Below are 110,795 nucleotides of genomic sequence, written 5' to 3'. Positions count from 1 at the left end.
GAGAAAAAGAGAAACCGGAGGGGGCGAAGCGAGCGCGTGCGGCGGCGGGCGCGGGGCGCGTGCGGCGGGCGCGGGGCGTGAGGCGGCGGCGCCCCCCGCCCCTCGCCCGCGCCCTTTTATAGCCCGGCGGCGGCGGCGGCGGCGAGGGCGGCGGCGCCCATTCGTGTGAACCCGCCGCCGCCGCCGTTCCCACACTCGCGCGCAGCCAATCAGCGCCCGGCCCGCGCCCGGCGCCCGCGCGTCCCGCGCTCCCATTGGTCCGCTCCTCACCCCCCGTCTCCCTTACACCCCCCCATGCCCCGCGCGGGGCGGGAAGCCCCGCCCCGCCCCGTCACGCGCGCGGGGAACGCCCCCTCCCCTCAGCAGGGCCACGTGGGGTGAGGGAGGCGGGGGGAGCGCGGTGTGTGTGTGAGGGCAGGGAGGGGGGGTGGAGTGTGAGGGCAGAGCGCGGGCGGGGCTGGCCCCGGCACCGCCGCCGCCGCCGCCGCGCCGGCCCCGCTCGCCGCCCGCCCTGCCCTGCCCGCCTTGTGACACCCGGCCCGGGGGCGGCGGCGGCGGCCGGCGCGGCACGCGAGGCCGCGGCCGGCGGGCAGCCAATGGGCGGGGGTTGCGGGCGGCCGCGCGGGCGCTCTGCGCTCCCATTGGCTGGCGCGGGCGCCGCTGTCAATCACGGCCGCGGCTCGCGCTCTCCCTCACGGTTCCCCCCGGTTCCCCCGTTCCCAGCGCGCTCCCCCCCGTTCGTTCCCATCCCCATCCCCATCCCCGCCGCTCCTCTCCACCGCCCCCCCGTTCTCCCGGCGGAGCACGTGCCGGAGCGCTCCCGGCTCCATGGGAAAACCCCGCCCCGCCGCCGCCCGCCAGCGGCAGCCGCCCCGCCGCCCCGCCCGCGGGGCTGCCGCCTTCCTGCGCTGCCTCCCGGCCCGCTTCCCGCTCCCCCCGCTCCCCCGGCCCCCGGCGAGCCGATCCCGGCGGTGGCGGAGCGGGAGGAAGCGGAATCAGCAACCCCCAGCGCCTTCCCGCACCCCCGGTGGTGCCCCCGGGACCCCCCGGTTTAACCGGTCAGGAAGGGTCAGGACCCCCCGAACTCTTCAGGGACCCCCGTTCTGCCCCCCTCGCCCTCATTTACCCCCTGTTCTCCCCACTCCCGGAGCAAATCGACAAGAATTTGGGAAACGCCAAAAGCTGTGGCGCTTCATGAAACCCCAAAAGCTGTGGGGCTTTGGGAAGCCCCAAAATCTGCAAGAATTTGGCAAACCCCAAAAGCTGTGCGTTTGTGCCGTGGCTGAGGGGTCACGGTGCCCACTGGGCTCAGTCCTGTTCCCATGACCCAAAAAATCCCTTTTAAGTGGGACCCCCCTCACGGAGCAGCCCGAGCTCTGGCTCATTTCAAGCCCTGCCTGTCTGAGGCCTTGCTGGGAATGCAGCCCTGGTGTGAATCTCGCTGCTGCAGGCTTTAATCTTTTAATAATAATAATAATAATAATAATAATCTTTTAATCAGAAATTGGGAATTAGCTCCTCACAGGCTGATGGCTCAGAGTTGGGTTCCTGGCCTGGAAAAGCTCTGCTCCTTTTCCCCCTCTTTCCTCACCCATTCTGAGGGGGAAAAAAAAGAGACTTTTTTGTGTGGAGACTCTTAGCAAAACACGTCCGGTTTCTGCAGCTGAAAACCTGAGGGCGACCCGGCTGAGTTTGTGGGAATTCTTTGGGAGGAGAAGGGAACCACGCGTGCAATTTAATCCTCACTGTTGGCCTGAATCCTGCTCTGCTGTGAATTCACTGCAGGGAATCATTCCCAGAGGGAAGGGAATGGAAAGGAGAAGGAAGGAAGGAAGGAAGGAAGGAAGGAAGGAAGGAAGGAAGGAAGGAAGGAAGGAAGGAAGGAAGGAAGGAAGGAAGGAAGGAAGGAAGGAAGGAAGGAAGGAAGGAAGGAAGGAAGGAAGGAAGGAAGGAAGGAAGGAAGGAAGGAAGGAAGGAAGGAAGGAAGGAAGGAAGGAAGGAAGGAAGGAAGGAAGGAAGGAAGGAAGGAAGGAAGGAAGGAAGGAAGGAAGGAAGGAAGGAAGGAAGGAAGGAAGGAAGGAAGGAAGGAAGGAAGGAAGGAAGGAAGGAAGGAAGGAAGGAAGGAAGGAAGGAAGGAAGGAAGGAAGGAAGGAAGGAAGGAAGGAAGGAAGGAAGGAAGGAAGGAAGGAAGGAAGGAAGGAAGGAAGGAAGGAAGGAAGGAAGGAAGGAAGGAAGGAAGGAAGGAAGGAAGGAAGGAAGGAAGGAAGGAAGGAAGGAAGGAAGGAAGGAAGGAAGGAAGGAAGGAAGGAAGGAAGGAAGGAAGGAAGGAAGGAAGGAAGGAAGGAAGGAAGGAAGGAAGGAAGGAAGGAAGGAAGGAAGGAAGGAAGGAAGGAAGGAAGGAAGGAAGGAAGGAAGGAAGGGAAGGGAAGGGAAGGGAAGGGAAGGGAAGAAAACAAAAAGAAGAAAATAGCTGGGAAACCAGGATGGGAAAAGGGAAAGAGCAGCCCTTGGAAGCGCTCCCGTCCTGGGCTGATCGCATCCCGGCCCTTTCATCTCGGAGCGTTCCAGGTGCTGTGCCACATGCCGGGAGCACCCAGGCTCCATCCTCCCGCAGACATCAAAGGCTCCAGGGGAATTCATTCCTCTCAGGAGCCTTTTCCTCTCCCTCCCCAGGCACACGTGACCGCAGGAACAGCGATTCCGGGCTGAATTATGATTTTTGCTGTGTGGGAGGTGTTGTTTTTCTGGAGGAGTCCGAGCGGCAGCAAAGTGGAGCCCATTCCTCTGGAGGAAGGGTGCAGGTTGTGTCCCTGCAGAGGAATAAATGTTATTAAAGGGCGTTTTGAGTGTCATTGCAAAGGTTCAGGGCTCAGCTTCCTTCTGAGAGCAATAAACTGCACAACAACAGCCCCTTGTGCAATCTCCCTGAAAATAAGGGAGGCTGTAAAAACCCTGGGAGGAAATAAGTCATGATAATAATAACAATAATAATAAAAAAAATAAAAAACGTGTCCCTCCTTCTGCAGCTCGCTCTGAACGCATTAATTACATAATTACACTGAAAAAAAAAAAAAAAAAGGAAAAAAAGTCACGACTGGAGGATTTCAGCAGAATGCACATGCAGTGATGCAATTCCCAGGCTGGGAGCAGCCCTTGCTGACTGTGCTGCTCTCCGCAGGGAGTTCCAGGGGAGAATTCGGGATCATTCCTGGGGCTCTGAGCCCCGGCATCGCCCCCAGCCCTCTCCTCCACATCCCACCCCTGCCGGATCCAAACCCCGGAGGAAATCCTCGTTTCCTCCAATTCGGATGAAACCAGAATTCTGTTCTCTGCCAGGACTGGCATTTGGGATTGGGGTTGTTGTTTTGGTTTTGGTTTTGGGGTTTTTTGTTGTTTTATCCCCACCTAAACCCACATTTGGATGTGCCCAGGGTCATTTCCCATCCCGCGAGGTTTTTCACCATTTAGTGACGATTGATGCCGCACCAATGGGACAGCATGGGGACACAAACACCCCCTGCCACCCTCCCAGCTGTGCCCAGCTGTGCCTGCCCAACTCCCACCCCTGCAGCTGGAAAACTCCCAGAAAGAGCCCGGAAATTTCCCTGTTGGCACTCTGGGAAAGGATCCCGAGTGCCAGAATTTTGGGGGATATCAGGGATGGCAGGGCGGGGAGCGCTGCTGAGCACAGCCTCCCCTCCCCGAGCCTTTTCCAACCCTCTAAGCCGCTTTTCTGCAGCCCAGCCCACATTTCCCGTCTCTTTTCCATCGATTTCATCCCCCCGTGCAATGTCCGCGGGAGATGCCAAGGAAATGCAGGAGCGGCGGATCCGGGCTGGCAGCTCTGATCCCGCGGCTGGGATTGCATTTATTTCACCCTCCCCTCCTGCAATTCCCCCTGCTGGCTGCCCCCGCTCGGGGTAATTCGCGTTTTCCAGCTTGGGCTGGGCTGTGAAAGCCTTTAAACAACCTCTGGGATTTTCCTTCTTATGGCTTTGCGCGCAAAGTCCCTCTCTGGGCATGGCCTATATATTTAATCTTGATCCCTTAGAAAAAAAAAAAAAAAAGATAAAAACCCCTCGCGTTCACACTTGTTTTTAAATAAAAACAGCTTAAAAGCTTTGAGTTCTGGTGGTGTGAGCCGGGTTATTCATGCCCATACCGGAGCTGGGGACACGAGGAGGGGACAGGGCAGGGGACAAACGCTGGTGGCCGTCCCCGCTCGTCCCTTTGATCCCAAACCCGTTTTATTGCATCCAGCCCGCTCCAAATCTGGCAGCGCCGCTGAAAAGCCTTGCGGCCCACGGGGGAAGGGGCTCACAAAAGGTGCCGGGGCTGAGCGGGTTCGCGCGGCTGCCCCGGCCCCTCCCGGCGCTGTTTGCTCGCCCATTGTTGGGCACAGCTGCGGCTCTCGGCCTCTCCAGCGCTGTTTGCGCAGGGATGGGCTCTAATCCCCCGGGATTTCCCGGCCTTGATCCCATCCATCACCCCGGGATGTGGCACAGGGAACGCTGCGCCACAAATGAAGACGTTACGGGCTGGCAGCTCGCGAGCAGCTTTTTTCCTTTTTTTTTTTTTTTTTTCTTTTTTCTTTTTTTTTCTTTTAGGCCGCCCATAATGGGGAACAAATTACAGCGCAGCCTCCAGCCCCGAGCATCCTCCCGTGGCCTCTTTTGTCCCCGCGGAGTTTCCAGCTCTAATCAGCTGAAATTAATTAGCAGGGGTCATGCGGCCGCCAAAATCCCCCTCCGAACAAGCCCAGGGCCAGGAAAGGGTTTGGGGAAATTGTGGGGGAAGTTGTTGTGTCCTGCTCTCTGCCCCGCTCCCGTCCCAGCCCTGCTGAGCTCTGCTTCTCCAGTGCCAGCTGAAATCGTTCCCAGCAGCAGCAGAGCAGGGAAAATCCCCAGGGATGGCTCCAGCTCGGCCAGCTCCCAAAATCCCATCCAAAACATGGATATTTCCAAAGCTCTGCAGTCAAGGCTGGGTCTCATGGGCCAGAGGCTCTTCCATCTTTTATTTAGATCTGATATCGGTAAAAAAAAAGTCATGGAGAGGGCTGTAAACATTGGGAACGGGCAATGGGGGAGCCCCAAATCCCTGGAATTGTTTGGGAATCCATGGAAAATCCCCAGGGATGGCTCCAGCTCGGCCAGCTCCCAAAATCCCATCCCAAACCTGGATATTTTCAAAGCTCTGCAGTCGAGGCCGGGTCTCACAGGCCAGAGGCTCTTCCATCTTTTATTTAGATCTGATATTGGTATAAAAAAGTCATGGGGAGGGCTGTAAACATCAGGAATGGGCCCCAAAGCCCTGGAATTGTTCGAGAATCCGTGGATGCAGCTCAGGGACATCACAGGGTGGTGATGGTTGGGCCTCGAGGCCTTTTCCAACCTTTAAGACTCCAGGATTCCCTGATTCCAGGGATCCATAGCCGTGCCCCAAGGTGTGCCAAGGGCCTCCCTCGTTGCTGAGTTTTTCGCTGGATTCCAGGAGCTCTCAGCCCAGGAGCTCTGGGGGCTCCTCCAGCTGAAAGGGGAAATCTTTCCAAGAAAATTCCTGTCTGCACCAATTAACTCCTCTTCATCCCACCCGCTCCTTTTGAGGGCTGGGAAGGAATCTCGCCCCATTAGAAATGGAGATTTTGGGGTTTTTTTTCCTCTTTTTCACAAGGAAGCAAATGGGCTTTAATTTCTTTTCTCCCCTCCTTTCCTCCTTCCCCGCCCTTGGAAACTCTCCTAAAAGGAAATTGCGGCGGCGCAGACAAAACCCCTTTTTGGGAGGTTTTGCCCCGGTTTTGTGTCTCTCGGCGCTGAGAGCTGAGGAGGAGCCGGCGCACAGAATAGCCCAGCTGATTGAGACAGATGTTCCCTTCTTCTGCAAGTGCCAGAAACTCTGCCCAGGCGCGGATCTGCTGACTTTCCCTTGCCTGGAAAACATCTTGAAAAGGCGGCGGGGATGAAAAGAGGGATTGCAGCCCGCATTTTGCACAGCCCGGGGTGCCTTTCGGGGGGTCCTGTTCCTCTGGGGACGCAGAGAAGGGGCTGAGCCTCGGCCCTGGTGTGCAGGAGCAGAAAACAGAGTCACTGACAGCGCTGGGGCACAAAATCTCCTGCCACGCCGGGCACTGATATTGTTCTTGATTATCTGAGGGGTTCCCGCCCAGCGCAATCCCAGCTGCTCCCGAGGCAGAGCTGAAAATCTCTCCCAGGAGGTGGGGATGGCATGTTCTGGTGGGGCTTTAAGGAAGGTCTTTGGTTGGCACTCTATAAAATGTCCCCATGAGGTGGGGTGATGGTGGCGCCGTCCCTTTTGTGCCTGGCACGGCTGCCCAAGGGATTCATTCGTGAAGGTTCATTCCTCCTTGGGTGGGAGCTGCTGCTTCCAGAGCTTGGAAAAGCCCCATTGTAGCTGGGAGCGGGGCAGTGGTGGCTCCTAAGGGACACAGCAGCATGGAAAACTCACAGAAATCTTTTATCCCTCGGGTTTTCCCACAGAGCAGGTAAAGCCCACCCTGCTCTGCCATCCCCAGTCCCCCAGCCCCTTCCCTCTCAGCTCCCTCCGTCCCTGTCCCCATACCTGGGCAAAAGCCACCACCTCTGTTTGCTTTGCTTTGAGCAGATTTGTCATTTTGCCATCTGCAGGCGAGCGTGCTCCCCCACAATGGGATTTGTTTGACTTTCCTGCTACAAGGGTCCCTGGTTTGGGGGTTTTTTTGGTGTTTTTTTTTTTTTCCAGGCCCTGTCCAGGGCTTTCCCCGCCTCATTCCTTTCACTGGGGCTGTTGATGAGCTTGGCCTAATCAGATTAACTCAACCCAGACACAGCAGTGGCAGTTTATTCTCTTTTAAAAGGACTCCACGGCTTCCTCCAAACTTTTTGTAAACTCTTCATCTCCGGCTCAGCTCCTTTGTCAGCTCGACCCAATGGGGCCTTTGAGAGCCGGGCAGTGAGGAGCTGTTAGAATGGGTCACTAATCCAGAAGAGGGGAGAAATTCCTTTAAAGCCGCGCACTGAGGCATCGGGAGCCCCCGCGGGAACGGGGATGGAGCCGGCAAAATTCGATTCCAGGCCCGAAATCGAATTTTGGGGGAAAATTTTGGGGAGAGCCCGGCTTGTTTGCACACCTGGATGCGTCCCTGCGGGCTGGGACACGCTCTGGGCTCTGTCCTTTGCCCCCTCCCATCAAACAACCCTCGGGAGGAGCGAGGAGAGCAAAGCAACAGCTCCAGGGGTTTGGAATTTGGGGTCTTCATGATGTTCTTCTTCTGGCAGGCACCAGGAAAAATCTGTGTGGGACCTTCACAGAGCAGAATTCCGGATCCAATCCAGAATTCCTGATCCAATCCAGAATCCCAGTTGAGAACTTCACACAGCACAATTCCTGATCCAATCCAGAATCCCTTTTGGGACCTCTATACAGCAGAACTCCTGATCCAATCCAGAATCCCGGAATCACCAAGGTTGGAGAAGCCTCCCAAGGCCACCAAGTCCAAGCTGGGCCCAGTTTGTCCCCACCTTGTCCCCATCCCCAGGCAGATGTTCCTTGGGATGGGATTCCAAACCTCCTTGGATGGCACATTCCAAACTTTCATATTCCTCCTGATGTCCAGGAGAAATTCCTCTCATCCCATCACTAAAACGAGGGGGGGGGCTCCTTGCTGGGATTTGGAGATGGATCCTGGAGCCTTGGATAGTGGGACATGGAATGGGAAGAGTTTTAAGGTCCCTTCCAACCCAAATCATCCCTTTCCCTCGGTTCCCCATTCCTCCACAGCCATTCCTCCTTGTAAAGGAAAATCAAAATTATTAAAGTTCTTTCTCTTTGCATCATTCCAGACTTTTCCCCCCAAGATTTCCCTTCCGCGGCCGCCGTGACTTTGTGATTGGCACCTCGGGGCGGGCTCGCTGTGGCGAGCATTTCATGGCGTTCAGGGCAGTTCCCACCTCTTTAGAGAGCGCAGAGCAGATTAACGTTGTGACTTCGTCCCGCTGCCATTGTCCCCGCGGCTCGCAGCCACCCCGCGCCTCTGATAAACCCTGCCCCAGCCAGAACCCGGCAAAGAAAACCCCACAAAGCGCACAAAGGGCGCGACAACTCCCTGAAAAATCCCCCATTGTCTTGCGGCGAAAAGATGCTCATTTTTCATGGTATCAGCTTTATATGAAAAATTCAATGGGATGGCAAAGAGTTGTCTGGGCTGGGAGGGACGGACAGGACACCCAGCCTGGGCCACCTCCCTGTGGTGACAGCGCTGTCCCTCCCTGGCTCCGGGGCTTGGATGGGGACAATGGCACTCGGCTTCTCCTGGAGGTTTCGCTCTCCAGGCTTGGAACCCGAATGCCCCAAATGTCCTTGGAGAGGGGGAAATGTTCATTTTTGTTCATGTTTCTCTTCCTGAAGAAATGTTGGGTGAAAGCTGTTGGAAAATAAAATGGGAACAAGCGAGTGAAGGGTTTGGGTTTGGATTTTGGGTTGTTCTTAAACTGAGCTTAACGTGGCTGCTGGCTCCAAGGGACGTTGTGGAGTGTGGGAGGAAGGAAAATGGGCAAATCCAGAGAAAAGTGGCCAAAATCCCGGCGCAGTTTAACTCATGAGGCCCCAAAAATCTACCCATGGAGTGGTGGCATCAACCCAGCACCCCCAAACCGTGTCCCCAGCAGGGTTGGTGATTCCCACTTCCCTGGAAATGGAATTACTCCCACTGTGGAGGGGCTTCTCCAGCATGGAAAACTCCAGCAGCCCCTCTGGAGAACGCCAGGACCATTCAGCCAGCTCGAGGGGACACGGAATTCTCAATTTTCCCAATTTTCCAGGCTCTTCCCAAGTGTCCCAGCAGCTCCCTGGTCAGTCCTGACCCTGGATCCACAGCCTGGTTCTTACCCCCAGGTTTGAACAACTGGAAACCTTTTGTTAAAACAAAAATAAATTTTAAAAAACAGGGAAAGAAAGGAAATTGTGGCTTGGGAAAGCCGGGACTTGTCCCTCATTATATGCTAATTGGGATTTTAACGAGGATTGCCCAGTGCCGAGCAGGTGGCCGGTGACAATCGGTGACAACGTGGCTGTGGCCGGGGAGGGAGCGGTGACATCAGGAGAGGCCGGGGATGCTCCGGGCTCCTCCCGGCCCGGCTCTGCCTGCCCGTCTGGCGCCCCATGAATAATTAATCCATTAATGAGACACCTCCGAGCTGCACACGGGGGAGCTGGGCAAAAAACGGGAGCTGGGATGGCGCGGGAGTTCGGGGGAACGTTTGGGGATTAAACACCAGAAGTGGGGTCGGGATGGATACTTGGGATGGGGATACATGGAAACCATGGCCATGGAGAGGGAAGGGAGCTGGGAGGGAAATGCAGGAGGAGATGGATGGAAAATGCAGGAGGACATTAATGGGAAGTGCAGCAGGAACTGGATGGGAAATGCAGCAGGAGATGGGGGGGAAATGCAGCAGGAAACGGATGGGAATGCAGCAGGAAATTAATGGGAAATGCAGCAGGAAACGGGAGGGAAATGCAGCAGGAACTTGATGGGAAATGCAGCAGGAGATGGGAGGGAAATGCAGCAGGAGCTGGACTGGAAATGCAGCAGGAAATAGGAAATGCAGCAGATGCATGGGAAATGCATGAGGAACTGGATGGAAATGCGGAACCAGCGCGTGGGGAGCAGAAGGAACCTCTCCTCCAGGCACTTCCACCCCTCCGAGCTCCCCGCAGGCTCCTCCCGCCCCGGGGCCGCCCAGCACGGAACGAATCCCGGCTCGGGCACCGAGCTCTGGCCTCGCTCCAGCCTCAAAGCCCCGGGATGCTCCCAGCGCTCCCGGAGCCGGCAGCGATCCGAGACCCTGGCGAGGCCGCTCCGGGATGGAGAGGGCACCGGGATCTGGGAATTCCCGGCAGGAATTCGGAGCTGCGGGCTGTGTGAAATCCTCCATCCTGCCCGGGTCCCCGCTGCCTGGCAGGGGGAGAAAGGCTTTAATGAAAAATTTAAAGGCCGGCGTCTTAAAATAAATTCCAATCCCGGCTGAAATTTCACAGCGGCTGCTAAATGCCTCCGTCTCTCGCTCCAGGACTTGGAACAGGGGAGAGGAACAATTGCTGCCCTTGCAAGGGGGTGGAAATGGGCCGTGCTGGGCTGGGGGACCCGGAGCCGGCGGGTCCGGAGGGCTGGGGGGTGATGGATGTAATTAAAAGCCCCGGGGGAGGCAGAACGGGAGGAGGGAGAGACGGGAGAACAATAAATGGACGCCGCTTATCTGGCGGCTGGGAGCTGATCTTCCTGGACGTGGAACATATGGGATTTTCAATAATGGATAAACACTTCCAGGGGGACCTGCAAATGTGGGCTTTTAACGAGCTGCGCCTGAATCTCCCTCGCGAATGCACCTTTTCCCTGCTGCCCCAGCAGTGCCAGGTCCTGGCACGGCTGCCACAGACCCCCAGGGCTCCAGAGAGAAAATGAAATTCCCCCAAGGTGGAATTGGGCCAGGCCAGCAGGGCCAGCTCCCCTCCTGTGCTGGGGAGTTTAATTCCCCTGGAATTCCCAAAGCCTCCCCAGGACAGAGGCTGTGGCAGCCCAGAGCTCCGGATTGTGCCTCTTTTCCCTCTGGAAAATGGATGGGATTGGGAAATGGCGTTGGGAAATGGGATTTTCCCCCCAGCAGGGCTCAGGTTTTGCAGAGCCCCGGAGGTGACAATCAGGAGGAAATGTCCTGGAAATTGTCCTGGCACTGCCTTCTGCTGCCCCAGGATCTCCATCCCAGCTCCCAACACCCCATGGCGCCAGGGAATTCTCATCCCATTAAAAACGCGGCTCAGCCTCCCAAACCTGAGCAGCCGGAGCCCGGAATTCCATCAAAGCCATCCCCAGATCCCAGACCAGGGAGTGCCTGAGGAGCAGAGCGAGCCCCTGGCTCCACTGGCTCCTTCCCTGGGGCTTGTCCATGGGTGGGTTTCACCACTGAAACCCCAGGATTTTCTCATTCCCCCCAGAGGAAGCTGTGCCCACCTAGCAGAGCCCCTGGAACGGGCACAGGGGGAGGGAATTCAGGAAGGGTTTCCCTCTCTCCCCACGGCGAAAATCCCACCCAAACCCTCCATCACAGGGGATGACCCAGCTGCTTTTCTTTGGAATTGCAAAAAGAAGGAGAATTTGGGGGTTTCAGCTCCAGAGGAGGAGGCAGCTGGCTGGGAGTGGGCACAGGGTGGGTTTGGGCACCTCCATCCCCAGCCCTGGCAGCTCCGGAGGAAAATCCACATTTTAGTCATCTGGAGCAAGCGCAGGGGGAGGCAGCAGTGCCCAGCTCGTCTGCAGAGGGTTAAAGCAAATCCACTTTGGAGCTCAGCTTTGAGCTGGCACAAATCCCCCGGAGCCCCCACGCTCCCTTTTCATGCCCTGATCCCTCCCTGTGTGCTCGTGCCTGGCATTGTTGGGCATTTGTGCCTCTCGTCCTTCCCCTGGAGCCCACCTGGGCTCGCTCTGGGCTGAGTTGGGTGCTTGGGTTGGTTTTTGTGGGGTCGGCCTGGTGCCTGACAGCCCCTGGGGAAGGAAAAGCGAGCTGGGGCTCATCCAGGTTTTATCTGGGGGGTTTAAAGCTGGAAAGCTCCCAAACAGGGCTTGGAAAACTCGAGGTTATTCCATGGGGATTTAAATCTGGAGAGCTCCTGAGCTGAGCTTGAGGAGCTCTGGAGCTCATCCCATGAGGGTTTAAATCTGGAGAGCTCCTGAAATGAGTTTGGAGAACTCTGGAGCTTATTCCATGGGGATTTAAATTGGAGAGCTCCTGAGCTGAGCTTGAGGAGCCCTGGAGCTCATCTCATGTGGGTCTAAATCTGGAGAGCTGCTGAAATGAGCTTGGGAACCCCTGGAGCTCATCCCACGTGGGTCTAAATCTGGAGAGCTCCCGAACTGAGCTTGGGGAACTGTGGAGCTCATCCCATGTGGGCTTAAAGCTGGAGACCTCCTGAGCTGAGCCTGTGGAACCCTGGAGTTCATCCCATAAGGATTTAAATCTGGAGAGCTCCCGAGCTCATCTTGCGGAACTCTGGAGCTCATCCCATGAGGATTTAAATCTGGAGAGGTCCCAAACTGAGCTTGGGAACCCTGGAGCTCATCCCACGTGGGTCTAAATCTGGAGAGCTCCTGAACTCAGTTTGGAGAACCCTGGAGCTCATCCCATGAAGATTTAAATCTGGAGAGGTCCCAAACTGAGCTTGGGGAACCCTGGAGCTCATCCCACAAGGATTTAAGCTGGAGATCTCCCGCGCTGGGCCTGGGGACCCCTGTAGCCGATCAAACCCCCCATCCCCGGCCCCTCTGTCCCCCCAGGATCCCCCATCCCCACCTGGGAGCCCGGGGCCTTTTGGAGCGACCCCAAAGGTGCCCGTGGGGTTGGGGGCGCCGCCCCTTTGTGGCAGCTCGTGAGGGGCCATGGGCGGCCCCTGCCCATCTGTCAGCCCCGGGCACCGCGCTGGCACCGGCGCTGGGAAAGAGGCGCTGGAGGAGCCTTAATCCGCTCGGCTCCGCAATAATTACAGCCCGGTGACAGAGGCACTGACTGGAAATTGATGAATGTAATTAAAATCCCAGGGGGAGAGAGCGCGGAGATGGGGAGGGAGGGAGGAGAGCGCTGAGGAACCGGGGGAGGTGTGGGGAGGGAAACCTGGGCTGGTTTAATTAATGAAAAAACAACAAAAAAACAACTTATTTTTGAAAAATTCTTTGATAAATAGGAACTCATTGCTGATAAATTCTTATATTTTATTCTCTTAAAAATTTAAAAAATCAGGGCCTGAAGGACAAACAGACCGAGCAGCTCTGAGCTGATGGGCGAACCCAGGATTGCTCCAGCCCTTCCCTCCACAGAATCTGGGGTGCCCAAGGAAGGGGCTGCAAAGCCACGATCCTGATCTTTGGGGTGCCTCAGGCTCCCGGGCAGCCCTGGCTGGGATCATTCCGAGCTCTCCCACAAATCCCAGAGGATCCCATGGAAATTCTGTGAGTCCTTGGCAGGGGTGAGCTTGGATTGCACTGACCAGGCCTGGTTGTTCTCCCTCTTCATCCTTCTTCAAAATCCCCTTTTTTTACCCTTTTAAGGACTTTTCCCCTCCTGTGCAGCCCCTCTGCAGAGATGGGGTGGGTTTTTTGCTGGCTTTGCCGTGGATGAGGCTGGTGCTGAACAGGTTTTTCCTGGAGAGAGATATCTCCAGGGGAAATCATGGAATACCCGGGAATGGGGCTGCTCTCCCGGCCCTGGAGCTGGGGTGGGAATTCCGGGGGGATAAAGGAGCTGGCACGGAGCACTGCTGTGTGCCAAGCACCTCATTTCAGTGCCCAGGGGGGTCTGGGTTCCATAGGGAAGGAGGGAAAGGACGGGGAAGGGTTTGTGCCCTCACCTCCCGGAGAACTTTGCCGCCCCACGGATCGGGACGGGGATTAGCTGCCCCCCGCCCCTGTGCCCCTCCAGAGGGAGATGCTGTCCCCATCCCCCGCGCTGGGGACGGACGGGAAATGCGAGGAATGCTCAGATTTGGCTCATTAGCCCGAGCTCCCGCTGGCCCCGGTTTAAAACAACCGGCAGGGGCTTCCCTTGATCGGTGATGGATGCGGGCAGGGCAGACACCGAGCCTGGGGCCGGGCGGCCTCCCCGGCCCGGGACTGGCACCGTGAGGCTCCGGGCATCGGGGCTGGCATTGCCGGGGCTAGCTCGGACCGTCCCGGCTGCTCCTGCTCGGGTCCCCTTTCCCTTTGCCCGGGGCTCTGGGATGGGAGGGGAGAGGCTGTCCAGAGAGAGGAGCACCCGACGGAGCAGGGAGGGCGCTGGGGACTTGTTTGGGCACCCCAAAGGTCAGGAAGAGTAGTTGGACCTTGTTTGAGCACGCCAAAGATCTGGGAGGGCAGTTGGACCTTTTTCGAGCACCCCAAAGATTTGGGAAAGCAGTGAGATCTTTCTGAGCACCCCAAGATCAGAGAGGCCATGGAGCTGGCGTTCCACGAGAGCCCCGGCGCTCGCTGTTCAGCGCTCCAGCCCTTCAGTTGGTTTCGTTGGATTCCCTTTGACGCTTTTGTTGCGGCGCGCACGGGGAGCCGCTCCGTGCTCCGCCTCTCCGGGGCTGCCCCGCTTTGATCTCCGAGCGCCTCCTGCCCCTGCCCGGGCATCCCCTGCATGTCCTGGGCATCTCCCTGCATCCCCTGCATTTCGGTGGTTCTGTGCCCTCTGTGCCCTCCAATATCCAGGATTTCTGTGGCTCTGTGCCCCCAGGTATCCGGAATTTCTGCGTTTCCCTCTCCCTGCCAGCCCTTTCTGGAGCGCAGCCAGCCCTGGATGAACTCCCCCGCTCCCAGCGGGGCTGTGCGGGAGCCGCGGGAGCTCCGGAGGTGTCGCGGAGCTGCCGCGCCTTCCCTCGGTGCCCAATGTCACCCGGGGACACGCGCGGGTGGCAGCGGCAGCGGCTGCCGGGGCAAGGCGGGCCGGGGTCCGCCAGCATCCATCAGGGAACGGCTCCGGGATAAATCCCGTTCCAGCGGGGCCGGGATCCGCCCCTGAGCGGGGCTGCCGGGGAGCCGGGGCAGCGATAACGGCGCTTATCAGCTGCGGCAGCGATAACGGCGCTTATCAGCTCCGGCAGCCGCTGAGGCAGCGCCGGCATCGCCCCCCGGCCCGGCGGGGGCTGCTGGGCGGGATCCGAGCCCATTCCCGCTGATCCAGCCCCCGGAACCCCCCGATTCTCCGGGAACCCCCGATTCTCCGGGACCCCCGATTCCCAGGGAATTTCTCCTTTCTGCCACCCCTCCCATTCCCACGGGAGCACTGGGAGCCGGTCCAGTGTAACCCCAACATTCCCATTGCTTTCCCATTGCTGGGAATGACCCGGGAGAGGCAGCTGGGAGGGCTCAGCGAGGTTGGGAATGCTCTGGGAGGGCTTGGGGTGTCTGATTTCCCTGCAATATTTCAATATTTACTGTCCCCACCTGGCACTGCTGGATGGGGTCAGGATGCTGCTTTCCCAGGGCCTGCAGTTCCCAAATTTCAGCTCCAGTTCCCAAATTTCAGCTCCAGTTCCCATTTAAAGCCGTGACCCGCGGTGCTTTGGAGCTGCAGCAGCTCTGGAAAAGGCAGAGGTTTTGGTTTTATTGCAGAGCACAAACTCAGCTCCGTTTCCTTCCTGCTCATCTTTCAAACCTCCTCAGGTTCTCCTTCCCCAGCGAGCTTTGCTGCGAGCCTCCCCTTCCAATCCATCACAATTCCCGGGGTTTAGCAATGGGATGTGAGACAGATCCAGGCAGGAAAACCCCTGGAACAGAAGAACGTTCTCAGTGTCTCTGCAGCTGGGGCTGGGGGGGAGCAGAGAGGGTGGAAATTTCCCAGCACGAGAAAGAAAGAAAAAAAAAAAAAAAAGAAAGAAAGAAATTTCAAATTCCGTGCTGTAAAACCCAGTGGGAAAAGCAGAAAGCAGCAGCACACAGGGTGGTGAGAGGGGCTGGGGACTCGGAGCAGCTCATTCATGCCAGGGGATCCCAGCCAGCACCTGCACATCGTTCATCTTCCTTTATTGTCCTTTTAATGCAGAGCCCGACACCCCCTTTGCAAGGAGACATTTTCCAGGCCTTCCTGAGGCTTGGGAATGCTGCTGGCCCTGTCTCCCGGCCAGACAAACAGGCCAGGAGAGGGATTTGGGAGCAGGGAGGGGATTGAAGTGTTTTCCCCATCAGAACCTCCCTTGGGTTGTCCCTGGCAAAGCCTTTGTGATCCAAACACAGATTTTCGGGAATTGCACCTTGGCACTGCCCAGCCCCGAGGAACCACTGGAGTTTGGTCTGAAAATCAGGATTTTCTTCCACTTCCAGGGTATTTTTGTCCTCACAGCCTTCACCCTGAGCTGGGGGAGGCAGTGCTGGGACTCCTGGTCCCCAGATCCCCTTCCCAGTGGGGCCATGCTGGGATCCAGTGCCCAGCACGGGGGCAGAGCCCCATGGAGTGCAGGACTGGCTCATCCCAGAGGCTGGAAGGGCTGGGATTGGGGATAATCCTGTCCCCAGCCCTGGGAGGGGGCAGCAGGTGTGCTGTGACACATTTGGGGCTAATCCCTTGTCCTTATTTTCTCCTCAGCATGGGAAAGCAAATCGCTGCTTTTAATCCCATTTCCAGCTCCTGCTCCAGGGGGGAGCAGCCCCAGGTGAGGAGGGGGCTCGGGGTGAACCCACAGGTGGGATTGGGGCACGCAGGGGATGGTGACAACGCTGGGGACATGGGGTGACACGGCAGGCAAGGGGAGGAACAGCCCCAGGGGCTCCTCTGGGATGGTGGGATGGGATGGGATGGGAATGGATGGGAATGGATGGGATGGGATGGGATGGGATGGGATGGGATGGGATGGGATGGGATGGGATGGGATGGATGGGATGGGATGGGAATGGATGGGATGGGATGGGATGGGATGGGATGGGAATGGATGGGAATGGATGGGAATGGATAAGAGGAATGGATAGAATGGGAATGGATGGGAATGGATGGGATTTAAGGCCCTTCCACCCCAAACCACTGCATGACTCCACGATATGGAATGTGGCGTGGATTTTCTCTCACCTGTGCGTGCTGAACCTGAATTTTAGCACCGACAGAGGCTCCTGCACCTCTCACCCCTCCCTGGCCTCGACCCCAGCAGAGCCTGGATCCCCAAAATTGCCAGAATGGGGAGAAGATAAAAACGGGGAGCTACCCTTTGCCCGTCTCTCCCCTCTCATGTCCTTGTCCCCGGTGACCCCAGGGCCTTCCCCTCCCTCCGCAGCTCCTCCCGCAGCCGCGATTTGCAGCAGCAGCAGCTCCAGACGCATCCTGCGGCCACACGCAGAGCCAATAATCACTGTGAGTCTGGCCCCGGCGCTGCCACCAGCCTGGCTGGCTCCGGGCACGGGCGGTGCCACCGCTGTCACCCCCCCGGCAAGGCTCGGGGAGCAGCGGGGATTGGGGAGCAGCGGGACTGGGGAGCAGCGGGACTGGGGAGCAGAGGGGATTGGGGAGCAGAGGGGACTGGGGAGCAGCGGGATTGGGGAGCAGAGAGGATTGGGGAGCAGAGGGGATTGGGGAGCAGCGGGATTGGGGAGCAGAGAGGATTGGGGAGCAGAGGGGAGTGGGGAGCAGCGGGGATTGGGGAGCAGCGGGACTGGGGAGCAGAGGGGATTGGGGAGCAGAGGGGAGTGGGGAGCAGCGGGATTGGGGAGCAGAGGGGATTGGGGAGCAGAGGGGATTGGGGAGCAGCGGGGATTGGGGAGCAGAGGGGATTGGGGAGCAGAGGGGATTGGGGAGCAGCGGGATTGGGGAGCAGAGGGGATTGGGGAGCAGCGGGATTGGGGAGCAGCGGGATTGGGGAGCAGAGGGGATTGGGGAGCAGCGGGATTGGGGAGCAGAGGGGATTGGGGAGCAGCGGGGACTGGGGAGCAGAGGGGCCCCTGCAGCCCCACACGGGCTGGAACGTGACTGCGCAGGGTGGGTGGGATGGGAGCGGCACGACCCGGAGCCAGCAGAGCGTGGGCAGCGTCCCGGGGATGATTAATGCGGGGGGAGGCGGAGAGAGCCCCAGCCCGAGGGAGGGAGGGATGGCAGAGACAGCGACAGCGACAGCGAGGACCCGCCCGCAGTCACGGCCAGAGCTCCCCCCCTCGGGAGATGACAAATCGGGTTCGCCACCTGCTCCCACCTCTGCTGACTCACACATGGGGTACCTGCGCTCCCACGCCGAGATTTGCCGGGGTTTGTTCATTGGGGGATCGTCATTGACAGGAGAAAATGGAAAATCTCCTGTCGCAGCCGAGGGGGGCTCTGGCTCCCGCCGGGCGGGATTCCCGGCGGGCTCATTCCCCGTGGGCTCTGCAGCCGCCCCCTCCCCAGCGCGGCTGCGTTTGGAACAGAGGAACATCGGCGGCTCCTGAGGGTCCCGTCCGGGCCGGCTCGGGGGGAGCAGCGCTGGCAGGGACGGAGCTGTCCCGGAGCCATCCCCGAGCCACCCCGGAGCCCTCCCGGAGCCATCCCCGAGCCATCCCCGAGCCATCCCGGAGCCATCCCGGAGCCCCGGCCGGGCTGCGAGTGCCCCCGCGCGGTGCCGGGATCGGGATGGAGCCGGGAAAGGGGCGGAGATGGGAGGGATGGAGCTGGGATGGGTGGATGGGTGGATGGATGGATGGATGGATGGATGGATGGATGGATGGATGGATGGATGGATGGATGGATGGATGGATGAGGGATGGATGGATGGATGGATGGATGGATGGATGGATGGATGGATGGATGGATGAGGGATGGATGGATGGATGGATGGATGGATGGATGGATGATGAATGGATGGATGGATGGATGATGAATGGATGGATGGATGGATGGATGGATGGATGGATGGATGGATGGATGGATGGATGATGGATGGATGGATGATGGATGGAGATGGGATTTTGGAGGTGTTTTCCAGGCTGTTCCAGCCAGAATTCCTGGTGGGGATCCCAGAAGCTCCTGCAGGGCAGGGGGAGCTGGGAATGCCCCATTGCCCCTTCCCTGCGGGCAAACCCAGCAGTTCCACCCCAGCCAGCAGGGACAGAGGGAATTCTGCAGGGAAGGGGCTGCAGTGCCTCCACCCCCGGGACTGGATTGAACCCGATCCTCATTAGCCTGAAACCCATTTCAATTCAGCCAGGCCGGGCTCCTCCTTTGTCTTTCCTTTAATTGGACGTTCCCGCTGCTAAATGGGCAGCTTGAGCACGGCCAAGGCCCTGAGAAAAGGGGTTGGGAAGTGCAGGAATAACAGAATTCCTGGTAAATAAGGGGAATAATCAGGCTCTTCCTCTTTGTGGCCACCCCCGATTCCCGGTGCTCACCTCCCATCCATTTCTCCCCCTCTGTGGGGTTTCATGGGCCCTGTCCCCATTCCCTGTCCCCATTCCCCCATCCCCTGTTCCTATTCCCTGTCCCTTCTCCTTCTTCTCCTCCCTTTGGCCTTTGTGCCCGGCCTGGAAATTCCTCCCTAAAAGGAGAATATTGGGAATTCTCCGCTCTTTATCTCATGCACTGAGATAAATGTGTGATGCAACTGGGGACCCATACATCAATTAATTAATTAATTAATTGGGCTCTCATGCACAAATTAATTGGCCGACACCAATAAATAATTTTCTGCGCCCATGCATAAATTAATTGGGCGCCCATGCATGGAATAGCTGTGATGTAATCGGGCATTCATGCATAAATCAATTGGGCACGCGTGCATGACGTCATTGGGCGCTCATGCATATGTTAATTGGGAAACCATGCATAAATTAATTGGGAAACCATGCATAAATTAATTGGGCGCCCAGGTGTGATGCCAAGGTGGTCCTAAGGAGTGCGGCCTAATTAAACAATCAGACATGAATTAATTGCTGGGGCTCATCAGGTGCCGTGCCTGGACTAATTGGGCCCTCGTGCATAAATTAGAGGGGGTGGAGCTTTGGGGTACAGGGGGGTGTGGGGACGGGAAGGGTCCACATCCCGCATCCCGCATCCCGCATCCCACACACATCCCACATCCCACACACATCCTGCATCCCACATCCCACACACATCCCGCATACCGCATCCCACACACATCCCACATCCCACATCCCGCATCCCTCATCCCACACACATCCCACATCCCGCATCCCGCATCCCACATCCCACATCCTGCATCCCACATCCCACACACATCCCACATCCCGCATCCCACATCCCGCATCCCACATCCTGCATCCCGCATCCCACATCCTGCATCCCGCATTCCACATCCCACATCCCACATCCCACATCCCACATCCCACATCCCGCATCCCGCATTCCACATCCCACATCCCACATCCCACATCCCACATCCCGCATCCCGCATCCCACACACATCCCACATCCCACATCCCACATCCTGCATCCCGCATCCCACACACATCCCACATCCCACATCCCGCATCCCACATCCCACATCTCACATCCCGCATCCCACATCCCGCATCCCACATCCCACATCCCTCATCCCACATCCCGCATCCCACAGGGAATGGCCCAGCTGGAGCTGCTGGGAGCTGTGGTTCCCTTCCAGGAGGGGTTTGGGATCCCCCCCAGATTCCCATTTTGGGGTTTGGGCAGCAGGAGTTCCCAAGCATTCCCTTCTCCAGGTGCATTCCTGAGCTGTCTGTGATGGAGAGGTCAGGGCTCAGCTGGAAATTTGGGAGTCTTCATTAATCAATCCATAATTCTCATTTCAGGGCTCATCCGCAGCCCCTGGAGCCTCCCCTGTTTTCAGGAATCTGAGAAAAACCCACCCAGGCCTTCAAATCAACTCAGCGGCACTTGGGGAGGGAAAAGCTCAGTAAATTACACTTAATTAACATTTAATTAATGCGTTTGATGGCTTCCTGTGTTTCCACGCAGTGCCCTGGATCGGCCTGCAGGAGAGGCTCCAGAAATTGTGGAGGTGGAAATTTGGAACATTTCTGTGTTTTCCAGGGGGTTGGGTCCCTTTTCCACCTTTGCCATGGGCTGGGAGTCCCGGGATGGTGGCGGCTGTCCCGCAAATAAATTATGAATAAAATTACGATATAATTTATAAAATAATTTATTTAAAATTCTTATACATTTATAAAATAATTTATAAATAAAATTATTAAAATGAAATTTATAATTTATAAATAAACATCTTGTATAATTTATAAAATAATTTATAAATAAAATTCGGATAGAATTTATAAAAAATTATAAACAAAATTAGTATAAAATTTATAACATAATTTCTAAATAAAATTCTTAAAATAAAATTTACAAAAGAATTTATAAATAAAAATCTGATAGAATTTGTAACATAATTTATAAATAAAATTTTTATAAATCTTATTTTTAAAATATAAACAACAATTTAAAAATAGAATTTATAAAATAATTTCTAAATAAACTTCTTGTAAAATCTATAAAATAATTTACAAATAAAATTCGTTTAAAGTTTATAAATCAAATCCTGATAGAATTTATAAAACATTCCTGTGGGAGCCCGGGATTCCACCCCAGACCCTCCATCCGGCTGTTTTGGAATTCCCGCCTCGCCTCCCGCCCCAGAGCGCGGCTTTTTATGGGTTTGCGGCTTAGCAAAGCTCGGGTTTAACTCAGCTGGAACCTGTGGGGGAGCCGAGGGGAGGGAGGGACGGAGGCCATGGAAAAGGGAACCTCGGCAAAGGCAGAGTGGGTAAAAGGCCTTGCATCCCATTTCCTCCTCCTTGGTTCTTCCAAAAAAAACCCCAACCAACAAAAAAAAAAACAACCAACAAAAAAAAAACAAACACCCCACCCAACCCCTCCAAGAAGTGGGAATTCCTCTGAAGGAAGGGCATCCAGGCTTTTCCCCAGTAATGGAAGCACCCCTGGAGCTCCATGCAGCCCCATCCTTTCCCTGCTCCCTTTTTATCCTTCCCTCCTCTCTATTTTTCTCTCTTTTTATCTTTTTTTTTTTCTTGTTTTTCTTTTTTTTTCCTTTTTTTTTTTTTTTTTTTTAGTTATTCGAGAAATTAATTTTAAAACCCGGAATCACTTCTCTCTTCTGGCGGGATTAACCCCCTCACCATTCAGAGCAGGAAACAGAGGGGGTTTTATTTTAATTTTCTTTTTTTTTTATTTTTTAATTCCAGCTCGGAAAGGCGCCGGCTCTGAACGACCCCTGAATGAGGAGCCTCTCAATTAAAAGTTTCCCATTGACGCCGCCTCAATGAGAGCGCGCTGGGGAATTCTCCGCGCCTCAATGGCCCCGGCCCTCGGAGAGTGTTGAGGGGCCGATGGATTTCCCACAATGTTTGTACACCTTCCTTTGTGGGGATTTTTCCCTCCGCTGAGCCAGAAACCTTGAACACATCCGCTCGTTGGGGACAGCGGGGACAGCGGTGCCACCGCCTCGGGATGATCGCGCCGAGCTGGGAATTCCATGGGAAAATTGAATTTTGGGGAGCGAGAGGAGCTCAGCGCCACCCCAGGGCGAACCCCTGGGTCGGGGAAAGGCTTTGGTGGCGCTTTGGTGGCGCTTTGGTGGCCCCAGGGAAAGCAGAGCCTCCCCTTCCACTCCTGCCCTCACAAAGGGGGCTCAATTCGGGGACAAAAAGCCCCCGGGACGCTTCAGCACGGCCCAGGGCCCGGCTGACAGCTCTGATTGTCACGGCCTCATTAGCCATGCTAATTAGCGGGCTGCCGGGGGCGGGCCCTGCATAATTTATTCGGTTTAATCTCATTAAAAGCGGGACGGGGGGTGCGGGGAGCCACGGGAGGAGCTGCTCCCGCTCTTGGGACGCTGCTCCAGGGGGACGGGAGGGATGGAGGAGGGAGCTGAGGGCGCTCAGGGGTTGTGCCCATCCTAGGTGGGAAATAAAGGAGTTTTTCCCACCCTAAGAGGAGAATCCAGGGGTTATGCCCATCCTAGGAGGGAAATCAAGGAGTTATTCCCATCCTAGGAGGAAAATCATGGAGTTATTGCCATCCAGCCCAGTCTGAGGCTGCAAACCAGGGTTATAACCCCTGGATTTCCCTCCTAGGATGGGAATAACCCCTGGATTTCCCTCCTAGGATGGGAATAACTCCTTGATTCCAGGCCTAGGATGGGAATAAGCCTGGATTTCCCTCCTAGGATGGGAATAACCCTGAATTTCCCCCCAGACAAGCCTCTGCCCCCACAGACTGAGGGGTGCAGGAGGTGTGCCCTGGATGAAATTTGGAGTTTAATCTGTTCCCGGAAAAATCCCAGGCAATTCAGGCACAAATCAGGGTCAGAGCAAAGCAAGGTAAGGAAGTCCTATTTAATTTTTGTTTCATTTTTGCCTTGCTCTGAGAACCTTCCCTCTATTCCACAGGGGCATCACTCCACGAGCTCGGCACCGGCCTTGGCAGCTGGAGCGTGAAGTGGAAAGGGAAGAGCTTCTCCCAAGGGCTCTGGGGAGAGAATTTCCTGCAGAAATCCCTGGAGAAAGGCAGGGAATGAAGGGAAGGAGCAGCAGCTGCTGCCTGACACGCCTGAGGTGTCTCTGCGGTGGGTGGCAGATCTCTAGCATCCATTCCAACCCGAATTTCCCCATTATTTTATTATTTTCTCTATTTTTTTTTTTTTTTGTGCACTGCTTTTCTTCTGCCCTCTTTTGGGGAATGTGGGGACTGAATTTTCCCATGATTTTATGATTTTCTCTATTTTTTTTTTTTTTTTTTTTTTTTTTTTTTTTTTTTTTTTTTTTTTTTGTGCACTGCTTTTCACCTGCCCTCTTTTGGGGAATGTGGAAACTGAATTTTCCCATGATTTTATGATTTTCTCTATTTTTTTCTTTTTGTTTTTGTTTTGTGCACTGCTTTTCTCCTGCCCGCCTTTGGGGAATGTGGGAACTGAATTTTCCCATGATTTTATGATTTTCTCTATTTTGTTTTTGTTTTGTGCACTGCTTTTCTCCTGCCCCTCTTTGGGGAATGTGGGACCTTTCCCAGCTGGAATTTGTGCTTGCTCTCAGGGGTGAGGAGGGGTCTCAGAGCCACCCAGCGCTCCCTGAATTTGCCTCCAGGGCCGTGCTGGGCGCTGGCAAAGCCACATCCTGTGGAGCAGAAGGAGCAGGAAAGTGGGAGCGCGTTCCTGCACCAGGCTGCTCCTGTAGGGACGATCAGCTGCCTCTCCCCAGCCCCGCGCTGATCCCGCTGTGGCCCCACGGATGTGGGAGAACCTGGGAATCGGCTGGGAAGGAGGAATGTCAGTGTGGAGTTGGGGAGCAGAGCCAGACCAGATCTGTTCCCACCCAGAACCGGGCTGGGATAACTGGGGGGGCTCCAGGGGGATTTTGGAGCCTCTCCTTGTGCTTAAATGGGGCTTCAAGCCAGAGGGAGCCCCTTTTTCCATGGGCTGGGGGAGACAGGACGTGGGGAAGGGGTTTGAACTAAAAGAGGAGAGGTTTAGGTGGGTTTGGGGAAGGAATTCTTCCCTGGGAGGGAGGGGAGGCCCTGGCACAGGTCATTCCATGGATTCCCCATCCCTGCAGGTTCAAGGGGTGTTCGAGGTCCCTTCCAACCCTTTGCCCACACACAGCTGGGATGAAGGAGCCAAACAGGAGCTGGGGATGGGAGCCAGGCACAATGTCAGGCTGGGATCCCTGCTCAGGGGGTCCAACAGAAGCCCTGGCAGAGCTCTGCAGGCCTGGGGAGCATCCATGTGGAATTCCCTGCTCCATGTGCTCCGCAGATGGCTGCAGCACGTGCAGGGGGGGATTCCAAAGGCAGGGGACGCAAATGGAAAGAGAAATGGATTGAATTGAATTCATGCCCGTGTTGGAAAAGTTTTAATCAGCCCTCCCTCCGCCAGGCTTTGATGCTTCCCTCGGCCTTTGGAGTTTTGAGGGATGGGGTTTGGAGCGTCCCAGGGAGGTTTTGTGGAATTGGAAATTCTGGATCCTGCTGTGGGGGGAGTTGGGAAGGATGGGGAAACCCTGGAGTCTCCATCCCAGGGCGCTGTGGCACCCTCAGGGGTCTGCAGGTGAAACAGGGATCCACAGGGATCAATCCAACCCCTGTCAATGGCTGACATGTGGGGGAACACGGGCTGCTGCAATTCCGGGGAACAATCCCACTTTTAATGGGAACACACGGCTGACATGTGGGGGAACACGGGCTGCTGCAATTCCGGGGAACAATCCCACTTTTAATGGGAACACACGCCCACAGCTGGAGCCAGGGGTTGCTGCAGCTCCGGGAAGGCTCCCGGGATCGGGAACAATCCCGCTTTTTGTGGGAACACACGGCTGACATCCGGGAGCCAGGGGCTGCTCCAGCTCTGGGAACAATCCCGCTTTTTGTGGGAACACACGGCTGGCAGCTGGGGGAACAGGAAACAGGAAACTCCCCGGCAACGGCGTGGCCCTGGGACATGGGGATGTCACTGGAATGCCATTGGGAATGGCCCTGGGAATGGCCCGGGAATGGCACGGGAATGCCATTGGGAATGGCGGTGGGAATGGCACGGGAATGGCATGGGAATGCCATTGGGAATGGCCCTGGGAATGGCACGGGAATGGCACGGGAATGCCATTGGGAATGGCCCTGGGAATGGCACGGGAATGGCACGGGAATGCCATTGGGAATGGCCCAGGAATGGCACTGGGAATGCCACGAAGCTCAGGAATTCCAAGCCATGGGCCGGGCTCCGAGGGGAGGGTGGGGTCCCTCAGGGGGCCGGGGGCGCCCCGTCGGTGTCACCGCCCCGTCGGTGTCGCCTCCCGGTCCCTCCCCGCGGCTCCCCCGGGCCGCTCGTGCCCTCTGCCGGTCCCTGCCCGGATGGAGCCCGGCTGGGAAATCCCTGCAGCAGCCTGGGAGAGCTCGGGAGGGCAGGGATGGGTTGGCATGCAGGAGGGCAGGGATGGTCCATCCCGGTCCGAGCTCGGTTGGCATGCAGGGATGCAGCAGCCTGGGAGAGCGGAATGGTTTGGATGGAAGGCACCTTCAATCCCACCCCATTCCCTGGGCAGGGACTCCTCCCACCACCCCAGGGCGCTCCAAACGCTGCCCTCGGACACTCCCAGGGATGGGACATTTCTGGGCAGCCCCTTCCTGTGTCCCACCGCCCTCACAGAGCAGGGTTTCCTTTCTCTGCTGTCCCCAGCCGCCTCTCTGCTGCTCCACAGCTTTTCCCCCCATTTCTCCTGCCCTTTTCCTGGAGCTGCAGCGCAGTTCCCATCCACGAGAGGCCACTTTCCTCTCGCGTTTGCTGCTGCGGCGCCAGGAAAGGCTGGAAGAGGAACCTGGATGTTTCTCCCGGTTCCTGTGGATGTTTCTCCCAGTTCGTGGCTTTTGGGGATTTCCTGCCCAGCTCCTTCCCAATTTTTCCTCACTTCTTCTCGCCAGGAAGAGAGGAATTGGTGATAAACTTCTCTGGAGTTTTTCCTTGGGCCCTGCTGAGATGGGCTCTGGGGTCCCTGCCGGGATTCTGTGGATCCTGCAGGGCAGCAGAGGGAGGCTGGGCTGCTCTCACCCTCCTGGTTCCTTCTCCCCTCCTCTCCCCGTGCCAGCACCTTCCTCTCTCATCCCCAATCCCCCATTTCCCTCTGCACTGCGGGATCCATTGATTTTCCGGTCACCGGGAGGGACACCCACTCCCATCCTGGCTGTTCCCCACTTTATGGGATTTCACTGCGCTCAGCCCTGCTGCTGCCAGGGGCTCCAGCCAGCCCTTCCATTAAATCTCCTGCGCTGATCTCTAATTGAACGTTCCCTGCCTGCTGCTCATCCAGCCTTGGGAGCCTTCCAGGGCTGCAGGGAGGGAAGGGAAGGATGGAGGTGGCACTGGCAGGGGGGCCCGGCCTCAGTGGGGTGAGGAATCAGGTGGGAACTTTCCCTCTGCTGCTGCATCTCCAGGGGATGGATGGAGGCGTTTGCTCCTGGATGTGGCACGGGGAAATCCACTTGGATGGGATTAAAATGGAAATCTTCCTGGCTGGAGGAGGGGAGTGAAGGGGAAAGTCCTGGGGAAAAGGGATCAGGTGTCAGCTCCTGATGGCACTGGACAGGTTTCCCAAACATGAGAGGAATAATAATAATAATAATAATAATAATAATAATAATAATAATAATAATAATAATAATAATAATAATAATAATAATAGTAAATGAGGGAAAATGGATATCCTCCTGGCTGAAGGGGGGGATGAAGGGGAAGGTCCTGAGGAAAACGGGATCAGGTGACAGTTCCCGATGGCACTGGACAGGTTTCCCACAAATGCTGTGGCTGCCCCTGGATGTCCCCAGGGCAGGGCAGGCTGCAGCACCCTGGGACAGTGGGAGGTGTCCCTGGCAGGCAGGGCTGGACTGGGACGATCCTGAAGCTCTTCCACAGCCCAAACCATCCCCAGATCCCATGAAAACGAGGGAAGGGGTTGTTTCATGATTCCATGAAAACGAGGGAGGGGTTGTTTCATGATTCCATGAAAACGAGGGAGGGGTTGTTTCATGATTCCATGAAAACGAGGGAGGGGTTTCACCTGCAGAGAGCTCTGCCCACCCTGCTCTGGGGGCTCTTCCCTCAGACCCCTCGGGCACGTCAGGCTTGATCCCCTCTGATCCCAAACCAGCCCAGCGCTGGGACTGGGCCCGTCCTGGAGCATCTCCCGGGCTCTGGCAGAGTTCTGGGAGAAGGGGAAGGGGCAGAGGTGCTGCTCCCACCCCCCTGCCCAGCTCCTGCTCTGGGCTGGGGGCCTGGACCCCCCAAACTGGGGCAAAACCAGTGCAGGAAGGATGAGCCCAGCTTTAAACTGGTTTCTCACTGGGGTAGAGCAGGATATCAGAGGAGGAGAGGGTTCCAGCACCAGCCAGCCTGGTTTGGCCACGTTTGCCATAAAAAGCAGCAATTTAATGAATGTTTGCGCCCTGCCAGCCTTTCCCAGGCCCAGCATCCTCGCAGGAGCCGCCTGCCCCTTCCCGTGGAGATTCCCGGGGCACTCCTGGTCTCCAGCAGGGCTTGATTGACTCAATTACAAACCAGAGGAGAGAGGGAGCTGCTTGCAGCAAATCCTGCCTGACTGGACGGGGAGCCAGCCCAGGGCAAGGCTCTGGTCCCAGGCTGAGCTTTGATTTGAGCAGCTTTCCTTCCCTTTCATCAAAGCCTCTGCATTCAAACTCCTGCCTTTTCCATTTCGGGATATTCTCCTTTGTTTGGTTCCCGTGGAGGGGATGGGATCCAAAGCTCTGCAGGGCAGGATCCTGTTCCTGACCCCAGAGCGGTTTGGGGTGGAGGGGGCTTTGAAGATCACCCCATTGCCATGGCAGGGACACCCCCAGCACCCCAGGGCGCTCCAGCCCGGCCGTGGGCATTCCCAGCGATGGGGCGGCCACAGCTTATCAGGAAATCTGCTCCACCCTCACCTACAGCTCCTGGAATGGGGGAAACCAGCCAGGAGCATTGCTTGGAGTGGGAGCCGGGCTGCAATCAGCTCCTGCAGCCCCAGAGCCTCCCTGCTGCCCGAGTGCCACTGTGCCAGGTGCCAGGGCACTGCCAGGGCACTGCCAGGGTGCCCCCAGCCCCCGGGGTCAGCCGTGCCACTGTCACTGCCCCAATGCCCCCTGTGCCAGGGCACTGCCAGGGTGCCCCCAGCCCCGCGGCCGGCGGTGCCACCGTGGCTGCCCGAACCCCCCCTGTGCCAGGGCACTGCCAGAGCATTGACAGGGCACTGCCAGGGTGCCCCCAGCCCCGCGGCCGGCGGTGCCACCGTCGCTGCCCGCAGGGCACACGGGCGGGGCTGCGGCCGCTGCGCTCCAGCCCCGCTCTCCAGCCGGGATTATGTGTCTGGACAGGCCCTCGGCAGCTGTTTGCAGCTCTTGCCTAACAAAGAGCACTTTGATGGCTCCGGGGAAGGAGCAGCAGCGGGGTTTGCAGCTGAGCCAAGCGCGCAGGGGCTCAGGAACGCTCCCAAAGGGGGTGTGGGCACTCGGGGGGGCACCCAGGGGCTCTGTGCCCCTGGCACTGCCCTCCCTGCCTGCCCCAAAACACCCCCAAGCTTGGCTGGACGCTGCACCAGCCCCACTCGTGCTGCTGAAACCCAGCCCAGCCAGCCTGGGGCTGAAAATTGGGGTTTTCCTGGTGGGCTCAGCTTTTCCCCCTCTGCCCCTGCTCGCCCACGGAGAGCTGCTCCGGAGCGCCTGAGTCAGAGGAGCGCTAATGGATGAGGCTGCGGCTCCTGGAGAGCACTTTGGGTGATTGCGAGGCCGTGCCAGGGTGCGCGGCCCGGCAGCTCCGAGCAGCTGACACAGGAGCCGGAGGCTCCTTGGCTCCCCTCCCGCTCCCTGCAGCAAACGCGGTGGCCTTGGAGGGACAGGCTGGGCCCAGGTGGGTTCAGCTTAGATAAAGGCTTAGGGCAGCTCTGGGGCCTGCCAGGGCTCAGGGAGCTTCCCTTGGCTTCCCTTCTCCCCACAGCCCAGCAAAGGAGATTTGGGGGGGAAAGGAGCAGAGAATCATGGAAGGGGTTGGGTTGGAAGGGCCCTTTAAGGTCAGCCAGCCCCACTGCCCTGCACTGAGATTTCCCCTGGATTTTCCCTTCCTCTCCTGCCCTGTTTTGTTGGGGCTCTAAAATTCGGATTCAGGGTTTGCAGGGGATCCAAGAGGCAGATCCAGGGAAAGGAGCAGGCTGCTCTCCACCCATCCATGGATCCATGGATCCATCTCTCCATGGATCCTTCTATCCATCTCTCCATGGATCCATCCATCCATCCATCCATCCATCCATCCATCCATCCATCCATCCATCCATCCATCCCTTGGCTCTCCCTGGGGCTGTTCCCTCTTTTCCTCCCCAGCCCCGCTCCCTGCCAGGCCAGCAGGTGCAGAGCACCCTCAGCTCCCCTTTCCCTGCTCCCCTGTCCCTGGGCTGAGCCAGGAGTGAGGCAGGGAGTGATTCCCGTGGGTTTGGTGTTTCAGCCTCTCTGGGACCGCATCCCCGGGGTTATCCCGGTTCCAAACCAGGCCAAAGCGGGAGGGGAGCGCTCAGTGCCGCGGGCAGGAAGAGGTTAAACCCGCTGCCCGTTTAGCTCAGTGTGTGTGTGTGTGTGTGTGTGTGTGTGTGTGTGCAGAATGAAGAATGCAGAGCCAGCTTCGGGCACATTCACATCTCAGCAGCGCTGCCTCCTCTCAGCGTGGCCCCGCAGGATGAAATATTCCCCGGTCATCCCCTCTGTGTGACTCACAAACTGATTCCGGAGAGGAGAAAGCTTTTCAAACCTCACACTTTCAATGTCTTTTTTATTCTTTCCCCCCCACACCCTTCTCTCTCTTTTATTTTTTTTATTTTTCTTTTGCCCACGCAGCAGCTGCAGGAAGGGTTTGGGATAAAATTCCACACAAAAGCCTCCATCTCCTGGAGAGCCCGGGCCAATAAATCCTGCCTGGAGGATGCGACGGGGTCGTGGCAATGTGAAAGCACGGTTTGGGTCCCTCTGTGCCCAGCCCTGGGCACTCCAGCCCTGCTGGGAGAGGCTCCAGCAGCTCCCCAGGGTTGCCAAGGGCCCTCGGAGGGACGGGGAAAACCTTGGCTCCTTCAATCCTCCAAAAACACAAGAGGGAGAAAGGGAAAAGCTGGATCCCTGCATGCTCTGAATGTTAATCTTCGCTCTTTCAGGTTGCTCTGCTTCCCAGCACCATCCGTGTTTCCACCAGGGAAAGCCCTGGAAGCTTTGGGAGCCTTTGTGGGATGGGGCAGTGCCAGCTCTGGGCACCCAGGGACCCCTGGGATCCCCCCAGAGCACAGGGAATGTCACTGGAGGGAGCGGGGACTGCCCTGGATGTGGGATTTCACAGATTCCTGTGGGTTACAATTCATGGCAGAAGGAAATAAGTGGGGCTTGCCAGGAGGAGCTGTGGGTTCACCCCTGGAATTGTCCAAGGAGCAGCCTGGGATGGTGGGAGATGTCCCTGGAACACAGGGGGAGGGATGGGATCGGCTTTAGGTCCCTTCCCCCCTCAAACCATTCCAGGATTCCCCATTTCCCCAGGACAGGGCCGGGTTCTCACTCCTTGGCAAAAATCTGAGCCAAATTTGACGTTCCAGAGATGGTGACATCCCCCAGATGTCCTTGGCATGGCGTGCCCAGCTGGGAAATCCAGATCCAAACAGCTGGGGACACCCTGGGACAAGGCAGGGAATCCTGGAATTTAAAGCAGAAAGGTTTTTGGTGTTTGACTCCAAATATTCCCAATCTCTGCGTCCACAGCTCCCACATCAGATCCTGGGAATTCTGGAGTGGGATGACAGGAGTGACTGGGGATGTCCAGTTCCAGCTGGACAGAATTCCCAATGCCCCGTTCCACAGAAAATGGGCTCAGAAATTCTCTGGAATTTAAAGCAGGAAAGGTTTTTGGTGTTTGATTCCAAATATTCTTCATCTCTGCATCCACAGCTCCCACACCGAATCCGGTGGGTGGGGTAAGAGGAGTGATGTCCGAATCCCTGGACAAAATTCCCTTACACTGAACACATGAATCCCTCTGGAATTCAAACCAGGAAAGGATTTTTGTGTTCCACTCCAATATTCCTCAGCCCCCCTGATGCCCACGTTCCCACCCCAATTCCCGCTCCACATCCCCTGAGCCTGCCAGGGCTGAATCTCCCCTCGCTGGCAGCGCAGAAACGCTGCGGCTGCACTTTCCCTGCCCAGCTAATCCCATTTGTCTCCTGGCTGCTCCCAAAACGCCTTTTAAGGGTTCCCAGCAATGCAGCAGAGAAATCCATTTGCAGGCACGAGGCAGCCAGGAGGGGAATTTTGATTTCCCACTTATTAGAGGATGACAAGGTGAGGGAGCCGGGGGAAGATTGATCGCCCAGAGAAGCATTTCCACTCTCCCCAATTAATCCTGGCGCGGCTGTAATCAATCCAGGGGCGGGAGGAGTCAGGTGGGAACGCTTCCCTGCCGTGGGGGGATGGATGGAGACGTTTTCTCCTGGATGCAGCGCGGGGAAATCCACTTAGGTTGGGATTTCTGGAGGGAAATAATGGATATCAGGGGCCGGGGCTCTGTTTTCCCCGCAGGGGGAGCAGATTGAGGCCATCAATCCACATTAGGGAGGCTCCTGGCCACACAGAATTCCAGCAGGAGGAATTGAATTCCAGCAGCCCCCCGGGCGTTCCTGAGGATGGGGTTTGGTCCTGGGGGATCCTTTGCCCTCAGGTTCACGCTGGGCTTTCCTTCTGCTCCTCTCCCTTTTCCCCTTTTGATTGTGGTTCAAAGAACCCCTCCCTTTTTCCCTTTTGATTTTGGCTCCTTGTGGTTCACTGGGTGCTTTTGCCCCTGAGCTGGGGTTGAGTTAAACCCTGCTGGAGACTCAGGGCTGCTAAACCCAGCCCTAACACACCTGTAGGGGTGTGGGGGGCTCTGATCCCCAGGATTTGGGGTAAAAATCCCAGAAATCCCACCCTTGATCCCATTCCAGGCTGAATTCCTGCCACCCTGTCATTAGAGCTCAGAACCCGCCCTGCTTTGGGGTTTTCTCTTGGAGTCCCAGGAATTTGGGCACGTTCAGCACAATTCCCTGCTTTTCCTGCCTGTGGGGATCCCAGAGGCTCCAGGAGATCAGCTGGGAATGTTTAACCCTGTTTTCACCCAGTTTTTAACCCAGTTCAGGGCTGCCAGCCTGATTTGGGGAGGAAAACACCAAATTCTTTATTTTTTTATTCTCCCGGATGTGAATTTAAACCAGGAAAGGTTTTTGGTGCTCCACTCCAGATATTCTTCATCTCTGCATCCATCCCACATCAAATCCTGTGAATTTTGAGGTGGGATGACAGGAGCAGCTGAGGATGTCCATTTCCACCTGGACAAAATTCCCAGTGACCTTTACACTGAACACAGGAATTCCTTGGGAATTTGGGGAGGAAAAAGCCAATTTCTTGATTTTTTTTTTTCTCCAGGATGTGACAGCTCCCTGTGAGCTCCTTGATTTTTTGGGGGGAAAGGCCCAAGTTTTCCTGTGAGCTCCTCCTCAATTTTTTGGGGAAAGGCCCAAATTTTCCTGTGACTTCCTTGAGTGTGGGGCTGCTCCCAGCCCTCAGCCCCACTCTAATTAACAGATTTACTAATTTGGGTCTCATTATTCCGCAGCATCCCAGGGGCAGCTTGTTCCAGCTGCTCCTCAGTGACATGCAGAGGGTTTCTAACAGCACACAAAAGGAATTTGACAGTGGCAGGAAAGCACTGGGAGGGATTAAACTTGAAAGAGAAATAAGGGGGGAAAATCACATTAAATCATTTTAGAGCTTGTAGAGATGGAGCAGGGATGGAAGCAGGGATGGGGACGCTGCTGTCACCTCTGGGGCTGGGTTTTCCTCACCAGGGCCTTTATTTGCTTTCCAGGCAAATATTTGGCTCCAAACCCTGAGGGGTTCCTGCCCGGACATGTGGGCAGTGCCAGGCCCTCCCTTCCCTTCTCTCTTCTCTCCTCCCCTTCCCTCCTCCGTTTATTCCCCACTCCCTCCAAAAACACCCTTGGAATTCCCACCCCAAATCAGGCAGCAGCGCGAGGAGCAAACCCTGCCCAATTCCTCGCGGTTTTTCCGAGGTATTTTGATTTTCCAGGGGCAGACCCAGCCACCTCCAAAGGCGTTTCCAGAAGTTTTCCCGAGCCCCAGGTTCACAAGGGAAAGCTGGGACAAACCCCGGTGTTTTGTGTATTTTTGGGAGCTGCTGTTTGTTTGTTTTGGGCGCTGATTTGCCGAGGAATTTGCCTCAGTTTTCCCACAGAAACATCCCAGGTTTTTTTCTCCTGTTTCTCCTTTTATCAGCTTGAGGCTCAGCAATTCCCTGTGGGAACGTGCTGCTCCCTGCACATTGGCCCTAAAAAAGGTGATTTTATTATTTTCCTGCCTTTTCGAAAATCCTTGTCCTTCTGAATGCCATGAAACCCCCACAAGCAGATTGAGATCCTCACATCTCACCTCCACCATAAAACCCCTCAAGGCCAAGCAATTCCACTCAAACCACACCAGACTGGGGCAAAAACATCAAAAAAAAAAAAAAAGCTGTGAAATCCATTTTTCTCCTCACATCCCAGCTCTGAAAACAGATGGAGGGGTGGGGCTAAAAGGAGACAAGTCAAACCCAGAAAATTGTCAAAATTCAGCAGAAATAATTCCTGTCCTTTCCTCCCCTGCCAGGTTCTGGAGCAGGGAGTCCCAGCTGGTTCCTTCCACCTCGAGCTCAGCTTCTTCCTGGGATTTCCACTCCAGCAGTGCTCGAGGAATACAATAAAAATTAATTATTAAAACAGCAGGATAAGAAAAAAAAAATCAGCTGCCAGGGCACTGAAATATTTTTAGGTGATTGCTGGAGTTTAGAACAACCACAGAAATGGAGTAATGGAGCTCCTCTGTCAGGAGTTGTGGTTGGCTTTGAGGGATGGAGGCTTCCCAGTGCCCCTCGGCCAAAAAAATCCAGGGTTTTGGGGGAAGTTTTGGGGTGAGAAAATTGAATTATGTGGATTTTTTCAGGTCACTTCATCCTGGAACTTTTTGGGGGAATTTTTGAGTGGAAAGAGCTCTGGGATGTGAGGCCTGTGGGGCCTGGCCTTGGCTTTGAGGGACAGAGGTCTCCCAGTACCCCTCAGCAAAAATCCAGAGGTTTTGGGGAAGTTTTTGGAGAGAAAACAAGAACTTTCTTCAGGTTATTCATCCTGCAGCTTTTTGGTGTTTTACAGCGTAGGGAAGTCTGGTGGATTTGGAAATTATTTACTAAGAGGTTTCCTGCAGGCCTGAACAGGCTCTGGGCTATTTTCTTGGTGAGAATTATCTCCCTGAAGTCCTTTTTGATAAGGATTTTATCCCTGAGGTGATAAAACCCTGCCTGCTTTTGATCAGGCAGCCTTCCCTCAGTGCTGAGCTGGGAAATTCAGATTTTCAGGGGAGAAATTGAAGTTTTGAGTGGAAAGAGAGCTGGGAGAAGCTGTGGAGTTACACTGTGGGAATGGGTTAAGATATTGAACACCCAAGGTGCTTTCCCTGCCAATCCCACAGGATTTGGGATATTTCCAGTCAGATTTATGGGATCTCTGCTGCTCCATCCTCTTCAGGGACAAACTATGGAACACTCAGCAAGATTAATTTATTTCTACATATTAAACAAATGAGAGAAGGGGGGGGGGGGAAAGGAGTGTGGCACCCACAGGGGCAAACAGCACAGAGCGCTCGGGATTTAGGGAATAAATTATTTGAGAATTTCGGGAAGGACAGGAGCACACAGGGGAGGATGCTTACGTGGTCTGAAATTTGTTCATCGCAGGAGGACAGAGGACACCTCGCTTGTCACATCCTCACTGGCAGGTGGTTAAACTTCACCCTGGGACCAGGAGCTCGCCTGGGCCACACCAGGAGATTTTTTTAGGGCCATCAAGTGAAACGAGGGGATTTTTTAGGGCCATCAAGCGAAACGGTCTCGTAAAACGCCCCTGGGGGCCGGCTGATTTATGGAGGGCACAAACAACATCCCTCCCCCGGTGCCACTTAACTTTTCATTTTCTATGTGCCCTAATTGCTGGGACAGGTGGGGAAATCGCCTTGCAGCCCCCGGGGAGCCGGGCCACGGGGCCAGGGGGCTGGGACAGCCTGGGACGGGAAAGGGTGGGATGAGATAATTTTAAAGTTATTTTCCAGCCATTCCTCGGCTCCGCGGGCGGCTCACAGCTGGGGCACAGTGCGGTGACAGTGATGCCGCCAGTGCGGGTCACCCCTGGGCACAGGGATGGATCTGTGGGGTCCCAGCGGAGCGGGACCAGCCCTGCCTCAGTTTCCCTGTGGGGGAAACACGGGAGCATCTTTGGGGCGGAATTGGGGGTGACAGGGAGGGACATGCCGGGGTGTCACCCATCTCTGAGCATCTCGGGGGTGCGGGATGGAGGGGACAGGGCTGGGACAGCCACTGCTCGGGCTGAGGGTGACAAGGAGGGAAATGTCACCCATCTCTGAGCATCTCGGGGGTGCGGGATGGAGCGGGGACAGCCCAGAACAGGGCTGGGGACAGCTGCCACACAGAGTGGGGGTGACAGGGAGGGACAAACCCCACTTTGGGCATCTCGGGGGTGCAGGATGGAGTGAAGAACACCCCGTGCCAGAGCTGGGGACAGCTGCCACTCACGGCGAGGGGGTGGCGGGGCCGGCTGCGGTCCCTACACCTTTAAAAGTCTCCTCACGTTGCGGCGCTGATTATCCATTAACCGCGGCTCCCTTTCCTGGGGGCGGCGTTCGCACCGAGCGCTGCCAGCAGGGCGGGCGGGCGGCCGCGCTGCCTTCCTCCCTTCCTCCCTCCTCCTCTCTTCCCCCCAAGCCCCGCTCCCTCCTTATCAGCAATTCAGATTGCATGCAAATCTGCGCGCTTTCTTCCAGGGCCACGGCAGCGAGCGCCGAGCGCCTTCCAGATCTCCTCCTCCTCCTCCTCCTCCTCCTCCTGGGATTTTCCTCCTTCTCCCCTCCCCTCGCCGCCTGCCTTTCCCTCCCTCCCTCCTCTTTCTTTCCTCCTTTTCACCTCCCTGGAACAAAAGTGGCCCTCTCGGCTGCGGCGCCAGCGCTGCCTGCGAGCGGGGCCGCTTTGTCTGCGGGGCTCGGGGCACGGCGGGCGGCAGCGGCGGCGGGCGGCCATGGGGACGCGGCTGGCACGGGCGCTGCTGGCGCTGCTGGCGCTGCTGGCACCGCTGGCGCTGCCCGCCCGGGCCAGCTGCCCCGAGCGGGAGCTGGAGCGCCGCGAGGAGGAGGCCAACGTGGTGCTGACGGGCACGGTGGAGGAGATCATGAACGTGGACCCGGTGCACCACACCTACTCGTGCAAGGTAGAACTTTCGCCCCGTGCGCGGCTTGGGCTGGGATCGGGGGTTTTTTAAAGCTGTGGAGAGGTTCCGGCTGTTCTGTGGCCGGGGGGGTGCGGGGGGGATCTCCAGAGGTTGCTTTTTATGGGCATTTCCCTCTTTGGCTGTGGCGAGATGCGGAGCTGCCTCCCAACTTTCCGCGAGCCTCTCCTGTTGACTGGAGCAGCATCTCGAGTTCTCCCGCAGCCCGGGCTATTGTTTAACCACCAACCTGGCCTCGGGCTCCGGGGTTTTTATCTCCCCCCGAAGCGCACAGAGTCCCGAGCAACCTGAAATCCCATCCGCCCGCTTGACAGAAAACGTGCCGGATGCCTTAACCCTTGCCGGGGCAGGAATCTCGCTTGCAAGGACACGCTCCTCCCTCGCCTTTGCCTCTTCTCCCCGTTCCCCTTTTCCTCCTCAAAACCCTGATTTTGCTTAGTGCTGAGCGGGGCCGGGGGCGATGCTTTGGTGGCAGAGAAGAATTGGAACTTTCCCTTTGGGGAACTCTCCCTGCGGGGCTCTGGAGCATCCCCCGAGCATCCCCCAGCCCCTGCCCGCTGCCAGCGCCCCCCGACCCATCTGCAGCTCGCAGCCCCCCCGGCTCCGTCTGTTTGCGGAGTGTCTGGCACATCCTGGGTGCTCGGCCGAGCATTAATGAGCCGTGCCCGTGGTGGGGCACAGATGGATTGGATGTGGCCACCTGGGGCCGCGGCGAGGTGGCCACGGGAGGCGGCCCAGTGGCGCTGGTGGCCACGCAGAAACGCCAGGGTGAGAAATAAATGAATGCATTTTCTCGCAGCGAGGTGTGGGCCTGGCAGGAAAATCATCCTGCAGCAGCAGGGCAGGAGGCTGGGAGGGGGGAAAAGCTGGGATGGGGAAAAGCCAGGATAAGGAAAAGCAGGGCTGAGAGAAGCAGCTCTGTCTTTGCAAGGTGCAATCCAGCCCCAGCTGGAGCAGCCAGCAGTGGGATGGGGCTGCCCGTGGTGCCTTTCTGGGAAGCACAGTCTGAATTCCTCACACTGGGAGGGGAATCTCCTCCCTGCCTTTCCCTGAGCAGTGCCCGGGTGAGGTTTGTGCTGCCGGCTCTGGAGTTTGGGGTTTTGCTCCTGCCCGTTCCTGGTCTCCAAAGAGCACAGAAGGGCCAGGACAGGCTCCTGAGAGATCCTTCCAGCCTTGGAGTGGTGTGAAAGTGAAAGCAGGAAAGCTCCCATCCCATCCCATCCCGTTGTGGCAGTGCTGGGGCATTCGGGAATGTCACAGGACAGCAGTTCCCTGTCCCTTTCCCTGCCCATCAGCCCTTCCTGTGTCGTTTTTAGTGCATTCCACGGTGTCTTTGCAGGGAAAAGCAGCTCTGGGCTGGGATTTGGGGCGTCCCAAGGAGCTGGGAGCTGATGAATCTCCTGTCACTGCAGTGACTTGGGGATGTGCAGCTTTGCAGCAGCTCTTGGCTCGCTGCCCTCCTCACATCTTCCCAAGTCTTGGAAGTGGAACTGTGCGCATTTGCCGTGCCTGCAGTTTTTGTTTATTTTGTTTTGGTTTGTTTTTAACCTAAATTCCAGCAGCAAGCTCGGGATTAAGCCTGACCCCTGGCTCCTGCTGTCCTTGCACTGCCCTCGGGGGAGCTGGGAGAAAATCCAGGATCCTGTGCTGAGGAAATTCCTGCCCCAATTCCTCCTGTCCTGCCCTCGGACCCCCGCGCCGTTATCTCCTGTCAGCCTCTTCCTTATCTGCAGAGGAAAGGGAGCTCTCACACCCAAAATCCCGAGTTTTGCTGGAGCTCCCACAGCCAAAAATCCCGAGTTTTGTTGGAGCTCCCACACGCAAAAATCCCGAGTTTTGCTGGATCTGGGTGGTCCGGGCACGTGGGGATCCGTGAATTCCGTGCTCGGGGCATTGTTTTTCCCAAACCCTCCCAGCTGAGCGCTCCGATAGAGGCAGATAAGCACCGGGAGGAGAAATGTGAATTAATGTTAGATAAACAGCCCGAAATAGCTGCCAGCCGTGCCCGGGCTGCCAGGGGAGTGGAGGAACAGCATGACAGAATTCCCAAAAAGCGCTGCTGGGCCCTTTTCCCAAGGGGTTTGGCACTCCTGGGTGCAGTTTGTGACTTCTGCCCAAAGCTGCTGCTGCTGGCATTGTCCCTTCCTGCCCCCTGAAGTGCCTTTTTCTGGGCTGTCCCCATGGTCAGCCAGGCACTGCTATTTATAGGGCAAATCCAGGTTCTGTGAGTGCCCTAGGAAGTGTGGAAGAGGATGTGGATCCTGTCCGGGACAATGGAGGGCAGGTTTTGGGGGGGTTTTGTGGGAATTGCTGGGGAAGGGGCAGGGGAAAGGCACAGGGAGAGAAAAAAGGGGAAGCATTGGAAGCAGAGCTGAAACTGGCTTTTATCATCAACCAAAATCTCGTGGAAGCAGAGCTGATCCTGGCTTTTATCTCCCCAAATTTCATGGAAGCAGAGCTGATTCTGGCTTTTATCTCCCCAAATTTCATGGAAGCAGAGCTGATTCTGGCTTTTATCCCCCCAAATTTCCGGGTGACCCCTTTCGGTGTTTCCCATCCCGAGTGACAGCTCCTCCAGAGGGGACTTTGCTCCAACTTCCCACCTGGCTTTACACAGCCAATCCTGGCATTTCCCGCGGCCTTTTCCTGCCAGGAATGTTCTGTACAGGTGGTCCCCTTCCATATTACAGCACGCACCCTCCTGGCATGTTGGAAACCCCTTTTATTTTGTTTTTTTTTTTACTTTTCCCCCCGCCTTTAAAACACCCCCGTGCCTGGATAAAGCTGTGCCTCCGCGGAGCTTTAAAACCCCCTTAAACCCAGCGTTTTGTGCTCTCCCTGGGCAAACAGCGCTCCCCAGGGCAGGGTCCTCCTGCAAACAGGTCCCAGCCCCATTTTCCCCGTCTCCCTTCCTTTCCTCGCTGTCGCCGGTGAGTCAGCGGTGACAAAGTCTTAATTGCGGCGCTGATGAATGGGATGATGCCCCGCAGGTGATTGCCGGGCTCCGCGCCTCGCACATCCATTCATTAGGGTGGGAGGAGGCCGCCGGACTCTGATGTTGCTGTGCCCGGCTCCGAGCGCCCCAGCCACGCCAATTATCGCCAATCCCCATCTGCTGCGGAGCTGGGCAGAATTCAGCTTTTCCCCACCCAAAAAACACAAAAACCCAGACCCCGAGCTGTGAAAATGCCCCGCTCGCCGGAGCCAGCCCCGGGCTGTGTTTTCTGCTGCTGGAGGAGGGGTGGGTTGGTTTTTTTTCCCCCTATTTTCCCTGCTTTGTCTGGCTGGGGTTTTGCCCTGCTTTGCTGCTCACCTGCCCCGGGGCTGCGGGAGGTGCGGCTGGGGAAGGTGTCTGGGCTTGACTGCGGGGAGAGAGGCAGGAGGAGCGGCTGGGGAGGGAGCGGGGCTGGCTGGGAGGGGGCCGGGCCCTGCACACCTTCCCAGGGCCGGCTGAGAACCGGGCTGTGCCCTGCACACCTTCCCCAGAGCTCACCTGGGCTGGCTGAGAACCGGGCTGTGCCCTGCACACCTTCCCCAGAGCTGGGAGCGGGGCTGTGCCCTGCACACCTTCTCTAGAGCTCACCTGGGCTGGCTGAGAACCGGGCTGTGCCCTGCACACCTTCTCTAGAGCTCACCTGGGCTGGCTGAGAACCGGGGCTGTGCCCTGCACACCTTCTCTAGAGCTCACCTGGGCTGGCTGAGAACCGGGGCTGGGCCCTGCACACCTTCTCTAGAGCTCACCTGGGCTGGCTGAGAACCGGGCTGTGCCCTGCACACCTTCCCCAGAGCTCACCTGGGCTGGCTGAGAACCGGGCTGTGCCCTGCACACCTTCCCCAGAGCTCACCTGGGCTGGCTGAGAACCGGGCTGTGCCCTGCACACCTTCTCTAGAGCTCACCTGGGCTGGCTGAGAACCGGGCTGTGCCCTGCACACCTTCCTCAGAGCTGGGAGCGGGGCTGGGCCCTGCACACCTTCCCCAGAGCGGGGCCGGGCCCTGCACACCTTCTCTAGAGCTCACCTGGGCTGGCTGAGAACCGGGGCTGGGCCCTGCACACCTTCCCTAGAGCTCACCTGGGCTGGCTGAGAACCGGGCTGTGCCCTGCACACCTTCCCTAGAGCTCACCTGGGCTGGCTGAGAACCGGGGCTGGGCCCTGCACACCTTCCCCACGCTCACCTGGGCTGGCCCGTGGGGCTGGGGGTGCCGTGGTTCCTGTGGGGTCCCTCCTCCAGGCTCCTGCAGGGGGTCCTGGAATGGTTTTGGGGTCGGGGGGAACCCGCAAGGAGGAGAGTCTGACTCTTATCCATGCAAAAATCTCACCTGGGCATCCCTGGGAGCAACAGGGGAAATTCCAGTGTCCCAGCAGCCTCTGGGGGAAGGAAATGTCCTGGTCTTCATCCTAAACCTCTCCACCCCAAACCTGAACTTCTCCATCCTAAACCTAAACCTAAATCTCTCCGTCCTGAACCTCTTTCCATCCAAGCCTCTCCTGGCACGTTCCTCCAGGTGTTCCCCCGGGTGCTGTCCCTGCTCCCAGCCAGCAGAAACCAGAGCTGTCCCTCCTGGGGGAGCTGGAGCCTTTCAGGCCCCTCTCATTCCCAAACAGCCGTGGAAATGCAGGTCCTGCTCCTTCCTCGCTCTGAGGAGGAGGAGGAGGAGGATGAGTGCGAGTGGGGCTTTGTTGGGGTTAAACCTCAGCAAATTTCGGGGGGATTTCTGCCCTCCCTGGTGGGATTTGGGGTTTCACCACTCCTTTCACCCTGCTGGGAGCTGGGTTTGTGCTGGGGAACCAAAGAGGAGAGAAAATCCCGTGGAGACCTCGGAGCAGCAAAACTTTGTCCCCGTCCCTGTTCTTTCCCATCAGCTTGGATCTGGGCTGTGCAGGGAGGGACACATCCCACGTGGGAATTTTTCCATTATAATTTATTTTTATAAAAATAAATTGTCATAAAAACATATTTTAATAATAATTCTATTTTTATAATTATATTTTCATAATTCTGGTTTTAAAGTCTATATTTACAATTCTATATTTATAATTCAATTTTTATAATTCAATTTTTATAATAGTTCTATTTTTATATAATTATATTTTTATATAATTCTATTTTTATAATTCTATTTTAATTCTATATTTATACTTCTATATTTATAATTATATTTATCATTGTATTTTAAAGTTATATTTTTATACTTCTATTTTTAAATTCTAAATTTAATATTTTAAAATAGATTTCAAATATATTTAATTAAAATAGATTTAAAATATATTTTAAAATATATTTTAAATTTTATGTTTAAAATTCTATTTTTAAGTCCTATTTTAAAATTCTACACTTATAATTCTATTTTTAAATTATATTTTTATACCTCTTTTTAAAATTCTATATTTAAAATACTAGTTTAAAATTCTATTTTTCAATTCTACTTTTATAATTCTATTTTTGCCATTCTGTATTTTCCCATATTTTTGATTTCGGGGCCTTGGGGTGGCTCAGCCCCCGGGTTACCCCCACCTTTCCTGCTGGAGCGCTGGCTGAGCTCCATGCCTGGGAGCAGCCGGGGCATGTGCGGCTGCCGAGGAGCTGTCACAGCCCCGCGCGCACCTGGGCTGCTCCCGCGGCTCAGGTATGCGGCAGGGCAGGGAGGCTGCGGCGCTTGGGAGGATAATTGGGGTCATTTATTGCTTTTTTTGGATGGCTGCGCCGCCTGGGAGGGATTTCAGACCCCCCAGGCCCGGGGTCCTGCTCCGAATATTTCACCAGCGGGAGAAAGTGTGAGGAGAGCAGGGAGAGATAAACTCCTAGACTGGGTTCCTCACCTTGATTTGTGCCTGCAGGCAGCGCTGAGTTCGTGCTGGATTTATTCCTTTTCCTGCTTGGCAGGTGAGGCCGAGCAGGAGGCGCTGCCTCGTGGCCACGGGGAATGTGGGAATGGCCCCAGTCCCGTCCTCCCAGCCTGCCAGGGACACTCTGGGGGAGTTTGGCTCCAGCTCTGCGTGAGCTTTGAGGCCTTTTTCCATCAGGGCTGAAATTCTGCAGCTCAGACTGCAAAAAAAAAAAAAAACAAACCAAAAAAACCCCTCCAAACAAACAAACAACCCCCCCAAAAAAAACAAAACCAAACAAACAATAAAACCCCAAACAAACCAAAACAACAAAAAAACCAAACAAAACCAACCAAAAAACCCCCAAAAACCAAAACAAAATATTTCTGAGGTTGATCAGGGATCACAGGATTTGTGTTCCCCGGGGCCCCCAGCGAGGTTTCAGCCCCTGGTTTGAACTCTGCAGCCTCAGATCCGGGAGGAATTTGGCACTGGGGAGAAATCTTTGTCTCTGAACATTCCCTTGGATCCGGGGTGACACCTGAAGGGCCAAAGGAGCACAGGCAGAAAATTGGGAATGGTTCCTTTTGCAGGGGGATAAAATCTGTCTGCCAGGAGCCCAGAGAGGAGGAAAACAGCTCAGGAAGGGAAAATGAGAGCCCAGGGAGGGGAAAGAGCCCAGGGAGCAGAACAGGATCCCCCAAAGCCACCAAGGTGGTGACCTGTCCCCTCCCCGTGGCAGGTGCGGGTCTGGCGCTACCTGAAGGGCAAGGACATCGTCACCCACGAGATCCTGCTGGACGGGGGCAACAAGGTGGTGATCGGGGGCTTCGGGGACCCCCTGATCTGTGACAACCAGGTGGCCACGGGGGACACGCGCATCTTCTTCGTCAACCCCGCGCCGCAGGCGCTGTGGCCGGCGCACCGCAACGAGCTCATGCTCAACTCCAGCCTGATGCGCATCACCCTGCGCAACCTGGAGGAGGTGGAGCACTGCGTGGAAGGTGAGGACGTTCTGGGGTTTTTCTTGGGGTTTTTTGAGGTTTTTTTTTTTGTGAGGTTTATGTAGAGGTTTTGTGGGGTTCGCAGCCCCCGAATGGGCAGTTCAGCTCCAGCCTGATGCGCATCACCCTGTGCAACCTCAAGGAGGTGGAGCACTGTGTGGAAGGTGAGGCTGTTCTGGATTGTTTTTTGGGGGGGTTTTTGAGGGCTTTTTAGGGGCTTTTTTAGGGTTTTTGGGGTTTTTTTGAGTTTTTTTTTTGTGGGGTTCCCAGCCCCTGAATGGGCAGTGGTGTGTGGCTCAACTCCAGCCTGGTGCGCATCAGCTTGGGCAACCTGGAGGAGGTGGAGCACTGTGTGGAAGGTGAGGCTGTTCTAGGGGTTTTTTTGGGGTTTGGTTTTTTTGGTTTGGTTTTTTTTTTTTTTTTTTTTTTGGGTTTTTTTGTTTGTTTTTGGGGGGTTTTTTGGGTTTTTTTGTGGGATTCCCAGCCCCTGAATGGGCAGGGGTGGTGATTGAGGGGTGTCGTGCTGGTTTGTGTGTGTTTGGGGTGGTAGCACTGATTTTGGGGTCAGTGGATGATGGGCAGGTGATGATTTAGGATCCCTGCCCTGCCCCGTCCCCATCAAGCCCCAGGGTCCCTTCCCTCCCTCCCTGTGGCAGAAATGTGAAACGGCCCCGGGCTGGTGGCAGGAGCTGAGAGGCTCCGTTTGTTCCTGCGGAATTTTAATCTGGAGTGGGAGGCTGGGACATCCTGCAGCACTTCCTGCAGGATCGGCTCCCGAGGCTGCCAGGCCGTTCCTCCTGCCCAGGAGCCCTGCTGTGGTCAGTCCCTGCCCAGTAGCCCTGGCCTGACCAGCTTCTCTTTTCCCAGTGGCCCTGACCAGTTTTTGCCCAGTGGCCCTGACAAGTTTCTCTCTGCCCAGCATCCCTGGACTGGTCAGTTCTTTTCCCAGTAGCCCTGACCAGTCTCTGTCCGGTTTCCTCCTGCCCAGTAGCCCTGGAGTGCCCACTTTCTCTCTGTCCAGTAGCCCTGGACTGGTCACTCTTTTTCCAGTAGCCTTGACCAGTCTCTGCCCAGTAGCTCTGGCCTAACCACTTTCTCCCTGTCCAGCATCCCTGGACTGCCCAGCCCCTGCCCAGCTCCCCCTGCCCGAGCTTTGTCCCCATGCCCTGTCCTGGCACGGCTCCTGCCCTGCCAGCCTGGAATTCCAGCAATGCCTCCCCTTGGGGCCCTGCCAGCAGCTCCGGGCGCTTCCCGGGAATCTGGGCACTGCCAGGGCTGGGAGAAGCTCCAGGGAACCTGGGCACTTTCCAGGGGTGAGAAGGGAAAACTGGGGAGCCCCACGGGCGCCTCGGTTCCAGGGAATTCGGGGAATTTCAAGGGGTGCAAAGGGAATTTTGGGGAGGTGCCGCTGCTGCCTGCTGCAGGGAATTTGGGCAATTTCCAGGGGTGTGAGAGGATTAATAGGATTATCACTGGTGCCTCGATTCCAGGGAATTTGGGGAGTTTCCAGGGATGTGAGGGGAATATTGGGGAGCACCACTGGTGCCTCTTCCAGGAAATTTGGGGAACTTCCAGGGGTGTGAGCGGGATATTGGGCAGGCACCATTGGTAACTCATTTCCAGGGAATTTGGGGCAGTTTCAAGGGAAGCGAGAGCAATTTTGGGGAGGTGCCACTGTTGCCTGCTGCAGGGAATTTGGGCACTTTCCAGGGATGTCAGGGGAATATCAGGATTCTCAATTCCAGGGAATTTGGGCAATGCCAGAGCTCACCAAGGGATACACAGGGAAAGTAATAACAATAATAACAATAACAATAATAATAATAATAATAATAATAATGTTATGCCTCCCAATATATAATATATAATACATAACATATTATGCATAATATATAATATATAATGTATTATGTATTATATATAATATATTATATATTATGTATATTATATATTCTATATAATATATATATTATATTATATTATATTATATATATATATTATATATTGTGGAGGCACCTGCCTGCCCAGAGCAGCTTTCCCAGCTGGTTTTTCCCACCACGCTGGGTTTGGGGCCCTGCTGCCCTGCTGGGAGAGGAGAGCAGCTGTGCTGTGGTTTTTCCAGGGCGCTGGCGCAGCCGTGCCCTCCCTGGCCACGGAATTTTTCCCAGCCCATGTCCCGGACGTGTCCCGTGGCGAGGTTTGTTTGGTGTTTTTATCTCCCGTGGCCCAGCTTTGTTCTGGAGCCGCTCAGTGGAACATCAAAGGCTGCATTTCCCACCCACTCACTTGGGAAAACACTGCAGGCTGGGCTGGTTTTTTGGGGGTCCAATGCTGTTTTTTGGGGGTCCAACGCTGTTTTTGTGGATGCAGAGCTGGTTTTTTGGGTCCAGGGCTTTTTTTATTTCGGTCCTGGGCTGTTTTTTGTGGGTCCAGGGCTGTTTTTTGTGTCCAGGGCTGTTTTTTGGGTCCAGATATACTTTTTTTGGTGCAGGGCTATTTTTCAGTCCAGAGCTGCTTTAATCCAGCTCACATCCCAGTCCTGCTGCCTTCTTTTTCCTGCCTTGGACAGACAGACCCTGATCCTGCTCTGCTTCCCCACGATTTGCTCAGGGAAGGGAGCAGGAGCTGGAACTTCCCTGCTGCTGGAGTGGGATGGAGCCTTTTTTGGGATGCAGCACCAGGAACCTGTCAGGCTGTCGTGTCCAAATGGACACAACAGGATTGTTCCGCTTGGGAGTGATGGATAAAAACTGCTGGGAGGTTTGGGAGGGGTTTTGGTGTGCTTCACATTGGGCATCCCTGCTGAATTCCCTTTAAACTCTACAACTTGGGAGAGGTTTGGGAATTGTTCTATGAATTTTGCTCTGCTTCAGACTGAGCATCCCTGCCAAATTCCCTTTAAACTCTGCATCCCAAAGCTTCTCCTTCCATGCTGCTGTGGCCCATGGAAGCCCCAGTTCCCAGGCACTGAAATCCCAGCTGGAATTGTTGTTCCATTTCTCCCAGCCCTGCTCAGGCCCTGCATTTGTCCTTTCTGTGCCCAAGGGAGCCTTTTCCAGCCTTTCCTGGCAGTGCCAGGCTGCCCCAGCCGTGTCCCTGCTGTGGTTTGGGGGTTCAGGCTCTGGGATATGCATGGTGGGGACGTTCCCACCCCAGGCCCTCCTTTTCCAAGGAGGTCTGGTCCTTCAGGCTGGGCTTTTCCACCATGGGCAAAGGAGGAGAGGAGGAAGCCTTTAGGAGGGTGGGGGACATTCCTGCTGCTGCATTCTGTGCATTATCCCTCCTCATCCTCCTCCCCGGGCACTGGGAGCACTGGGAGCACTGGGTCCTGGTGTTTCCGCGGCCTGTGCGGTGCTGACAGCCCTGCTCCATCCCCAGGGGCAGGGTTTTGGCCATCCCAGCCGTGGGAACCCTTTGGAGGAGCTCTGGAATCCATCCCAGAGCAGGCAGAGGGTGGAAGGAAGGAGCAGAGGGGGCTGGAGCTGCTCTTTGGGGACCCTCTGGCCACTGCATCTGTCCTGATAAGAGCAGGGCCCAGCTGCAGATCCAGAATCCTGCGTTCCATGCACACTCACACAGAGCCAGTGCCTTTTGCTCCGTTTTCCAGCAGGGATTTTTTCCCTGAGAGCTCAGAAGGCTGACCCCGTGCCCTGGGATCTGCAGGACAGACGCTTCCCAGCTGTCTGTCCGTCCGTCCGTCCGTGGGGTGGCCCTGCCAGGAAAGGGCTGGAATGTGGCCCCAGGAGCTGTGGCCTGGCAATGATGGCCTGGGGGAGCTCGGGGTGCTGAGCCAGGCTGTGGGTGGGGGAAATCACATCTCAGCTCTGGAATGGGTGGAGAATGGGTAAAACATGGATAAAAATGGATAAAAATGGATAATTGGCTCTGCTGGGTCCTTCCAGCTGCACCATAACGAGGTCAGGCCTCAGTTCCTCAGGGAGCTCCTCGTTCCCTCTGGTGGGGAAATTCGGGTTGGATGTTGGGGGAAAGTGTTTTACAGAAAGGTGATAAAGGTTTCTACGGAAAGATGATTAAAGTTTTTTACAGAAAGGGTGATGAAGTTTTTCACAGAAGGGTGATAAATTCTGGAATGGCTGCCCAGGGAGGTGCTGCAGTCCCCATCCCTGGGTGTGTTTAACAAGGCCTGGATGTGGCACTGGGTGCCAGGGTTGAGTTGAGGTGTTGGGTCAATGGTCTTGAAGGGCTCTTCCAACCTGGGGATTCTGAGAATCTGGGGGAATTTTGGGAATTCCCAGGGAGGTGGTGCAGTCACCATCCCTGGATGTGGCACTCAGGGTGCCAGGGTTGAGTTAAGGTGTTGGGGCTGGGTTGGACTTGATGGTCTTGAAGGGCTCTTCCAACCTGGGGATTCTGTGAATTCTCTGGATTATGTGATTCTGTGGAGTCTGTGAATTCATTCCGTGAATTCTGTGATTCTGTGAATTCATTTGGAGAATACTGTGGATTCTGTGAGTTCTATGAATTATGTGGATTCTGGAATTCTGGGATTCTGTGGATTCTGTGAGTTCTATGAATTCTGTAAATTCTGTGATGCTGTGAATTCATTCTGTAAATTCTGTGTATTCTGTGAATTCTCTGATTCTATGAATTCTGTGAGTTTTATGAACTCTGTGGATTCTGTGAGTTCTGTGAACTCTGTGACTCCTGCCGGCCGTGCTGTGTGTCCCTGCCCAGGGGCTGTGCTCGGGATGCTCTGGGGAGCACCAGGTGCCCCTGCTGGCCCTGGGGTCCCCGTCCCCCCCTCCTGGCATGGGGACATTCCTGGGCCCTGACTTCAAAGGCTGTTGGTGGATAACAGAGCGCGGCAGCCTTGGCAACCCTGGCACGGCCCTGGCACAGCTGCTGCCCCCTTGGCCTCCCTGCTCTGGGACGGGAGCGCGGGAGCCCTGCCCTGCCCCTCTGGGGTCACCCCTGCTCCGGGGCGTGAATCTTGGAGGAAATGTAGGATTTTTATGGTGAATCTCTGTGAGGAATTGCAGCTTTTTGGGGTGAATCTCTGGGGGGAATGGCAGGTTTTTGGGGGTGAATCTCTAGGGAGAATTGCAGTTTTTTAGGGGGTGAATATCTGGAGGAAGCAGCTTTTGGGGGTGAATCTCTTCCCTAAGGAGCTGCACCTTTTTGGGGTGAATCTCTGGGGGGAAAATGCAGGATTTTTGGGGTGAATTTTTAGGGGAAAATGCAGGGCTTTTGGGGTGAATCTTTGCCCTGGGGGGCTGCAAATGTATTGAGTGACCCCTTGATCTACGACACTGCAGATTTTTGGGGTGAATCTCTGTGGGTGCAGCTTTTTTTGGGGGGAAATTTCTGCAGGGTGGGCTGGAGCCTTTTTGGGGGGAGATCACTGAGGTTCTGCACCTTTTTTTAGGGCAATCTGTGCCCTAGAGGGAGGAGGGGGCTGCAGCATTGTTGGGGTGAGGGTCCAGCTGCTGCCCATGCCCAGGCAGGAGCAGGGCTGGGCCCTTTTCCTGAGCAGGATTTCCCCTGTTCTGATCCAGCTGTTTTTCCCTGTGTTTGTTTTTCTTTCCATGTGCTGCCCCGTCCCTGGTGGATTGTGGATTATTCATTAGGTAAGAACATCGTTGCTCTTCTCTTTGGGATGGAAAGTGGGGCAGGAAAGCCACACAGGGATGGTTTGTGTGGTTCCTGAGGCTGTGAGATGGATTTCCCTATTCCTTGGACAGGATGAAACCCCTCTGTCCCCATTACAGGGGCATGGATATAAAACATTCCCTGGCAAAGGGAATCTCAGGGATGCTGAGGATGGAGTCCCTGTGCTGGAAAGGGAGGTGTGAACTCCCTGGCAATTCCCTCCAGGAAAACAAACCCCACGTGGCCCTGGATTTATGGAGCCTGTTCCAAATCCTCGGGGTCACTTGGTCAAGTGGGGTGAATTGGGAGGGCTTTGCCCAGGGCTGTGACAGTTAATTAACTCCAGCTTCCCTGGGAAACCCGAGCTGCCCTGCAGCCTCTGGAGGGCTGGCAAGCAGCTGGGAGGCACAGGGTGCTCCCAGAAAAGGGATTGGTGGCTTTGGTGGCGTTTTAACAGCACTGAAAGCAGCTCTGGCCTTTATTTTTTACTGTTTTTTTTTAATGCTGCATGATGGTTTCCTGAGGTTATTCCTGAGGTTATTCCTGAGGTTATTCCTCCGTTATTCCTCAATTATTCCTTAGATTATTCCTTAGATTATTCCTCAGTTGTTCCTGAGGTTATTCCTCAGTTATTCCTCAGGGTCAGGGAAGAAGGGATGCACAACAGGACTAACTGGGGATGAGGGATTTTGGGAATCCCAGCCCACAATTCTTGTGAGGAAGGGGATGAGAGGCTGCAGTCCTGGATCAGAGCAGGATCCCGTTGTCCTGGGAATGCAGGAAAATTCAGGATCCCATTATCCTGGGAATTCAGGGAAATTCAGGATCCCATTATCCTGGGAATGCAGGAGAATGCAGGATCGTCAGGGGGCAGGAGGAGGCAGAGCTGCAGGATTGCTGCTGGGATCAGGAGGGATGGGATGAGCAGGCTGATGCTGATGGGATGCAGGATGCTGTTTTGGAGAAGGATGCAGGATGCTGTTTTGGGGAGGGATGCAGGATGCTGTTTTGGGGAGGGATGCAGGATGCTGTTTTGGGGAGGGATGCAGGATGCTGTTTTGGGGTCTCCATGGAACAATTCTGAGGGAATTTGCTCTGGAGGTAAGTCCTGGGGAGGGAGGCAGCTGCCCTACATGGGACTCTGGCAGTGGCAATTCTCCAGAGGGGAAGGGAATGAATTTTAATGGGATCTTGAAAGAGTTTAAATTTTCATGTTCCCGTCAATTATTCAGGGCGGCGGAAAAGCGACTTTAAAGCAGCGAAGGAAAAGGAGAGGCCGGTGGGATTCCTGGGGGGAGCTGGCATTTGGGGACACTGCAGGGAAATGGGGACACTGGAGAGGCTGTGCTGCTGGGGAGGGGGGATTTGGGAAGCTGGGATGAGCTGCCTGGGCTGGGCAAAGGGGCTGGCTCTGTGCAGGGAGTGTGGGCTCAGAATTGCCAATGGGAGCTGATCCTGTCCGGTTTGGCATCACCAGATCCGTGCCAGCAGCAGGAGGGATTTGGGGTGTCTGTGCTGGAATGGTGGGGACAGGGATCCATCCTGGATCCATTCCCAGCTCCTGCCCTGGCAAGGGAAGGGTTTTTAGGGATCCTGGAGCTGCCCATGCCCGTGGCACAGCCTTTCCTCAGCCCAGCCTGGCTCCTGTCCCCATCTGTGTGCAGGGCTGTCCCCATCCTGTCCCCATCTGTGTGCAGGCTGTCCCCTTGTCCCCATCTGTGCACAGGCTGTCCCGGCAGGCTGCTGTGGCCTTGCCTCCCTGCGTGGGTGCCCCAGCCGTGCTCGGGGGGCTCTGCAGCACAAGCAGGGCTTTGATTGCTCTGCTGGAGCTGCCAGCCCTGGCTGCGTGCCCAGGGAGCAGCGCCAGGCTGCAACACAGGCGCCCTTTGTGCTGGGGACAGCGACACCCCAGAGGAGCCCCACGGCTCTGCTGCTGGCCCCCCTGTGCTGCTCCCACCAAAATCAGGGGCTGCAGCTCCTCCTCTGAGCCACCATCGCTCTGTCCCACCCGGGGCTGGTGACGGGCACGGGGTCCCAGCAAAGGGGACAACAGATGGGGACAAAAGGGGACACAGGGACAGGCACAGCCCTGCACACAGATGGGGACATGGGGACAGCCCTGCACACAGATGGGGACACTTCTGGTGGGGTTTGGGATTCAGGGAGCTGCTCCCTGGATTTTCCGTGATCCCCCCTCAGCAGGGCTGGGCACAGCTCAGCCCCATGGAAGGGATGGAGCCAGAGCTGGGGACAGCAGGGTGGCTCTGCTCTGCTCCCTGAGGGAGGACGGATCAAACCCAGCGCTGGTGGGGAGAGCTGTGGAGAGATCCGTGCCATAAATTGGGAATTCTGGTGGTTTCATGGGGATCCATGCCATAAATTGGGAATTCTGGTGGTTTCATGGGGAGCAGTGGGAATTCAGCCCAGGAACAAACAGGTGATCTAGGGAGCAGGTGGGAGGTCACACCTGGCATGGGAAACCTGTGCAGCACAGGGAGGGATTGGCCCTGGGTGCCACGGGGCCTTGGAAGGGCTTGGATCCCATCCAGACCCACAAACCCTGAACCCTGCCTGGGTTTGGGGGTCCCTACTCTGTTCCCTGCCAGGACCTGCCTGCTCTGAGAGCTTGGATCAGCCCTGGGACCCAAGGAGAAAACCAGGGATGGGTCAGGGACGCCTGGAGCTGCTGGAGTGTCCCAAACTTTGGGAAGGAGCTCCTGGCATGTCCTGTGCGTGCTTTCCCCCTCTGAAAGCCAGGAGGGTGCCAGGGCCTGAGCTCTGAGCCCATTTCACGGCTCATTTGGCCCTGCTGAGGCAGGAAAGTGGGATTTAGGCCGAGTTTTTCCAGCCAAAGTGGGATTTAGGCGGAGTTTTTCCAGCCTAATCTGCCGGGATGGTTTCAGATCCCTCAGCCTGCCGCCAGCCCCGGCTGGACAAACTTTCCCCAAACGTTTGTGCAGCACAAGCTCTGCCTCGAGGGGTTTTTTCCCCTTGTCCCGCTCCTTCCAAGGGTTTTGGTGGTGGTGGCAGAGAGGGGAAACCTCAAATCCTCCCAAAGCAATTACCGCTAATGAGACGCTTCCGACACATCTGGTTCCAATCCTGGCAGCCTTTCGGGGATTTGCAGAGCTGGGGAAGGGAGGAAGGTGGGGCAGTGCCGGCCTCTTCCTCTCCCTCTGTCCTGATGGGGCTCTGGGGATGCTCCTGAGCTCCCATCCCGGCTCTGGGGATGCTTCTTAGCTCCCATTCCAGCTCCCAATCCCAGAACCTCCTCTCCCAATCCCAGAACCTCCTCTCCCAATCCCACAATCCCAGCTCTACAAGGAGGCAGGGTCGGAGTTTGGTGCTGATGTGCTCTAACGTGCCTAATTAGTCTGTAATTAACAAAAGCGTGCCCCAAACTTCAGAAAATCCTCAGTTCCTTGCCAGGCTCGAGGAAAACTCTCCGAGGGATTGCATGATGAAATTGCTGGAGCTGTTTGTGCCTGTCCTGGCTTTCCCAGCCCCTTGTGCTGGCTCTGGGCACTCCCAGGTGCCCAATCCCGTCCCTGCGAGGAGCAGCTTCCCCTCCTGGGATAACTGGGAGCAGGGCGATTTCTAGGTCGAACAGGAGGAAGAGGATGGCTGCTAGAAGAAGTGGATTGAGAAGGGGAGTCGGGCAGATCCCAGGGGGTCGAATCCACGCTCGTATGGGGATGTTTTTTCTGAGTCTGGGGTTATTTGGGCGAGTCAGAAGTTCAGTGCAGTCAGGAGGATACTTAGGGTTAGCGATAGGGTTAGTATGAATAAGGTTATGTTTATCACTGTTCTCTGGATTTAAACCAGATTCTAAGGATTGGAAGTAGATTGTAATTCATATACTAGAAGAGTAAGATCCTCATCAGTGGATAGAAATGTGGAGGAATAATCATAGGATCCCTACAAAGTGTCAGCATCAGGCGGCTGCTTCAAATCGCGAGTGGTGCCTGGATGTGTCCTGGCTTTCCCAGCCCCTTGTGCTGGCTCTGGCTGTTCCCAGCTGCCCAATCCCATCCCTGCAAGGAGCAGCTCCCCTCCTGGGATAACTGGGACAGTCACCCCTGCCCTGCCCGCGTTTGGGTTAAATCCATTCCAGATCCTCCTTTCCAGCTGGGATCCGTGCAGGCTTTGCCTGGCACAGCGTGCCCGGCTGAGCTTTGCCCCTGTCTGGGTTAAACCCTGGCAGTGACTCAGGAGCAGCCCCAGGGTGGCTTGGCCAGGCCACACGTGGCTTCCCAGCAGTGCCAGTGACTCACGGGCACGGCCTGGACGGGCAGGGAAGGGCTGGGTGCCACAGGGGATGGCCCAGCACCATCTTGCCCAGGGTGGCTGTGACCGTATCACAGGGTTTTCAGATTGGGAAAGAGATGAGGATCTGACTCCATGCTTCAAAGGCTTGATTTATTATTTTATGATATATGTCACATTAAAACTATACTAAAAGAATAGAAGAAAATGTTTCAGAATGATAGCTAAGCTAAGAATAAGAATAGCAAAGAATGATAACAAAGCTTCTGTCTCTGACAGAGAGCCCGAGGCAGCTGGGCTGTGATTGGCCATTAATTAGAAACAACCACATGAGACCAATCCCAGATGCACCTGCTGCATCCCACAGCAGCAGATAACCATTGTTTGCATTTTGTTCCTGAGGCCTCTCAGCTCCTCAGGAGGAAAAACCCTAAGGAAAAGATTTTCCATAAAAGATGTCTGTGACAGGAAACTTCCCCCTGACCTTGGCACGGAGCCTCCCGCCCTCCTTTCGGGTTTGGATTTATTTAACCTGGGCCAAAACAAACTTCTCTGCCTCTCCTCGATGCTCACAGCTGCCCCACGGAGCTGCAGCTCCAGCGAGGGGAAAATCATAAATCGGGGGAGTTTTGCAGGGGTTGGAAGGAGAGGCAGGCTGGGCTCAATGGCACTTTTGTTCTGGAAGTCAGAGGGGATGTGGGAGCCCTGCTGGGCTGGGGAGGGGTCTGGATGGGAATTGTGTGGGAAGGGGCTGGGATGTCTGTCTGGAGCTGTGGCTGAGCACAGGAATTGTCTGGAGTCATCCTTGTCCTGTGGCTGCGTGGGGTCAAGTGTCCAGTGTGACTGTGGGGTCTCTGAAGGACAGAGGGCCGTGGAGAGGGCAGGAATTGTCTGGAAAGGGGCTGGAGTGTCCATCTGCAGCTCTGGGTGGATTTGGCTGAGCACAGGAATTGTCTGGAGTCATCCAGGAGTCATGCTTGTCCTGTGGCTCCATGGGGTCAAGTGTCCAGTCTGGCTCGTGGTCAAGTGTCCAGTGTGGCTGTGGGGTCTCTGAAGGACAGGGGCCTGTGGAGAGGGCAGGAATTGTGTGGGATGGGGCTGGAGTGTCCATCTGCAGCTCTGGGTCAATGTGGCTGAGCACAGGAATGGTCTGGTGTCCCCATGGTGACCCTCAGCTTGTGGTCAATGCCCAGCGTGGCCGAGGGGCCCCCAAGGCCCTTTTAACCCTTGTGAGACCACGTTCCCCACCCTTCAGCAGCCCTCCCAGAGCCCCCTGCCCCTTTTCCCCATTTCCCCCTCTCTCCATGGGCTCTGAGGGCAGGTTTGGGGTTTGTCCCTCCCGTCCCCTCCTGGTGCTCAGAGCTGCTGTTCCCATTCCCTGGGGGAATTCTGGGGGCTCCTGGCCAGGCAGCTCCATCATTTCCCTGCCCTGATTTCCCTGGATCCTGGTGAGGAACATTCCCAGCTGTCCACACCGGGAGGTGGCACTGTCACTTTGTCACCAGCCCCGAGCCCTGGGGCCACCACAGCCCGGGGGGACGTGGCTGGGGAAGGTTGGGAATGCCCAGGAATAATGGGGTGGTGTGCCCTGGCACTGCTCCTGCCTGCTGGCCTTGGGCACGTGTCACCTGTGCCGTGTCATTGTCCCGTCACCTGTCCCGTGTCATTGGCCCGTGTCACCTGTCCCGTGTCACCTGTCCCGGGCACATCCGGGCTGCCCTCGGGGTGTGGTGGCATGCCAGAGGACACCAGGGAGTGCCAGGGGTGGTGACAACAGCTCCTGTGCCAGGCACAGCTCCGGGAGCGTGGCCCTGATGTGGCACCGGGCACTGTGCCGCTGTGCCCAGGGCGACAGTCAGAGCTGACACCCCCCAGCAAACAGGAATGTCCCCAAAACCACGGCAACCAGCCCTGCTGTGTCCCCCTGGTGTCCCCTGGGGACAGTTCCTTCCTGTCATGGGAAATGTCCCCAAAACCACAGCAGCCAGCCCTGCTGTCCCCTCCTTGTGCCCTGGTGTCCCCTGGGGCAGTTCCTCCCTGGCAGGTGGCAGAGGGGGCTTGGGGAGGAGCAAAGCTTGGGGGCTGCTCCTGATTTTCCTGCTTCTAACCTGATTTCTTCTCTCCTTTTTCTCCTCCTCTGCTTTCTAAAGAACATAGGAAGCTTCTGGCCGGTAAGTGGTGGGGCTAAAAAATAAAAACCCAAAATTGCCATTTTCTCCATCCACCATCAGCCTGGCTGGCCTCGTCCCTGTCATCCTCATCCCTCGGGATGTGCTGGAGCAATGGGAGCTCCTCACCTCGTGCTTGCCTCATCCTCCTCTCCATCCTCACCTGGTGCTTCCCTCATCTTCCTCTCCATCCTCACCTGGTGCTTCCCTCATCTTCCTCTCCATCCTCACCTCGTGCTTGCCTCATCCTCCTCTCCATCCTCACCTGGTGCTTCCCTCATCTTCCTCTCCATCCTCACCTGGTGATTCCCTCATCTTCCTCTCCATCCCCACCTGGTGATTCCCTCATCTTCCTCTCCATCCTCAGCCTCTCACCTCCACCAGCGGCCTGGGAGGGCGGGCACTGGGGCAAACTGGGAGCACTGGGCAAGGTTGGGGCATTGCTGAGATCCAGGGAATTCCTGTCCTGCTCCTGGCTGCGCTGGGGAGCTCCAGGTGTGCAGGAATTCCTTGGGAAATTTCAGGGAAAAGCAAAGAGAGGCAGGGATGGGTTTAAGCTGGAGGAGGGAGGGTTTAGACTTGATAGAATAAATAGAATAAATTTTAACAGTGAGGGTGGTAAACGCTGGCATAAATAGAAATATAAATAGAATAAATTTTAACAGTGAGGGTGGTAAACACTGGCACTGGTGCCCAGAGGAGCTGGCACATCCCTGGAAGTGCCCAGGGCCAGGTTGGACAAGGTTTGGGTGCCAAAGGAGCTGAGGAGAAGGGATTGAACCAGGAGTACCCCAAATTTGGGGCTGGAGCTGCTCCCTTTCCCTTCTCTGCTCACCCCAGGACTTTTGGGACCATTTTTTGGAGTGGTATGGGACAAAGCAGTGCCAGCTCTGCCCTTGGGTGCCAGAGGAACTGAGGAGAAGGGATTGAACCAGGACTGCCCCAAATTTGGGGCTGGAGCTGCTCCCCTTCCCTTCTCTGCTCACCCCAGGACCTTTGGGCTCACTGCCAGCCCAAAGCAGCTTTTTGGGGTGGTGCGGGGTGGGACGAGGCTGTGCCAGCCCAGCTGCCCCTCGTTCCAGAGGACCTGAGGGAATTGAAGCAGCCCCAGCTGTGGAGGGAGCTGATAAAGCCGGATTTCCTCGCTGATCCCGAGGGATGGGCTGGGAATGAGCCCCGCTGCCAGGGGGGACACGGGGACCCGGGGAGGAGCACAGGGACATTTCCCGAGCCCACAGCATCCTCTGCTGGCTGCTGCTTCCCGATCCCCGCGGAACCGGGAACCCGGGTGCTTCCCGTGCCATTCCCGGTGCCAGGGGTGCCACCGCGGCGGGAGCAGGGCAGCAGCCGGGGCTGGCTGTCCCGAGCTGGGGCTGGCTGCTCGTGGCTCTCCCGAGCCGCTGCAAAAGGAGCTGGAGTGCTGGGAACGCCGTGCTGTGCCCCGTGCAGCCCCTCTGGGTGCGATGGGCAAGGGCTGGAAGGGTCCTGTGTGTCCCTCTGTGCGTCCCCCGGTTGTCCCCTCCTCTGCGCGGGTCTGTGGAACTGCTCCGGGCTCTGCCCCGCTCCCTCTGGAGCTCCTGGCGGCGGGAGAGGCTCGGTGACGGCGGCAGGTGGCGGTGCGAGCCCGCCGAGCAGCGCAGCTTCCCCTCCGGGCGGCGCCGGGCTGCGCTCCCGGAGCGTCGCGGGGGCACGGGGGACAGCACCGGGGGTGTCACCGGCACGGCCCTGCTCTGTCCCGGCCTCTCTTGGGGACGGGGGACAGCACCGGGGGGGTGTCATGGTCACTGCTCCGTCCTGGCTGCTCTTGGGGACAGGGGACAGCACCGGGGGTGTCACGGTCACTGCTCTGTCCTGGCTGCTCTTGGGGACAGGGGACAGCACCGGGGGTGTCACGGTCACTGCTCTGCTGCGTCCTGGCTGCTGTGGCGCAGTGTTGGATCTGCTTGGCCAAAGTTCTTCAGTGGGGGAAAAATCCTCTTTTTCAGAGGCAGCGCTCTGGGAGTGGCAGCGTTTATTGGGAATGCGTTTTGGGAATGTTTCATGGGGAAAAAACCCTTTTTTTGAAGAGGCAGCGCTTATCCAGCCCTCCAGGAGGGGCAGCGTTTACTGGGAGCGCGTCTTGGGAATGTTTCCTGGGAATGGTGTGAATTACCATCCCCACCCCTCCCCGCACACGCCAGCCCCGCTCCCTCCTCTCCCGCCGAGAGCCCCTAAAAGCTCTTTATTCCCCTAAAAGCTCTTTATTCCTTTAAAAGCTCTCTATTTCCAGGCGCTGCTCAGCGGGGAGTCAAGCTGGGTCCTGCCAAGTGTTAAATGAAATAATTAAAATCCCCGCTTTCCCCCCCCTTTCCCCGCTCCTCTCTCCGGTAATTAGCCGGGAAAAACTGCGGGCGGGGATGGGGAAAGGGAGAAGGAGCGAGCGCCTTTCGCAGGCTCCCTCCTCCTCCTCCTCCTCCTCCTCCTCCTCCTCCTCCTGCTCCTGCTCCTGCTCCTGCTCCTGCCTCGGGGAGGAAGCGCGGAGCGCTCGGCAGGCCCTGGGCGCTGCCAGATAAATCCCAATTAGCTCCCTGCCAAACAGGATTAGCGGGAAGGCAGCCAGGTGGGGAATCAGCCTGGCAACAGCAGGAGCCGCGCCTCGGAGGGCGTGACTGACAGCTGTCAATCATCCTCCCGAGCAGCAGATCGGGGTTTTGGGAGCTGGGAGGAACGGGAGGGAATTTAAGCTCAAGCTCAGGCTGCTGCTCCCATGGAGCAGCATATATATTCTATATATAATATACATAGTCTCTCTTTATATATATAATAGACTATATATATTCTATTATATATAGAATATACATATATAATATATATTATTATATTATATATTATATATGTCAATTATATAATAGATATTTATAGATAATATATACATTATAGATATATATTACTACATATAGAATATTATAGATATATAATAATATATATCTATTATATTCTATATATTATATAGAATATATAATATTCTGTATATTCTATTATATATTCTATATATAATAGAATATATATAATGTATATTCCTGCCAGCCCAGGAATTTATAGAAAATATATTTATATATTCTATTATATATATAGATCAATATAGAATCTGTATAGAATCTATATATCTGTATTTCAGGAGTTTTGGGATAACCCCTCCCTGCTGTCCTTAGCCCCCCCTGTCACCCTCCTGTCACCCTCTGGCCCGGCTGTGACACCTGAATTGGCTCTCCCAGCTGTGCCTTCTGGAGCCAAAGGTGACTTTTACGTCCTTTGTTTTTGCTTTTATGGCCTCTTTTTGCTTCTATGGTTATTTTGACTTTTATGGCCATTTAGGCTTTTATGGCCATTTTGGTTTTTTTTTTTTCTTTTTTGCCTTTTTGCTCTCTTTACTTTTTTTTTTTACTTTCTGGCCTTTTTTGCTCGGCGATCTCTTGCTGGGTTCTCCTTCCTGGCTGAGGTGACAGGCCAGGAACACACCTGGCTGGGTGTCCCTGGCTGGCCGAGGGAGCAGGTGACACTGTCCTGTGCCTGCTGTCAGTGTCACCAGAGAGGTGGCAGCTGGGTGGCTCTGGGGACAGGGACACCGATGGACCCCTAAGTCACTCTCATTGTCACCAGAGAGGTGGCACCTCTGGGACAGGGACACTGATGGACCCCAAAGTGACCCCACTGGGGTCACAGCAGGGCAAAGGGACCCCGAGAGTGTAAGATGCCATGCCAAACCCCAGAGGGACACAGTGTTTGGGATTCCCAGGAGGGTGAGGAGCCAGCGTGTCCCTGCTGGGGCTGGGGACACAAAAGCTGCCCCTCAAAGTGGCCCCGCAGGGGACAGGGAGGGACGTGGCTGATTTGCATGTGAAAGCAGCTCGGGGAGGAGGCAAAGCTCGGTTCCCTCTGGGAATTGTTCACAGCCGGGGCTGGGCCCTACCCTGGGGCTGTGGAGGGGACAGGGATGGGCACAGAGTGGTGACAGCAGGGCAGGAATTGGGCCCCTGTGGCACAGGAAGGGTGGAGGGGCTGGGACGGGAAGGATGGAAGGGGAAAACATGGGAAGGATGCAGGAGCAGCAGAAGGATGCAGGAGCTGGGTTGGGAAGGATGCAAGAACAAACAGGAGAAGAATGCAGGAAAAGGCACTGAAGGATGCAGGAGCAGCAGAAGGATGCAGGGAGCACGGCAGGTTTAAAGAAGAGCAATCTCCTGGATGTGACTTTGGTTTTTCCCCCTTTTTTTTCTGATTTTTTCCTTGGATTTGCACCTCAGGATGCTCCCAGCCCTCGGAGAGGACCAGGGGGGTTTGTGGGGTGGCTGGGGGGCAATTTGTGCCCATCCCACAGGGAGCTCCTGCAGGGGGGCCCTGCCCTGCTGGGGACCACCCAGTGTCCCCCCGTGTCCCCGTGGGAGGGGAGGATTCTTTAATCTCTGTGTCCCTGGGGCTGCAGGTGCATTGCCTGGGTGAGGTGGGAAGGATTCTTGGGAGGGCTGGGAGCAGAACCTGCCCCTGGTGAAGGTTTTTGTCCCGAGTTGTTGCTTTTGGGAGGAGCAGGGAGCAGGAATCCAGTGGGGAGCAGGAACTGTGAGCAGCCTCCAGAGCTGCCTCGATGGAGCCACAGCCCCCAGACCCCCAGAGGGAGAAGGGGAGGGAATGTTTGTGTTCTGCCATCCTGGCAGAGCCTCCACCCGAGGCAGGGCAGGGCGAGCTCCTGGGTTTGTGTTTGGGGCAGCAGCTCCCAGCCCATTGTTGGACCTTCACCTTCCTCTGGCTTCCACGCAGCCCTGCTGGTGGCACCTTCCCCATCCGAGAGGGATGCAGGAACAGCCCGCAGGGTTGGAGCAGTTCCATCCCTGCTCCTTTTTCCCGGCTGGTTTTGGGGAGCCTGTGCCGGTAACACCCTAAAAATAACCGGGTTTTCTCCTGCTGCTCTTTCAGGCTGGTTTTGGGGAGCCTGTGCTGATAACACCCTAAAAACAATAACCGGGTTTTTCCATGCTGCTCTGCCATCCCCGGGGGTCTCTCGGGGGGCGATGCCGGCAGAGGTGCGGGCAGCCGGAGGGGCTGAGCCCCCTCTCGCCTATCGCACCCCTCCGTGCTGATCCCGGGGGTCCTGGGGAGGGTCCCCCGCCCTTCCCTCGCCACGCCCGGGTGGGGAGCGGTTCCTGCGCGACCCCCGCCGCCCCCGCCCTTTGTGTGCGCCGCGCCCCTGCGCCCCCGCGCCCCTTTGTTGGCTCGCCGGGGTCGGGCGGAGGGAGGGAGAGGAGGGTGGGGAGGGAAGGAGGGAGGGATGCGGGGCGGGGGCAGCTCCGGGCTCGCTCCGCGCTGCCGCTCCCTTGTCTGATGCTGCGCGGCCCCTTCCCCGCGCGGGGGGCGCACGGAGACCACCAGGAATAGGATCCACCTCCCACCCATCCATCCCACCCACCCATCCTCCCACCCACCCATCCCATCTCATCCATCCCAGCCGCTCCATGCCGCCGAGCCGCGCTCCGCCCGGGAGGCACCGGCATGTCCGAGCGGCGCCAGGCGGGCACTGAGCCGGGCCGAACCGAGCCGGGCCCCCGCCCGCCGGGCCGAGCCTCGGCTGGGTCCTGGAGAGCCGGGCTGGCCTGGGGAGGCAGCGGGGATGGAGCTGAGAGGAGCCTCGGAGGGAGAGAGGGAGTGTCTGCCTTGGGCTGAGCGCGGCGCGGCTGAGCCGCAGCCCTGAATGCTCGGGCTGCTCCCGAATCCTCGGGCTGAGCCCGGAATCCTCGGGCTGATCCTGGAATCCTCGGTCTGATCCTGGAATCCTCGGGCTGATCCTGGAATTCTCAGGCTGCTCCCGAATCCTTGTGCTGCTCCCGGAATCTTGGCTGCTCCCAGAATCCTTGGACTGATCCTGGAATTTTGAGATTCTCCCGGAATCCTTGGGCTGTTCCTGCAATCCTTGTGATGCTCCTGGAATCCTTGGGCTGCTCTCGAATCTTGGCTGCTCCTGGAATTTTGGGTTTTCTCTGGGAATCCTTTGGGCTGCTCCTGGAAACTTGGCCACTCCCAGAATTTTGGGTTTCTCCCGGAATTTTGGCCGCTCCCAGCTGTGAGGACCTGCAGAGGGTCAGAGGCTGCCGGACGTGTCCTGGAGGAGCCGCTGGACAGCGGAGGGAGCTCTGTGTGCCCCGAGTGAGACTGGCGAGGATCTGAGAGGTGATCCTGGGGGTTCCCAGAGATTATCCTGAAGGATCTGAGAGGATATCCCAGAGAATCTAAGAGGTGATCCTGGGGGACCTGAGAGGACATCGTGGAGGATCTCAGCAGTTATCCTTGAGGATCCTAGAAGATATCCCAGAGGATCTCAGCAGTTATCCCAGAAGATAGCCCAGAGGATCTGAGAGGTTATCCTGGAGGATCTCAGCCGTTATCCCAGAGAACAGCAATATTCCCAAGCCTGGGAGCACTCCTGTGCTGGCACTGTCCCTGTCCCAGCTCTGCTCCTGCTGTCACATTCCCACCGTTCCCAGCCCGGCGTGTCCTTGTCCTGCTGGGCTCAGCCACGGATTTGGAGCCCTCGGCGCCAGGATTTTGGTTTGCTTTCCGGGCATTTTGGTTTCCTTTCTGGGCATTTTGGCTTGCTGTCTGCGAGCACCCATGGATTGACACCTCGGGGCTGGCTGAGTGTCCCTGTGCCTCCATAGCTGTCCCCAAGCTGTCCCCAAGGCCACGCCTCTGCCATGGCACCGCCGGGCACAGAGTCCTGAAGGTGCCCCCACCCTGCTGCCAGCCGAGATGGGAACCTCTGGGAAAACCTAAACTGCCAAAAGCACGCGGGGGCAAGGACAGGGATCCCTGCGAGCCTGGGGGTGCCCAGCATGACAGCGTGCCAGTACCCCATGGCGCCGGGGGCCCTGGAGCGGGACCGGCTCTACCAGCACAAGGTGTCCCTGGTGGTGAGGTATTTCATGATCCCCTGCAACATCTGCCTCATCCTGCTGGCCACCTCCACGCTGGGATTCGCCGTGCTGCTCTTCCTCAATAACTGTAGGTGTCCCTGAGCGGGCAGGATGGATCCCAGGGTCACCAGGCTGGGCTCCTCCCGGAGCTCCTGGCTGCCCTGGGGACAGTCCTGGGATTGGGGGTGCCCTGGGGACAATCCCAGCATTGGGGCAGCCTTGGGGACAATTCCAGCATTGGGGCTGCCTTGGGGACAATCCCGGATTGGCAGCTCCCTGTCCCACTTTTCCCTGGCAGGGAAGAGGGAGCAGAGCTGTGAGGGTGGCTCTGCGTGGGCCAGGACAGCTCCCACCTGCTGCTGCTGCTGCTGGCAGCTCCATCCCTAATCTGGGTGGGGATCCGGGAATGGAGGATTTGGGAAGGGCTGGTGACGATCCAGGGGATGTGAGGATTTGGGAAGGGCTGGTGCAGGTGATGATTTGGGGGATGTGAGGGTTTGGGAAGGGCTGGTGATGACTGGGAGATGTGAGGATCTGGAAGGGCTGGTGCAAATGATGATATGGGGGTTGTGAGAATTTGGGAAGGGCTAGAGATGACTGGGGGGATGTGAGGATTTGGAAAGGCTGGTGCAAGTGTTGATTGTGGGATGTGAGGATTTGGAAAGGGCAGGAGATGATCCAGGGGAGGGCAGGGTTTATAAAAGGGCTGGTGATGATCCAGGGGATCTGAGGATTTGGAAGGGCTGGTGCAGGTGATGATTGTGGGATGTGAGTATTTGGAAAGGGCTGGTGATGATCTGGGGAATGTGAGGATTTGGGAAGGGCTGGAGATGATTGGGAGATGTGAGGATCTGGAAGGGCTGGTGCAAATGATGACTGTGGGATGTGAGGATTTGGAAGGGCAGGAGTGATGCAGGGGGCTGCAGCATTCCTGCTCTGGGCTGAGCTGCTGGCTGCGTGCCCAGGTGTGTGTGGGGTGTGATCCACAGCAGGATTGGCCCCAGAGCCCCCAGGAGATGGGGCAGGGCAGGCTGGGGCAGGTCCAGCCCTGCCAGGACTGGGGGCTGCTCCCAGAGAGGCTCCCCTGGTACCTGGGGCTGCCCCAAACTGGCTTTGGGGGGATCCTGGGACCTCCTGGGAGCCAGATCTGCTCATGGAGGGGTGAAGCAGCATCCCAAGGAACCCATGACAGCTCCATTGGGACCTGGGGCTGCCCCAAACTGGCTTTGGGGGGATCCTGGGACCTCCTGGGACCTCCTGGGAGCCAGACCTGCTCAAGGAGGGGTAAACACCATCCCAAAAAGGGCTGGGAGCAGGGTTGTGCCTGAGGAACCCATGACAGCTCCATCAGTACCTGGGGCTGTCCCAAACTGGGTTTGGGTGATCCTGCCTCCCCTTCCTGCCATTCCCTCCTGCTTCCAGGAGCTCCTGGGAGCCAAATCTCCTCAAGGAGGGGTGAAACTCCATCCCAAAAAGGGCTGGGGCAGGGTTGTGCCCGAGGAACCCGTGACAGCTCCCTGGTTTTTGTTTCCTTGCAGACAAACCCAACAGTTACTTCACGCAGACGCCGACGCCGCCGCGGGATGGTGAGTGCAGTGTCCCCAGTGTCCCCAAAGCCCTGAAACCCCTGGGGCTGAGTGTCCCCAAAGCCCTGGGGCTGAGTGTCCCCAAAGCCCTGGGGCTGAGTGCAGAGTGTCCCCAAACCTCTCAGTGCTCCCATTTTCCAGGGAATTTTTTAGGATGCAGGATTTGTGTGAGGAAGGAAAGCAGGTGCCTCTCATTGCCCCCTTTTTCCAGGAGCTTTCCTGGGAATTCAGGATTTTGGTGAGCAGGGGATGCAGGAGCCCCTTAGTGCTCCCTTTTCCCAGATATTTTCCTGGCTGGAAGCAGGGAAGGGCTGCAAAAGGTGAATTTCTGCAGCCTTGCATTTTCTCCCACCTTTCCTCTGGTTTCACAGAGAACTTTGGGTTTGGTTTTTTGGTTTTTTTTTTTATTTTTTTCTTTGTGAGGTTCTTATCAGCTTCAGGAGCTGCTGGATGCAGGGCAGGCAAGCCCAGGCTGAGATAAAACCATCACAGGAGCTTTGTTCCCTTTTTAAAACCAGGCTTAAACCCCCTGCCTTTGCTGGCAGCTCTTCCCCCACCTCCACGTGCGCAGATAAGAGCCCAGCAAACAGAAAACAGCAGCCAATTAATAACCTGCTTGTTGCCTTTTAAAAATTATTATTTTATATTTTTTCCCTCATTTTTGCCTCCCCTGCTGGGGGTGGGGGAAAAAAGGATGTGAGATAAAATGTGATTAGTCTATAATTGGCCCGGGGAAAGGCATCTCGAGCGAAAAATAAACCCCCACGTGGGTGGAACTCCTTGCTCAGGGCTCCAAAACATGAGCAGCCCGGCCCAGGCAGATGCCAGACCTCCAGAAGATCCCACAGGAGATGGAGAAGGGCCCGTTCTGGGGGGTCCAGGGTGTAGGAGGGGTTTGGGGGGTGCAGGGGACACAGGGAGGGGATGGGTTTGTGCTGGTTGTGTGCCTGGGGTGGGCTTGGTGTGGTTTGGGACAAGGTTTGGGCTGGGAGAAGGCTGGGATTTGGATGAGGTTTGCTCAGGAGCTGGGGGATCAAGGGTTGGATGAACCTGGGGGTTTGGGGAGGTCCCTTCCCCTCCCAAAGCTGGGCAGGGTCACTGTCCAGCCTAACAAAGCCAGGGCTCAGGTTTGGGGTGAAGGAAGGGGCTCCTCCTCGCTCCCCACCCTGGGTGATGCGATGAATATTTGAATTTCAATGGGGCGGGGCTGAATATTTGAATATTGATTGGGCAGGGCTGAATATTTGAATATTGATGAGCAGGGCTGGGTGGGGGACAGGAGCACCAGCCCAGCTGCTCTCCATGGCAACGGGCACCTCACCCAGCCCAAATTAATTAATGCTCACCCCAAATTAATTAATTAATGCCCAGTCCGAATTATTAATGCTCACCCCAAATTAATGCCCAGCCCAAATTAATTAATGCCCAGCCCTTCCATTCCCACTGCCCCTTTTGGGCACAAGGGTTTTTTTGCCAATATAAGGGGTTTTTTGAGCACAGTAAATTTAACAGATCAACCAGGTTAAAACAACATAGTTCATCTGTGTGAGTAAACTGCAAACTAAATAATTTAAACCATTCATTCAGATGAATGGGAATAATCCCATTCTCCATTTAAATCTGAAATAGATTTTTACTTTAAATTAAGAATTAACTCTGTGTCTCAGGGCATGGCCATGGCCAAGCCAGCCCCAGCTCCATTCCCACACCCCATTCCCTTCCCTTGGGATGAATCCCACAGTTCCCATCCCCTGGAATTTTTACATCTCATCTGCATTTTAAAAACCCCAAAGCGAGGGAAAGAGCAGCTCTGGGAAGTGCAGGAGAGACTCAGACTCTTCAGAAAATGATGAATCCCTTTAGATACCACTGGGAGAGGAGGAGAATCCTTTTCCTTTTGATTTCCCGGGATTTATGGGATTTATCTCGTGCTGGGGCAGGAGAGGAGGAGAATCCTTTTCCTTTTGATTTCCTGGGATTTATCTCTGGATTTGCAGCTCCAGAATCTCCAGGCAGTCAAAGGCAGACGCCTGGGAATTGAAGTGTAAATGAGGAGTTTGATTTTAGGATTCCTCCTTTCCCTTTTATGTAGGTCAGGCTCTGGTTCTGACGTCTGGGGGGCACTGGGGTACCCTGGGAGGGGGCACTGGGGCAACTGGGGGGCACTGGGGCAGGGAACACCTCCAGGAATGGATGGAGCTGTTGCAGAATGAGCTGTTTGTCAGAGATGAGCCATTTGTTGGGTGCAGGGAAGACTTGGGACTCTCAATATGAGATCAGCAAGCTCTGTTTATTGAAGAGACCATCAGACACTTATACAGCAAGTAATAAGCTCATGAATATTCTGTAATTTACACCATCCATTGGCCACACCACAACATCAGCTCTTCCCCATTCCTTAAGAGTTACATCTCTCTTTTCTCATGTCTCTAGTCTCTCAACCACAGCACTTTGTTATGGTAACACAGCTATGCTCAAGGACAGTGTCCTTGCAGGTGCAAGACTTGGAATTAGCCACGGCCTTGAACTTTTCCCATTCTTAGCTGCTCTCCCAACACGGAGCTGTTCCAGGGAAGGGGGAAATTGGATTTTTAGGGAAAGGTTTGGGGTCCCCTGTGTGTGTGTATCCCTGTGACCCTCATGTGTCCCCATGCCCATGGGATGTCCCTGTGCCCTCAGGGTGCCAGGGGATGCTCTGTGTGTCCCTGTGCCCCCTGTGTGTGTGTCCCTGTACCCATGGGATGTCCCTGTGCCCTCAGGGTGCCAGGGGATGCTCTGTGTGTCCCTGTGCGCCCTGTGTGTGTGTCCCCGTACCCATGGGATGTCCCTGTGCCCTCAGGGTGCCGGGGGATGCTGTGCGGGTTCGGGGCCGTGTGCGAGCGCAGCCCCTCAGAGCCGGGCCAGGCCTCGTGCGTGTGCAGGAAGGGTCCCTGTGCCCCCTGTGTGTGTGTCCCTGTACCCATGGGATGTCTCCATGCCCACAGGGTGCCGGGGGATGCTGTGTGGGGTTTGGTGGGTTTGGTGACCCCTGTGTGTGTGTCCCTGTGCCCTCAGGGTGCCGGGGGATGCTGTGCGGGTTCGGGGCCGTGTGCGAGCGCAGCCCCTCGGAGCCGGGCCAGGCCTCGTGCGTGTGCAGGAAGGGTCCCTGTGCCCCCGTGGTGGCCCCGGTGTGCGGCTCCGACCACTCCACCTACAGCAACGAGTGCGAGCTGGACAGGGCCCAGTGCAACCAGCAGAGGAGGATCAAGGTGGTCAGCAAGGGACCCTGCGGTGAGTGAGGGACCCTGGCTGTCCCCAGGGCGGGCAGGGACACTTCGGGGTGGGCACAGGGCTGGGGGCATCAGAGCCGCTTTGGGTGTCAGGAGAGTGTGGTAAGGAGGAGAAATGGTGGGGAAATGATGGAGAAAGGGTGGGAAAATGATGGAGAAATGATGGCCATGGGCTGGGCCAGGGATGCCAAAGGCTGGGAAGGGAAGCTGAGGAATCACCAGCTCTGCTTTGGAGGTCAGCAGACTGTGATCAGGGGGAAAAGTGATAGAAAAATGATGGGAAATTATCCATTGCTGCTGAATCAGGGCATTTGAAGGGATGGATTTTGGGGATATTGGGATATGTTTGAGTTATTCCATGAGAGAAATGCCCCTGTGCTGCGTTCTCACCAGTGCCGTGCTCTCACCCGTTCCATGCCCTCACCGTGTCCCCTCCTGTGTCCCTCAGGCTCCAAGGATCTACTGAAGCTGTGGAAAATTATCCATTACTGTTAGATGGCGACATTTAGAGGGATGGATTTTGGGGATATTGGGATATATTGGGGTTATTCCATAAGAAGAACAGGACATCCCGTGCTGCGCTCTCACCCATTCCATGCTCTCACCCGTTCCATGCCCTCACCATGTCCCCTCCTGTGTCCCTCAGGCTCCAAGGATCTACTGAAGCTGTGGAAAATTATCCATTACTGTTAGATGGCGACATTTAGAGGGATGGATTTGGGGGATATTGGGATATATTGAAGTTATTCCATAAGAGGAACAGGACATGCCGTGCCACGCTCTCACCCGTGCCGCGCTCTCACCCGTTCCATGCCCTCACCCGTGTCCCTTCCCGTGTCCCCCAGGCTCCAAAGACCCCTGTGCCGAGGTGACGTGCAGTTTTGGCAGCACGTGTGTCCCCTCCCCTGACGGCCAGGGCGCCAAGTGCGTGTGCCCCTCGTCGTGCAGCGGCGTCCCCGAGAGCCCCGTGTGCGGCAGCGACGGCCGCGACTACCGCAGCCAGTGCCACCTCAACAAGCACGCCTGCGACAAGCAGGAGAACGTCTTCAAGAAGTTCGATGGCCCCTGTGGTGAGCAGGGGCTCCAGTGTCTCGGGGAGGAGGGGGTTAAAAAATATGCCCTTCTGGGGTGAGGGTGTGGGGGGAAGGAGAGGTGGGAGAGCGGAGGAGGAGGGGGGTGGAGGGTCAGGGGGTAGGAAAGGGGTGGTTTGGGCAGGGAAAGGGCAGAAAAGGGTGGTTTGGGTAGAAAAAGGGGTGGTTTGGGCAGTGAAAGGTCACTCTGGGCAGTGAAAGGTCAGTTTGGACAGGAGAAGGTCACTGTGGGCAGTGAAAGGTCACTGTGGTGACAGCTGCTGAGCCAAGAACCAGGCAGTGCTTCCTTCCCTCGGGTGTTTGTGCTCCAGCCCGGCTGACTCCAGCACCGGGGTCAGCTCCTCCTGCTGCTGCCCTGGCCCAGCTTTGGGCCGGGAAATGCTGCTGCTGCTGCTGCCCGGCTTCCCAAAGAGATCCTGGAGCCAAAACATCCCAAACAGCTCCTGGAATCAAAATACCCTGGAATTGGAGCATCCCAAACAGCTCCTGGAGCTAAAATATCCTGGAATTAGAGCATCCTGAACAACTTCTGGAATTAGAGCATCCTGGAGTTGCAGCACCCCAAAAGCAGCTCAGGATGGGGGAAAAGTCGGAGTTTATCCCAGTGCTGTTCCCTTTGGAAATGGGCTCAGTAAGGACTGAGTCCTTAGCAGCACAAAGGAAGATTTTGGGGGCTCTTAGGTTAATGCAGGGATGCAGCAGAGCCTGAGAAGCCCCGGTTTGGGCAGGGAGTGAAGGTGCCAGAGGGCAGGGAGTGACTTTGGGGCCCAAAGGAAGATTTGGGGGCTCCTGGGGAAGGAGCAGAGCCTGGGAAGCGCGGTTTGGGCAGGGTTTGGGCAGGGAGTGACCGTGCCAGAGGGCAGGCAGTGACCCTCCCCTCCCGCCCGTGCCAGACCCGTGCCAGGCCGTGCCGAGCGAGCCGGGCCGCGTGTGCCGGGTGAACCCGCGGACACGGCGGGCGGAGCTGCTGCCCCGGCCCGAGGGCTGTCCCCCGGGCAGGGACCCCGTGTGCGGCGACGACGGCGTCACCTATGAGAGCGAGTGCGCCATGGCCCGCTCGGGCGCCATCCGCGGCATGGACATCCAGAAGGTGCGCTCGGGACAGTGCCAGCCGCAGGGTGAGTGCCCGCCCTCCTCATCCTCCTCATCCTCCTCGCTCGGAGCATCCCTGGGTGCCCAAAGAGACTGCCTAGAACAGAGGCTAGAGGCTGTGTTCTGTTTAAAATAGTAATAGTTCTTTGCTAAATGTATTAATATATTCTTTTTAATATATTCTTTAATTTATCAATATAAAAATATATATTAATATAGATTATATTATTATAGATTATGTACTTTATGTAAAATATAATATTAAATATAGAAGAGCACAATTGTGTTATAATATATAAATATAAGAATATATAAATACACATTATACAATATATTAATAATATAATATAATAATTAAATATATATAGAAATAATAATATTATAATATTAAAAATATAGAAATAAAAGATATATGGTACATTATATATTATATAATACATTATATAGATACACATAGTAAATATATTATATATATTACATATATTTAATATAATGCATAATTGTATAATGTATAATTATAATGCAGTTACATATATTATGTATAATTAGTATAATTTATCATAACACACTGTATATTAATCTAAAAGCCTAAACTTAAGGCTTTTATATTAATATAAGAAAAACATAAAAGTTTAAACCTAAAGCATCAGTACAGAACCTTAAAAGTATTGAAGAAACAAAACTAAAGCATCAGTATGGAACCTGAAAAATATATTAAAAAAATCAGTAGTGAACCTGAAAAGTATTTTTAAAACCCCCACTAACTCCTGCTGTGCCGTGTCGCGCAGACCAGTGCCCGGAGCCGTGCCGGCTGGGCGCGGTGTGCCTGAACCGGCGTGGGGCCGCGCGCTGCTCCTGCGAGCGCATCGCCTGCGACGGCGCCTTCCGGCCCCTGTGCGCGCGCGACGGCCGCACCTACGGCAGCGACTGCCAGCGGCGCCGCGCCGAGTGCCTGCAGCAGCAGCACATCCCCACGCGGCACAGCGGGCCCTGCGGTGAGCACCGGGCACGGCAGCTGGGGGCAATGGGGAGGGTGGGCACCAAGCTGGCCCATGGCCGTGGGCTCATGCGGGCCCTGAGTTGTCCCACAGGGGTAATGTCATGTAGGCGTGGTGGGCCCCCAGTTGTCTTGCAGGGATGATGGTCCCCAAGTTGTCCCACAGGGATCGTGGGCCCCAAGTTGTCCACTAGGGGTGATGTCATGTGGGCATGATGGTCCCCAGATTGTCCTGTAGGGGTGGTGGGCCCCATGTTGTCCCGTGGGGATGGTGGTCTCCAAGTTGTCCTGTAGGGTGTCAGACCCCAAATTGTCCAATGGGGATGCCGTCCCATGGGGATGCTGGTCCCCGAATCATCCCACAGTGATGCTGCTCCCCCTCTCCTGTGGGAATGCTGATCTCCCCCACCCCTGGCCCTTCCAGCCCTCTCCAGGCAGGGTGGCACGCTCAGGGCTGCAGTGGGTGCCCACTGAGCGGTCCCTGGGCTCAGCCTGGCCCGTCCCTGCCCCGTGTTTCTGTCCTTCCAGCAGCCCTGCTGTGTGCACGTCTCCTGTCTCTGTGTGCTGTGTGACACTGGCGACAGCCCTCCGTGTCTGAGCCACGTGTCTGTGACCTCCTGCTGGTTTCTGTTCCCCTCAATCCATGCCATCCATTGCTCCTCCCGGGGTAGTGCCAGTCTCCAAACTCCATCCACGCTCTCCCTTCCATGCCTGCCTGCCTCTCTCCACCAGGAGCTCTTCCCTCTGTGCCCTCTGTGCAGCTCTCACCGTGTCTTTGTCTCGTCTCTAGGAGAAGCTCCCCATGGACCTTTCTCAGCAGGATGGGATAGGATGGGATCCTTAGGAGTGTCCAGGTGTGAGGTTCTCCCCCAGGAAGTGCAGGAGGTTGAAGCAGCCCCTGCACTCGTTTGGATGAGTTACAGGTTGTTCATTCTGGCTCAGTTTGGGTTTCTCCCACCTCTGGAACTGCGTCCTGTTCTTTTAAGCTGATGTTTGATCAGGTATCAGCTGGGCTGAGCCTCCTGAAGTGCTTGGCAATCAGGATCCCACACTGGGGATGTGTTTTGTTGGCTTTGTGCTCCTGCTGGAGGATTTCGAGGCTGCCAGACCCAGCTGCTGGAAAAGAATTTGTCAGGCTCCCAAAAACCCACTCAGAATAATCACAGCTGTTATTTTTAAGCCTCCATTTCTCTATGTTCCTGGTGGGGGAATGGCTGGGAGTCAATCCCCCAGGTTTTCCCTGTGGGAAGGGCTGTGATCCCATCAGGGGGGATTTTTTGCAGCCCTGGCTAGAGGGTTGTATTCTAGAGGCTAGAATATTAATATGTTAATATTAACATCTGGAACATTAATATGTTCTTTTTAATAGATTATTTAATATATCAATAGAAAAGATACATTAATATAGATTATATTATTATAAATTATGCATTTTATATAATGTATAACATATATAGAAAAATATAATAGTATTATAATATATAAATATAAGAATATATAAATACATGTTATACAATATATTAATTATATTATATAATATATTATATGAATCAAATATATAGAACCTGGAAAATATTAAAAAAAATTCCACTGAAGCCTCCCCCTCCCCTGTGCCTCCTTGAGAGGCTGAAAATTCCCAAATTTCTGGGACGAGCAGGGAATTCATGCTGCTCTGAGCATCAGCCACGCATCATTTCCACCGTGTTCCGTGGAAAAGGGCCAGGAGCGGCAGGGTGAGCTCCTGATGCACCTGCCATTCCTCCCTCTCCTTGATTTCAGCTCCCCTCCCTGCTGCCCAGCACACATCTGCTTCCAGGAGCTGCATCCTGGTGGGGCAGGAGCAGAAAATGGGGGAATGGATCAAACCCAGGGCTCTGTCTGCCATGCTGGGGCTGCAGCGTGCCTGTGACGGCCCCAGGCAGCCCTGGAGCCCAGCCCCAGGAGGTGTGGGCGGATTTTTTTAGCCCTGTCAGCTCTGGAAAGGAACAGGAGAAGCTCAGAGCTCAGGGCTGGGGAGCTCATCGTGCCCGGGAGCTGTGGGAAAGCAGAGCTGGGCAAGGGCTTGGCAGCACTTTAACCCCTCTTTAACGAGCACCTGCCTGACAAACCCTGAGCTCTCCCGCCTTTTCCAGCAGCCAGGCCAGGGAGGCAAAGCCAAACAAAACCATCCAAGCCATTAAAAGGGAGGAAAGTGATTGGGAGAACAATTGAAAAACACATTTCACAGGAATTTCTATTTTGTAGCTAGCTGTTAAGAGCTCGCTTGTTTGTTTGTTTTCAGCTCCGGTCTTCATTCAAAAACAAGTATTGCAATTTCAATTGGTAAAATAATAATTGTTGATAAGTATCCATCATCAAATTTATTGGTTTGAACCCCTCTGGGTGCTGCAGCTCAGAAAGAAGGGATGGGGTGAGGCTGGTGTGGCCAGGCGTGAAGGAAAGAAGGAAGAAAAGTGTCTGTAGCTGCATCTGTCTTTTCCTCTCTCTGCTGTCCTCTCTTTCTCTCTCTCTCTTTCCTCTTTTGTCTGTGTCTTGTGTTTTACAGTGTTGCCTGTGTGGAGGAAGGAGTTCTGTCCTGGCACCACCCTCCTGCTCCCTGCCCGGACACCTCAGCTGGGAGCTGCCCCTGCTCCGTGGCCCCTCTCACTGCTCCCACCTGGCCCTAGCTGGGCCTGAGAGCCCCCAGGATGGAGAGCTTGCCCTGGGCTCTGTCCCACCCCTGGCCCCAAACCCTGCTGGAGTGGAAATTGCTCTTGCCCGGTGCCCGCTGTGCCCTCCAGGCAAAGGAGAGTGGGAGCAGAGGTGGGTGCTGGGAGCCCCCCACTCCTCAGCCAGCCCCCCCAGGGCTGCTGCATCACCCTGGATGCTCCTGGTTGATCTTCCCTCTCCTTCTGCTCCCAAATGACCCCATGGCTTCCCCAGATCCTCCTGCCTGGAGCTGTGCTGCCCCAGCTGTGCCGCCCGTGTGTCCTGCTTGTCCCCTGTCCCAGCCCAGGGCTCCCTCCCAGCTCCCTCTGCCAGGCTCACAGGAGCTGGTTCTGCTCGGAATTGGCTCCTCCCTAGGAATGTTCCCTGTGGAATTGGCAGCTCTGTATGGGGGACATGGTTAGGGGACAAAAAAGGGACACAAACGTGGGGGCAGCAGCCCAGGGAGCAATTCCTGGTGCTTGGGAAGAGCTCAGAGCTGCAGGGAAGTTGGGGACAGAGCTGGAGCTGTGTCCTTGCGCCAGAGCTGGAGCTGTGTCCTTGTGCCTGAATTTGGGCACAGAGCTGTGTCCTTGTGCCTGAGCTGCAGTTGGGGACAGAGATGTGTCCTTGTGCCTGAGCTGCAGTTGGGGACAGAGCTGTGTCCTTGTGCCTGCAGTTGGGGACAGAGATGTGTCCTTGTGCCTGAGCTGAATTTGGGGACAGAACTGGAGCTGTGTCCTTGTGCCTGAGCCGAATTTGCGGACAGAGCTGTGTCCTTGTGCCTGAGCTGAGTTTGGGGACAGAGCTGTGTCCTTGTGCCTGAATTTGAGGACTGAGCTGTGTCCCTGTGCCTGAGCTGTCCCCTGTCCCTGTTCCTTTGCAGACCCTGGCCCTAGGCTGGGTTAGGTGGGCAGATCCTGCTCCAGGCCCTTCCTGGCTGCCTGGCACAGGGTGCCACAGAGGTGCCACCGCCGTGCTGGTGCAGGGGAGGTGCCCAGGGCATGCAGAGGGACCTTGCCCAGCTCTCTGCCTGCTGCCAGGGCTGTGCTGTGTCTGCTGTCGCTCCATCTCCTCCAGGCTGCATTGTCTGCCCCCACCTGTGTCCTTGTCCTGTGTCCTTGTCACTGTCCAGCCCAGGTGAACCCCGTGGTGTCCTTCCCTTGTCCCAGAGGGTCACAGGGCAGTGCTGGCTCTGTCCCCAGCAGCACGGCCACCCCTTCCTCAGCTCTGGGTGCTGGGGGGATTCCTGGCTGGGAGCTGGGGTGAGCCCCTGGGCTGTCCTGCCTGCAGGGAGCGGGACACGGCCTCTGCTGGCACTTTGTCACTGCTGGGCATCCCCTGGGGAGGTGGCACTGCTGGGCTGGGGCTGTGCATCCAGGGGGAATCTGGGCTGGGGGAAAGATACAGGGTGTCCCCATCCTTCCCCACAGGAGCTCCCTGGGAAGAGGATGGGGTGGGGATGAGCAGCAGGGTGGAACCAGGTGTGTCCTCCCCAGCCAGCTCCTCTTTGCTGGGAGCAGTGGGATCCCGGGGATGGGAGCTTTTCAGGGAAGGGAGCTTTTCAGAGGGCAATGTGGTTCCAGGGAAGAAGGCAGCTTTTCAGGGAAGGGAGCTTTTCAGGGGGCAGCGGATCCCAGGGAAGGGAGCTGATTTTCAGGCAGCAGTGGATCCCGGCAGTGAGCCCTCCCTGTGGGAGCTCTCTGGAAGGTTCTGCCAGTGCTGCTGCTGCTATCGTTTCTGGCAAGGGGACGCGGTGCCCATCCTGTCCCTGTCCCTGTGCCCATACCTCACCTGTGCCAGGCACGGGGGCCGTGCTGAGCCGGGCATGGCAGGGTGGCAGGAGGGCACAGAGCCCAGCAGCCCTGACACCCACCACGCCTTAGGGTGGGCAGGTGCCCCATGGGGCACTGTGACATCCCGCCCGTGCCAGCCGTGCCATCCCTGTTCCCTGCAGACCTGGGCGCTCCCAGCCCCTGCTTGAGCGTGGAGTGCTCCTTCGGGGCCACGTGCGTGGTGAAGAACCAGGAGGCCGTGTGCGAGTGCCAGCAGCAGTGCCAGGGCCGCTACGACCCCGTGTGCGGCACCGACCAGCGCAGCTACGGCAGCGCCTGCGAGCTGCAGGCCATGGCCTGCCTGCTGCAGAGGGACATCGGCGTCAGGCACAAGGGGCCCTGCGGTGAGACACGGCCAGGGCTGGGATTGGGGTGGCTGTGTCATCAAAGGGACATTGGCATCAGGGACAAGGGGCCCTGCGGTGAGACATGGCCAGGGTGGGACTGGGGTGGCTGTGTCATCAAAGGGACATTGGTGTCAGGGACAAGGGGCCCTGCGGTGAGACACGGCCAGGGCTGGGATTGGGGTGGCTGTGCCCTCAAAAGGGACATCAGCATCCGTTACAGGGGTCCCTGTGGTGAGATTTGGGCTGGGATTGTTGTGTTGTTGTTGTTGTTGGCCTGTGTGTGTCGTCAAAAGGAACACCAGGGTGAAGGACAAAGGATGTGATGAGATTTGGGCAGGGGGATTATTTGTGGTTGTTAAAAGAAAAGCCTCTAGGGCGGGATAAAACCCTCCAGGCCAGGATGAAAATATCCAGGCTGGGATGAAAATGTCCAGGCCAAGATGAAAACCTCCTGGTTGGGATAAAAACCTTCAGGCCAGAATAAAAACCTCTAGACCGGGATAAAAAACACCAGTCCAGGATAAAAACCAGAACAAAAACCTCCAGGCCAGGATAAAACCACCAGGCTAGGATAAAAACCAGGACAAAAAATCCCATTCCAGGATAAAAACCAGAATAAAAACCTCCAGACCAGAATAAAAGCCTCCAGGCCAACAGCAGGAGCTGAGCAGGGGGCTGGTGCCTCCTCCTCCCCCATGCCAAGGCAGCAGCTGCTGTGTGCAGGAGAAAAGCAGGAAAAGCACCTTGGAGCCAAATTCCTGGTGAAATGACTGGCAGGGAGGGAGGGAGGTGTTGGGAGGGGAGGATGAATCAGTGAATCCCCAGGAGTCAGGGGATGTGCTTGCTGCTGTCTCCTGCAAGGAGGGAGAGCTGCTCAGAGAGGGTTTTTCTTTTTGATACAAAATCAAGGTTTTTTGTGCCCCCAGAAAAAAAACAAATGTGAACCTTAATGTGAAGCTCAGAACTACACACGAAAGCAGCACGGAATCTGAAAATTAGAAAAGCTGAAACCTGAGGCATCTGTGCAGAATCGGAAAAATAGAAAAGCCAAAACCTGAGGCATCATTTCCCTGCTTTAGAACCTCGACAAGGCCTTTACCTTGTTGAGTCTCTATTATAAAAATTTCCTAGAAATAGGAAAAATATAATAATTTTATATAAATATTAATATATAAAAATACAATATTTCCTAATACTAGCTAATGATAGGTATTTAATAACAGACAAGTGGGGAGGTTGCCAGAGAATCTGTGCCTGCCTCATCCCTGGGAGCATCCACGTTGAAGTGCACTGAAAAATGAGCTTTATCTCCAGCCCAGACAATAGATAAATATATAAAAATATAATAATATTTCCTAATAATATATAATAATATTTCCTAATAATAGGTATTTAGTAACAGATTGTGGGGAGGTTGCCAGAGAACCTATTCCTGCCTTATCCCTGGGAGCATCTGGGTTGAATCGCACTCAAAATGAGCTTTACCTCCACCCCACAATGACCAGCCCGGCCTCCGGAGCTGCTCTAACTGTGTTTTTGCCCTGCCGTGCCCAGAGCCCTGCGGGAAGTGCCAGTTTGGTGCCATCTGCGAGGCGGAGACGGGGCGCTGCGTGTGCCCCACCGAGTGCGTGCCCTCGGCGCAGCCCGTGTGCGGCACCGACGGCAACACCTACAGCAGCGAGTGCGAGCTGCACGTCAGGGCCTGCACCCAGCAGAAGGACATCGTGGTGGCTGCCCAGGGCCCCTGCAGTGAGTGTCGCCATGTCCCCTTTGTCCCCTCTTTGTCCCCTCTTTGTCCCCCGTGTCACCGATGCTCGGCCCTGTGCGGATTTGGTCGCTCTCACGCCTTGCCTGCATGATTTTCCCTTTTACCTGGGGGATAATTTGATATTTCCAGGCTCTCCAGCAGCTTTGGTTTGGTTTCCCCCCATCACTGGAAGTGCCCTCCGTGTTATTTGTCTCAGCCAAGCAGAGAAATTGGATTAATGTCCGTGGGGCCAGGGTAGGAATTAGGATAAAAATGTGTTAACAGCCAGCAGCAGAAGTGAGAGCAGAGCTGTGTTTGATCGCCTCCCTCCCCTCCATCCCCTGGGGTCAATTCCTCTTTGTTGCTGCTTTCCTCCCCACTCCCCAGCCCGGGGAGCTGTCTGGGCTAATTTCTTAATGAATTAAAAGCCCTGCTCAGCTCCTTCGTTATCACAAAAGCTGCGATGACGATTTCAGCCTCGCACAAACCTGTCCTCAGCTGGGCTGAGATTCCCCAACAATTCGGGGGAGGACGGCTGAGGGTGGCAGAGTAAATGATGAAATGAGATTTATTTCCCTCCAGAAAGAGCTGCTGGGAATCCAAAATACTCAGGGTGGGCGCCCAGTTTGCAGGGATTAAATTAGGAATAACAAATTAAATTAATAATGAATTAATAACAAGCTAATAACGATAATGGTGCCAGCTCTGTGCCAACGCCCCAGTGGCCGCGGGAGCTGCTTGGGGTGGCTGAGGGTGTCCCTCCCTGTGCCCCAGAGTCGTGTGGCAGCTCGGTGTGCTCCTTCGGCAGCCGCTGCGTGGCCGGGCAGTGCCTGTGCCCGCGCTGCCAGCGCCAGCCCCCGGCGCCCGTCTGCGGCACCGACGGCGTCACCTACGGCAGCCCCTGCCAGCTGCAGGAGGCCTCGTGCCAGCTGCAGAGGAGCATCGAGGTGGCCAGGATGGGACCCTGCGAGGACGGTACGTTGGTGCTGGGTCTGCAGGGGAGGGAGGAGGGAGGGGAGCTTCACTTGCTGCGCACTGTGAGACCCCAAACCCCTCAGAGCAGCAGGTCCTGTGCCAGCCATGCTTCCCTCACTGCCCAAAGGACCCCCAGCATCCCCAGTCCTGTGCCAGCCCCCTTTTAATTCCAACCCCCATTCCACTATCCCAGTTTTTTCCAATTCTAGCCAAACTACAAGGAGGAATCTTTTCCCTATTTCCCACCTAAATTTCCCAATTTTCAGTTGGAATCCATTCCCCCTTGTCCTGTCTCTGCATCCCATGTAAATTTTCCCTCTTTTTTCCCCTCATATCCCAGCTAAATTTCCCAGTTTTCAGTTTGAAGCCATTCTCCCCTGCCCTGTCTCTGCATCTCATATGAATTTTCCCTCTTTTTTCCCTATTTCCCCCCCAAACATCAGGGTTTTCAGTTGGAATCCATTCCCCCTTGTCCTGTGTAAATTTTCCCTCTCCAGTGCCATCCCTGGCCCCTGGCAGGGGTTTGGTCCTGGATGGTTTTTAAGCTCCCGTCCCATCCCATCCCATCCCATCCCATCCCATCCCATCCCATCCCATCCCATCCCATCCCATCCCATCCCATCCCATCCCATCCCATCCCATCCCATCCCATCCCACGGCTCTGTTGCCTCAGCAGAGCTCCAGGGAAGGTTTTGGGGTCGGCTTGGTGAGCCTAAAAATAAAAATGTGCCGAGTTTTCCCACTCAGGGGAAGCTGTGGGCTCTGCTGGCACAGGAGGCAGCTGAGGGTGCCTGGCACACGTGGGGAGGACGTCAGAGCAGGGCGTTTGATCACAGCCCTGCTCGGGGGATTTCAGGTTGCTGTCCCTCCTCAGGCAGAGCCTGAATAATTCTGTGTGTAATGCCAAAGCCCAGCCTTTGATCACGCCAGAAAAAGGGCCAGGTTCCCCTTCCCCCATCCCTTTTCCCCTTCCAGCAGCCTTTGAAATCAGCCACATCTCTGCTGCTGCTGCTGCTCATCCTGCAGAGCTGCAGGGGCTTCAGTCCCCTCCCACCCCAAATCCCAGCCCCAAATCCCAGCCCTTCCCCAGCTCCATGTCACCCACAATCTCCCTGTGCACACTTTGGGGTGTTTATTTGCGATTTAGGTTTCTGAATAACTGGGATTTAGGTACCTGGATAACTGGGATTTTGGTTCCTGTCTATTTGGTGTTTTAGTTCCCGTTTATCTGGGATTTTGGGTCCTGCACAGTTGGGATTTAGGTTCCTGGATCAAGGCATGGAGTAGAACAAAAGAAATAATTACTTTTGTAGAGTGTTTTAGCAAGAGGAAGAACCTCTTCCCCCTAACTCACGTTTTTCTCTGTAAAATTTTTGTTACTTTACCTTTTATTAAACCTTTTCCCATTTCCAACACAACCTCCAATAATTCTACACCATCCCAAGCAGCGGTACTGTCTCCAGTGTAACAAATTCACCTTAAATCTCAATAAACCAAGCTCAGGGATTAACCTTTCCTTCTGTGTGTTCCCAGAGTGTGGTTGAGGGGCTGGCAGTGACTGTGAGCAGGATCCAATCTCAGGGATTAACCCTTCCCTCCCTGTTCCCAGAGTGTGGCTCGGGGGATGGCAGTGATTAACCCTTCCCTCCCTGTTCCCAGAGTGTGGCTCGGGGGGCTCGGGCTCAGGGATGGCAGTGATTAACCCTTCCCTCCCTGTGTGCACCCAGAGTGTGGCTCAGGGGGCTCGGGCTCAGGGGATGGCAGTGATTAACCCTTCCCTCCCTGTTCCCAGAGTGTGGCTCGGGGGGCTCGGGCTCGGGGCATGGCAGTGATTAACCCTTCCCTCCCTGTTCCCAGAGTGTGGCTCGGGGGGCTCGGGCTCGCGGCATGGCAGTGATTAACCCTTCCCTCCCTGTGTGCACCCAGAGTGTGGCTCGGGGGGCTCGGGCTCGGGGGATGGCAGTGAGTGTGAGCAGGAGCGCTGCCGCCACTTCGGGGGCTGGTGGGACGAGGACGCCGAGGACGAGCCCTGCGTCTGTGACTTCACCTGCGTGGCCGTGCCCCGCAGCCCGGTGAGCCCTGCCCTCCTCTTGTCCCCTCCCCGGGGGGCACAGCCCTGCCAGGCGCTGCCCTGAGCCGTGCCCTGGCCCTGCTGCTGGCAGGTGTGTGGCTCTGACGGCGTCACCTACGCAAACGAGTGCGAGCTGAAGAAGACGCGGTGTGAGAAGCGCCAGGAGCTCTTTGTCACCAGCCAGGGAGCCTGCCGGGGTGAGTCCCCTCCTGCTCCTGGGTGCCTCCCCTGGGGACGCCACTCCTGCCTCTGGGTGTGTCCCCTGGTGTGTCCCTTGAGAGAAGCCACGCTCTCCTGACTGGGTGTGTCCCCAGGTGTGTCCCCTGGTGTGTCCCTTGAGAGAAGCCATGCCCTCCTGACTGGGTGTGTCCCCAGGTGTGTCCCCTGGTGTGTCCCTTGAGAGAAGCCATGCCCTCCTGACTGGGTGTGTCCCTGGGTGTGTCCTTCCAAGGCAGGCACCCCTCCCTGCTGGCTCTGTCCCCAACTCTGTCCCCACCTGTGTCCCTGCTGTCCTTTCCCTGTGCATAAGCAGGAATTGCTGTCAGGGGCCATCCCCTGTCCCCGTGCTCTGCTGTCCCCTGTCTCGGCCTCCCCTACAGTTCCCAGCATCTCCAGGAGCATTTATGGGAATGCTGAGGTGACCCTTGTGTCCCTGTCCCCCCCTGCAGCCCTGGCCACCACCCCGCCACCCCTGCTGGTCGTGCACTGCAGCCAGAGCGTCTACGGCTGCTGCCCCGACAACGTCACCCTGGCGCTGGGCGTGGGAGCTGCTGGATGTCCCAGTGAGTGCCACCCCCGGGGGGCTGCAGGGAGGGTCTGGGGTGTGTCCCCAGGAGATGAGCCTGGACCCTCCCCAGATGTGGGATTGTGGGGTATTCAGGTTGGAAAAGCCCTTATGAGCTGCAGCACCGCTGTGGTCACCACAAAATCCTGTCCCCAAGTGTCACATGCCACCCCTGAGCCACATGCTCAGGGTTTTGAGCATTTCCAGGGGTGGTGATTCCAGTGCTTCCCTGAACAGCCCATTCCTAACCCTGACCACTCTTCCAGTGAACAAATCTTCCCAAATATCCAACCTGAACCTCCCCTGGTGCAGTTTTTCCTCTGGTCCTGTCCCTTGTCCCTGAGAGAAGGGACTGACCCCTCCTGCCCCACAACCTGCCACTGCTGGTGATCCTCCAACAATCCTGAGCCTCCTCCCAGGCCTCAATCCCTTGGGAATGCTGGAGGGGACACTTTGGGTGTCCCCAGAGGTGCCTCCAGGGCCTTGTTTCCACTGGGCTCAGGCATTTCTACCTGCCAGGGTGACAGAATATTCCATGGAGGGGAACGTGTCACCTGGGACCTTCCAGAGGCCCAGTGACAGCTGGGTTACCCCCTGAGCAGGAAGCTGAGCTGGCCAGGGGCTCATTAATATTTATTCACTAATTATCCGAGCCAGCAGGAGCGTTTTAAAGGCTCTGAACAGCTGAGGCTGTGGCTGCCTGATGGGGGAAACATCAACCCGGAGACACAGCTCCAGGGTGGGGTAATGCTGAGCAGGCAGAGCTGGATAATGCGGGAGAAACAGCTGGATAATGGGGGGAAAACACAGCTGGATAATGGGGGAAAGGCAGCTGAAAAATGGGGGAAAACAGCTGGATAATGGGGGGAAAACCAGCTGGAGAATGGGGGGAAAGCAGCTGGAAAATGAGGGGGAAAGCAGCTGGATAATGGGGGGAAAATCAGCTGGATGATGGGGGGAAAACACAGCTGGATAATGGGGGAAAATCAGCTGGATGATGGGGGGAAAACACAGCTGGATAATGGGGGAAAATCAGCTGGATGATGGGGGGAAAACACAGCTGGATAATGGGGGAAAATCAGCTGGATGATGTCCCTTTCTGTCCCCTTCCCGCTGGGACAAGGACAGCGCCTGGCTGTCTATCTTTGGCTGCCTCCCCTCCATCAAGCTGCTCGTTAATGAATTAATAATCACCCTCTAATAGCTTCCTTCCCCTTTGATGTTAATGAGAGACGAGCTCTTGATGGCATCGAGCTCCTGGTGGCAGCCTGGGGGCCGATGGATGGCGAGAGCAGCTGGTGGCACAGGGTGGCACAGGGCGGTGACACGGGTGTCCCTGTGTCCCTGCCCTCAGGCACGTGCCAGTGCAACCCCTACGGCTCCTACGGCGGCTCCTGTGACCCGGGCACGGGGCAGTGCTCCTGCAAGCCCGGCGTGGGCGGCCTCAAGTGCGACCGCTGCGAGCCCGGCTTCTGGAACTTCCGCGGCATCGTCACTGACGGCCGCAGCGGCTGCACCCGTGAGTGACGGGACAGGGACAGCGAGGGGACACTGCCCAAGGGGGTCAGGGTGGCACCTGGGAGTGACCGGGACAGGGTGGCACCCGTGAGGGACAGGGACAGCGAGGGGACACTGCTGGGGGACAGGGTGGCACCCGTGAGTGACCGGGACAGGGACAGTGCCCAAGGGGGACAGGGTGGCACCTGGGAGTGACAGTGAGGAGACACCCCTGAGTGACAGGGATGAGGCACCCCATGACTGGGACAAGGGTGTTACCCCCTGAGTGACAGTGAGGGGACACTGCCCAGGGGTGGGACGGGGGTGGGACAGGGGTGGGACAATGCCCTGACAGGGGTGGGACAGTTCCCTGAGTGACAGAGATGTCACATCACTGTCCCACTTCCCCTATGGCTGCCAGGCCCCCCTTTCCCACCCTATAACTGCATTTTCCTCTTTCTCACCCCATACCTGTGTTTTTCCCACCCCATACCTGTTCTCCCCGTCCCACGCCGTGCCCTGTCCCCGCTGCAGCGTGCCACTGTGACCCCGTGGGCTCGGTGCGAGATGACTGCGAGCAGATGTCGGGGCTGTGCTCCTGCAGGACGGGCATCACGGGCATGAAGTGCACCCAGTGCCCCGACGGCAGCACCCTGGGCACCGCCGGCTGCCACAAGGGTGAGGGGCTTCAGGGTTTGGGGTTTGGGTCCTGCTTATTTGGGGTTTTGGGTATTGGTTATTTGGGGGTTTGGGTCCTGCAGCACTGAGGGTTTCTGTCCTGTTTATTTAGGGGTTTGGGTCCTGTTTATCTGGAATTTGGGATCCTGTTTATTTGGGGTTTTGGGTCCGGCATAACTGGGATTTACACTTCTGTCAATTTGGGATTTTGGCACCCGTCTATTTGGGATTTTGGCACCTGTCTATCTGGGATTTTGGCTCCTGACTAACTGGGATGTTTCCCCGCTCCCCTCTCGCCCTGCCCAGATCCCTCAGCCCCCAGGTCGTGCGAGGAGCTGAGCTGTGACTTCGGGGCCTCGTGCGTGGAGCTCAACGGCTTCGCCCACTGCGAGTGCCCGTCCCCGCTGTGCCCCGAGGCCAACACCACCAAGGTTTGGGGACACCCCTCTGGGGGGCTTTGGGGTGGCACTCAGAGTCCTGCAGGAGCTGTTCCCTGCTGGGCAAGGGGGACACACGGGTCACAGATGTCCCCTTGCACCCCTGAGCTGCCCTGGGTCCCTCTGTGCCCCAAAGGAGGCCCCCAGAAATGCTGCCAGTGTTCCCAGTGACCTGTTGGTGTCACTGGGAGGGGCGCAGAGGTGCAGCTCCCGTGTCCCCTGTGTCCCCAGGTGTGTGGCTCTGATGGTGTCACCTACGGGGACCAGTGCCAGCTACGGACCATCGCCTGCAGGCAGGGCCAGCACATCACGGTCAAGCACGTGGGGCAGTGCCACGGTGAGTGTCCCCTGGGCAGTGCCACACTCAGTGTCCCCATGGCAGTGTCAGCCCTGTGTCCTCAGGCTGGCCCTGCCACCCCATGGGACATCCCCTGGCACAGCAGTTGCCCTTCCCAAGCTTTGTCCCCCCCCTCCCCAGTGCCACCCCCTCACTTCCGTGTCTTTTTCCCTGCAGAGTCCATCACGCACACGATCTCCCCGGTGTCCCCCACGCCGCTGCCCACGGTGCCCCCGGAGCTGCCCGCGCCCCCTCGGGCCACCCCGCGCTCCCCCCTGCCCACCGGGGCGGCCACCAGCCCGTCACCGCCGCCAGCCAGGCCCACGGAGCGAGGCCACCCCACCACCAGGCGTGTGACAACGGCCAGGCCGGCCACCACCACGGCCTGGGTCACCCACAGCGTGCACAAGGCCACCGTCCGCCCGCTGGCCACCGTGCCCGTGGTGGCGGCCACCAGCCAGCCCGGCTACGGCGAGTCCGGCAGCGCCGAGGGCAGCGGGGACCAGGACATGGGCGCCAGCGGGGACCAGGAGGCCAGCGGGGCGGGATCTGCTGGTGAGTGCCACCCCCAGGGCTCTGGGGGGGCTCTGACTGTCCCCTGGGCACTGGGTGTCCCCAGAGTAATGCCACTGAGTGTCCCCTGGTAGTTTCAGCTGCCCCTTGGGTGTCACCATGAGCGGGGCGGGTGCCATGCAGAGGTGTCACTGCTGGGTGTCCCCTGTGTGTCCCCCAGGTGAGGAGGAGCCTGACGAGGGCCAGGTGACAGCCACGCCTGCCATCGAGAGGGCCACGTGCTACAACAGTGCCCTGGGTTGCTGCTCCGACGGCAAAACCGCAGCCGCCGACGCCGAGGGCACCAACTGCCCCGGTGAGACTGGGAATGGGGGATTGGGGTTCCTGTGGGGTCCCTTGGGGTCCCTTTGGGGTCAGGAGTTTGGGATCTCTCAGGGTGGGAGGACACAGAAGTGCCCAGCTGGATTTGGGGCTGAAGGAAAGGTTTGGGATCACTCTGGGGTCAGGAATCAGGGGCCACATCACAGATTTTTCCTCACTCAAGTTCTTCCTTGTTCCTTGGGGTTTCCAGTGGAACATCCCCTTTGCCTCTGGGAAAAAAAACCCAACACTTTCTCTTTTAACCCATAAAGGGTTAAAAGTCCTGTGAAGGGAAAGGGAGAGGGAAAAGGAAGAGGGAAAGTGAAAATGGAAAGGGAGAGAGAAAGGGAAAAGGGAAAGGGAGAGGAGAAAGGGAAAGGGAAAATGGAAAGGGAGAGAGAAGGGGAAAAGGAAAAGGCAAAGGGAGAGGAAAAAGGTAAAGGGAAAATGGAAAGGAAAAGGAACCTCCTGAGTGGTTCCCACAGCAGGATCTCTCCATCGTCTGCATCCCCAGGGCAGGATGCAGCCCTGGCACTCTGCTGCAGCTCCAGGCTGGTTTGGCAGGGCTGTGGCTGCCCTGTGCCAGGTGTCCCCCTGGCCCCCAGCCCCGGGTGGCCCCGCTGTGCCCCGTGGGTGCCCCTGGGCCCTGGCGTGTCCTCTGTCCTCTAACGTGTCTCTCTTGTCACCCAGCGGTGCAGGGGGGCTGCTCTCCGGGCCGGAGCTCGCAGGAACCCGTCTGGTAAAAGCTGCCATCTCCAGCCTGGTCCTTGCCATCTGCTCCAGCACTAATCCTCCATGGCTGTGCCCGTCCCATCCCGACTAACCCGGCACTGGCACTACCCTCACACTGCCATCCCCCCCTGCCAGGGACCCTCCCTCGCCGCCCCTGCCCAGCTCAAGGCTTTGTCTTGTGTTCCCTCCTCCCCCAGCCACCAAGGTGTTCCAGGGAGTGCTGATCCTGGAGGAGGTGGAGGGCCAGGAGCTGTTCTACACCCCGGAGATGGCCGACCCCAAATCCGAGCTCTTCGGGGAGACGGCGCGCAGCATCGAGAGCGCGGTGAGCGCCGTGCCCCTCGTGGGGGCACAGCTGGCACCTGGCACCGAGGGGAGGGAGGGACACCCTGTGGTGCCCCGAGAGGCTGCCCCAGAGCAGAGTTACAGAGACAAGCAGGGGTTTGTTAAAAGGATCTCCTCAATGGATACCCTTGGGCCCACACCCAAGATGAACCCAAAATGGTCACAAAATCCACAATGGTTCCCTGTCCCACTTGATTTATGGATCCTGTTCTTCTCTTGTCTCTAAAGAACAGCTGGAATTGTTTATGGATCCTGTTGTTCCCTTGGCCATAAAGAACGGCTGGAATTGTCACAAAACATCCCTGTTCCATTTTGTGGATCCTGTTCTTGCCTTGGCTCTAGAGAGCAGCAAGAATTGTCCCCTGTCCCCCCCGTGTCACCGGGCTGCCTTGCAAAGGCTGGGAAGCAAATCCAAGCCTGGATCTTTCCCTGGCAGGATCCCCGTGCCAGGATCTCCCCGTTAACCCTTTCCTTCCCCAGCTGGACGAGCTGTTCCGGGGTTCTGATGTCAGGAAGGATTTCAGGAGCATCCGAGTGCGGGACCTGGGCCAGAGCAGCGCCGTCAGGGTCATCGTGGAGGCCCACTTTGACCCAGGTGGGGCCATTCCCTGAGGGAATTCTGGCTGGGAAGTCTGCCTGGGGAGGAGAAGGAAAGAACCATCCTAAAATTCACTGGGGTTGGGTCTTCTATCCTGCAAAATTTCTGTGTGAGCAGAGATGGGAGGAGATGCACACTAAGGAAACTGGAAGGGCTTTCCTTGGGAAGGAAGGGTTATTTTCCTTGGGAATGGAGGGATTATTTTCCTTGGAAAAGGAAGATTATTTCCATGGGAAAGGAGGGATATTTTCCTTGGGAATTGAGAGATTATTTTCTTTGGGATGGAGGATTATTTTCCGTGGAAAGGAGGATTGTTTTCCTTGGGAAGGAGAGTTATTTTCCTTGGGAAAGGTGGTTTATTTTTCTTAAAAATGGGGGTTTATTTTCCTTGGAAAAGGAAGATTATTTTCCTTGGGAAAGGAGGGTTATTTTCCTTGGAAAGAAGGATTATTTTCCTTGAGAATAGAGGTTTATTTTCTTTGGAAAGGAGGGTTATTTTCTTTGGGATGGAGGATTATTTTCCTTGGGAAAGGAGAGTTAGTTTCATTGGGAAAGAATTATTTTCCTTGGGAAGGAGAATTATTTTCCTTGGAAAAGAGGATTATTTCCTTGGGAAAGGAGGGTTATTTCCATGGGAAAGGAGGGATTTGGGGAAGTCAAGGGAAGGAAATTCCCATTGGAATGCTCACTGTTGCCTCCCTCCTTTGCCCTCCTGGCTGGGCTCAGCCACGTCCTACACGGCCGCCGATGTGCAGGGGGCCCTGCTGAAGCAGCTCCGGGCTGCCAAGAGGAAAACCATCCTGGTGAAGAGGCCCCAGCAGGAGCACATCAAATTCATGGATTTTGGTGAGTGCCCCTCGCTTGCTTTGGGGTTTCAGAATGCCTGGGGGGCTCTGCTGGTCTTGCCAACCCCTCAAAAGCTTCCCCAGAATGTTTGGGTTTGGGGAGGGACCTTAGAGGGGTCTGGGCATGGGCAGGGATCTTTCAGAGAGTGCTTGGACACTTCCAAACCCACACCTGACCCTAAAACTAACCAATACCTGACCCCAACCCAAACCCACATCTGAGCCTAAAAGCAACCCTCAGCTGCCCCCAGTCAAGCCCAGCTGACCCCATCCCTGCTGTGTTCCAGACTGGATCCCTCGGCTCTTCACCACCACGGTCACCACCACCACGGCCACCACCATGGCCCCTGGCACCACGCGCAGGGTGCCCGCGGCCACCGCGGCCCTGGGGCAGCACGGGGAGCCCGCGGGCAGCCCCGGCCCCGTGGGCACCACCCGCGGCCCCACGGGCACCACCCGCAGCCCTGGCAGCAGCAGCAGGAGGGGGAAGCCCACCCAGCTGCCCCCTGGCACCCCCCTGGCACGGCCCTGTGAGTCCCAGCCCTGCCTGCACGGTGGCACCTGCCAGGACGACGGGCACCGCTTCACCTGCAGCTGCCCTGCGGGCACAGGAGGGGATCTCTGTGAGAAAGGTAGGTGGTGATGTGAGAAATCATAAATTTGGGGGCTTAAAAGTCACTTCTCACCCTGTGATGTGGGTAGGATGCCACCCGTCCTGTGCCAGGTTGTGCCAGGCTGGATTTGGGCATTTCCAGAGATGGGAAAACAGCTGAAAATCCACTCACCTGGAGATCTCCAAGTTGTGGGTGTCCAGCCCTGCTGGTTTAATGGGATTTGACCTCCTAAATCCCATGGAAAATGACAGTGGGTGTCCAGCCCTGTTGGTTTTATGGGATTTGGAGTCCCAGATCTCCTCAAGGGAGGCACAAACAAGTTGCCCTTTTTATGAACCCAAGCTCAGTAAAAGTTGCCTTTTTCCCCCTTTTTACCCTGCTTTCCCCTCCCTTTTTTCCCCCACTTTCTTTCTTCTTCCTTTCTTTCTTCTCCCTTTCTTTCTTCCCCCATTTCTTCTCCTGTTCTTCACCCTTCCCCCCCCTTCCCCCCCTTTCCCCCCCCATTTCCCCCCCTCTTTCCCCTTTTCCCTCCATTTTCCCCCCATTTCCCCCCCCCTTCCCCCTTTCCCCTCCTGTTCTTCCCCCATTTTCTCCCTGTTCATTCTCCCCATTCTTTGCCCTCTTTTCCCCCCCCATTTCCCCCCATTCTTCCCCCCCCCTTTCCCCCTCCTGTTTTCCCCTTTTCCCCCCGTTTCTCCCCCCATTTTTCCCCCCCCTTTCCCCCTGTTTTCCCCCTAGCCCCGAGCGGGTCCATCCCCAGTTTCGGGGGCAGCTCGGTGCTGGCGTTCCGGACCATGCGCGCGTACCACACCCGTCAGGATCTCCATGGAGTTCCGCGCGCTCGAGCCCCGCGGGCTGCTGCTCTTCAACGCCCAGCGCCACGGCAAGGACTTCATCTCCCTGGCGCTGCTCGGCGGCTTCGTGGAGCTCAGGTCAGCCTGGGATGGGGATGGTGTCCTCAAAGGGGGAATCTGTATCCCAGCAGGGGAATTGGCATCCTAAAAGGCCTCTAAGTGGACAAAAATCCGGATTTTTTGGGGTGTGTGTGGCTGGAATACTGAGGGAGCTCATTCCCTCTTTTCAGTGAAGTGAACTAACTTTGAGTGAGTTCAGAAAGCTCTGCAGTGTGGGAGGTTGGGTTTTTTGGCAGGTTGGTTTTTTGGCAGGTTTGGGGTTTTTTTGGCAGGTTGGGTTTTTTTGAGAGATCTTTTTTTGGTAGAGTTTTTTTTTAACTGGGATGAGAAATGTTGAGAGGGGGGGAAAAAAGGGAAGGGAGGAAAGAGCCAGAGTGGCTTTTTTTGTATTCCAGAATCTAACAGGGAAGGGAAGGGAAGGGAAGGGAAGGGAAGGGAAGGGAAGGGAAGGGAAGGGAAGGGAAGGGAAGGGAAGGGAAGGGAAGGGAAGGGAAGGGAAGGGAAGGGAAGGGAAGGGAAGGGAAGGGAAGGGAAGGGAAGGGAAGGGAAGGGAAGGGAAGGGAAGGGAAGGGAAGGGAAGGGAAGGGTCCCCAAGAGCTCCCAGTGCCAGTCGCGCCTGGCACAGCCCAGCTGGCACCTTGAAGAACCCCAAGCCGTGTTTTGTCAGGTTTGACACGGGCTCTGGCACGGGCACGGTCACCAGCCGCGTGCCGGTGGAGCCAGGGCGCTGGCACCGGCTGCTGGTGACGCGGAACCGGCGCACAGGCACACTGGCCGTGGACGGGGAGCCCCCGGTGAGCGGGCACAGCCCCCCGGGCACCGACGGGCTCAACCTGGACACCGAGCTCTTCATCGGGGGAGTGCCCCACGAGCACATGGCACTGTGAGTGTGGCACGGGGACAGGGAGGGTGGCACTGGGCCTGCAAGGGTGGCACTGCTACTATGAGGGTGACACTGGGGCTGGGAGGATGGCACTGCCCCATGAGGGGGGCACTGGGCCCTGTGAGTGTGGCATTGGGCCTGCAAGGCTGGCACTGCCCTGTGAATGTGCCGCTGCCCCCGAGTGGGGCCCTGCCACCCCCTGGCTACAAACCCTGTGCCCATGTCCCCTCAGGGTGGTGGAGCGCAGGGGGGCTGTTCTAGAACCCCCTGCCACCCCCTGTGCCACCCCTGGGTACAAACCCTGTGTCACCGTGTCCCCTCAGGGTGGCGGAGCGTACGGGCGTCACCAGCGGCCTGCGGGGCTGCGTGCGGGCCCTGGCCATCAACAACCGCGGGCACGAGCTGCACCCGGGCTCTGCCGACGTGCTGTACGCCACGGCCGTGGGCCAGTGTGGCACCGACCCCTGCCAGCCCAGCCCCTGCCACCACGGCGGCACCTGCCACACCAGGGAGGCCGACATGTTCCACTGCCAGTGCCCCGAGGCCTACACGGGTACGGCGTGGGCACCGAGGGGGTTTGGGGTGTGGGGATTGTGGGGTCTGAGGGGGGTTTGTGTGTGGAGTGGGCACTGAGGGGAGTGCTGAGGGGGTTTTGGGGGTACAGGGATGGGCATTGCGGGGTTTTCACTCCTCTGCAGGGTCTGAGAGAGTTTTTAGGGTACAGGGATGGGTATTGTGGTTTTCACCATTTCTGGGGGTTCTGAGGGAGTCTTTGGGGCTGTTGTGCCAGTGCCTTGATGTCTGCATGCCCATGAGGGACATTGAGGACATGAGGGACACTGGGGACTTTGGATACTGGGGATATGTGGGACAGTGGGGCACTGGGGATTGGTGACAATGTCCCTGTCCCGCAGGCCCCACGTGTGCCTTCAAGAGACTGTGGGGACAATGGGGACATGGGGGACACTGGGGCCATGTGTCAGAGGTTGGTGACAGTGTCCCTGTCCCGCAGGCCCCACGTGTGCCGTCGAGAGGAACCCGTGCGAGCCCTCTCCGTGCCACGCCTCTGCCACCTGCCTGGTGCTGCCCGCCGGGGGGGCCCTGTGTGCCTGTCCCATGGGCCGTGAGGGGGACCTGTGCGAGCGAGGTGGGACGGCAGGGCTGTCCCCAGCCCGGTGTGACCCCTGGGACACCTGCCGTGCCCCTGTCCCTCACACTGCCCGCTTTGTGCCCAGTGACAGAGCAGGACCAGTCCGTGCCCTTCCTGCCTGAGTTCAACGGCTTCTCCTACCTGGAGCTCAACGGGCTGCAGAGCTTCGTGCCCGACCTGCAGTGAGTGCAGGGACAGGGAGGGACAAACCCCTGCCCCACAGCAGGCAGGGCTGGCAGGGCTGGCATGGCTGCCACAGCCTTGGGGTTATCCTGAGCAGCTGGATGGGAGGGAATCCATAATCTACTATATGTAATCCATAACCTATAATCCTTAATCAATAACCTATAGTCCATAACCCACAGTCCATAATCTATAACCCATAATCAATAATCCATAACCCACAGTCTACAATCCATAATCCATAACCCACAATCAAAAATCCATAATCAATTATCCATAAACCATAATCAATAATCCATAACCCACAATCCATAACCAATAATCAATAATCCATAACCCACAATCCAAAACCCACAGTCCACAATCCCTAACCCACAATCAATAACCCACAATCAATAATCAATAAACCCCCCCCCTGCTCTCCCAGGGACAAGATGTCCATGGAGGTGGTGTTCCTGGCCACGAAGCCCAGTGGGATGATCTTCTACAACGGCCAGAAGACCGATGGCAAGGGGGACTTTGTGTCCCTGGCACTGCATGAGGGCCACCTGGAGTACAGATACGACCTGGGCAAAGGGCCAGCCCTGCTCAGGTGAGGGCACTGGGGGCACTGTGCCCTGCCCAGGTGAGCCCTGGCTGATGCCTTGAGAGGCTGCCTTAGAGCAGAGCTAAAGAATAAAGCAGGGATTTATGACAAGTTTCTCCTCAAGGAATCCACCTCGGGCAGCACAGGAGCCCAGCCAGGGCTGCACCAAGATGGACCCAAAATGGTCCCAAAATGATCCCAGGATGAACCAAAATGGTCCCAAAATGCACAGCCGGGCACGGGGTCTCTCACTTTGATCAGTTCTGCTCCGTTTACATATTGCAATTAGTCGTCCAATTCCTGCTTTAGCCCATGCAGTCCCATCCTTGTTTTTCTCTCTCCAGCCCACGGTGTTTGTGCTCCTGGGCTGAGATTTGGATCATTTGTCCTTGGTGCCCAGCTGGAGCAGGAATTGTTTTGTCTCCCTGCTCTGTGCACAGAGCTCACCATCCCATGATGTGAACCCAGACTCACACACTAAAGCAGCACAGCACGTGAAAAATAGAAAAACCAAAACCTGAGGCATCACCTGCTCAGGGCACTTTTCTAGGCTGGTTTTGTAGGTTCTGAGGGCAGAGTTTATAACTTTGGCAGCAAATAATGACATAATTCAGTTTCAGCAGCAAAAGCCTTACTTTGTTGTTACAGCCTGTTTGTATCCAGTTTTCCAAGTTCTTGTGTTTAATTTCTAATTTCAGTTATTGTGTTTTTTCTAATTTCAACTTGCTTGCTGCTCCGTTCATTATTTAGGAGGTGCTTGTTTGTGTATGTGCTGAGACTTCTTTACACAGAGATATATTATATTTTTATATTATTTTCATATTATTTTTATATTTTTAATACTATTTTTCTATGTTTTTAATATTTTCTTCACAGATTCTCACAGACTTTTTAATTTGCCACAGTTGCAAGCCTGCTTTTCTTACCAGAACAGATTGTTCTGCAAACTGATTTTCATTCTTGCGATTCTTTCTCATGGGAACTTCACATGTTCACACATTCAGCTGAGCAAGGCCTGATTTTAGAAGTTTTTTAAGCTTTTTTTCCCTTTTTTCCCCCAGGAGCAAGGAGCCCGTGCCCCTGGACACGTGGGTCAGTGTCCTGCTGGAGAGGAGTGGCCGCAAGGGCGTCCTGAGGGTCAACAACGGCCAGAGGGTCACAGGGGAGTCCCCGGTGAGTGGGGGGACCCCAGCCCTGCCCTGCTCACCTGGGGAGGAGTTTCTGAGGCTCCTGGGCTTTACATTGTGGATTTGAGTGGAATTCCTCAGGCTCCTGGGCTTTAAATCGTGAGTTTGAGGGTGGGGAAGTGGGATTTCTCAGGTTCCTGGGCTTTAAATTCTGGATTTGAGTGGAATTTCTCAGGCTCTTGGGCTTTAAATCATGGCTCGGGTTCCTGAGCTTTAATTTGTGGATTTGAAGGTGGCGAAGTGGAATTTCTCAGGTTCTTGGGTTTTAAATTCTGGATTTGAGGGTGGAAGAGTGGAATTCTCAGGCTCCTGGCTTTAAACCATGAATTTGAAGGTGGAAAACTGGAATGAAGGTGGAAAAGTGGAATTTCTCTGGTTCCTGGGCTTTAGATCATTGATTTGAGGGTGGAGAAGCACCTGTCCCCCCCTGTCCCTGCCCAGGATCTCAGCCAGGTTTCAGGGATGCCTTGGATGAGCCCCCCAGCCTCTCCTGGAGCCCCATCCCTTATTCCAGGTCCTCCCCTGTCCCCTGTTGGAACAGCTCCATGAGGCACCCCTGGGTCAGTAATTAAGGGTTAATTAAGAGCCCCCCAGCAGTGAGAGGAGCCCAGGGGGCAGGAAAGCCCCAGGCCCTGCTGCTGCTGCTGCATCCCTTGGTGCTTGCTCTGCTCTCCTCCCAGCTGGGAATTCTGCAGTTCGAGCCTCTCCCTGTCCCTCCCTGTGCTGTGCCTGCGTTCCTGGGGTCTCTCCCTTCCCTTCATCCCTGGGGTCTCTCCCTTCCCTGCATTCCTGGGGTCCCTTTCCTGCATCCCTGGGGTCCCTGTGCTGTGCCTGCATTCCTGGGGTCCCTTCCCTCCCTCTCCAGGAGAAGGCAGGAAAATCCCTGCTGGCTGCTGAGCTCATCCCCAACCCCACAGAGCCCAGCCTGGCATTTCCCTGCCCTCCCTCTCCTCTCTCCAAGCTCCTCTGAGCAGAGCAGGGCCCTGGGTGGCAGTGACCCTCCTGCCGCCCCCAGAGCCACCCAGCGCTAGTGGCAGTGGGGCTGTGGCAGCCCTGCCCGTTGCAATGGCACCCCACTGATGGGGCACCCCACTGATGGCCCTTTTCTCTCTTTTTTGTTTTTTTCTTCTCTCTCCCTTTGATTTTCCTTTGTATTCTCCCCTCCCCTGCTGTCTGGATCCCAGAAATCCCGTAAGGTACAGATAAGTATGACCCCCCACGCCTCCATCTCATCTGCCATTGGCACCTCCTCCCTTCCTTCCTTCCTTCCTTCCTTCCTTCCTTCCTTCCTTCCTTCCTTCCTTCCTTCCTTCCTTCCTTCCTTCCTTCCTTCCTTCCTTCCTTCCTTCCTTCCTTCCTTCCTTCCTTCCTTCCTTCCTTCCTTCCTTCCTTCCTTCCTTCCTTCCTTCCTTCCTTCCTTCCTTCCTTCCTTCCTTCCTTCCTTCCTTCCTTCCTTCCTTCCTTCCTTCCTTCCTTCCTTCCTTCCTTCCTTCCTTCCTTCCTTCCTTCCTTCCTTCCTTCCTTCCTTCCTTCCTTCCTTCCTTCCTTCCTTCCTTCCTTCCTTCCTTCCTTCCTTCCTTCCTTCCTTCCTTCCTTCCTATTTTTGTGTTTTTCATCTTCCCCATCTGGTTTAGGATCCCTGTAGTTTAGTCTTTCATTCCCAGCCAGTTGTCACCTTTTGTTGTTGGGACCATTTCAATCAATTAATCTGGTCATTTATTTTGTGTTAATCCCACACAGCATTAGTTAGTGCTCCATGTCACCCTGTCCTTGCTGTGGCCGTGCCTCCATCCCAGAGAATTCCCAGCAATCCTGGGGCTGGTGACAGCAAGGAGGGGATTTTCTCCTCCAGAACCACCACGTGGGCTGCAGGAGAACCTCCTCAAGCCATGGGGTGCAGGAGAAAACCTGAAGCTGCTCCCCAAACCTTGGGGCGGCCAGGCTGGATCCCTCTGGAAGGGGCTGGGATTGAGCAGGAGCCCTGCAGGGCTCTGAGTGATGTCTGGGGACCCCGATTTTGGGGGGCACACCAAAGCAGAGCCCCCTGCCCAAAAAACTCAATCCAGGGGAAGCCTTTCCCAGGTGCCTGCTGGGGGTGGGACCTGGCAGTCCTTGGCATGAGGAGGTTTCCTGGAGGCTCCATCCGTGGAATCATAAATAAAATATCATCAATCAATTACCATCCAGTCTCCCAAACGGAGAGAGCCACGGGGACCATCAAGGCCAGCTCCTGGCCCTGCTTGGGACACCAGGGATGAGCTGACCCCTTGTCCTTGCTGTCCCTGTTCCCCCAGGTGCCTCACATGGTGCTGAACCTGAAGGAGCCCTTCTACGTGGGGGGAGCCCCCGACTTCTCCAAGCTGGCTCGAGCAGCTGCCATCTCCAGCGGCTTCGAGGGAGCTGTGCAGAAGGTCAGGTCCTGCTGGGACAGCCTGGTGTACTCTGGGACAGCCCCCTGTCCTGCTGGGACAGCCCAGTGTCCAGCTGGTCATTCCAGTGTCCCACCTGTCCTGGGATGGACCTGGGAGCTGTCCTGGTGGTGGAAAAGTGGCACCAGTGGGGAACAGAAGGGGAGTTTGGGAACACTTGGATGGGTTCCCATCATCTTAGGGATGGATTCTCATAATCTTAGGGATGGGTTCCTACCCTTGGGATGGGTTCCCATCTCTTGTCCCCACGGACACTGCCTGGTGTCCCTAGATCACCAGAGGTGGGTGGACATGGACCTTCAGAAGATCCCAGCCTGGTTTGGGTTGGAGGAACCTTCAATCTTCCCGTGTGCCATGGGCAGGGACACCTTCCACCATCCCAGCCCCATCCAGCCCAGCCTGGGACGCTGCCAGGGATGGGAATTCCGCGTTTTTGGGTTTTTGGCCCTGAGCAGCTCCTGGCTGACCCTTCCTGCCCCTGCAGATCTCCGTGGGTGGCGTGTCCGTGCTGAAGGAGGAGAACATCCGCAGTGCCAGGGAGGTGTCCCCGTTCCAGGGGCACCCCTGCACCCAGAAACCCAACCCGTGCCAGCACGGGGGCATCTGCAGCCCCAGCCTGGGCAGCTACCAGTGCTCCTGCCACAGGGGCTTCTCGGGGGCACACTGCGAGAAAGGTGGGTGCCAGGGGGCTGGGGGTGGCCGTGGGGAGCTGGGGATGGCACAGGGAATGTGGAGGTGGTCACAAGGGGCTGGGAGTGGCCATGGAAAGGTGGAGATGGCCCAGGGGCTTGGAGGTGGCCATGGGAGGCTGGATGGAAAACCTCCACCAGAAGTTCAGCACACCCTGCAGGGGTTTCCTGACCGTTCCTTTCCCAGGAATTCCCTGGCTTTCCTGCCATTCTTTTCCCAGGAATCCCCTGCCTTTCCTGGCCATTCTTTTCCCTGTTTCTCCCCAGTGATCATTGAGAAGGCAGCAGGGGACGCCGAGGCCGTGGCCTTCGATGGCCGCACATACCTGGAGTACCACAACAGCATCACCAAGAGGTACCTGCCCCACCAGGGAGGAAAAGCTGGGATCCAGGAGCTCCAAACAGGGCTGGATGTTCCTGGCACTCCCCTCTTGGTTTCCCCCAAATTCCCAGCTCCAGGCCTGGCTGTGGGGCTGGCAATGGGGTGGAGGTGGATCCTGACTGTCCCTCGGGGATGGAACACGTGGGATTGTCCCAACCCCATGCTGGCGAGGACCCTGGGGTGTCCACAGATGTGCTGCTCCTTGGGAATTCTCTCTGGGAATGAGCAGAGCTGCTCCAGGCTGGAAATTCCTCCTCATCCTTGGGAATTCTCTCTGGAATTCTGGAATTCCCTCTGGGAATGAGCAGAGCTCCATTTGGGCTCCTCCAGGCTGGAAATTCCTCCTTCAGGAGACTCCCGTGTCCTTCTGCCTGTCCCAGTCCCAGTGTCCCAGCCCTGCTGGGGGGTGTGTCCATGTGGAGCTGCTGTCTGTCCCTCTCTGGGTGTCTGTCTGTCCCTCTCTGTCTCTGTCCCCTCTCAATGTCACTGTTTCTCTGTTTCCAAGCCACCTGAGCAATGAGATCCCAGCGTAAGTACGGCCCTGCCACCCTCACCCCATGTCCCCATTGTCACCCCAAACCCCGGGGCAGCTCAGGGCAGGGCTGGGGGGAGGAATCTGGGGCCTCTCCCAGGGTTTTGGTGGAAAACCCCCCCATTCCAGGGAGAGGAGGGCCCAGGTGCTGCCAGCAGCTCGTGGGGCTGAGCAGGAGCTGCCTCACCTGTGTCACATCCAGGTGTTGTCCCCGCCCTGCCACCCCCCAGCATGCCTCAAGGGAATTTTTAAGCATGATTTTAATAAGGATGAGCACAGGGAAGGAAAATTCCTGTGGCTTCCTGCTCCAGCAGCAGCCTGAGGTGTTGGAGATGGAAACTGGGGGTGCTGATCCTTGATTTTTCCAGTGTGGATGTGGAACCCCTCAGAACATCTCCAGTGTGGATGAGGGGTCAGAAAAAGGGTCAGGGCAGGAGGATGGGGACAAATCCCAATCCCTGGACAGCTGAGGTTTGCTGTGGGTCTGTCCTGCATGGAAGGGAAGCCCTAAAAGGGTTCCTAAAATTCCCTGCTCTGTGCGGGAGCGTTCCCTGCTGTGGGAAGGGGGGGATTTGGGGGGATCCCTGCCTGTCCCATCCCACCCCATCCCATCCCATCCCACCTCATTGTGTGGGGGCTGAGCTGTGCCTGTGCATGGGGGGCTGCAGAGCCGCCACCTGCATGTCCACACTGTTGGGAGGGGCTGCAAAGGGATTTTTAGGAATTTCAGGATTATCCTGAGCATCCTCCTAGGCTGGGCAGTGCCCTCCAGCAGTGTGAGCTCAGAATTGTCCCTGTGTCCCCTCCCCGAGCCACATCCTTGCTGCCTTGTGTCCTGCAGAGGGAATGTCACCATTCCCAGCCTTTCCCCAGCCAGTTTGGACTGTGCTTCTCCCACATCCCCTGCTGGGTTTGAATGCCCATAAAAGTGGAGCTTTCCTCCTCCAGGGAAGCTCTAGAGGATAGGAAAGGAAAAGAAAAAGAGGAAAGAAAGGCAGGCAGGGTCTCCTCGCTGTCCCTCGCTTATGGCTCGCTCCCCTTTTCTCCCATCCGAGTCCCGAGGCGCTGGATTTCCCCTCGGAGCCCAGGTGAGTGCCCAGGTGTGCCTGTCCCCTGCTCTGCCCGTGCCCCAGCATGTCCCTGTGTCCCTGTGTGTGTCCTCTGTGTCCCTGTCCTGGCTTTTTATCCATGAGGGATGAGCTCTGCACAGGGGGGACGGCAAAGTGCCACCAAGCTGAGGGACTCTGCAGGGACAGCTGGGCTGTGTCCCACCCTCTGGATGCAGTATCCCTCAGGAATAAAAGGCTCTCTGTGGTGTCTCTCTGTGTCCCACTCCAGCTGTTGCCAGGAGCCTCGTGCCTGTTCCAGAGGCAAAAATCAGGATTTCAACCTGGGCAAAATCCCATCTTCTTGTTGCCTCCATGCCCTTCCTGTGACCGTCCCCAGGGTGCCACTGCTGCTGTGTCACAGCTGGCAGGGATTGATCCTTTTGTCCCATGAGGAGAAAAGCAAGGGATCTCCAAAGAATCTCCTTCCTATGTATCCCAACCTAGGAGTGGGATGGAGGCTATCCCAGCTGGTTTGTGGGATGGAGATTGTCCCAAAGGCTGCCACCTTTAGGGCAGCAGGTGGGCACAGACCCTTCCTGTGTATCCCAGGAGTGGGATGGAGGCTGTCCCAGCTCCGAGCTGTTTGGTGGGATGGAGATTATCCCAAAATCTGCCACCTTTAGGGCAGCAGGTGGGCACAGACCTTTCCTGTATATCCCAGGAGTGGGATGGAGGCTGTCCCAGCTCTGAGCTGCTCAGTAGGGTGTAGATTATCCCAAACCCCATGACCCTCCAGGCCAGCAGGTGGGGACAGGCGGGGAGTTCATCCCCGGGGGAGGAGGAGGAGGATGAGGAGCTGCCCGTGGCGTTTCCCCACAGTGAGAAGGCCGTGCAGTCCAACCACTTTGAGCTGAGCATCAAGACGGAGGCGACGCAGGGGCTGCTGCTGTGGAGCGGGAAGGGGCTGGAGCGCTCGGACTACATCGCCCTGGCCATCGTGGACGGGCGCGTGCAGCTCAGCTACGACCTGGGCTCCAAGGCCGTCACCCTGCGCTCCAGCGTGCCCGTCAACACCAACCAGTGGGTGCACATCAGGGCCTCCAGGTCAGACACGGCGGGACTGATGATCGGGATCAGGGTCTGGATCTTGGATCTGGACCGGGGTCAGGATCAGAATTGGGATTGGGATCTGGATTGGGGTCAGGATGAGGATTTGGATCGAGATCTAGATTGAGATCGAGATTGGGATCTGCATTGGGATTGGGATCAGGCTCTGGATCAGGATTGGGATCTTGCTCTGGATTGGGATCTGGATGGGGATTGGGATCGGGATCTGGATCTGGATTGGGATCAGGTTGGAAAAGCTGGGAATGAGGCAGCTGAGCCCCGTGATCCCCAAGGAACTCTCTTTGGAAAAGAACTCTCAGAGCTTTGGGTCTGGAAGCCAAAGCATGGAATTAAACCCAGGATTTGATCTGAGATCTTGGAAAAGGCTTCCAGACTTAGGTGCCAGAAGTGAGGATGTGGATTTAGAGTTTAAAGCAGAGACACGTTAAGTAAAGGAAAGTTTTAGAGTTTAAGATATAGAAAAAATAAAGTAACTACAGCCCTGTAGCTGGAAAAGCACTGGTGGGGATATCCCAGGAATGGGGTGGGGATTATCCCAAAATCTGCCCCCAGTGGTTCCCAGGGTCAGAACTTGCAGGGAGCAGCTCTGGGCTGGCTCTGGGGCTGCTCCTGAACTCCTGCTGTTGCTGAACTCCTGTTGTTCCCCTCGGGAGCAGGGTGCAGAGGGAAGGCTCCCTGCAGGTTGGGAACGAGGCCCCCATCGCCGGCTCCTCTCCCCTCGGGGCCACCCAGCTGGACACGGACGGGGCGCTGTGGCTGGGTGAGTCTGGGGAGGGACATCCCCGTGTCCCCTGAGGGGGCTCAGGGCTGCAGCGGGCTGGGGATGTTGGGGGTGTCCCTCCCTTCCTCCCTTCAACACCCTCAGGTGGCTGAAAAATGCCCTGTCCCCTGTCCCCCTGTGTCACGTCTGTCTGTCCCCTGTCCCCTGCCCTGTCCCACAGCTGATGCTGTGCCATTTCAGGGGGGCTGTCCCCTGTGCTGTCCCCAGTCCCAGCTGACCCTGTTCCGTTCCAGAGGGTCAGCTGGAACGAGGTTTTGTCCTGTCCCCTGTGCCATCCCCTGCTCTGTCTCTTGTGCCCTGTGCAGTCCCCTGATTTGTCCTCAGTCCCAGCTGACCCTGTGCCATTCCCAGGGGTGCTGTCCCTTGTGCTGTCCCCTGCTCTGTTCCTGTCCCAGCTGACCCCTGCTCTGTTCCCAGGTGGGCTGGACAAGCTGAGCGTGCCCCAGCGCCTGCCCAAGGCCTTCAGCACGGGTTTCGTGGGCTGCATGCGGGACGTGCTCGTGGACCGGCGGGAGCTGCACCTGCTGGAGGACGCCCTGAACCAGCCGCGGATATTGCACTGCTCGGCCAAATAGAGCCCAGGGACCTCCCTCCCGCCTCCCTCCTCCCTCCCTCCTGCCTATTGCTGTAATTATTTTCTATTTTTGTAAACTTATTGCTTTTTATATTTTTGGGGGGGACAGGGAGGGCAGGAAACCCTTTTTGCTTTCGGGCTCTGGGCCTGAGCAGCGGAACAAAGCTCGAGAAGTGACACCAGAACTCTCCCACTGCAGCGTCGATCTTCTTCATACTTGAAGCTTCTTTTGTTTTGGGGTTGTTTTCCCCCTTTTTTCCTGCTGTTTTTGGGGGGTTTGTTCCCAAAAACAACCCTGTTTTCCCATGGGGGAAACGCTGCTGGTGCTGGCGAGGCCTTCACGGATTGGCGGGGTGGGAATTCCCGCCCTGCTCCGGGCTCTGGCTCTTCCAAACCTTCTCTGGCCCCGTGTTCACCTGATTCCTGCTGCCCCCGTTCCTCTCACTGTAATTTATGTGTGTAAGGATCTCAAGTGCTTTTCTCCTCCGAGCTCTGCTCAAATCAGGGATGCCACGCACTGGAAGGGAGAGAGCTGGGCCCAAGCTTCGCTCTGCGCTCTCCTCGGGACTCTTTGCTGGACTCAGAGGTGCTGGGGAGGCAAAAATGTGGATTTTTCCAGCGGTTCTCCTCCTCCTCTCGGACACGTGCAGGAGCAGCTGTGAAACCTCATTGCCACATTTTGTGTTCATCCAGACGTGTCCTGACCCCTCCCCGGCCACCGAGCCTTGGCTTCCCTCGTGCTGGGGATCACTTGGAGCTCCTCTCCAAGAGCTGGGAATTCTCTCCCTCTCCCAAGAGGACCAGGAGATTCCCTGCTCCTCCTCAGAGATCTCCTGGACGTGTCCTTCCATGCCCCACAGCCTTCTCCATCCTCTGGCTCCCAGCCTGGCAACGCAGAGCTGCCACTGGAGCCTCTCCCACCAAGAAAATTGGGAATTTTTCACCTTGGACTTGGAGTTTTTGGGTCTTCCACATCCTCTGGATGCTGCCAGCCCTGCAGGAACGGCTCCAACGGGAGCAGGAGCGGGGCTGGGGAGTATTTGGGGGGAATTTGAAGCATTTTCTTCCAGGAAAGGAAAGTTTTGGGGCCAGTTGTGAAGTTTCTGGGGTGTGGCTGCACCTCTGGCTGCAGCTCAGGGTCCTCTGGATGTGGAGAAGAACAGAGGGATCCCAGCCCTGGAAGAAATCCCGTCTTCCATTGGGATTCCTTCTCCATGGAAGGATTTCCTGCTGTTTGTGGCCTCTGTGTCCCTTTCCCACCCTCAGCTGGAATTCTCTGTGGAAAAACAACTTTGGGGATTCATCTGCAGGATCCCACCAGGTTCTGGGTGGGAGTTCCTGCCCAAGGTGCCAGAATTTGGCTTTTTTTCCCCTTAATTTCTACCCCACCTTGCAGGGCACCCTTTGAAATGGGAGTTTTGGCACCAACTTTTGAGCCAGGAAAGGTCAAATTTCTTCTCTCAGGGTGAGCTCTGAACAAAGGTGGAACCAAGAGGGAAAACCAATGGAAAAACCACTTGGATCTGCTTTGATTTTGTTTATTTGATTTTTTAAAAAAATAAATATTTCCAACCTGTGAGATTCCTGTGGAAAATGCAGGGTTGAACATTCCATGGGGGCTGTGCCCTGTGTGGGATGGGGGCTCTGCTGTGCCTGGGGGTTCTGTGAGTGCCAAAATTCCCATTTTCTGGGGCTGCTGGGTCCAAATTGGGATTCCTGGTGGGAAATGCTGGGCTGGGCTGGGCTGGGAGGGAGGTGTATGGGAGATTCCCCAGTCCCAATTTTAGGAATTTGGAATGGCATTCCCAGCTGGGCTGGTGTTCCAGCTAAATCCAGAGGGATGGGGAAGCTGCTGATTTTCAGGATAAAGTCAAAGAGCAAAAAAAAAGCCCCAAGAATTGAACAAAAATAAATATAAAATCTCATTCTGCTTTCGCTGGGGCTTGGAAATGCCTTAAATCAGGATTTGTGTCCTCATGGGTGAGCATTGGGAATTTCCAGCAGCGCATTCACCTGGGCTTTATTTTTAACAACATTTCTACCACAGAACGTGCCAAAAAAAAACCAACAAAAAAAAAAAAAGAACATCGAGGTTGGGCTTTTTTTTCTGGATTTGATATTTTTTTGGCTTTTTTTTTAATTTAAACCCCTGAGGTGTCCATGGAGAGGGTGAATTCCTGACCTGGGGAGCTGCTGGCTGAGCTGTGGCGGGCGATGCGCAGTAGAGGAGCAGCATGATGTAACCATTACTAACTCGTGTCTTTCGTCAAATCACCCAGAAATAAAGTTTGGAAACGATTAAAGAGGTTTTTAAGGGGCCTGCTGCTTCTTTTTTTTCCTAGGATAAAGGAGAATCCTGCTTTTCTCGGTGCTGTTTGCTGGGCAGAGGAAGGGGAAGCTCCTGCGTCTCCTCAATTCAGTTGTTCCAGGAATTCCAACCCCAATCCCAGGGCTTTGCAGGATTTTTGTGTCTTTCCTTCCCCTCTGTGGTTTCAGCTCGTGGGGGCACTTTTCCTTCTTTGTCTCTTTTATCCCCCTCAGCACCAGAGAACCCTCCCAGCCTCTGGAATTCTGGTATTTCACCTTCCCAACCTCTGGAATTCTGGTGTTTCCCATCTGTTCATCCAGCCCTCCCCATCCCAGCTCCTCACAGGAATAATCACGGAGCTGCTCCAGAAAAAAAAAAAATCCCTTTATTCCCTCAGGAGCTGGAGGAAGGGGGAGCCTGGGGAGCTCTGGGTGCATTCCCAGCCCTGGAGTCCATGGAGAGCCCGGCAGCAGGATGGATGCACGGGGACATTCCAGAGGCACGGGAAGGACATTCCAGAGGCACGGGAGTGCGGTGAGCGGGATGTGGGATCTGCCACAATCCCAGGAATGCAGCAGGTCCTGCTTGGCACCGGATGGAGCCGAGATCCAGGAAAGGCTTTGTCCTGTCCCTTGTCCCCATGGAGCTGAGCAGATCCAGAAGCTCTGACTCTACTGGAATGGGGATTTTGCCCCAGATTCTGTGAGGACAACAGGTTCTGTTCCTGTTCCTCATCCCTGAGCAGATCCAGAGGCTCTGGCACTACTGGAATGGGGATTTGGTCCCAAATTCTTTCAGGACATCAGGTCCCATTCTTGTCCCCATCCCTGAGCAGCCCCAGAGCCCTGTCCCTATTGGAACGGTGGCCGTGTCACCGCAGTGGTCAGGACAGAATGTCCCATCCCTGAGCAGCCCCAGAGCCCTGTCCCTATTGGAACGGTGGCCGTGTCACCGCAATGGTCAGTACAGAATGTCCTGTCCCTATTGGAACGGTGGCCGTGTCACCGCAGTTGTCAGGACAGAATGTCCCTAGTGGAACGGTGGCCGTGTCACCGCAGTGGCCAGGACAGCAGGCCCTGTCCCTAGTGGAACGGTGGCCGTGTCACGGCCGCGGCGGCCGCGGTGGCTTTGGGGGGCAGCAGCTCGGGCCGGCTGACGGCCGCAGTCCGCGTGAAGCAGCGCAGGTTTCCCGTCTTGAGCGCGCACTGCACGGGCCACAGGATGATGCAGAAGAGGATGATGAGCAGCGCCGAGAGCAGCACGATGCGCTTCCAGTCGTCGCACAGCTCGCAGCGCGACAGCCGCCCCGCCAGCCCTCCCGGGGCCGCCTCGGCGCTCTCGGCCTTGCTCAGGGCCACGTCGATGGACACGCACGACTCGGGGTCCTCGGGGTCGCCGTCGGAGGCGCGGCGGCAGCAGAGCTTGGTGCCGTCCATCCAGAGCTCGCGCTCGCGCTGCAGCTCGGGCGGCAGCGTGGCCAGCAGCTCCTTGCTGGTGCGCAGGCCGGGCGCGCCCTGGCTGGGCAGGTTGGTGGGCTGGCGGCAGAAGGGGCACGGCAGCAGCTCCTGGCCCGCGCCCAGCGCCGCGCTCAGCCGCGCCACGCACTCCAGGCAGAACACGTGCGAGCACTGCAGCAGCTTGGGCGTCTTGAAGGTGTTGTCGTAGGTGTTGAAGCAGATGGAGCACTCGACGGGCGAGGCCGGCTTGGGCGAGCCGGGGCTGGCGCAGCTCGGGGAGCCCGCGGGCGAGCGGCCCTTCCTGCGGGCATCGCCCGGCGACGGCAGCACGATGGGGCTCAGCGGCACCGGCACCGAGCCCGGCGAGGCGGGCACCGGGCTGGACGGGGACTCCGGCGTGCTCGAGTGCCACAGCTGCGGGAAGCAGGACATGATGGAGCCCCCCGAGGGGAACTGAGCCCGGGGAGACTCTGCGAGAGAACAACAGCACGGGATTCATTTCATTTCATTTCATTTCATTTCATTTCATTTCATTTTTTTAAATTTTATCTCATTATTTTATTTTATTTTATTCTATTTTATTTGTATTTATTTTATTATTTTATTTTACATTATTTTATTATTTATTTTATTCTTCTATTCTATTTATTTATTTATTCAGAATCACCCACTTTTTATTTCATTTTATTTATTTTTATTTTATTAAAATTAATTTTATTTATTTATTCAGAATCACCTCCTTTTTATTTAATTTATCTATTTATTTACTCAGAATAATCCACTTTTAATTTTGTTTCATTTATTTCATTCTCTTTCTTTTATTCTATTTATCTATTCAGAATCACCCACTTTTTATTTCCTTTTATTTATTTTATTCTATTTTATTCTATTCTATTTATCTATTCAGAATCACCCACTTTTTATTTTATTTATTCTATATTATTTTATTTTATTCCCTTATTTATTCAGCATCACCCACTTACTATTTTATTTATTTTACGTTATTTTATTTTATTATTTATTCAGAATCACCCACTTTTAATTTATTTTAATTTACTTTTTTTTTTTCTCTTATTCTCCTAGTTTTGTCTGGCCTTACCCTTGTGTAGCCCCAAAAAACCCATTAAGAAAAGCCAGCAGCCCTCAGAGATCCCCCCAGACCTTTCCCAGCAGGAAATCCGCTGGAATTGCAGGGACAGGAGCCAAATTCCCACCAAATTCCTCCTTTTGGGGCAGAAAAACCAGAACTGGACCTACCCCGGGCGCTGGGAGCTGGGAGGAGAGCAGAGGATTCCATGGGGGAATCTCTAAATCCTGGGCTTATGGAGCTGAGCCCGGCCTAAGAGACAGACAACATTTTCAGTGGGGAGATAATGGGGAAAAAAGGTTTTTTGGGAGATTTGGGCCGTGATCCTGGCTCCTGGGAGATGGAATTTGGGGGAAAAACGAGGGAAGGGAGGAAATCCAGGATTTTCCTGTTAAAAGTGTGGAATTCTCAGCCTGGAGCTGCAGCTGTGACAGCGAGGAGGAAACGGCTCCTGTCCCTTCATCCCCCTCAAAATTCCCCAAAATTTGGGGTAGTTTAGGCAACATCAGCATCCAGAGCCAAATTTCAGCTCCTGTTCCTTTATCCTTCTCAGAATCCCCCAAAATTCAGATTATTTTAGCTCCACCTGCACCCAGACGCAACATTTCAGCTCCTGTCCCTTCATCTTTCCTGGAACCCCCCAACATTTGGGATATTTTAGGGATCACCTGCACCCAGACCCAAATTCCATCTCCTGTCACTTCATCCTTCCTGGAATCCCCCAAAATGTGGATTGTTTTAGCTCCACCTGCATCCATACCCAAATTTTGAGCATCATCCTTCCTGAAATCCCCCAAATTCAGATTATTTTAGGGCCCACCTGCACTCAGCCCCGAATTCCATCTCCTGTCCCCGAAAGCTGCAGGAAATTCCTGGTGACAGCTCCGGGCTGGATTTCCCAGAACATTTCTCTGGGATGTGTCACCGAGATTTGCAATGCTCAGCTGGTTCCTGTAATTACAGCTCGCCCCAGCAATTAAATCTGAATTTAAATTAGGAAACACCAAATATTCCTGACATTCCACAAGGAAAAAACAAAAAAATCTCCATTATTTATGGTGTATTATTTATAATTATTACAATTTATAATTTTTAATTTATAATAATTATATTATTTTCTCATTATTTCTATTTTTATCTCAATATCTATTTATCTAAATTATTTATATCTTTATATAGTGTGCATATATTTATTTATTTATATATTTATATTAAAGATATTTCTATTTATATATTTATTTATGGATTCATATATTTAAATACCTAAGTATTTATATATTTATAATAATAAACGTATATATTTATTTATTATGTAATTCCGCTCATAACTACCCTTCAGAACTTCTCTTTTTTTGTGCTTCTCTTCATTTAAATATGAATTTATTTTTTTTAGGGTGCAGCTTCTCCTGAGGTTAAATTTTGTGCATTTCCAACTAATTTTAATGGGTTTTAATGTATTTTTTAAATTTTTTCCTGCTTACAGATAAATCACATATCCAAGCCCAAACTGGCCCGAAGATGAGGAAAACCTGAGGCAGTTTTTTCCTTTCAATCTTTATTTTTTTGCTAAATATTCCCTTTTTTCCCATCCCCTAAATGCAGATTTTTGCAGTTCCCAGGTGTTTTTCAGAGATTTTCAGGAATTCTGAGCAGCTGAGAAAGGGAGAAGCCTTGGCTTGCCCAAGTTCTTATTGCACAATTATGAATTATGAAATTATTAATTATTAATGATGAATTAGGAAATTTCAGCTGCTCTCAGGAGCTTTTTATTGGTCTGGCCTACATCAGCTCCAGCACAGCAAAAATCCTGAATTAAACTCAAATTTACCCCAAAATTTGCTTTTAAATAAAAATTTAAACTTTCCCATTTGCTAAATACAGTTGTGGCATTACAGAAGTTTCTTGGTTTGATTAAATTGAAATTTTTATTATAGAAATTGAAATTATTTTTATCCTTTTATTCTGCTTATATTTTGTTTGATATTTTGATTTTTGGGGTTTGTGGATGAGTTGGAATGCAGAGATTTGGATCAAGCTCAGGATGAGACATTTTAAATTCCTTAACTTTCCCCTCCTGCACCTTTTTAACAGAACTATTTGATTTTCTGATTTTTTTTCAATTCAGAGCCTCTCCTTTTGCCAAGTATTTACTGGGATTTTCCAGAAGCTTCAGGAAATAAAGAAACCATCCAGGAGAGGGACACAAAGGGAGGAATTCCATGATTTTTGTAAATTCTAGGAATCTTTTTGCACCATAAAAGCAGAGAGAGAGGGGTCACGTTTAGGATGGGGTTTGGGATTTAGGAGTAGGATTTGTCCTGTCCCAGTGATCCCAATTCCAACAATCCCAGTTCACTTCCAACAATTCCTGTACCAGTGATCCCTGTTCCACTGATCCCACTCCTACAATTCCAGTTCCAACAATCCCCGTTCTAGTGATTCCAGATCCAACAATCCCAGTTCCACCGATCCCAGTCCAACAGTCCCAGTGATCCCAGCTCCAACAATCCCTGTCCCAGTGATCCCAGTACAGTTCCAACAATCCTTATTCCAGTTCCCCAGCTCCAACAATCCCCGTCCCAGAGATCCCAGCTCCAACAATCCTTATTCCAGTTCCCCAGCTCCAACAATCCCTGTCCCAGTGATCCCTGTCCCAGTGATCCCAGTACAGTTCCAACAATCCTTATTCCAGTTCCCCAGCTCCAACAATCCCCATCCCAGAGATCCCAGCTCCAACAATCCCCGTCCCACTGATCCCAGTTCCAACAATCCCTATGCCAGTTCTCCAGTCCCAGTTCCCCAGAGCCGCTGATCCCAGTGGTCTCAGTTCCAGTGATCCCAGTCCCAACAACCCCTGTCCCACTGACCCCGGTTCTAAAAACCCCAATTCCAGTTCCCCAGTTCCGCTGATCCCCGTCCCACCGATCCCAGTTCCAGTTCCCCAGTCCCAGAGACGGCTCAGTGGCATTTCGCCCCCAGCCCACGAATACCTGTCCAGGTGCTGTTAGAGGAACCAAAGCATCTCCCGCTCCCCGGGAATCCTCCAGGAATCCGGCAGGAGCCCCGGGAGCTCCTGGGCTCCTAACGCCGAGCCGGGCTGTGCTGTGCCTGGGTTTCCCGAGCAGGAAACCGCAGCGCTGCCAGCCCCGGTGAGCTTTATCCCTTCCTGCCCAGGTGAGCTTTATCCCTTCCTGCCCAGGTGACTTTTCCTGCTCCGCCTGCCCGGCCCCATCCGCTGAATCACGGCCGGGATCGCTGCTGGGATCGCGCCCGGAGTCACCCCCGGCCGGCCTGGAATGCTCGGGGCCGCGGGGAAAACACCCAGCGAGCCCTGGCTGCGCCGGGAAATCCGAGTTTTGAGATGTTCGCAACATTTCCTTTCCTTCTCCATCCATTCCGTCTGTGGTCCCTCTTTTCCAGCCTAGGAAATTCGATTTTTGAGGTTTTTTAAAAATTTTCCATAATTTATCCCTTTTTTTTCTAGGGTCCCTGGAAGTGTCCAATGCTGGGTTATTCTAGTTTCCAGGAGTGTTCCAAATTTTCAGTTGTTTTCCATCAATTTCCATCATTGATCCCTCTTGAGATTGTCTGGCAGGAACAGAGCAGGGGAAAATAAAATAAAATATACAATACAATACAATATACAATATAATAAACAATACAATTTAAAAATATATAGAATATAATATAAAATCTAAAATAAAGTAAAATAGAAAATAATATAAATTTTTAAGTAAATGTAAAAATAAAATAAAATATAAGATTAAAATAGAATAAAATAAAATATAGCATTAAAATAGAATAAAATAGAAAAATAAAATAAAATAAAATAAAATAAAATAAAACAATAAAATCCATGCCAGGGTCAGATCCAGGTTGCTCTGTGACTCACCAGCTCCTTCCTGCCAGGAGCCAGCACAGCCTCTGGAATTCCCACTGGAATTTGTCATCCTGGGAACTGCAGAGCCAACCCCAGCCAGGAGGGAAAGCCTGGGAACCGTTCCCTGCTGGGGCACCGGGAATCCCGGGAATGCTGCAGGGACAAAGAGCTGGGAATTGTTGATCTGGGAGCAGGAGGAGGAAAGTCTGGGAACCGCTTCTGGAGTGGGAATTCCCGGCCTTGGATTCCTGGGAATGCTGCAGGGACAGAGCTGGGAATTTTTTCAGGAAAAGCTGCCACGAGGGAGGAGGAGAGCTCAGAGTGTTTTCCCTGGACATTTCCCGTGTGTTTTCCCTGGACATTTCCCGTGTGTTCTCCCTGGACATTTCCTGCGTGTTTTTCCTGGACATTTCCTGCGTGGTCTCCCTGGATATTTCCAGTGTGTTTTCCCTGGACATTTCCTGCGTGGTCTCCCTGGATATTTCCCGTGTGTTCTCCCTGGATATTTCCCGTGTGTTCTCCCTGGACATTTCCCGTGTGTTCTCCCTGGATATTTCCTGCGTGGTCTCCCTGGATATTTCCAGTGTGTTTTCCCTGGACATTTCCCGTGTGTTCTCCCTGGACATTTCCTGCGTGGTCTCCCTGGATATTTCCCGTGTGTTTTTCCTGGACATTTCCCGTGTGTTCTCCCTGGATATTTCCTGCGTGGTCTCCCTGGATATTTCCAGTGTGTTTTCCCTGGACATTTCCCGTGTGTTTTCCCTGGACATTTCCTGCGTGGTCTCCCTGGACATTTCCCGTGTGTTTTTCCTGGACATTTCCCGTGTGTTTTCCCTGGACATTTCCTGTGTGGTCTCCCTGGATTCCAGGAGCCGGGGAGCGCGGATGCAGGAAAATCAGAAATAAATCTGAAACAAATCAGGAATCAATCAGAAATCAATCAGAAACATTAACTATAGAATTAGTGCAAAGTATTTACGACACTGTTGTTTATTAACAGGACGTATGGATGATGCTTTAACTCCTCCCAACTCCTGCGTCTCCCGCTTTTCCCAGCAGGGGCTGGGAGCCCTCTCGCTGTCCCGCGCCTGTCCCGTGCCTGTCCCGGTGCGGTGCGGCGGCCCTGAGTCACTTCCCTCCGCCGGGAATGGCTCGGGGGTGACTCCGGGATGGGGAATGTGCCGGCACAGCCTGCAGGGCCCTCCCGCTGCTCCCCTCCCGCTTTTCCTGCCCCAGCCAAACCTCCGGCCCTCTGCCGGCAGAATTCCTGATTTTCCAGCCTGGATCCAGGGGATCCTCATGGCAAAAGGATTCCCGTTCCTGCTTTTCCAGCCTGGATCCAGGAGATCCCACTTCCAGGGATTTTTTCTCCCTTTATTCAGGGAAGTAAGTCGGAAAATCCTCCATGGATTTTTTATTTTTATATTTATAATTTTTTTTTAGATTTAATTTTGGAGCTTCAGGGGTGATTCCCCATCTCCTTTTCTCCCTCCTTCCCTTTTATTTTAAAAAATAATATTTACAAAGCCATGGAAATGAAGCAATATTACCTCGTTAGCTGTAATTGGGATAATTATAATATTTTATGAATATTCATGACATTTTCACCTCCTACCTTTACAAATATTTGCATTTTGAGGCAGTCTTGATTTAAAATAAAGAAAAATCCAATAAAACCAATCCATATTTTGTGTATAATTTGCAACTTCCGGTACTAAAAAAGTTTAGTGAAGACATCTAAAACCCCAGGAATGTTTTCCATGATAATTTAAGCAGAAAACCATATTTTCCTCAAAATGAAGGTGAGGAGCAGCTCCAAATTTGTCTAAATGAGGCCTTTGACGTTTATTTACGCTTTTGTCAGAAAAAAACCCCGAGGGAATTCAGGAGCTGGCTTGGAAATGCCAAATTTAAATGGATTTGTGCTCCAAGGAATGAGGAAAATTCTGGGATTGCGGAAGGAGCTGCTCCTCATCCGTATGCAAAATAACAAG

At 55.5% G+C, this 110,795-nt stretch overlaps 2 protein-coding genes across 2 annotated transcripts; one reads left to right on the top strand and one right to left on the bottom strand.

Annotated features, from left to right (window-relative positions):
• The first annotated feature begins 36,020 nt into the window (after nt 1-36,020).
• AGRN (agrin) lies at nt 36,021-102,384 on the top strand. Its single transcript, XM_059487567.1, is given in 37 exon segments — nt 36,021-36,334; nt 42,921-43,182; nt 63,706-63,753; nt 66,808-67,023; nt 67,868-68,092; nt 69,007-69,231; nt 69,994-70,200; nt 74,845-75,066; nt 76,624-76,818; nt 77,591-77,791; nt 79,718-79,863; nt 79,954-80,059; nt 80,531-80,644; nt 82,001-82,165; nt 82,678-82,821; nt 83,128-83,252; nt 83,490-83,595; nt 83,773-84,150; nt 84,329-84,463; nt 85,398-85,525; nt 86,026-86,140; nt 86,870-86,989; nt 87,276-87,620; nt 88,341-88,414; nt 88,416-88,534; nt 89,184-89,399; nt 89,723-89,952; nt 90,412-90,546; nt 90,635-90,731; nt 91,160-91,324; nt 92,380-92,491; nt 94,800-94,916; nt 95,419-95,608; nt 95,891-95,978; nt 98,466-98,690; nt 99,371-99,474; nt 99,913-102,384. Coding segments are annotated over 37 exon segments (6,147 nt in total). The 5' UTR covers nt 36,021-36,145; the 3' UTR covers nt 100,071-102,384.
• Nucleotides 102,385-103,001: 617 nt separating this feature from the next.
• RNF223 (ring finger protein 223) lies at nt 103,002-105,131 on the bottom strand. Its single transcript, XM_059487566.1, has 2 exons — nt 105,077-105,131; nt 103,002-104,304 (listed from the first exon to the last, which is right to left on the bottom strand). Exons 1-2 carry the CDS (start codon nt 105,129-105,131, stop codon nt 103,460-103,462), a joined length of 900 nt encoding a protein of 299 aa, XP_059343549.1. The 3' UTR covers nt 103,002-103,459.
• Nucleotides 105,132-110,795: the final 5,664 nt, after the last annotated feature.

Source organism: Ammospiza nelsoni, chromosome 22, assembly GCF_027579445.1.
Source record: "Ammospiza nelsoni isolate bAmmNel1 chromosome 22, bAmmNel1.pri, whole genome shotgun sequence".
Taxonomy (NCBI): domain Eukaryota; kingdom Metazoa; phylum Chordata; class Aves; order Passeriformes; family Passerellidae; genus Ammospiza; species Ammospiza nelsoni.
The sequence above is the reverse complement of the archived record's forward strand: the minus strand, read 5'-3'. Positions and strand labels throughout refer to the sequence as shown.

What these genes read in the sequence shown, in the direction of transcription:
- RNF223 (XM_059487566.1), bottom strand. Translation starts at nt 105,131, where the DNA reads ATGGAATCCTCTGCTCTCCTCCCAGCTCCCAGCGCCCGGGGTAGGTCC. An exon ending in CCGGGGTAGGTCCAGTTCTG is followed by an intron (nt 104,305 to 105,076) that starts GTTTTTCTGCCC and finishes GTTCTCTCGCAG; the next exon opens with AGTCTCCCCGGGCTCAGTTC.